The sequence below is a fragment of the Apodemus sylvaticus genome, chromosome 9 (genome assembly GCF_947179515.1).
Source record: "Apodemus sylvaticus chromosome 9, mApoSyl1.1, whole genome shotgun sequence".
Taxonomy (NCBI): domain Eukaryota; kingdom Metazoa; phylum Chordata; class Mammalia; order Rodentia; family Muridae; genus Apodemus; species Apodemus sylvaticus.
Genome location: NC_067480.1, coordinates 20,202,081 through 20,342,924, shown reverse-complemented (window position 1 = coordinate 20,342,924; position 140,844 = coordinate 20,202,081). Strand labels below are relative to the sequence as shown.

Here is a 140,844-nt window from a genome sequence, read left to right as displayed (position 1 = left end):
AGCCAATTAGCTGGGCAGAAGAGAATCAGGTGGGACTTCCAATCCCAGTGAGGAGGTCTGAGAAAGATGAGAGCAGAGAAGAGCTGCGAGGAGACGAAGATGGAGAGAGAGGCCGTGCGGATGGGCCAGGAGGAGTCGCCAGGAGGTCCTGATGAGAGCAGCCAGGAGGGATCCAGCCAGAGAGATTAAAGGTGTGTGCTAAGGCTAAGTCACACCATAACTATAAACATTTTTGGGGTTTTTTGTTTTGTTTTGTTTTTTTGAGACAGGGTTTCTCTGTGTAGCCCTGGCTGTCCTAGAACTCACTCTGTAGACCAGGCTGGCCTCAAACTCAGAAATCTGCCTGCCTCTGCCTCCCAAGTGCTGGGATTAAAAGTGTACCACCACTGTCCAGCCATTTTTTTTCCAGTAAATAATACAATCACAGTCACAGTGTGATCCAATATCCCGCGTCAGTGGGTGGCCATGGACTGGACTTTTCTTTCCGCATTCCACCACTATGCTGTTCCTCAGACACTGCTCCTGAGGTGATCATGAGTTGAGATGCATTTGTGTGCTCCAGGCTCTTTTGCTCAAATTTTTTCTTAAGCTCAGGTCATGTTTGCCAGATTATACAAATACCTAAATATGGGGGTAGGGGAATGGGAGGTGGGGGGGTGAGGGGAGCAGGACAACCAGAAGATGCCAGAATATATTCACAAAAGTCTTGCCCTCAGGTGTAAAGACGCCCCCCCCCCCCATCTATCTTTGGCAACATTGTAAGTTCTTCTTTCTTCCATCCTCTGCACCCTTTTTTTCCATCCTTTTAACCTCCTCACCCTAGATAAGATTGAGAAAACGATAGAGAGGAAGAGGAAAGAGACCCCTGAATAAAGTCAGGGGTCAGAAATGGGGTGGCGTTATTATTAGTCATCGACCTGCTGGCTAGGCCCCTGAGTTCCTTGGAGCGAGTTTGATCTTTGCTGTCCAGATATCTAATTTCTACTTCGCACATAACTACTTAGCAAAATGAGACCAGCAGTGTCGTGGGTTGATCTGGTGCTGCTTGTATTCAAATGTTAAATTCTGTTCCCCAACATCTGGTTGCTCCAGGACAAGCAGGTCCTCACCTACACCAGCTTTTGTTGTGTAAACCTTGACCCCCAAGTTATCCATGATTGGTTAATGAAGATGCCCACAGCCTGGGCTGGGCAGAGAGAGGGGGTGGAACAAAGGTTTCTGGGCTTGGGGTCTCAGGAGAGTAAGAGGGGAGTGGGAGGCCATGAGCACCTGCCTGTTGGAGGAAGAGTGACTAAGGGGGAACATGTCAAGTGACAACTTGGGCTATTGACAGGGAAGTAGACAAAATGGCATACAGTGCTGATATATGCCCAGCTCTAGTGCCTTAAGGCTTATAAATATAAAGGTTTTTGCATCTTTTATGTGGGAACTATATGATCTAAGTGGGATTAAAAAAATAAAAAACAAAGCCAAAGTAACATTTACCACAATACAACAGCAACAAACAACAAACACCTTCTTCCGGGACCCTAGCATTTGTATACCCTCTGAAAAGTCCCCAGAATTCCAAACATCACACAATCACAGAAACTTTCCTCACAAAAATCATGTCTCTTCTAGAGCATGAGGTAAATCACAGTCAGCTGCTTCAGTCAGTCCCCAGCAGCCCCACATCCCCACACCTGGGATTAAAACAAAAACACAGTCTTGGGGCTGGTGAGATGGCTCGGTGGTTAAGAAAGGTCTTCTGAAGGGCCTGAGTTCAAATCCCAGTAATCATATGGTGGCTCACAACTATCCATACCGAGATCTGGTGCCTTCTTCTGGTGTCTAAAGATAGCTACAGTATACTTACATATAATAATAAATCTTAAAAAAAAAAAACCACAGTCTTATAATATTCCTGTGGTTTTCTGTTTGTTTGTTTGTTTGGTTGGTTGGTTGGTTTTTTTTTGGATTTGGTTTTTTCGAGACAGGGTTTCTCTGTATAGCCCTGGCTGTCCTGGAACTCACTCTGTAGACCAGGCTGGCCTCGAACTCAGAAATCCACCTGCTTCAGCCTCCTGGAGTGCTGGGATTACAGGCGTGAGCCACCACCACCTGGCCCTGTGTTTTTTAAAGAAACCAAAATTCCAAATGTTTCACTATACTCCTCTGTAACTTTAATTTTTTCAAACCTATTTTTAATGGTGGTTCTTAAATGCTTTAACCTCCCTTTTAGCCCACCACCCACCAGAGGCAGCAGGAAAGAAAGGATACCGCAGAAGTGGACCTGTTTAGAGAGGTTCTTTGGAGCAACTCCCATCTGTGTTGTCTGGAAATAGGCAGTTCATTCCACAGGTCAGCAGTGGTAGCTTGATCTACTCACAAACATAGATACTCCAGCAGTCCGGTTTGGTAGAGTCAGGACAGCAAACAGGAATCAGCAGTGGTGGCACTACCTAGCAGAGAGAGCCAGGCCTTAGCCTTGGCTCGAGTCAGCAAGAAGAACCAGAGGGGACACCAGGAAAAGTTCTTGACTGTGCCTTTCTCAGCAAAATGAAGATCAGCAAAGCCTCAAGAACAAGTGTTGCACAGCTAGCTGCATAAGCAAGCCTAGCTCAGCCTCTGTCACTGTCTGGTGAGTCCTTTTTAAACTCCCTCCAAATATCATGTCCTCCACAGATCTTGCCTCAGTATGTGTCTTGCCTCAGCATGTGAGTCTGTCTCAGCTGACATCACTCTGCCAATCAGCCCGGGTTCATGGAAATGGCAAGAAACTTCAGCACACCACCAGAAGTCGTTTGGTGTGTTTTTCTCTAAGTAGTACCAAAAACTGCAGCTCAACCACGCAATGCAAAGAATCCTTCATCACATGTCCTTTCACATACTTGCTTTAGCAGAACATCCTTTCACCTGTGTTTACCAGCTAAACATTCCTTCATGAGTCTGCCTTAGTCTTTCACCTGTGTCCACTCCAGAGAAATGTACCTTCAAGGGTTTGTCCCAGCAAAACGCCATCCAACTGATTTTCCAAAGAACCCTTAAGTTTCCACTTCACTTCTCTGTTGTAGAAGCTGAACTAGATGCAGAGAGAGGTCTTAGAGGAGATCACAGTCAGAGGGACATCTGGTCTACCTTAGCCCAGAATGAGGTGGCTCCCTCCTAATGGACCTGTGGGAAACAAGGGACAGAAACTTGGATGTTTGATAAACACACAGCTTCCTCAAAGCCTCGGTTTCATTAGCTAGCCTAGGTATAACCTGTCCTTCTTATGAACAAAGCCTCCACAGAGGAAACATTAGAACTTAAGGCTGGGGGCTGCTAGGTCCCTTGGCCTTGGGCCTGCACATTTGGTTGTAAGTGAAAGGGCATCACATATGAGTCCCCCACTCTGTGCCAGATCTTGGAGGTATAATGTAGCTGAGTGGTCTGATCTATAGCACTCTATCCCATCATTCCATCTGCTCTGTGCTCAGGGAAACTAGATGCCCAAAGAGCGTTCATTCATGGACTCTCGTCACTCCCTAGCGTGAGCTACGTCACTCAAGGAGTCCTATGAGGTTATAACGGTAGTTGGCACTGAGGGTCACCCAGGCTGAAAAATGTCAACTGCACTGCAGTGTGGACAGATGGCCCCTCCAAGGGCTGGGAGCAGGCCTATGGGCTCTTTCTTCAGGAGGTACTTCCATACTTGTCCCCCAAGGATGCCCAGCCTTTTCTTCAGCTTTAGGACGTGCATCTATGTCACCAGTCCAGCCTGGAAACTGAGGGAGAGGCCAGGAGAGACCAGAACCAACTTGGGCAGTTCAGTACTGCATTTCCTCGTTGCTTACCTTCCTTGGCTGGTACATTAGCAGCTTCCATTTGCCTGTTCTCTTGAGGCTCCATGGCCATCAGATATTACCTCCCGGTCACCTATTTCCTTCACTGCCTCTTGGGGTCTCTGACTCCCCTGATGTCTTGATTTCAAAAGTTGCCTCTGACTCCTCCTTAGACCTCACTGTTGTACCAATGGTCTCCTCTGCTGTTTCTCCAGCCCCCAGGAGCTGGTCCAGGTTCTCAGTCCCCTAAACCATAGCATCTTTATGGATTTCTCTTCTGTAGCACACCAACTTCTTGGTGTTAGTTCACTGAACCTGGAAGCTGAGGTATATGGCACTGGGTTGGAGAGAGGGGTAGGCCATGCCCCAGGAGAGATCCAGGACTCAGCTATACTGCTGAGACTGGGCTCAAAAGCCATTTGGTAAAATAGTGTAAAAAGCCAATGCTCCCTGTGAGAAACGGAAATTGCTTTACAGTCTTGCTAAGTTCAGCTCTGGGATCTAAGAAGAACCAGGTGAACCTCCATAGTGAGTCTGTGGAAGAAACTGATGGGCAGAGCCCAGGGAAAGGCGACGAGGGCCCAGGAGTTCAGCCATGGGGGTCTGAGTATGGGCCTCTGTCAACTGGCGGACCAAGGACCCTAGGACAGGACTAGGTGAGCCAATGCCAGGCTAAAGTAGCCACCCTGTGTCCACCCACCCGGTGACATCTCTCTGTGTGGTGACCCATGTGCTGGGACAAAATTCTTCTGGTAATTCCTGCCCTCGCTGGGATTTGTAACAAGGGCCACCTGGAGACCTCTGAGTACTTCCTGACCATTTTGGGCCCAACTGAATTATTTGAGGATTGGAGAAGCCTGTGTTCCCAGGGAGATAATGAGAGTGCAGGGGTGGAGCTCTGTGAGGACAGCAAGAGAAGACGGCAGGCGCCTGCCCTGTGTTTGGACTTCCTTCTCTTGGGCCAGGCCATTTTACTTCTGACTATAAGAGGGTCCTAGAAAAGTCTTCCTGAATTGTGTGTGTGTGTGTGTGTGTGTGTGTGTAGACTGCAGAGCCAGCTCCCAATCACACAGCTATGTTCCTATTCTATCAGTGAGATCAAGGGATCAAGGGGTCCCTCAAAACTATGACTGCAAGGGGCTGGACAGGAGAAAAGCCTGAGAATGACTGGAAATAGGTGGTACAGTGCCCTGCTCACTGTCCTGGAGCCAGCTCAGCAGGGAGGAAGAATGTCCCAAATGAGATAGATCCCCCTTAGGTGTCAGAATAGAGCCCTATGGGGCCTCTCCTGGAGTAGAGCTACTGGCTCCTCCCACAAGCTCCACCCTCTACCTGGCTCCTCCCATAGGTCCCACTCTCTACCTGGCTCCTCCTATCAGCCACACCCTCTACCGGGCTCCTGGGGTCTCTGCTGGTTACTCAGGTTTCCATTTCTCCAATAAATCACTTTGTGAAGGCCAGTTGTGTCTCTCTTTGTGTCTGTTTCTCTGGGGGAGAATGTGACTGAAAACCCCGTTTATCTGTCCTGGGACTGAAAAGGGCAAGGAACCAGTGGTCTCCTCCAGGTCACCGATGTCTGCAGCCGTGTAGAGCCCTGGCAGACAACACCTCCTCCCCCAGCCCTACCCTTCCCCCCCCCCCCCCCCCGCCCCAACACACCCATCCATGCAGCGGCGGTCTTTATCAAAAGTCAAGGACAAGGTCAGACTAGGGAGGGTGAGCAAAAGATCCCAATTGGGCAATGGAATTTCACACGGCCTTTTGGAATGGGAAGAAAGGCCAGAGGAAGACAATGCGGATGTAACGTTAAGTATGAAGTCAGGTTTTGGAGCCTCTGGTGTTTGACATAAACAAGAACATTCTTTTAAGTGAGAAATGTGCCACAAGAGTCCTTATCACCATACAGCAATTGCGGCTTTTGATTTAATATGCTTTTCAAACCTCCTAGTGTAGTGTACCCAGGTTTTACTGTTAGAGTCGGGGTGGGGTGGGAGGCGTTGACTGCTGGCCTTGACTTTGAAATCTCAGAACAATTCTGCTTTAAAAAAAACATAATATTTTGTCTCGGGGTGGGGACTCTCTCAGAACCAGGAACAAACTAAAGAATGCTTATCCACCGGGAAAAACTAAAGTGCCCACAGGAAGCACGGGCCACCAGTTTCCTGCCCCTGAGAACTCGCGGGAGCAGAGCAGACACTGCAATCTGTAGCCAGCTCCCTAGAGGGAGATGTAACCTGGAGCCCAGGTTCAGCTTGTAAGAGACCTGGTGCTTCTCTGGGACAGCTGGCCGCCTGGGGGCACGAGAGGACCCGTAGCTAGGAACAGGTCCTTTGTCCCTGGGACCTGTGTACACTTCCAGCCCTCTGAGGGATCGGAGGGGTGGCCTCGGCACTAGAGGAAGAACACACACACACACACACACACACACACGCCCCCAAGTGCACACTCGCTTTCCCCCTCCTCACTATAGCAGTCTCGGTGCTCTGACTGTCACAAGGTGTGGAACGTCGGAAGGGCCGGCTGTAGGGTGAAGGAGCTCTGGCATAGGACAGATTCTTGTGAGCGAGGGGCAGAGCCTAACGGAGCTCAGCCATTTGTAGGCACAGATCTCGGTAGGAGACGAGCACTAAGTGGGAGCTGTACAACTCCCCACCCCAACCCAAGCAGGGGTCTTTGTAAGGCAGGTCCCTCGGGGAGGGACTGTGGTCAAGGGCGGCGGCATGGGGGGGGGAGGGGAGAAACAAGACACAAGGGGCAGAGCCTCAGGCAACTCGAGCTACAGATCCCGCATTGAGTTTGCAGAGGAGTTCCCCCCCCCTCCCCCAGTGAAGCCTGGATCCTGGATCCTGGTCCTGGTAGGTGGGCTTGGTTCAGGTTGGAAGTGGAAACTGAGGCAGATGGGGCAGCCCAGGAGTCTTTAGTGCCAGTTGGAAGGGCTGAGAGGTCTTTGGGCTCAGCCTGGTGCCCTCTTCCTCTTCTTTCCAGTGGTACCTGGGTGCAGGTTGGCTTATACATACTTGGTTGCCTTCTCTCTCCACCCCATTTATCTGTCTGTCTGTCTGTCTGTCTGTTCGTCTGTCCATGCATTTGTGTGAGAGGTTGCACACATCCCACAGAGAGCAACTTACAGAAGGTTCTCTCCTCCCACTCTGTGGGTCCCTGGGATAGAATTCAAGTCACCAGCTTTTCAGCAAATGCCTTTACCTCCTGAGCTACCTTGCCCGACCTCAATTTGTCACCTTGTGCTGATGTATCCTTGCCCCTCATCCTCTTACTGACAGAAAAGGTTGTGCTGCTGGGGAGGAAAGGAGTGAGGCCCATCCTGTCCTCAGAGGCAAGATTTTCCTACCTTGCACCCCCAAATGTTGGGAACAGCTGGCCTGGAACTTACGATGCAGCCCAGGCTGTCCTCAAACCTGTGGAGATCTGACTGCTTCTGTTTCTTGGGTGTTGGGATTAAATGTGTACCACTGCACCTGACTCGTTTTGTTTGGTTTTATTTGTTTGTTTAATGAACATCTGCAGTTGAGGTACAGTTTATTCCTACAGTGTCTGCCTAGCATGTCCTTGATTCTGGGTCCCCAACACTTCAGAAAACAAAACAATATTTTGTTTACATATAGTTTACCTCTGAGGAGGGACAGAAGAGCAATCCCAAAGTGCCCCAAAGAGTCCCCTTCCCCCTCCAGAACAGAGCAGTGACTCCTGTGGTGATGTGACCACTTGTGCTCACAGTAAAATGACTTTGTCCATCTTCTATGACGGCTGTAACAAATGACCATAGACCCACTGGCAAAACACAAACACCCTGTTCTCTTATGCTCTGGGCATGGCTGACAGCGGGATGTCATCAGGTTCTCCGGAGATAGGGTCCCCAGAAGTCTTTAGCCCTGGCCTCTTTGCATGCTAAGTATTTGGGGATTAAGACCAGGGCATCAAGGCCCTTATTCAGGCAACTTGTCTAAATAAATAGGAGACATCAGTTTTGTTGAAGAAGAAAGTCACTCCTGCTCCTACCTCTGGGAAACATGACTGAAAGGGTGGCCAGATGCTCTAGAGCGTCAGAGATGTCTCAGGAAATCATGGGACATTGTGTCTATATAGATGTGGGACTAGATGGCTATGGGTTTTTACAGATGTGGGAATAGATGGCTGTGGGCTGTTCATTTGTTTGGTTGGTTTTTGAGACAGGATGTCTCTATGTAGTTCTGGCCTTCCTGGCTCTATAGACCAGGCTGGCCTCAAATTCAGAAATCTGCCTGCCTCTGCCTCCTGAATGCTGAAACAAAAGGTGTGTATCGCCACTGCCTGGCTAGATGTGGATTTTAAATTATGAACTGGGGCTAGAGAAATGGCTCAGTGGTAAGAGCACTGGCTTCTTGCTCTTCCGGAGGTCCTGAGTTCAATTCCCAGCAACCACATGGTGGCTCACAAGCATCTGTAATGAGATCTGATGCCCTCTTCTGGGGTGTCTGAAGACAGCTACAGTGTACTTACATATAATAAAATACATCTTTAAGAAAAAGGGGGGGTGGGGCACGGCCAAGGAGATGACCAGTGGTCAGGGCACTTGCTGACAAGCCTGGAGAACAGATGTCAGTCCCCAGGTTCCACATGAGAGGAGAGGAGAGACAACTCAGTTGACCTCTGACCTCTGCAGGCTTGGCAGGGCACACATGTTACCCCCCTCCAAATATAAATAAATAAGATGCAAAATAAAACAGAAAAAATGTATACACTCCTTTTGCTCTTTGGGTTTTGTTTAGTGTTTTCGGCTTGGTTTTGAGATAAGGTCTCAGTGTAGTCCAGGCTAGGCTCTGGTTTAGTTGGTGATAGCTTTGAATTTTTTTTCCGGTTTTTTGGATTTGTTTTTTTTTTTTTTTTTTTTTTGAGACAGGGGTTTCTCTGTATAGCCCTGGCTGGGATTACCAGTGTGTGCCACCACCACCCAGCTAGCTTTGAATTCTTAATCCTCCTGTCTCTATTTTCCCTCTTAAGTATGCTAGGATAAAGACAAATCCTAGGCCGGCAGTGGTGGTGCACGCCTTTAATCCCCTCAGCACTTGGGAGGCAGAGGCAGGTGGATTTCTGAGTTCAAGGCCAGCCTGGTTTACAGAGTGAGTTCCAGGACAGCCAGGGCTATACAGAGAAACCCTGTCTTGAAAAAAACCAAAAAAAAAAAAAACCAAACCAAACAAAACAAAACAAAAAAAAACAACAAAACAAAAAACAAATCTGAAACCGTGAAAAAGATACATTGTGTCCCCCCAGAAGCTAATGCTCAAGTCTTAACCATCAGCACCTGGGCTCTGTTTCCTTATTTGGAAACAGCTGATGTGGTCAAGCTAAGATATGGAGGCTGAGTTAGGATGGGTCCTGAGACCAGCACTTGGTGTCCGTATAAGGAGAAGGGGACTGGGACACAGAGACGAGGAGCAGGAGAGAATGCCTTGTGACCAGAGAGTAAAGCGACACAGACCCTCCGCGAAGGAATGCTAAGGCTGCTGGCGAACTCCAGGGCTCTGCCACTCCCTTGCTTGGACTTCCGGCCTCTGGATCTTATAGGGTGACTGCATAGTGCCTGAGCTGCTAGGAAATCAATGTGGAGGGATGGGGCGGGGTGTCACAAAATCAGACTGGTGCGCGAAACCAGAGTATAAAGAATGGGGTGAAGTTTCAAATCTAGCTTAAGCCATGATCTTTCAAGCCTGAGTGTGGAACTAAAGGAACAAACTGACAGGGCACCAGGAAGTATGCCTTCACAAACTTGTTCTGAAAAAAAAAAGAAAGAAGAAAAGAAAGGAAAACAAAGGGAGTTTAGTGTGGGTAGCAACAGAACTAGAGAAGCCAGTGAGTGACACTGTGCGGAGTCCATGTCCCTGATGAGAAATGGCCAGAGCAGTTAGCAGAGATCTCAGTCCCAGCTAGAAAGGGTTCACGGACCCTTTGGTACTGAAGGGATAGAGGTATTACTCGAGACAGGATCTGGCTATTGTAGCACAGGCTGTCCTTGAACTCCAGATCCTTCTGCCTCTGCCTTCCTGAGACCTGGCAGTATGCGTGTGCACCACCAGGCTCAGCAAGGTATTTTAAAACTAGGAGGGAAAGGAAAAAGAAGGAGACAATGAGTAAATGGTGAGATTTTTGCAGAGGAACCCTGGAGGGTGAGGGGTCTGTGGGAGGATAGTGCTTGGTACAAGGAGGCCCATCTTGTGAGAAGGACAAACAGGAAGTATAGATCATGGGTCTGGAGGGTGTGAAATTCACACAGCCGTCTTATTACTTTCTGGCAACCCTGAATAAAAGGCCCTGGGATTTCTGGTAGTACAATTATACCTGGAAAATAAGAGGTAGGTTTGGAAGATGAGGAAGTAGAGTTAGTAGACTTAAATTTCAGTTCTTAGAGTGTACTCTAAGTCGGATGACTTTGATCCGTATCTTTTTGGGGTGGTGGTGGTAGGAAATAATTATGCAAGAGGCCGGGAATGCATATTAGTCGGTAGAGTGCTTGCCTAGAATGCATAAAGACTGTGGTTCTGCCTCATCGCCGAGTAAACTGGGTGTGGTGGGGCTCATACTTGTCACCCGACCCTCGGGAGGCTGAAATGGAAAAAAACAGGCATCCCGAGTCATCCTCAGCTACATAGCAAATTCCAGAGCAGTCTGAGCTACGATGTGAAGCCCTGTCTCAAGAAAGTGGGGGTGGGAGTGGGGGGCGGGGAGAAGGCGTGGTTGGTAAAGTGCTTACTTTGCAAAGCCAAGGACATAAGCCTAATTACCAGAACACATGTAAGAGGGGAGTCGAGAAAAGTGGGTCCCCAGGGCTCGAAGGCCAGCCAGTGTACCTGTTTGGTAAGCCAATGAGAAACCCTAGCTCCAAAAATAAATACAAAGGCGGACTGTGTTCCAGGAACAATACCAGAGGTTGTTGTCTTACTTGGGGCTTCCATTGCCAAGAAGAGACACCATGACCATGGAAACTCTGATAAAAGAACACATTTAACTGGGGCTGGCTAACAGTTTCAGATGGTTCGTCCATTATCATCACGGCAGGAAGCCCAGCAGTCCATAGGCAGACATGGCGCTGGAGGAGCCGAGTATGCTACATCTTGATCTGCAGGCGGCAGTATATTACATGCTCAAGCTACGTAGGAGACCCCAAAGCTGGCTCCCACAGTGACACACGTCCTCCAACAAGGCTGCACCTCCTAATGGTGCCATTCCCTAGGGGCCAAGCATTCAAATGAAGGGAGTTGGGACTTTTCAGAATCCATAGTTGAGGCAGCAAGCCGACTAGAGCCAGGGCATGCTGGACAAGCTTGAAGCAAGGTTGTGGTTGAGCCATTCCACAAACAGTCCGGCCATAAAAGATAAGGGGCATGCCAGGGAAAACTCCTATGGGTCAGACACTATCTGGACTGGAGTCTCCTGTCTCCTGTCCCTTGGATGCAGTTTACTAATGTCAAAGTGACCTTCCTGCTAACAAAAATAAACCGCCCTCCTACATTGCTGACGGCCCGTTCTGCACGTATGCCAAAAGCCCACCCTGCGCGCCAGAGTCTCCCGCCAATGTTTGAATCAGCAAATCATGTGTAACCACGCCAAACCCCCCTGGCAACCCCACTGTCTTTTCCTATATAAACCCCTAACTTTTGGGCCTCAGGGTCGACTCCTCTGTCTCCTGTGTGAGATACGTGTCGATCCAGAGCTCTGATAATAAACTACCTCATGCATTTGCATCAAGTCGGTCTCTCGTGTTTCCTTAGGTGTACGCTATCCTGAGAATGGAGTGGGGGGGGGGGGGGTCTCCCCAAAAGGAGGTTCTACACAAGCACGTGGGTCTTCGGTTTTTAGACTTGCCCCTGGGGTATCAGAACTCCACTTCTGATGAGATGAAACGCAGGGGCACTAGTCTTCGCTCCTTCCTTGCTGCTGGGGTGCTGGGCTCTTGGGGTGCCCTTCACACCACTCAGAGGAGGTGAAACACAGCCTAGGCTAGGGACCCAGCCCATGTTTCTCTGGGTAAGAAACAGTGGGGACTATCCTGAAGGTTGTGGTTCTCACATTCCTGGCTCAGTATGATGAAGGCCTCCCCTGTGGTGGTCTTTGATGGAGGAGACAGTCCTTGTTTGGCTGAGGATACATATCACTCACCCAGGGAGAACCAGAGGTTAACTACCCTTGGCGGGAAGGTGCAGCTCACCAGCATGGAGAACTCTTGACTCTACTCTACATGACTGGTTGTCACAGTCCTCTTAGTGGAGTGTCGTGGTCACATGCTCCAGGACAGGAATCTGGTTGGGACCTAGTTCCAACTCCTGTTGTTCTTAATGATGATTTGTTTTGTTTTGTTTTTTCTTTTTTCTTTTTTGAGACAGGGTTTCTCTGTATAGCCCTGACTTTCCTGGATCTCACTCTGTAGACCAGTCTGTCCTCGAACTCAGAAATCCACCTGCTTCTGTCTCCCAAGTGCTGGGATTAAAGGTGTGTGCCACTCAATGATGATTTTTTTATCATGAGTTTTGTAGGGGTTCTGAATGTTGCTACTATCTTACCAGCTCTTTTTGTTTTGTTTTGTTTGTTTTTGTTTTTGGAAACAGGGTTTCTCTGTATAGCCCTGGCTGTCCTGAAACTCACTCTGTAGACAAGGCTGGCCTTGAACTCAGAAATCTGCCTGCCTCATCTTACTAGTTCTTTTGTTGGGTGGCACAGTCCACTGCCCCACACATAGCTCTGTGGGGGCGATTACTATTCAAACCACCAGGTTATCCTCTGACACCTCTTACACACAGGTACCTGCGTATGTGTGCTCTCTCTCTCTCTCTCTCTCTCTCTCTCTCTCACACACACACACACACACACACACACACACACACGTTCATGTGCACATGCACATATACACTCACAGACAGACAGATAGGCACACACAGAGACAGAGAGAGCAAGAGAGATGGGGGAGGGGACTGCACAGGCATCTGCACCTGCCTACGAATACATATAGAAAAAAAATTTAAAAAAAAAAGAGAGAGAGAGAAATTATTAACCTGGACACTGGGAACAGCCAAAGTTTGCACAGGTGTGCTAAACCACGGAGAGCTAACATTAGAAAGTTAAAGGTGCTGACTTCCAGGCCACCTCAGAAACCAGACAGAGTCAACCCAACGGAGTACAGTCTAATAACCAAACCAAGACAAAGAAAAAAAAGTGTAATTCATGGTGACGAGGTTTCCCACAGAGCAGGATTGATGGTAGAGGTAAAATTTTCCAATGCTGGCCGATAACTTTTCACCTGAGTTATCAAACCAGAACAGGAAGCAGGAAGGAGCCAGTGGGAACTACTTCCTTATCTTTCCCAGTGGAAAATCTGCTGACCTATGAGTGCTTAGTGGAACAGCGTAGGGTGAAGTGATGTGGGGTTGGACCCCGAGGGTGATGCCGTACAGGGCTGAAGAGAGGGAGCAGCTAATGGTCATTGACAATGTTGAGGAATTATTAGCCTGTTTGAACATAGACATGTAAAATTCCAGCTAAAAATGCACAAGTGCATTCTAGTCTGCTCAATCATGAGTGTCTTAGGGTTTTACTGCTGTGAGCAGACACCATGACCAAGCAGCTCTTATACTGGCAACATTTAACTGGGTCTGGCTTCCAGGTTCAGAGGTTCAGTCCATTAACATCAAGGCAGGAACATGGCAGCATCCAGGCAGGCATGGTACAGGAGGAGCTGAGAGTTCTCTACCTTCATCTAAAGGTTTTTAGAAGAATATTGACATCAAGGCAGCTACGATGAGGGTCTTAAAGGTCACCCCCACAGTGACACACTTACTCCAACCAGGCCACACTTACTCCAACCAAGTTACACCTCCTAATAGTGCCACTCCCTGGACCAAGCATATTTAAACCATCACAATGAGAATCAGCTTCAGCCCCCAGCCCCCAGCCCCCATGCCAAGCTCCTTACAAACACCTAGAACTCCAGCTCAAAGGATTTAATGCCCTCTTCTGGTCTCCACTGGCATCCACACGCACTTGTGTGCATACACTCTTCCACACACATAAATAAAATAAAAAATCTTGAACAATGAATGCACAGGTGCATAAGAGTGATGTTTACTACATTGGATGATCTACGCCTTTGATGACTAGAAGCTGGGCCTGCAGGTAGCTACCTGGACAGCTCATTGGCATCTTGAGTCCTGTGCCTCAATAGAAGAGAGCCTCAATAGAAGCTCTTCAGGAAACGCTGATCCAATCACTAATCCAATCTGAGGAGGAAAAAAAATCAAAGAAAGCAAAAATCTTTCTACCAATCTGAAAAATGGATTTTCAAAAATGAACGGGTCCCTGACCTGTAATATACGCCTTTGGCAAACATCCCATGAAAATAAAATGAAGACATTTAAAATACAAACAGCTGGGCAGTGGTGGTGTACACCTTTAATCCCAGCACTGGAAGGCAGAGGCAGGAGGATTTCTGAGTTCAAGGCCAGCCTGGTCTACAGAGTGAGTTCCAGGACAGCTAGGGCTACACAGAGAAACCTTGTCTCAAAAACAAACAAACAAACAAAAAAACCCCAAACAACACAGAAGTTCAGGGAAAAGACTGAGAACAGACCTGTGATGTTGGGGATGCAGAAACTCTGATCTAATAAAAGGCCCCGGACACACTGGTCCTTAACTAAGTGCAAGCTCTGAATGAGAACAGAAACATAGGAGGTGCCATCGTGGATCCCGGCTACTTAAGCTCTAGTTGAGCTTGCAGAGGACAGCAGCTTGGACCTGGCTGTGTCCCCGTGGCCTTGTGTAGTCACCAAGGGTGAGTGCATCTCCATCCACGTTGGCCAGACTGGTTGGTGTCCAGAGAGGCAGGGCTGCCAGACTCAAGGACAAATGCCAAGTGACAAGCCCACTGTGGAAGGAGGTGACATCTTCAGAGAGAAAGTCTCTAGCGAGTCTGTGACTGGAATCCACAGTCTTTGGTGCTGTTACGTTGGTACCTAAGCCAGCCCTTCCTCCCAGGGCAGCTCCTCATCACGGATAATGAAGATGTTGTCAGCAACTGTGCCCGTGGGCATTCGATCCTGGGCAAGCAGGTCAATGACCTCCTCTTGGAGGAATTTGCAAGCTGCACACAGATCTTCATGGCTTTTGGGATTTCCAGAAGTTTTGGTGGGGAACTGGTTCTAGTGGGACATCTTTTTTTTTTTAAGATGTATTTATTATTAAATGTAAGTACACTGTAGCTGACACACCAGAAGAGGGCGTCAGATCTCATTACAGATGGTTGTGAGCCACATGTAGTTGCTGAGATTTGAACTCAGGACCTTTGGAAGAGCAGTCAGCGCTCATAATCACTGAGCCATCTCTCCAGCCCCCGTAATTGGGACATCTTGCAAGGAGTCTGATTCTTCCATTCTTACCCTCTCTCTTCTTTTTGTTTTCTTTCTATATGTGTTTGTGTGCAGGTGTAAGTGCAGGCCTGTGTGTGTGTGTGTGTGTGTGTGTGTGTGTGTGTGTGGTGTGTATGGGGATGAACATGTGTATGTGTCTGTGTGTGTGTGTGTGAGCATATGCAGGTACTTGTGCGTAAGGGGTGTCAGGGGACAACTCTGGTGGTTTGAATAGGAATGGACCCTCCATAGAGTCATGTGTTTGAATGCATGGCCTATAAAGAGTGGCACTATTAGGAGGTGTGGCCTCATTGGAGTAGGTGTGGTCTTGTTGGGAGAAGTGTGTCACTGTGGGGGCAGGCTTTGGGATCTCCTGTGTTCAAGCTATGCGCCTTCCATTCTCACACGAATGAGCTCTAGTGGCAGCTAAGAGACAGGACTCCGGTCATGCGTATGACAGGTTATCCTGGTTGTGTAACTGATATGACAGGATGCACCCACAGTGAGCTGCACCATTCCCCTGGGTTGAGCGCTGAACCGTAGAAAAGGTGGAAGTGCACACTGTCATCTCTCCATGTGCCGACGGAGGGTGTAATGGGCCAGGTCCCCTCAAGCTCCTGCCGGGACTTCTCTGCTGAGATGGACAGTGCCCTCCAACTGCAAGCCTGCCTTCCTTCCTTCCTTCCTTCCTTCTTTCCTTCCTTACGTCCTTCCTTAAGTTGCTTTCGCCAGGGTGTTTGATGACAGCTGTAGAAAAAGAAGCTAAAAGTCCCAGCTGGGGTCCTCCACTCACCTAGGTTTCCAGAGCTTTTGACTGAGTGTTCCTGCTCCGTTCTTACCCACACCACCCTGGACTACTCTGAGTGTGGCTTTGTGGTAGAAATCTAACTCATCCATGATATAGATCATAGAAACTTCAATATTGAATGCCCAACATACACACTAATGTAACTGCCTTCTCTCTCTTTCTCTCTCTCTCTCTCTCTCTCTCTCTCTCTCTCTCTCTCACACACACACACACACACACACACACACATACACACACATCACACACAATGAATACATGAATGAATGAAATATAAAACCAAATAAGCAAAAACAACAGAGGAGAAGTCAAGAGCTGGTAATAGATATAGTAGTCAAATTCCACCCCTAGAGATCACAAGAGTTCTTTTTATTTAAAAAACCAACCAACAAACAAACAAAATGAAACAAAAAAAACCTTTTTTTCCCCCAGATACTCTCTTACTGGCTGGCTTCCCAGGCTGGCTTGGAACTTGCCGTCTTTGTGCCTTGGCCTCTTAATGCCAAGATTATGGTGGTGTGTCATCGTGCCTGGCTTGAAATCACAAGAGTTCAAGTGAGCAGCAGCCTGCAGACGTGTCTCCTCCTTTCTGATAGGCGTGGGTGCTCACCGTCAGGCTCTGTGAGATGACAAGAGACCTTGTCTGAGACAAACAATCCAGGCTCCGCATTCGAAACTCTAGCAGCTAGCAAACTGAAGCAGGAATATCAATGTAAAACAATTAGCTGGGCTGGAGAGATGGCTCAGCGGTTAAGAGCCCTGACTGCTCTTCCAAAGGTAGGTCCTGAGTTCAAATCCCAGCAACCACATGGTGTGGCTCACAACCATCCGTAATGAAATCTGACGCCCTCTTCTGGTGTGTCTGAAGACAGCTACAGTGTGCTTAGATATAACAAATAAATCTTTAAGCCGGAGGAGCAGAGGTCCTGAATTCAAATTCCCAGCAACAACGTGATGGCTCATAACCATCAGTACAGCTACAGTGTACTTATATACATAAAATAAATAAAATAGCTGGGCAGTGGTGGTGCATGCCTTTAATCCCAGCACTTGGGAGGTAGAGGCAGACAGATTTCTGAGTTCGAGACCAGCCTGGTCTGTGGAGTGAGTTCTGGGACAGTAAGGGCTATGCAGAGAAACCCTGTCTCTGAAAAAAAAAAAAAAACCAAAAATAAATAAATAAATCTTAAAAAAAAAAAAACCAATTAGCTACTGTTTCAGTTAGGGTTTCTATAGCTCTGATGAAGACTATGACCAAACGAAGCTTGGGGAAGAAATGGTTTACGACATTTCCATGTAACAGTCTGTCACTGAGGGGATGTCAGGGCAGGAACATAGAGGCAGGAACTAAAACAGAAGCCACGGAGGAGTCCTGCTTACTGCCCTGCGCCTCCCCGATTGCTCAGTCCTCCGAGGAGCACTAGGTAGCTAGGTAACTGCCTAGGGAACTTAGGAAGCACGCTCTGAGAGGGAGACTCTCGTGCCTGAGGCAGAGGCCCCAGTCTCCAAAGAAGGGCTCTCTGAGGAGTCTGATGACAGAGAGGAGGCCAAGATGGTGGGCGGGGAGAGAAGCATGGCGTTGTATGTGTGGGGTCTCCTGATCTTACTCCTAGCATCTGGAATGGACACTGGAAAGGAGTTCTCGGTGCCTTGTGCATGTGGTGGCCTGGGAAGACAAGGCTTGTGGGGAAGGAGGGCTGTCCAGAGGGAGCGGTTGACGTGGACCTCAACATGCAGCAAGGGCTTTGGGAAGCAGCCACCTGAGGGGACATTTAGAAAGGAGACCTCAGAAATTGTAGAGTCGGTCATCCGGCACACAGGGCTCATCCACACTCACGGGCTGGGGTGCTAGTCAGTGAAGCCCTCCCCGGACACTGGCTGTGATATCTATCACTCCCTACGCTGCAGGGGTTTCCTGCCTGCCCCGATGCCCACCAGCCCCACCCAGCCCCGTCCAGCGCCCCCTAGACCTGTGTCCATCTGTCTACACCTGTCTAGTCAATGACGCCTCTGCAAAACCTGGAGGTGCAGTTCTTCTCCAGAGCTGTGCTGTGGAGCACACAAGTTCTGGAGGTGGCTGCGGTTTGGAGGAGAGAGAGCCACCCAGGGCGCTATACCAGAAGATACTGGAAAGAGTAGGTCCACTAGGGCCTAGTCTCATCCGAGGGGGGCAACATAGCTGTTCTCCTTCCAAAGTGTCTCGTGTCTCTATGGGCCTTTTTTTCTTTTTCTTCCTTCCTTCCTTCCTTCCTTCCTTTCTTTCTTTCTTTCTTTCTTTCTTTCTTTCTTTCTTTCTTTCTTTCTTTCTTTCTTTCTTTCTTTCTTTCATGTATATGAGTACACTGTAGCTGTCTTCAGACACAGCAGAAGAGGGCATCATATCACATTGCAGATGGTTGTGAGCCACCATGTGGTTGCTGCGAATTGAACTCAGGACCTTTGGAAGAGCAGTCAGTGCTCCTAACCACTGAGTCATCTCTCCAGCCCCTCTCTGAGCCTTTCCCACACAGCTTCACAATGGCATCTCACCTCACATTGCTAAGATGGGCATTTCACAGAGCGGTCCCATTAGCCAGCAGGTTCAGGTGTTTGTCCTCTACCGTAAGAAACAGACCTGGTCCAATAAGGACCAGGATTTGGGACTTCAAGTCTAGCTCTGTCCTGGTTAGTGCCAACAAGCACCCTGAGGTGACCAGGAGGTGTCAAGCTTAGAGCATGTGATAATAGAGACCACCCAAGGAAGAAGAGGACCTCAAACTCACAGAGACCATCTGCTTTTGCTCCCAAGTTCTGGGACTAAGGGTATGTGCATCATCGTACCTGGCTTTCTTTTTTTGAGACAGGGTCTCACAGTGTAGCCCAGGAGAGTTTAGAATTCACTCTGTAGCCTGCAGAGCGCTAAGATTAGAAGTACAACCCACCACACCCAGCGGTGGCTTTTGGCTTGTTTTCTGCACTCCTGGACTGAGACAGTCATGAGCTCTGCCCAGTGACTCACCCGGGCTGCTGTGTAGTTAGGAGTCACTCAACAGGAGACAGGAAGGGGGAGAAACCTGGTCCCTTTTTATGTAGAAGCAAACAGACTTGGGGGTGGGGGAGGCCGGAAGGGCCTGAGGCTGCTCAGGGGAAGGAAGGAAGCAGGTGTGGGAATGGGTGGGTTGGCAGACTTCAGCTCCCCCTTGTCAGAAGTAAATCCCAAAGGACTTAGAGGCACACTGGAAGGTTCAGGGCTGCCCACACCCCTCCCTACCCACACTTTGGGTGAACCTCTGTCCACTTTTGTATTGCTGTCTGTACAGAACAGGAATCTCAAGCTTGAGTGCGCTTCACAAACTTAAAACCATCTTTCCACAGTGCTCAGCTCCGAGTTAGAGAGTTCACTAAAGGGCTGGAGAGAGCTTGCTGCTCTTCCAGAGCTGCAGGGTTCAACTCCCAGAACCCACATGGTGGAGGCTCACACCTTCAGTCCCTTCAGTTCCCTGGGACTCTAGTGATGCCTGCCCTCCCCCTCTGGGCCTCCACCGGCAGAGGCATGCATGCGGTACACAGATATACAAGTAGGCAAAACACCCACACACATAAAAGATTATAAAAACTTAAAAGTTCATTGAGATCCTCCTGCCTCTGCCTCTGCCTCTGCCTCAGAGTATTGGGATCAAGGAATGTGACGCTACTCCTGCCCCCCAATTTTCTCTTAAAAATGATTTGTTTTTAAAATTGTATGTGTGTATGTAACTTTATTTTTTTCAATTTTTTTCAATTTTTTTCAATTTTTTTTTCAATTTTTTTTTCAATTTTTTTTTTGTGTTTCAAGACAGGGTTTCTCTGTGTAACCCTGGCTGTCCTGGAACTCACTCTGGAGACCAGGCTGGCCTTGAACTCAGAAATCCGCCTGCCTCTGCCTCCCAAGTCCTGGCATTGTAATGATGGTTTTTAAATACATTAATCTTTCTTGTAACCTACCACCCACCAGAGGTAGTGAAAAAGAAATACGGGGGTGGGGGTGGGGGGGTGGGAGGGGGCGGAGGGTGGAGGGAAGTGGACCTGTTGAGAAAGATTCTTTGGAGCAACCTCTGTGTTGTCTGGAAATCGGCAGTTCAGTTCACAAGTTAACAGGCAGCAGCAGTTCAATCCACTCTCAAACACCTCACGGATTTATCAGCAGTCCAGTTCAGTAGAGTTCGGTTAGCAACAGCAGTGACAGGACCCAGCAGGGACTCCCAGGCCTTAGCATGGATCCTGCCTCAGCAAGTTCGTCCAATCAGTCCTTGGAAGCAGCAAAAGACTGCAGCACGCCACCAGAAGTTTTTTCTCTATGAAGTGCTGACAAATGCCCCTCCACTGTGCAATGTGAGGTGAACCAGTGCATGCGTGTGGTTAGCAACGAATCCTTCATCACGCGTCCTTTCACATGCTTGCTTTAGCAGAGCCTCCTCTCTCCTGTGTCTGCTTCTGCAAAACATTCCTTCACGGGTCTGCCTTAGCCTTTCACCTGTGTCCACTTTAAGGAAGCATTGCCTCACGTGTTAGCCCCAGCAAAACACCATCCAACTGACTTTCCAAAGAACCCTTAAGTTGTCCGTGTGTGTGTGTCTGTGTGTGTGTGTGTGTGTGTGTGTGTGTGTGTATGAGTACGGGTACTTTGGGAAGCCAGAGGCACTGGATCCCCCTGGAGTTGCAGGCAGCTGTGAACTGCTCACCCGGGGCTGCCTGCAAGCACAGTACAGATTCTTCACCACCGAGCCACCACTACTGCAGTCTTTTCCTATCCTTCATGCCATGTGCTGGACAGGTTTGGATATCAACACTGGGTTGTTCTTACAGAACAATTTGAGATTTTTCTCATTTTACAATTTTTGGATAGATCTGTGTAAGGTTGTTGATACTTCTTCAGTTCAACAAATAGCACAAAGCCCAATGTGCCAATATATGTGGTCGTTTTAATGAGAGGGACCCCAATAGGTTCATATATTTGAAAGTCTGGTCCTTAGTAGGTGGAGTGTTTGGGAAGGATAGGTTTCAAAACTCCCTGCCTCCTTCTTATGGGTCAGAGTGAGCGCTCAGTTGTTGCTCTGGGGTTATTTCTGCCTGTCTGCTGTCTGTTCCCACCATGATGGTCATGGACCCACTCTCTCAAAGTGTAAACAAACCCCCAATTAAATGCTTTCTTTTCTAGGTTACCTTGATCATGGTGTCTCTTTAGAACAAAAGAAAAGTAACTCTGATAGTATCGGATTAGTCTTACAAACTAAACTTATTCAGTTGGTGTTGGATTGTAGATTTTCTTCTCTTCCTGTGTCAGTTTTGGTAAATGTTGTTTCATTTAAAAATTAAATCACTGTGAAGTTGTATATACTATTTTCTTCTATCCTTCTATCTTTTAAATTAAATATTGTATATGTGTGGTGGTGTGATGTGTGTGGGTGCACTTGCTTACCTGAGTACTCATGAGGCCAGAGGAAGACTTCCAGTGGGCTTGTCTTGTTTTTTTTTTTTTCCCCCGGTTTTTCGAGACAGGGTTTTTCTGTGTAGCCCTGGCTGACCTGGAACTTACTCTGTAGACCAGGCTGGCCTCGAACTCAGAAATCCACCTGCCTCAGCCTCCCAAGTGCTGGGATTAAAGGCGTGTGTCACCACTGCTCAGCGGGCTTGTCTTGCTGAGAGTACAGCACAAAAGTCCTTTCCTCACTCACAGCTCTCCAGAGAAACCAGGAGTGTTAAGCACTGTGCTTGTTTTTCCAATGGGAAAGATGAAAAGACCTGTTCTTCCATCCAGAAACCTGGATTTGAATTGGAACCAGAAGTGATTAATAGCCCGGTGATCTGCCGTACCTGTTGGCTCAGGGCATATCAAACTCCCACACTGAGGACTGGAGGTGGCTGATAGTACAGATGGCCTCTCTGCGATCTGTATAACTGAGACCAGGCCAGAGCCTTCCTTAGGCTGGTAGGCAAGCTTAGGTAGCTTATCTCTAGAACTACTCTGGTTGGAATAAATGATAGGTACCCTGGGTTAGGTTCTGATGTAATTGCTTCTTTGTGTCTCAAGGATGGTATCACAGCAGGAAACATTTTTTTTTCCTCCAAATTATACTGTGTTTAAATTTGTTGGTGGGGCTGGAGAGATGGCTCATGGGTTAAGAGCACTGACTGCTCTCCTGAAGGTTCTTAGTTCAAATCCCAGCAACCACATGGTGGCACACAACCATACGTAATGGGATCTGACACCCTCTTCTGGTGTGTCTGAAGGCAGCTACAGTATACTTACATATAATAAATAAATAAATCTTTGGGCCAGAGAGAGCAGGGCTAGAGTGAGAAGGAAAAAGAAAAAGAAAAACGCAAACAAAAATAAATTTGTTGGTAATGAACTGCCTGAGATCAGATGCCTCACGTTTGACCCAGGTTGGTGAAGTCGGTCTGAACCTGCTTTTAATCCCCGTCACTTTATTCCTGATTCCCTGCCCCAACACCTGCAGGCATCCCTCATTCTTTAACACTCTCCACAGTATTTCCTAAGCAGGATCTGTCAGTGATGCTTGAGCTAGGCCCGTGCCCTGCAAGCCCCAGGCAATGTCCTCTTCTTCACCCCAATAGCACTGGGACTACAGCCTTGTGTGTGGTGATGCTGGGCTTTCTCGTGGACTTCTACTGGTTTTGTGATTGTTCACTTGAAAAATATTTCCATTGTAGGTTTGGAGAGAGAGCTCGGAGGTTAAAAGCACTGGCTGTTCTTCTAGAGGTCCTGAGTTCGATTCCTAGAAACCACATGGTGGCTCACAACCACTTATAACTGTAGTCCTGTGAGATCCAATGCCCTCTTCTTGTGTGCAAACAATGTACAGCAGATGAGCATAAAATACATAAATAAATCTTTTAACAATTTCATTGTGACTTATTATTCATTACCTCATTGTAAGTTTGGTGTCTCATTTCTCAGCATGTGGAGACCTCCAGTAGTTATTCTGTAATTTAGCTTTAATTCAGAGAGTAATCACTGTATGATTTCAATTTTTTGAAATCTGTTGATACTTGCTTATGGTTTCCAGCTGTAGTCTATTTTGGTGTGTGTGTGTGTGTGTGTGTAGAATATGTATTTTATGGTTCTAGGCGAAATGTTGTACAAATTAGGTCGAGCTAGCCAATCCCCTTGTTGGGACTGTGCAGATGGGTCAAAAGAAGGAGAAAGACAGAGTCTCAGGGATAATGTTGACTTTCTTGGGAATATGTATGGAAAAAAGGGAGCTCGGACTCAACACCACACTGTTCACAACGATGTTTGTGATCGATCCATCATAGGTCCACATATGAACCCTAAAATAACTAAGCCTCTGAACACGGCTGTGGTCCAGTCCGCTGGAGGCAGAGGCTGGATGACCCCTACAAGGTGGACCAGCTGGTCAACACATGAGTTCCAGACAAGCTTCTCTCTCTTTGTGTGTCTCTTTGTCTCTGCCTCTCTACGTGTCTCTGTCTCTCTCCCCTCTTCCTTTTTTTCTATCCTAATGAGAGATAACCAAGTACAAAAGATTACATATTGGACTTGATATAACTAAGTCCAACTCATTATACGCAACACTAGACTGGAGAGGGAGTAGGTATTTGTATCATCTTCAACCAAGCACACACGTTTTCACCACACCCCAAAGGCTTCTATTAAGCCAAGAATCCAAATCCAATTTTAAATATTTACTTATTTTTATTTTGTGTATGAATGTTTGCCTGCCTGCATGTCTGTGCATGCCTGGTGCTCTCGGAGGTCAGAAGAGGGTATCAAATCCCCTACGACTGCAAGAATGCAGGATCTTTAAGGAGCTCCTACAAGGCAATAAGTAAAGGATAAGTCAGCCCATTTTAAAATGGAACTCTGTGCGCCCCAGTGGGTTGGTGTCAGAGCTGGATGTTCTTCGCGCTGCCTGCCGGGACAGCTCCAGCCTGGCGGCGTTCCCGGGCGCATCCCGAGAACTTGGGTTGGCCTTTCTTAAGCCGGGGAGGCGATGGGCAGAGCTGGGCTGCGGCTCCGCCCCCGGGGGTTGCCGTTTCCTTAGAAGGCGAAGCCCTAAGCCTGGCTTCTCGCCCGCGGGGAGTCCGCGGTACGCCTCCCGCACCCCTGGGGACCAGGACTTCTGCGAGCGCGCGGGAAGACCGGCGGAGCCTGTGCTTCAGCTCGGGCGTGGACGGGGCGGGCGCCGGGGCGGGGCGCGCGCTCGCGGGTTTGAATGGAAGGGTCTAGACCGGCGGAGACGGCGGCGAGCGGGTCCTGAAAGCAGAACTCCACCGCCGCCCTGCGCGCCATGAGGCTGGAGAGGTGAGTCGGGCGGGCGTGGCGTCCCTCCCCTGGATGTAGCACCATGGGAACGGCGACACCGGCGACAAACACCGGCTCTGCGAGGTACGCAGGTGCGTGGCCTCCGAGCCCAGGGACCGCCGAGCAGTTTAGAGCCTTCCTTAGGACCTGACTCGCCGGCAGGGAGGAGCCCGCGGGGTCCTGCTTGTCGGCTGGTCGCAGCAGGCTACCCAGCATCCCCCGTCGCCCCCAAACTGGTCCTCGAGCCTGGGCTCTGTGACCCAAGAACCTATCGCCACTTCTCCGCGGTGTTTCCAACCCGTGGCCACCGCTGGGATCTGCGAGATTTAATTTAGAACCTAAAAAGAACGTGACAGTGTTTTAAAAGGCTTGGGGTGCAAAACGAGAGGCTCTCAGAATCCGGCCCTTTTTGAGGGCGGCGCTCAGCCGACCTCCTGTGTTGTTTGATTCGGCTCCGGACACGACCGGGGCGCACGCGGTGAGGACCGCTGTGCCTCGCACCGCGCCTCCGGGTCTCCTCGCGTGGCGGGAGTCCCTTCGCCACCTGGCTGGAGGCGATCCGGGCCGAACTCAGTCTGTTCGTAGGTGTGGCGCCTGTCGCCTGCGCTTCGGCCATGGAGGTGCTGCGGCGCTCTTCTGTCTTTGCTGCGGAGATCATGGACGCCTTTGATCGCTCGCCCACAGACAAGGAGCTGGTGGCCCAGGCTAAGGCACTAGGCCGGGAGTACGTGCACGCGCGGCTTTTGCGCGCCGGCCTCTCCTGGAGCGCTCCAGAGCGTGCCTCGCCTGCCCCTGGAGGACGCCTGGCAGAGGTGTGCACCGTGCTGCTGCGCCTGGGTGAGTATGGGGGGCACCAGCAGTTACCATCCCAAGGCGCCCCTCTATAACTGGTTGGGTGGGCCTGCCCGCTGTGTTTCGGTACAGCTGTTCTGCACTGACATTCCCTTCTTGAGACATGACCAGCCCCTCTGCGGCTATGCCTCACCCTCTGGCGTAAAGAGGAGGCGTGCGTGGGAGCTCAAATCTGTCTGGAATGGAGAGGGTGTGAGGATAGGCCACCCAGGCGGGTGCTGCTCTCTTCATCCCGGGCTGACTCCTTCGTCAGCCTCCCCCCTTCCTGGTGCCTGCTTAGTCCAGATCACAGACGTTCTTGCCATAAAACACAGAACGCTCTGGAAGAGCAGTACGTAACAGCTAAACTTTATTGTGACCCTTGTACTCTGCAGGACTAAAAAATCCTTTGTGGTACCACATGTCCCAATGTTTGTTTTGGAAAATGGGCCTTTCAGTTATTGGCGGAGGTCCGACATCTACTGCAGTTTCCCTTGATGGGAAGGCATCCCCGCCCCCAGGGCCTTCTTGAAGGATATCTGGGACACTTGTTTCTGGGTGTGTGTGTGGGGTCACACAGAGCTAGCTCAGTAGCTCTCTTTAGCTCCTCTAAGGCCTGGACATGTGATGGGGAAGGATAGCTAGCCCTTGATCCAGGACAGTTCACATTAGCCTAGCCAGACTAGGGCCTGGGGCTGTGAGGGGCTGTGAAATGATAGCAGAGACAAATAAACGGGAGAGTGGGTGTCAGGGAGAGCGGGCGTGCATTCTCCTGGTTGGAGGGAGCCCTGTAAGACCTGGCTTCCTGGGAGATGAGGTGTGCACACGTGCTGTTTTATATAGATCCTGCATCACATCTTCATGCTGGGCTGGCCTTGAGGGGCAGGGCTGTGTAAACTCGGCCTGTTAAAGGGAGGCAGAGTCCATTCAGCTTGAGTTGGGTTCCCAGGAGGGCTGTGCATGGACGGAGGGGGGCTATCTCTGGGTATGTAGAGAGCGTAAATGAGAGGTTTGGTTGGGTAAAGTTGGCAGACAAAAGGAGACCATTGGCTCTCTCTGGAGAAAGAACGTGTTGGCCTCTTCTAAGACCCGAGGGCACTGGGGTGGCAAATGGAAAGTCCTGCCTTGGATCTGTCTGACCCTTGCAATGTCTGTCTTCGAAGTCCTTTTGCAGGTCCTGGGAGTCTCGAACACTGGTCTGTAGGAAGGCGCAGGGGCAAAGCCTTGGGCTCAGCAGGAGCCCTCAGACGACTCAGAAACTCTAAGGCCTTTTCCCATCACCCAGTGCTATTCCCACCCTCTGGGATTCAGACCCTTCTAGACAGCTCAGGGGATTCCCAGAGGGAGAGAGCACAAATGCCTCAGTATTCTTGTTCAGATTATGTTTGGTGCTGTCCTGACTGCTCAAGGTGAATTCTTCTAAGGTCAGCGATATCTTCCTGACTCCAAGCATGGCCCCAGCCACAAACAGGAAGCAGCCTAGCTTGTGTCCCTGAGCTATCTCCTAGGGGTCAGTCTCCAGAGGCCCCCAGGGTTTATCCTTGGCAAGAGCCAGGCAAGCGTTGGGAATTTCCATTTTATCTCTCCATCCCCTGGCCCCCCTCCTGGTTCCAGATCTTAATTAATTAGATAGAGCACAGCTGGCCTCGGGGATGACGTGGGCGCCCTTATCGCTGGGCCAGGCCAGGCAGCAGCAGCAGCAGCATTTCCCGATTTGCTTTGGCTGGGGAAGTGGCTGGGCCGGGGACACCCAATCAGAGGCTGCGCGGAATTCCCGGCACATCTTTTCCCTGTGCATGCTTGATACTGCCAAGGGCACTGCAGCCCAGGGGGCAGGCGGGACTTGTGGAAGGCGTCTCCTTGGCACAGCTCTGGCTGGGCTGATGTAGTACCACATAAAAACACACCCATTTGGCACCAGGAACCTGGGTCGGCATGTGGGCGGTAGGTGCCATTGTCCCAGGCCTTGGCTCAGCCAAAGTCAGTTCACTGAACTATTGCCAGTGATACTAATGCCAGGGCCTACACTGGCATCATCCTGGGAGGCTGTAGGGGGTGACTGCATATGTGGTCTTCCAGCCAAGCCCCTCTCCATGTTGGGCTCTGCCTGCCTGGTCCCTCCTGCTCGGCCCATCCATTTGCTTGTCTGCCAACCTGCCTGGCGTGAGTCACTAACCAGGCACTGCCCATGTACCACGGCAGGATTCCTGCCCCACTGGCCCAGCCAGCTTGCCCTAGGGAGATTGGAGGTTCCCCAGTCTCTTTATTCATGGGGCTAAGGTTAGGAGAGTCAAATGAAGCAAGATAAGGTGAAGGGGTGACGGTCAAACAGGTTAAGTGGGGGGTCAGAGCCTAGCGGAGGGAAGGTGTTAGCTTGGAGGTCAAGTGTGGTTGGGTGGATCCGGTATTCCACCGAGCTAAGGTGCGAGAGGACCTGACCCGCTGTGTGCCCGCGCAGGAGATGAGCTGGAGCAGATCCGTCCCAGCGTGTACCGAAACGTGGCCCGGCAGCTGCACATCCCCCTGCAGTCTGAACCTGTGGTGACTGATGCTTTCCTTGCAGTGGCAGGCCACATCTTCTCGGCAGGTAGGTCTGGCCTGTTTACCTGAGGCACCGCTGGGAGGAGCTCAACATGTGTGGACCAGGCAGGCTTGCAGGGATCGGAAAGTCTTGGGGTCCCCTAACACAGCCCTATGGGTTCCAAAATCCCTGCCATCATCCTCGCCTCCTGACACTCGGGGCTGTTCTGAACCATGTAACAGACCGGCTCCGTGGAGCGCTGGCTCACACAGCACTGGGGGGGGGGGGGGCTGCTGGGCATTTTGCTTTTTAGCTTTATTGATTGATTTTTGTGTGTTTTTTTGTTTGTTTGTTTGTTTTTGAGGTAGGGTTTCTCTGTATAGCCTTGGCTGTCCTGGTGGGACACAAGGGTAGGGTTCAGGAAGGAAGCCAGCAGCGAGGCATCATTTTGGGTGGAGGACCACCACTCTTGGCCTCTCCAGAGCTTTCCAGTCGACGCCAGCCATGAGTGGCCGCCTGGGTGTCTGTCTCCGAGCTGACAAGCAGGCTAGTTTACGAGCTGTGGACGGCTGGATTTATAAGGAACGTTTTGCTTTGGAGACTACAGATCTGGTCTGTTGAGGGCTGCAGTGAGCCTAGGACTTCAGGGGGCTGGGTCTCTGTTAGTGGTAGGTGTGAGCCCTTGGGTGGTAGTGAGTGTGAGCTGGGGAGAGGTCAGACTAGCCTCACCCCACATCCAGCATCTCTGCTTGATGCGAGGCTGCCCTGAACGTGGAGGCCACCCAGAGAGGCACTCGTTCTGGGAGAGCCTCTCTGGGAGACAGAGCCTTTCCAGCTGACGCCGGCCATGGGTGGCCGCCTCAGTGTCTGTCTCTAAGCTTCAGGGAGGAGGTGGGGAAGGATGCCTGGAATGGGAATGTAGGGCGGTCACATCTCCCTGGTAGGCAGGAAGCACCAGCAGACTCGAGTACCTGAGATGGTCAACATCACAGTCATCGTGCCAGAATGGCTTCATACTTACTAGGATGGCCAGACAGCCACAGTGTCTGTGGGGATTGAGGACGTGGTGAATTCAGCCCTTACTCAGAGCTGGTAGCATGCACCAGCAACCTGTGTGGAGCACGGCGCTGTGGAGCACAGCCTTGCAGGTCCTCAAATGGCGAAACATGGTGTTTTCACATGGCCCACCAAATCTACCACTAAGATGTGTGCCTGAAAGAACTGAGACCCAAGAGCAGCCTGGCTGTGTGTTCCCAGCAGCATTATTTGCGGAGTCAAAAGTAGTGACTGTCCGTGTGTTCATTAACTGACTAATTGACCAATACTCCGTGTGGAGTATTAGTCAGGCACGAAGAACACTGAGGCAGAGCAGAGCCTTGAATGGGCCACACACAAATTCCATTTGTGCAAAATGTGCAGAATATGTTAACATAGCAGATTAGGATTTGTGTGTGTGTGTGTGTGTCGGGGGAAGTGGATCAGGGGCTATGTGGGTACGATGTTCTGGAATTATAGGGGCTGGAGGGCTGATTCAGCAGTTAAGAGTAATAACTCTCCCCCCTCGGCAGCTTATAAGCAGCTGGAACTCCAGTTCTATCCAGTTCTATGCGACCTGAGCCATTTTCTGGTCTCCATGGTACAGACATATGTGCAGACAAAACACCCATATGTGTTAAAAATAAATAAATCAGGCTGGGTGTGGTGGCGCATGCCTTTAATCCCAGCTCTCAGGAGGCAGAGGCAGGTGGATATCTGAGTTTGAGGCCAGGCTGGCCTACACAGAGAGTTCCAGGACAGCCAGGATAGAAAGCCATCATAGAAAGCCCTTGTCTCAAAAATCAAATACCACACTGATTCCCGCTCCCGCCCCCCACACTTTAAAATAATGTTCCAGAATTAGATGGTTGTACATGTTTACAGTTAGATAGCCTATAACTATAGTTTGCACATGTTTGTGGATACACCAGAGCCCGAGGGAAGGCGCTCTGCGTGCCGCGCCCCTGGTCATCATCCTCCCCTGATCCTTACTGGGAAGGGTGCCACCCCGTGGAACACTCTGTTTAGCAGGAAGACATCAAAGCTCCTTGGTTCTTGTGATGGACTCACACTGGGGCTTTCTGGGTGACTCATATGCTAGGCCCATCCTCCGTGTCACCCAGGGCACAGTTAGCAGCAGAGCAGTGACTGGGCACTGTCACCTGGCCAGCCATGAGCGTCCTTCCATCTAGGATGCCCAGCAGACCAAGAGCCCGGCTGTGTTCTTGGAGAGACATGAGTGTTGTTAAAGCCGGAGGGGGCTCAGCAGGGCTTGCAGACTTGGGTTCCTTTGGGAGCGTCAGAAGCTGGCAGTGCCCCACGCCAGGGGGCTGGGTTTTTTCCCCCATTCCTTTTTATTGAGGTGACATGCATATGCTAAACATCTGGCAACGTCCAACGTCAGCTTTGGTGGCATCCAGCATACTCAGAAAGCTGTTTGTCCTAATCCTGAGGACAAACTGCCCATCTGCAGTCACTCCCTGTCCCTCGCTCGCAGGCCCTTAGGAAGCTGTTCCGTCTCCACGGGAAAGCCTGTTGTGTGCGTTTTCTGTAGGTGGACTGGCACGGGATTTGTGCCTTTCTGTGTTTGGTTCGCTCTGACTTGCCGCTGTATAAAGGCCACTGCACAACCCCAGCAGTTTGCCTGAGAGCACGCAGTTTTCCCTTTTTCCCCTTTTTGGTCATGAATGGTGCTGTGGTGAACACCGGTGTGTGGTTCATGCTCTGTACGAGGTTATTCTGACTGTGGTGTGATGGTGGGTGGAGGGGAGTTTCATAGTCTGTAAATGCCAGTGCTTAGGTCCATGTCTCACAGGGCCCACGGCTGGCTGGGTTGGCTCAGCTATGGTCCAATGCTCTCCAACTGTCTGCCCAGCAAAGCTGAGAACAGCGGTTACCTGAACCCTTATCGCTTATCTTCATGAGTGTGTGTGTGTGTGTGTGTGTGAGTGTGTGTGTGTGTGTGTGTGAGTACCTGTGAGTACCTTAACCTTTATCTCTCATCTTCATGTGTGTGTGTGTGAGTGTGTGTGTGTGTGTACCTGAACCTTTCTTTATCTTTCATCTTCATGAGTGTGTGTGTATGAGTACCAGAACCTTTATCACTCATCTTCACAAGTGTGTGTATGAGTGTGTGTATGTGTGAGTGTGTGTGTGAGTGTGTGTGAGTACCTGAACCTTTATCTTTCATCTTCATGAGTGTGTGTGTGTGTGTGTATGAGTGTGCATACTTGAACCTTTAGCTCTCATCTTCACGTGTGTTTGAGTGTGTGCAGAGACACATGTGTACAGGTAGAGTTTAATTATGAGTATCTTATTCCACTTATTTATTTTTAAGATTTATTTATTTATTATATATAAGTACACCATCCCTGTCTTCAGACACACCAGAAGAGGACATTAGATCTCATTACAGAGGGTTGTGAGCCACCATGTGGGATTTGAACTCAGGACCTCTGGAAGAGCAGTCAGTGCCCTTAACTGCTGAGCCATCTCTCCAGCCCTTATTCCAATTTTTTTTTTTTTGAGCCAGTCTTTCACTCAACTAGGAGGTCAGTGATGACTAGGCCAGTAAGCCCAAGGATCCTCTGTCTCCATCATCCCTGACCCATCTTTTTGATGGCAGCATTGGGATTACAGGGGCATGCCAGGCTTTTGATCTGAACTCTGGTCCTTCACACTTGCACGGCAAGCACTTCCGCCTATCTCTCCAACCCCTAAAGCTTTTTAACAGGGCGGTAGGCCACAGCTCCATCTTGTAATCATATATCTTCTTGTGCTGTTAACAAGGGGATATAGGTTTGCTTTTGTCCAAATGCTTACTGTGTTATCTATACATTTTTTTTGTCTCCTTCAGTCTCAAGATCCTCTTGCTTGAGCCTCCTGACACTGGGATTTCCCGGGTACAGATGGCCACGTCTGCCCTGTCTTTTTAAGACACTTGTTTAATTTTTAATTCCGTGTATGTTTGTACCTGTGTGTGGCTGTGTGCCTGTGTGGTCAGGTGCCTTCAGAGGTCAGAGGCATCAGATGGAGCTGGGAACTGGACTTGGTCCTCTGGGCTCTTTAACTCCTGAGCCATATCTCAGCTCCCTGATCTGAGATAAGAGCTTATGTAGTCCAGGCTGGGCCTGGCTCCGAAGCTGAGCATGACCTTGATTGACCTTGATTGATCTCCTGAGGCTCCTGCTTCTTCCTCAAAAGTGTTTTGATTATGCCAGGACTTTATACTCATGCCTTTTGGCAGTACTGGTGACAGAATACAACATTTCTCTATCCCCCCCCCCCCCATTTTCATGTGTGCATGCATATTCTGCATGTCTATGCTCACATATGCATGCATGTGTGTCCTCACGGAGGCCCAAGGTGAACGCTGGCCATTATCTTCAATTACTCTTCTGATTTACAGAAGCAGAATTTCTCAGTGGTAAGCAGAGCTTGCTGATATGGCTAGTCTTGCCAACCAGCCTGCTCTGAGGAGCCTGTCTCTGCCTTCCTAGGCTTTTATTGTGGGGTGGGCTGCCACACCCACCCAGCATTTGTATATATGGGTCTTTGGGTCTCAGACTTGCGCTCAGCACTTTAACTCCTGGGTCATCTCTCCAGTCCCTAAATTCCTGCATATAATTCCCCCACATTCTTGTTTATCTATCGTATTTCCAGGTTTTAGTTATGCCTCTCAGCAGGTCCATGGTCTGGGGGAAAAGCCCTCTTGTGGGCCTTGGCTTTTTTTTGTTTTTTGTTTTTTTAAATAAATCAAATACAGGGCCTGGAGAGATGGCTCAGCACTTAAGAGCACTGACTGCTCTTCTGAAGGTCCTGAGTTCAAATCCCAGCAACCACATGGTGGCTCACAACCATCTGTAATGAGATATGACGCCCTCTTCTGGTGTATCTGAAGACAGCTACAGTGTACTTACATATAAATAATAAATAAATCTTTGGGCTGGAGCGAGCAGAGGTCCTGAATTCAGTTCCCAGCAACTACATGATGGCTCATAACCATCTGTACAGCTACAGTACACTCATATATCTAAAATAAATAAATACATCTTTAAAATAAAAGATAAAGCAAGTACAGGATAGGTCCTGACCCAGTGCCCTGAGATCAAGGTTCAGAGTTGCAGACAAAACAGGGTTAGACACACCCTTGTAGTTCCCCGCTGTCTCCTCGTCCGGCTCTGAGCCAGTCTGCGCTGAGTTACACTGCTTTCTTGCGGGCACTTCTATCAGATGCGGGCAAGGCTGGTCTCATCTGAGGCTCCAGCGGGCATGCATGCATCGGACGCTGAGAATCTCCATCTAGGAACGCTCTGAGAGGGGAGCAATTTGGCCTGCTGGAGACGATGGTCATGCTGTAGCCAAGTGTCCCGTTGTGGTGGTGGCCAGCCGGTGTGTGTGTGAGTGTGTGTGTGGGGTCCTGGTCCACTGTCATTGCTAATCACCAGCTGATGGCAGGTGGGAAAGTAGCTCAGCTCTTCATGTTAGCCTGTTGGCTGGGCACCGGCTTGGATCTGATCAACAACTGTGTTTCTACAGGTATCACGTGGGGCAAGGTGGTGTCCCTGTACTCGGTGGCCGCAGGACTAGCTGTGGACTGCGTCCGGCAGGCTCAGCCCGCCATGGTTCACGCCCTGGTTGACTGTCTGGGGGAGTTTGTGCGCAAGACCCTGGCCACCTGGCTCCGGAGGCGTGGCGGATGGGTGAGCCTGAGAATCGGCGGGACTGTGGGGTGGCTGTGGCGGGTCTGGGAAGCAGAAGGGTGGGGTGGGATGGGAGATGGGAACAGTGGGCGAGGGCTTCAGGCCTCAGGGTTGTTTGAAGACATGGGCCGGTGCTGCTCTCTTGTGTCTGCACTGACCCCAAACTCTTGCTAACTTTTTGCTCCAGAAGTGCCTCACTGCCTCACAGAAAAAGGCCAATGGTACCCTCACTTTCCTCTTGGGAGCCCCACTTTTCTGCATTCTTAAGAAGACCTAGGGGTGGGTAGCAGGATCCATGCCTGACTGCCTACATGGCTGGACAAATCCAAGATGCTTTTGGGTACTGGGCATGAAGGATGGGCTCTACCCAGAAGCCTCTGTTTTCCCCTGTAATAGGGGCAAGGCAAGGATGTCGGACTTGAGACTGTTCCCCACTAGCTCTCAGGTGTCCTGCTCAAGCTTTGGTCCAGATGGTAGGCATTTTTCTAGCACAGGGTACTAGAGGCCTTGGGTGTCTGTCTGTCTGGCTTTGTTAACTATTCCTCTTCTTTCCCAGACGGATGTCCTCAAGTGCGTGGTCAGCACAGACCCTGGCTTCCGCTCCCATTGGCTGGTGGCCTCGCTTTGCAGCTTTGGCCGCTTCCTGAAGGCAGCGTTCTTCCTGTTGTTGCCAGAGAGATGAGCTGCCCCCCCCCCCCCGGGGCAGGGGCCACTCCTAGGGTCCCTGGGCCCAACCCAAGGGGCCTACAGTATCTGCAAAGCACCTCCCTCACTCGAATTGGGAGCATTTAGCCCCCGGGGCTCTGTCCCAAACCCCATTCCTTTGTGGATCCCGGCCTCTGGGAGGGGAGGGTGGAGAAAGCCAGAGTCTGGAGCCGGCCTCTGTGTCTGCTGTAGCTTTTCTCCTGGAACTCCTGCCAGGAGTCGGGGTCAGTGTCCAGCCCTAGAGAAAGGGACCTGTGAATATTTTCACGTGATTTCCCAGGCCCCACCCAAGGAAGGGGCCTTCCCAGGACATGAGCTGGCCTCAGTCTTTGTGGGAAGCAGGTCCTGTACGTTTGATCCGAAGGTGACTCTGGCTAATGCAGGAGAAGCCAGCGGTGTTTACTGCCCCTAAGGGCAGAGTAGAGGGCTTCTTGCTGTTTAGGCTATTTCTAGATGAAGTTGTCCCTAAGCTGCTATGGGTTCTTTGTGGCAGGAAGCAGAGATGTTGGGCTCCATGCTAGTTCACCTAACCAATGAACAAGAGATCCTGTGGGTGAGGACATCTGTATAAGTTATACACCAATAAAGCTTTACCCAGTGAAGTGTGAGCCTCTACTCTGCTTTCTTTGTGTCTGTTCTCACAGGACTGTCAAATATTGCCTGCTCTAGGAGCTCAGGATCTGGGGAAGTCCTTCCCTAGAAGGTCAACACCCTTCCCTACCTGCTGTGTCCTGAATGGCTTTGGATTTGGTCTCCCTAGGGACCGTGAGGGAGTGAAGAAAGAACACACACAGTTACACGTACAGGACAGCTGCGATGGAACGTCAGCACAGTTAGTATGTATAGCGCAGGGGGAGGGGTAGCTGGTGTCCGGTACAGTCTCTAGGTCTCAGTAGATGGCTGCAGGTACAGTCTCAGGCTGAAATCACCTAGAGGAGGGAGCTGCAGTCGCTAGCTTTTGTGTGCACCGGGCAATCATTCAGATGCTTGTACAAGCACATCCTGCCAACATTCGTTCAAACCAAAGGAAGGCCTTGCCTACCCATGGATCTGAGGCAGTGGCTCCTCAACAGGCCTAGGTCAAACAGCACACGTTCACTCAGGACTGTATCTTCTCCTTACACATTCACCAGGCTCCCGACAGCCAGCCTTTCCTGCTGTCTATTACATAATGCAGGCAGTGCGAGTGTTTGGAGCCCCAGCCAGCTCTATAGTGCTGGCCGACTATGTCCTGTCTGTCTGTCTTTCTTTGGGCCCTTCTTTTTGACTTGACCTAGCCTAGTAGTGTGCCTCCCTACCGGGCTGTGTGTTTTGGGGTGAGCTGTGTGTTAGACCAAGGAAGCCCTGTAGTGGCTACATGGGGTTCACAAAGAGGCAATGACCCCTTTGCTTTAGGCTTGAGGCTGTTTGGTAGCCCACTTTAGAAACTTTAGAGGTAGGAAAGGTTTGTCTGGTGACACGCAAGGCTAGGGTTCTGATACTGATTCTCCAGTCAGCCTGTCTTAACAGTAGAGAGCTCTGTGCTAGTCTAGGGAATGGTGTAGCAATAGATTCAAAACACAGGGAAGACCATGGGTATTTTTTTGTTTTTTTGTTTTTGTTTTGAGACAGGGTTTCTCTGTGTGGTCCTGGCTGTCGTGGAACTCACTCTGTGGACCAGGCTGGCCTCAAACTCAGAAATCCGCCTGCCTCTGCCTCCCAGGTGCTGGGATTGAAGGCGTGCACCACCACTGCCGGGTGGCCATGTTTATTTGGACATTAACCAAATGAAGTTTCATGCAAACAGTGGAGTGCCCCTAATGACACTGCACAAATGGTGTAACCTGGCTTCAAATTCCACACTCTAGCATCCTATAAAAGCCCGCAGTGGCATCTGCCCTAAGAGAGACTATCTTCTTCAGCCAGAGCTGAGGTTGCATCCAGCCCAGAGCTGCTCCTTGCCAGTGAAAGCCTCGACGGAGGCACAGGTTGAATTGGTCTCAAAGGGATCTCTTGTTAAAGGGTCAGCAGGAGCTGGAATGAGTTGCGGGGAGGGCCTTGGGGACACTGGGCTTAATGAGGAGGTCCCAGCCCACAGAAACAGCTTCCCACAGCAGCAGGTCTCTCCGTCTGAGGAGAGCGAGCCCCACCACCGGGAGATGACTGCTAGCATTTCCAAGGCTTGGTGAGGGCCTCCCAGGACACCCCCCACCCCTGCTATTTATGGACCTGCAGCTGGACACAAGTCCCTGTAGGACCCTGGAGGGTAGGGGACAGGAAGTGCATTCATTGTCTCTGAGGAATTTTTACTGCCTCGCTTATGCAAAGTGATGGGAAATGTGTGGAAATGGCTATGAAGGCGGAGAGGAGTGAGCAGGGTCAGGCTGAGCTGCTGACGGACTTGTGAAGCAGATGCACCAAGCAGTGCTACAGCTCCAGCTGTAGGAGAGGAAGCAGGTCTGGCTAGGCGAACAGCCGACGCACAGGTCTGCTGGTCGCTGTGAATTAGCTACAGATCTCCAGTTTGTTGTTGTGTTTTTGAGACAGAGCCTCTCTTATTTAGTCCTGGCTGTTCTAGTACTCAGTATATAGACAAGGCTAGCTTCAAACTCACAAAGATCCTCCTGCCTCATCTTTCAGAGTGCCGGGTTAGAAATGCAACACGGCACTGAGTTTAGCTAGAGACATATGGAGAAGAGACTCACAGGCCTGGTGAGTGAATGCTGAAGTGTTTGTCTTGTAGCTTGCTGCTACCCTACCCGCTCTTAGCAGATCTCCTCACTACCCTACAGTAGTCAGTTTTCACTGTCAGGCCCAGAATATATGTCTGCCCCCAGGCTGACGTCACTGCAGTGGAGCCTTAGGCAGGACTCAGTGCTTCCTAATGCAGGACTATCCCCAAGGCTGACTCCTGCTGAGGCTTTAGGATGATGCTGGAACTGAGGCCTCTGAGTCTTGGCTTTCCTTGCTATACAATAAGGTTGGGGCTGAGAACCGAGATGTCTTCTTAGCCATCTGGCTTCCTGAGGAGTCACGGATTCCATGGACCCAAAAGGTTTCAGCGTCCGAGGCCCTGATGTCCCCACAGCATATCTGTCTTCCCTCAGGCTTGCCTGCCGCCCACCTATAGGCCCTGCTGCTCTCCCGGTTCCTTCCTTCCTATAAAGCCCTACCCGCGTACCCCGTGCTCCCAGCCCTAAGAGGGTATCCTAGAAGTCGCTGGGCGGCTGTGTGGAGTCAGCCTTAGGGAGAACCCTTGTGTGTGACCATCATCCAGTGTGCTCCTGGCACCCTGGTGGGCAGCAGGTGGAAGGGTGTGGGGAGGGAAGGGGGCGGGAGAGGGCAATGTGGCTGCGTGGGAGGTCTTGCCTCTGCAGCCTTCTGTCCTTGGATCTGTCCTTTGGTTTATTTCCAATGCAAGAAAATAAATGTTCAACGCTAAGAACCAGAAAAGTGCGGGGCTCGCAGAGATCAGTCGCACAGGTTAGTGAGGGGACATGACTGAGATCTGACACTCGGATGAATGAAAACTGCAGACGTATACGGAACAAGAACTGTGAAAACTCATATAAAGGAAGCTCTAAGGACACCTCAAGGACACAGGTAGGGCAGAATGGAGAGAAGGCTGTCAGGGAACCCTCCGACAGGACAGCGGGCACCCCCCCCCCGGGGGGGGGCACCCATAAACCCCACGTATTCCTTGTAAAACAGGATGTTTTCTGCCTTAATCAGAACAAGTTGATTATAGAATTCATGAAGCGGGGTGGGGGAGAGAGTGCACACAAACTGAGAGTGGGTGAGCCAGCATGTGTCAGGAACCACGCCCGCCCCCAGTGAAGAGAAGTGGGGTGGAAGAGTCCTACTTGCTCCTATTCAGCCGTGAGCACCGGCACAGATGGAAGAATCGGGAAGGCCGGCGGTGCAGATAACCCAGGCTGATAAAAGTGTCAATCATGCCGGAGATGTGCACTGCGTCCCCTGCACCAAGACGGCTGGCCAGCAGAGCGAAGGCCAGTGTGAATTACAATGTAAATACTAGTACTGCATGGACAATACTAGAAAAAAAATCTGTGAATTCCTTTGTAACTGAGGAATGAGCAAAATGTTTTCATGTATGACTTTACACCTAAGAATAATAAAGACAAAATTCACACGGGAACAGAACGCGGGTACCGTTTAACATTCTCCTACACGGTGGTGATAGTAGTGTTGTCCCGTGGGGGGAGGAGGACCAGGATGTCGGGGATGAGCTTTCCACGTGATCAAAGTCTTGGGAAGCAAGAGGTGACAGCTGCATGCTGTGACTGTGCTATGTGACACAGTGTGACTATACTACATGACACTGGGTTGCATACTCTAAGAATAAAACATTGGGTTTTTGTGTTACATGCACTTCCTATAAATGAAAAATTGTAATTTAAAAGTGAGATGAGGATTAATATTCCTCATTCAAATGAGTTTGTGATCTCTGAGTCAAGAAGAAAATTTAAATACAAGAGAAATACTAACCCAAATTACACATCTCCCACCTCTCATTAGTTCAAATCTAAGTTCAAGGCCAGTTTCTATTGTTCTTGGGGTGGGCACCTTGCCCATGCACTGGGGTACAAAAAAACCCCACAGAAGAAGGGCCATACCTAAACAGGCTAGGTATCTGCCCCATTTGAGTAGCAATCCCACTTCTAGAAATCAGCCACAAAAACAAACTAGAAAAACATTCCAAAATGACACGAAAGGCTTCATATGCGCCTATTTAATGAGCAGAAGGCTAACGGATCCCAACGCTGGCCTTAGGGAGCGCTGGCAGAGCCGTCATGGGAACCCCTGAGGCGGGGCGGCTGTGCCTGGAGGGAACAGATATACCACCCAAGTGATTTACATGCGTTATGTGAACCTAGGAGAACCACCAATTCCAAGGGACGAAACACTAGATTGGTGTCATAGCACAGCCAGAAACTAACACATCACATTTAAACTCTGTCTTTAATAGGGAAGGTATATAGGCTAGCAAAAGTCAAAATCTAACCATATTGCATATATCCTATAGAATTAAGCAACATTTTAAAATTTCAGCTCAGAATAAACAGAATTAAAGAAAATAAACTAAAAATAATCATAATCTTAAACTTGAATTAGAAACTGTTCATCGCGGGGCCTCTAGCTGCTTTCCTGGAGAAAGTCCGGCTCCGCTGTAGTCCCTTCCCCTGAGAGGAAGCTGGGAGAGCGAGCACGCAGTGACCCTGCAGCTCTCAGCTGCCCGGCTCTGCCTGCCCTGGCAGCCTCGGACTTCCCCATCTACTTTCCAGAGGGCCTTGAATTACAGTTCCAAGTTTATCAGTGCCTTCCTGGTTTCTCCCTCCCGAACCTCACCGTCCCACTCCCCCAAACCTGCAAAAGAAGAGAGAGTGCCTTCCTTGTTCTTTGAATCTGAAGGGAACTTTGAATCCTTTGGAGCCCAAGGACTCTTTCTTTCCCTTCAGGACCCTGCCTGCGTCTGTAATAGCGCTTCTCTTTATGAAGCTCTTCCTCAGACCTGAAGTTCTTTTTCCTTTAGGCCATGATGCCGGAGCTCTCCTAAAGAAGAGGCAGAAGAGGGTATCAGATCCCTGGAGCTGGAGTTACAGGAGGTTATAAGATGCTGGGTGTGGGTGCGGTGACACTACGAGAGCTGTATGTGTCCCACGTGCCAAGCCACCTCTCCAGCCATGTAATTTGTGTTTGTGTGCAGGCACTCACACACATGTGCGTGCTCCTATGGGGGCCAGAGCTATTTCTCAGGAACTGCCCACCCTTTAAAATTTTTTTAGACTAATTGTATGCATGTTTTGCCTGATGTATGTATGTATATATGCCACCTGTGTTCCAGTGCCTATGGAGATGAGAGGGCCGAACTGGAGTTATAGACAGTTGGTCGTAGACCACCACGTAGATAGATGCTCAAACCCAGGCCCTCTAAAGGCAGTAACTGCTCTTCAACTACGGAGCTGTCTCCAGCTTCTCCTTATGTGGCCCAGTCTGGCCTCAACACTCGGGGATCCACTCACCTCGGCAGGAGGTACTGGGATTAAGGGCAAGCACAACCAAGCTAGGTTCTACCTTTTATGTTTTAATATTTAAAATTTTTTTATTATTTATTTATGTGTGTGTACACCCACAGAGACCAGAAGAGGGCGTTGGATCCCCTGGAGCTGGAGACACAGACAGTTTGTGAGCTCCTGCACATGGGTGCCGGGATCTGAACCTTGTCCTCGGGAACAGCAGTGCCTGTAGCAAGCTCCGCGCCATCTCTCTAGTCCATCTCAGTGTTTTCCCTCTGCTTTTGTTTTCTTGGGACAATCTCGCTCACTGAATCTTCAGCATGTCCATTTGGCTGGAATGAATGACCAGCAAACCCCAGGGATTCCCCTGTCTATACCTGCCTAGCTCTGGACTGTGGACTATGCTAAAATTCCTTACATGGGGAGACAGCCAATCCCTTCTCCTAAGGTTCCTAGAACAAGCCAAGGCAGGGTTCTGCCAAAATTCACTGTGGTGAACTGTAGCAGGTCTTTGCTACCGTGTGGGTTCCTTTTCCCACTCTTTATTCCCACCCTGCCCCCACACACCCAGTTTGACTCCCTATCACTAGACAGGAGAGAAGAGGACAGAGATAGGGAGCCCTGAACCTAATTTCTTTCCTGTCCTTTCTTCTTTGAGCACAACTATTAACAAACTGCAACCAACCTCCCTGAATGACCAAGAACTCCTATCAGGGCTCTAGCATTGAGAGTTCCCAGAATTCCAAATGTCACACAATCGCAGAAACGACCTGCAGCTGGCAAAAGCGTGAGGCAAATTATTAAGCTTCTTCAAATAGTCTGAAGCAGCCCCATATCCCCAGCCCTGGGATCCACATGAAAACACATTCTTATGATATTTCTGTGGTTTTAAAGAAACCAACATTCCAGAATTCTCACTACAGTGAACCAGTGACATTGCTGGGCTTCCTTACCGTGCACAGGCGAGGAGATGCTTTCGGGGTGGGTGCTCCCCTGTACCACCAACAGACTGCACCCGGAAAGCCTGTACCCAGCAGAGATGAATGGGGGCTTTCCCACAGCACACATAGGAAGCTCCCCAGACTATATACTTTAGCCCCTTCCAGAGGTCGCGTGCAACTAAGGCACAACTGTCTATAACAGGTGGAAGGGAATGGCTGGATACTCAGGGGAGGGTTTCCTGACCCTCCCCAGCCCTCCAATCAACAAGCTCAGGTAGGATGGGGGCACAGCCTGACTGCTTCAAGATGGCGGGTGTACGGCTTGCGGGGGAATAGTCACAACATAGGGCTATGTGGCCACACGTTTTTTGCATATGTGCTCAAAGCTGAATTCAAGAACTGTACTGCTAGAGCTCCCTCCCCAGCCCTTCATCTGTATTTTTAAATGTGTGTGTTACTAGCTAATGTAGTCAGGACAGGAGGCCACTCCCTAACCTATTTCTTCCGGCTAGGCTCCACCCGTTACCTTTCACCACTTCCAAATAACGCCACTATATTGCGTTGTGTCAAATGATTAACCCACTGATTAGGTCAGAGCCCCTATTATCTACCAGTGCCTGGAGACTCTCGACACCCAGGGGTGCGCTGCAGTAATAATCTTTAGGTGCTTTTCAATGCGGTCAAGCTAACATCCAACGGCCACGGGGTCATGGACTCTGCAATGTAACTTGGCATGTTGTCTCGGGGAAAATAAGAGGAAACAAATATAAAAGGACCTGCAAAGCATGCAGGAAGCTCTGGGGTTGGGCCTCAGCACTGCATGAACTCAGGCTTGGTGCACACACCTGGAACATGCGCACTTAGCAAGTAGAGGCAGGCGGGCTGGTTCTAAGTTATCTTTGGCTACACAGTGAGTTTGAGGTCAGCCTAAGCTACATGAGACCTTGCTTCCAACACCCCCCCCCCTTTTGTTCATGGAAAGGCCCGGAAGTTGAGCAGTCCACGGGGAGAACCTGTGTTTCCCAGGCTTTGGTCTCTATTTCCACCCTCCAGAAAGATCCAGGGCTCTGGAACCTGGGTAGACTTGAGTCTGGGGCAGGCAGCCTTACCAGGTTCACAGATCAAAGTTCTTTTGGCTTCTAGGGGATAATTTGAGTAAGGGCTGCCTGCAAAGTAAAAAGCAGCACCTGACTGACATTTTGGGGAACTCACAAGTAAGTGTTGGACTGAGAGCCAGGAGAGAGCAAAGGGAGGAGCGAGGAGTGCGGTCTGCTGGGTGTCTCTGGACTTGTCAGGGCACTCACACGACAGCTCACACCCAGGGAGAAAGCATTAAGTGAGCATGCCAGCCTCGTGGCTCAGGCAGCTTCTGAGGGAATCCCAGCATGACAACCAGCAGGAACAGAGAACAGGACAGCCGTTGTTGCTGACCTTAGGGTCACACACAGGATGTCCAGGTAGAGGGCCGACTGAAGGCAGGGCTGAGAGCTAGGCTAGGCTGGTGGGGCTACGGCTCAGAGTTCAGGACTTGGGGAAAAAGGAAAAGAGGTTGTACGGTCATGCCGGAGGAAAGAGCATCTGTGTGTGAGCTCCTTACTGCAGTGGAGTACCAGATCAACTCCTTGGGCGTGCTCCCAGGCAGAATTAAGGTACAGCTTTCGGCTACAGGGTAAAGGAGGGGAGCCTGGCGTGCAGGGGAGGTGGTGGCCCTCCCTAGCACAACAGGATCTTTCAGTGTTCCCTCAGCAGCAGAGATGCCTACGGACAGTCTTCATGCTCAGGTGGCCGATGGCAGCCGGGGTGCCAGCCCAGGGCTCTCTGTGGCGATCTCTTTGGCAGCCTGAGGCACTGACAACTGTGCTATGGTAATGTCTTCCGTACCCAGGTGTTCGCCTCTGGCAGCTTGAGTATTTTTGCCCTACTGTTGTCTTTGACCTGTCTCTGCCACGTGAGCTTCCCACACAGAAGTGTGTTATGAAAACAGCTTTTCCAGGCCTGGCAGTACAGATCTCTGATGCCAGTACTTGGGAGGCTGAGGCAGGAGAATCTTAAGTTTAAAGTAAACTTGGGCTATATTCAAAGAAAGAAAGAGAGAAAGGATGGATGGATGGATAGATCTCTGTACAGGAAAGGGAGGTGCTCAGCATAGTGTTTGCCTAGCATGGGTTGGATCCCCAATACTACAAAAAAGCAAAAACAAAACAAAACTTTTTCACAGGTGGTTATGGACTGGGAGAGGGAGGATGGAGGGAGGGAAGCAGGGAGGGAGGGAGGGGGCATGTGGTTCTTTCTTAATATCTTAAAGACTGTAATACAAACCATCAGCAGCAGATAAAAAATGTACAGTCTACACAGTGATGATATTCAAAATCTTCAGCCATAAAAATAAAGGCCTTTTATTTGGTTTTCTATGCCATTACAAGAACATCTGGACAACACTTGAGTATCTGCAGAGCCTGTGACCACCATGTCTACTAAACTGGGGGCAGATGCAAGAGCCAGGCTCCTCCCCAGGCTCGGGGCGGCTCCGGGTTAAGGGGTCACCTTCTTGTAGGTAATGTGGAGATGCTGAGTCATTGGCTGTGTAGTGGTTGCCATAGAGACCGTCTGTTCAAGTTTGCCTTCAGAATTCAGCCTGAATTTCCGAGTGATCTGAATGGGGAACAAGACAGAACACTTAAATTTTTATCTTCAGAGGATTCAACAAAGGCTGGGTGTGGTGCACACGCCTATAATCCTAGTGCGCTCAGCAGGCCGGGACAAGAGAACTGTCTCAAATTCTAGGTCAGCCTGGCTCCAAGCTAGCCTGGGGTTTATTTTGAAAAAACAAAATTACTGAACAAACACTGGAGCATCCACCTGAATCATCACTGCTCACAGGCCTGTGATTACCGGAGCAAGACTCCGGGTGTGAGACACCATGGGACACACCAGGATGAAGGCTGGGGCACTCGGCCCTCGGCCACTTCTCCAAGCCGCAGGGGGACACGGCTGGAATGTGCTCAGCTTTAAGGAGTCTGTTACCATACGCTGGCCTTCTGCTGCCTCTAACCCACCTCCACCTGAGCCCTAAGCCATAGCAAATGTGGTTTTGGAGGACCCTGGGCCAGCACCCGGGAGCACTGGTCTACTGTGTTATATGGCTCTTTCCACAAGAATATGAGTAGATTCAGAGTCATGTCTGTAGAGAATGCTTGTGAACATAGTGAGACCATAGGATAAATGAATGTCTAAAGAACTCTCTAAGGGCCTATCGCTTCAGTGCTTCTGGAGTGGGCCCACGCCCATTAGGTGGACTCCCAACCCTCTTCCTGAGAAAAAGATAAAAATGTCTGTTATTGCAAGTCTAGTTAAGGGGGCTGGAGAGATGGCCCCACAGTATACTCACTCTCTGTCTGTCTGTCTGTCTGTCTGTCTGTCTATCTATCTATCTATCTATCTATCTATCTACTTACCTACCTACCTACCTACCTACCTACCTACATAATTCATTCATTTATTTAATGTACATGAGTGGTCTGTCTTCATACACACAAGAAGAGGGCATCAGATCCCGTTACAGATAGTTATGAGCCACCATGTGGTTGCTGGGAATTGAACTCAGGACCTCTGGAAGAATAGCCAGTGCTCTGAACTGCTGAGCCATCTCTCCAGCCCTATCTATCTCTTGAATAAATTTAAAAACAGACAAAATACCCCCAAGATTCTAGTTAGGGATTTGAGGACACAGCTTGATTGGCAGAGAGCTCGCTCGCACGCATGAAGCCTTGGGTTGGATCCCCGGCACTAAATAACCTGGCCGTGGTGGTGCCGATGTAATCCACTGGAGGGAGAAGCAGGAGTATCATGAGTTCATAGCCAGCCTGGGATACGTTAGACTTTGTCACACACACACACACACACACACACACACACACACACACACACACACACACCTGACTTATCAACCAAAGGAACACTACTCTGCCTCAGAGCCCAAAGGGTCAGTCACCTTGCTGGACACTCACCCCTCACCCTTCCCACTCGCTGTGGACATCTGGGGCTGCTTCTGTGTCTAAAGCTGCAAGCACAACTTCAGCCAGCCACCAGACGCTGGTCCCTGAAACCCAAGTGTCTCCTGAGACTCATCCAGGGACCCACAAGCCAACAGAGACCTCGCACACACCTAGCAGAGGAATGACAGATACCCACGGGTGTCCTAACCCCACATGCTCAGGTAACAGGTGGCATCCCCAAATATAAACATTAACAACCAAGATACATAGCATGTCCCCCCAGGAACCAGCATCCAACTGTAGTCTTTCCTGAGGAAAGCAACATCGCTGAAGCCCAAGAGAGGACGTCAAATACTAACTATGAATATACTCAAGGACCCTAAGAAAGATATTAATAAATGTCTCAATGAAGACCAGAAATCACAGGCAAATAGTTGAATAAATTAATAAGAACAATTCAGGATATGAAAATAGAATTTACAAAGAAATGGAATCACTAAAGACTTCTTGATTAAGAACTCAGGAAATCAAATAAAAACGCTCAGATCAACACCATACCACAATTCCCCTTCCAACTGATCAAACCAAGTGGAAGACAGAATTTCATATCTGGAAAACAAGGTGAATGAAAATGTTAGCTCTAAAAAACCCAGACACAGAACATTCAAGAGTCTGGGACACGATGAAAAGCCAAACCTACAAATAACAGGTGTAGAGGACAAAGGAGGAACCTAGGTCAAAGGCCTCGAGGATGTCAGTGAGACCCTGTAGGAAAATTTCCCAAAGAAAGAAGGTGCATATAGAACACAAAATAATCAGGAGCAGAAAAGAAACTTTCACTACACATAATCAAGCAGTAAATGCACAGAACAGAGAAAGGATATTAAAACTGCAAGGGAAAAAGTCCAAGTGACATAGACATGCAGGGTCACGGACTTTTCAATGGAGAGTCCGAGAGACAGGAGGGCCTGGATGAATATGCTATAAGCTCTGAAAGACCACAGATACACGACCAGACAGCTAGACCCAGCAAAAAAAAATATCACTCACAAATAGAAGAAAACTATCTCATGATAAAAACAAGTGTAAGATGTTTCTGCCCAGGGCTGGAGAGATGGCTCAGCGGTTAAGAGCACCGACTGCTCTTCCGAAGGTCTGAGTTCAAATCTCAGTAACCACATGGTGGTTCACAACCTTCTGTAATGAGATCTAATGCCCTCTTCTGGAGTGTCTGAAGAAAGCTACAGTGTACTTACATATAATAAATAAATCTCAAAAAAAAAAAAAAAAAAAAAGACACAGGGAATAAATCATCTTAGAACAGATACCAAAAGAAAAACAAACCAAACAACAATAGCAGCAACATGTCAGGAATTAATAAATACTGCTCAAAAACTCTCATTTCCTTTTAGATTTACTTATTTTATATGTATAATAATTCGCCTGCATGTATGTCTGTGTCCCATGAGCATGCCTGGTGTCTGTGAATGACAGAAGATGGCCCTGAATCATCTGGAACTAAAGTATAGATGGTTGTGAGCTATCATATGGGTGCAGGGAATTAAACTCAGCTCCCATGCAAGCTTGCCTTTTAATCACTGAGCCACCTCTCCAGCACCAACAACTCTATTGATGGTCTCAATTCCCCGATGAAAAGACATAGGTTAACAGACTGCATAAAAGAAATACTACTCTTGCTCAAAATCATTTTGACTCTCATGCAATGATACTGATATTAAAACCCTATACTCACCAACAGAGAGGCCATCCAGACAGAAACAAAACAAAGAAATTCTGGAGTTAAATAACACTGATCAAACAGGCCTTACAGATACCGCACCACAGGCCATTTCTGTCAAACACTAAGGAACACACTTCCTTCTCAGTAGCCCATGGAAGGTTTTCTAAAATTAGTCACATATTTGGGTACAAAGCAAGTTTTAACAAATATAGAAAAACTGAAATATTCTGCATCCTATCTGACTACCTAAAACTGGGTATCAGCAACAACTGAACTGCAGAAAGTATACAAACTTCACAGAAGCTAAACAACTTACTACTGAATGAAGACAGGGTTAAAGCAGAAATCAAGAAGGAAATTAAACAGTTTTTAGATTGAAGAAAAGAAAATAGAAATACTACATATTGGATGAAGGCAGTTCTAAGAAGAAAGTTTATGGCACTAACTGCCTATATCAAAAAACTAGAGCAAGCGTGACATAATATCCAGAAAATTAGATGGGAAAAAATAAACCCATGGCTGAAATTAATGAAAGAGAAACAATGCAAAGAATCAATGAGAAGAAGAGCTGGGTTTTTTTTTTTTTTTTTTTTGAGGGGGGATCAATAAGATAAACAAACCTTTAGCCAAGCTCAGTGAAAAGAGAAACTAAATTAATGAAGTCAGGAGGTGTTGTAACCGACCCCGAGCAGATGCGGGTAATCATGTGGACAGACTTTTAGAAAACGTCTATTTCAGCAAATTGGGAAACCTAAAAGAAATGGGGAAAAACCCCTGACACATGAACCTCCTAAAGATATACCACGATGAAACACATAATTTAAAAAGAGCCATTGAGAGAGAAGAGTAATTAAAAATCTCTCACAAATGAAAAGCTCAGGGTCTGGTAAGTGGATTCAGCACATAAGTGTACCAGGCCCTCTCACTTTTTTTTTTTTTTTTTGATTTTGTTTTTTTCTGAGACAGGGTTATCCTGGAACTCACTCTGTAGACCAGGCTGGCCTTGAACTCAGAAATCCGCCTGCCTCTGCCTCCCAAGTGCTGGGATTACAGGCTTGCGCCACCACCGCCTGGCTGTACTAGGCCCTCAAAGAACTAACACACACACACACACACACACACACACACACACACACACACACAAAGCGAAAACAAAAACAAAAACAACCCCTCCCCCCACCAAACTCAAACATTCCTTCATGATAAAAGTTAAAAGCCCTGGACATAAAAGTCCCCCTGCAGGGAGACAAAATACATATCTCACCAGTGCAAAGGCAGAATAGCAAGCACATAGCTAACATCATTCTGAACGGAGAGAAACGATGGCAAGCATTTCTACTAAGTCAGAACAAGAGCAGAATGCTGCAGTCTTGGTTAGTTTTTGTCAACTTGACATAAGCTAGAGTCAAGACCTAACCTGACAAAATGCGGCCACCAGAATCTGCCTTAACTCACTGGCCACAGGAAAGCACTTTTCAAACATGACTCTGATAGCATAGGCATTAGTATGTAAGTGAACTGAACAGAGTCCTCAAAAAATGAAACACACGAAACCCCGGTATATTCAGGAATGAAACGAGTGAGATGCTAAGAAAGGGTTCAGAGGAGGAGAAGAAATGAAACCTGTAATAACGACATTAAAAATATAATATGGCACTTGGAATATAACTGGGAGAGTCAGTCTCCTAGGAAACAGCAAAAGACCAAGCGATGAGAAAAAAGGCAGAGATCAAAAAACAAAGGGACCAGGCTGGAGAGATGCCTCTGAGGTTAAGAGCACTGACTGTTCTTCTAGAGGTCCTGAGTTCAATTCCCAGCAACCATATGGTGGCTCACAACTATCTGTAATGGGATCTGATGCCCTCTTCTGTGTGTCTGAAGATAGCGACAGTATATTCATATACAATAAACAAACAAACAAACAAACAAACAAATAAAACTTTAAAAAGGAAAAAAGAAAGAAATCAAAGGGACCCCCCCCTTTTTTTTATGGAGGTAAAACCATAGTCTCAGCATAGGAAGAAAGGATTATGTAAGTTCAGAGATGTTAGACCACCCTGAGAAACAGTGAGACTTTGTTTCAAATGAACAACAAAAATCCCAAGAAATTTCCTTAGAATTGTCAATAATCAACCAAAAGAGGAAGTAGAGAAAAACTCTATGTATATAGCCAAAAACTATAAAGCACATAAACTGTTCTAACCAGAAAGACACAGCTGAAGACTGCCTGTGTGAGGTACTTGGGAGCTGAAGTCCCCCGGCGGACAGCGGCACTGACCCGCGCCTCTCTGTCGCTGCCCCCAGCTTAAGCTGTGTACTGAATGCACTCTTCATGAACCGTGGTGCTGCAGACCGAACCCAGGGCCGTGAGCATCCTAAGCAGCGCTTAACAGCAGAGCCCACACTGCCCGCCCTGTGACGGGAACCGAGTCCGGATCTTACCCATTCTCAGCAGCCCCGAACAGAGCAGCTGCGTAGACTGAGCTCACTGAGAATTCATAGATTCAACTGAAAAGTTACCCACATTGGGTGTGCTGATACACACTGACCACAGCGCTCAGGGGCTGAGGCAGGAGGATCAGAGTTCAAGGCCAGCTTGGTCTACATAGCAACTTCTAAGACAGCTAGGGTTGTCTAAAAAAACACACACAAAAAAACCCCAAGTAAATACAAAAGTTTATTTGGAAGAAACTCTTAAGAATGAGGGGAGAAAGATAGAGAAAAGAGCAACTAAACTTCCTGCACATACTAAAATATTAAAAATTAGGAGACAGCTACTACAATGAAATAGAAAGGCATACGTTCTTAAATGATCTGTTACCGGCAAAAAATGAATAAAGTTGGAAAGAACCAGAGCCTATGTTCATATGAGATACACAGAACCTTAGAAACCTTGTAAAGACCACAAGTCGGGCTGGAGAGATGGCTCGGTGGTTAAGAGCACTGACTGCTTTTCCAGAGGTCCTGAGTTCAAATCCCAGCAACCACATGGTGGCTCAAAACTATCTAATGCCCTTTTCTGGTGTGTCTGAAGACAGCTACAGTGTACTTATATAAATTAATAAACCTTAAAAAAAAACAAAAAACCACAAGTCACTCAGCAGGCAAATGTCAGAACATCCTGAATCACACGGAAATGCAGATGACAGATTAACACAAGAAAATGAGATGATGATATTCTTATTAGTAATAGTAGTAGTAGTAGTAGTAGTAGTAGTAATTATTATTATTTTGGAGTAGAAAGCAAATTCTGAAGCAGGCACCTGAGTCCAGATAGGATAAAGGAAACATCTGGGGCAGATAGCATTATAAATGAAGGCATTGCTTTGAGCCACACTAGTCACACAGGGAACAGCCACAGCGTGTAAAAACCTCCTCTATGTCAACAACAGAATCTCAACCTACAGAAAACCCAGCATAAACAGAACATATTAATATACAAGGTAATAATTAAAATGACAATAGCATAGGAAATGTCCTTCCATCCACAAGTTGGACTGATGGCAACCATGGGATTGAGGCAGGACGCAGGGACTCAGGCAGGGCTAGCAGTTGACCAGGATCACGCTCGAGTGCACTTACCCTCCGGCTCAGTGACTAGGAGAAAGCTGTCTAATAAATTTGGGCCTATTTACAAAAGTATAAAGCACAAACATAAAGGGGTGTTTGTGAGGAGGACAGCAAGCCTACAGGAGCAGGGGCAGGGGCAGGGATCAAAAGGAGGGAGGAGGGAGGGTGGCGATGAGGCCTGGAGGACAGGGAGCAGTGCCGGGTCTATCTGACAGTCCGGGAATGGGGAGGAGGTTGGGCTCACCTGCTCCACGTGGGGCTCCTTGGCGAAGGAGATCCTGGAGATGGAATGCGACGAGATACACAGCTCCTGCCCATTCACCTCGCCCTCCTCCACCTCCACAATGCCTGCAAGGGAGGGCAGTCAGTGTGAGCCCAAGGCACTCCTACCTTCCGATGCCTGGGAGACAGACAGCTCAGCAGCCATCCAGTGTCACTCCCTCTCACGTGAAGGGAGAGGAGCCATTCTTCAGATACCAAGAACAGAATATTTTCTCTCTCTCTCTCTCTCTCTCTCTCTCTCTCTCTCTCTCTCTCTCTCTCTCTCTCTCTCTCCCTCCCTCCCTCCCTCCCTCCCTCCCTCTCCCTCCCCCCACCCCCTGTACATTCATGGGTTGACTTTGAGTCTCTTTTTTGAGGCACATTCAGTCTGACTGAACTTGGAGCTCACTTCTTTGCCAGGCTGGTTGGCCAGCCAGAAAGCCCCAGAGATTGGCTGGAGTCTACACTCAGCTGCTATGTCGATATTGGGGATCCAGACTCAGGTCCTCATGCATACATACACTTTGCCTACTAAGCTATCTCCCCAACACCCATACCTGTTTTTGGGAAGGGGCCTTATTATATTTAGGCTGGTCTGGAATTCATAGAATCAAGAAATCCCCCTGCCTCACTCACACCTCTAAGAGACCTCTAAGCGATGAGGAGCACAAGGGCAAATGCTCGATGGAGGGTCGTCTCTGCAGCTGCCTGGACCCCAGCCCTCCTACTGTACTTCTTAATGGGATAGGAGCCCTCAGGTATAGTTCTGCTCTGTGCTGGGGAAGGAGCCAGGGATCGACAGCCCATGTCTGACAGTCTGGTGGTAGCTCCCTTCCAAGCTAATTCTGAACAGGAGTGAGACTGTGTGTGGTCAAGGTCACACAGGCTTTGAGCTGAGTGATTTCTGAGACATCAGCTGGCCAGACTTCCAGACCATGCAGTCAGTCGGCCGGTTCTTGCTAGGACTTATCTAGTGTCTAGCCTTGTACTGTGTTGGCGCAGTACCAAAACTAGGGTTGTGCTAGGAGGAAAGCTCAAGTCTATGGAGAACTATATCCTCAGTGTTCCTACAATACACGCCATGAGGAGATATGCATTCGAGAGTCACCAAGATGATGATCTCTGTAACACTGAGCAGCAGGCCTTGTGTTAGGGGCGCCATACCTGTGTTCTGGGCACTGACGAAGGCCACCTTGTTGGTGTCAGGCTTGAGGCGGATGAAGCCACACTCTCTGTGCATTGGCTTGTGTGTTTCTGGATGGAAGGAGTTGAACCTGGATGGGAAAGAGATGTGAAGGAGATACACAGCCTCAAGGGGCCATCCCACTAGATGTACTGTAGCGAGGTTTTCCTCTGGGCACGCCATCAGTGTTCCATGCCACCCTGCAGAACACCTCAGTCTTATGTCACAGTGATGACAAGCAACAAACAGCACAGCGAGAGCAAGTTCTACGCAGCAGTAAAGGAACTTTTGTTTTTTTCAGACAGGGTCCCACTGTATAGCTCTGGCTGGCCTGTGACTCACAGCCTGCCTCTGTCTCCCAAGTGCTGGGTCTAAAGGCACATGTCACCATAACACACCTAGCAGAAGGGGAGCCCCACAGGTCCTCCTCTGGGATTCGAGTCACCGTTCTCTTCTACCTCACCTCTGACCGGGAGTGATTTGGGGAGTTGCTGGAGCATCAGTAACTAAAACGGGGCTTCCCTGAAGTGATCATCTATGGGATGGGGTGGGATTTGAGGAGGCACTGCCGTTTGAAGGACACCTACAGTTTTGTAAGGAATCTTAATAATCTCATTGGTTTAACAACCTAAGTCTTAACTTTGGTCTACAGTTGGTGAATAGACATTTGTCCATGCAAGCAGCTGATGTCCTAATGAGGAGCAACAGATTCACGATGGGTCAGAGAATAGCAACTGTATATAGTCTCGGCTTTGTGTAGCAAATGCAACCAAGACCAAACTATCTTAGGACAGAGTATGAGGACGACCCCTGTCCCGTGTGGTATGACATATATGCCTTCTTGCTGCCGCAGCAGTTGCATGGGCCTTGTTACGGCCGCAGCAGTTGCATGGGCCTTGTTACGGGGAGTAAGACACCCGACTAACGCTGGGTACTGAGGTGGATACCCACGGAGGCGGAGGCAGCGCTCAGTCAGGAGAGCTTTCTTGCTCCATGTTCACCAAGTGAGATTCCTCCACAATGAGTGGGGCCCCACCTGAAGACAGCTGAAGGACTGGAGAGAGGCACAAATGGACAAGACAGCAGTAAGCTGCGACAGCATTTGTGACGGCTACTATGCTAATACAAATACAATGGAAGCCAGGATGGCCGCCCTGCAAGACCTTGCTTATAGAAAGTAAGAATTACAATGCAAAGGGTCAAGTAGCTCTCATCCTCCACATTAGTCTCTAATTCAGCAGGTAAGCTAGATAAAGGGAACCAGTTAGGAGTTGCTGGTGTGTCTGAAGATAGCTACAGTATACTTATATAACCACTTCCTGCTGCTGGGAGGTGTGTAAAAGAGAAAGACAGAGGTCACAAATCAGAACTGTGTCAGAGTCCTTCCTGTGATTAAAAACTTGAGTCCCATGGGAAGAGTCAGCTAGTGAAGACTGAAAACACTGAGGTAAAGATCACAGAGGCACCTCTCAGATGCTTCTGATACTCAGGAAGGCAAGGCCTATGACTCGGTACAGACGAAGTGTGCAGGAAGTTGAGGGGGACACTGTGCCTTGGAACAGCTCGGGGCCGCAGACTTGTAAGAAGGAAAGGAAAGGAAAGGAAAGGAAAGGAAAGGAAAGGACTCCCAGCTTGGGTCGCGGTGGAACACAGGGCCCACGCGATCAGTGTGAATGCTGTGGAAGGAGCTGAGTGACATACGCCATTCCTCCTAGGGACAAAGGCTCAATAACCTGGGACAACAGGAAACCAGCCAGCTCATGGCCTGGCTCATAGATGCCATTAGGGACACTCGGCTATTAACATCTGAGGTCCCATGAATCAGGGTCTGAAAGAGAAGGGACAGAGCTGCGGAGGGAAGGAAAGAGAGGCGGTGAACTGAGCAACAAAGGACTGCTTCCCCACTTGAATAAGCTGGCTCAGCAGCCCTGGGAGCTGAGCTTTAGTTGCCTAGCTGAGCCCCTTGCTGGGTGGGACCTACAAGGCAGAAGAGGTTTTGCTGGATCTGGATGGCTTAAAATGATATAGAAATTGGGCCGTTCAAGTGCTGTAACAATGAGGAGGAAATGAAGGGGGCAGAGCAGATCCAAGGAGTTTGTTTAGGTCATTTAAAAGCAAATGTGACAAGATTTGTGTCAAACTGAAATTCCTACGGAAAGAAAATGACAGAAGGACAGATGGTCCTCCAGTGAGCTTCACAGAAGGCACGGAATGATAAAAACAGTGCAGATGAAAGCCATGAGGCTTGTGGGTGATTTCCACCCTGACCCAAGGATGCTGGGAACACTTACTTCTGCTCTGCAAGAAAGTATGTCAGGAGAGGAAACTTCACCTGACCTGGAATTTACTCGCAGCTCATGGGCTGAGGGAGAGGCATGGCTCCTTTTATGGAGCCCGGAGTCTGGCAGAACCAGGGGCAACTCAAGTGTGAGACATGAGAACAGTCCCACTCCCATCCGCTCGGGCTGTGCTCAGCAGTGTAGGCTAGCTCAGGAGAGAAGAAACACTTATCAGGACTGTGGCAACAGTGCCCGAGGATAAAGAGGCCACAGAACACACCATGAAGCAGTACCTTCTATCCATGCCACCGTACCCCACGCTTGTGGAACAAGTGATGGAACTGTCTCATGCTCTGGTGGACCTCACTTGGTGTTTTTTAGTATCCTCTCTTAAGCCACTGACCAGAGATCAAGTAGAACTTGCTCTGGATAGATGGCAGTGGCCTGCAAAGGCCCAGCCCACACTCTATAAAAGGGTTTCTTCACACGGGTGGTGCAATGCTAACCCTGAGTGCCCTAGAGAGTTAGAAAACCTTCTGAAAAGCAGTAAAACCAGTAGCTAAACAGACTAAAAGAGGGCATCCAGCGTGGAGCATGCCAAAGGTGCCAGCAGAAAGCCCAGGGCCCAGGCGGGCCGACAACTGGACTCCCGAATCACAACACTGTTGCCACTCATGTTGGTTAAATGTTGGAACTAGATGGAGGCTCTTCCTGCTGGTGACACTCGTGGAGACATCAAGCTGGGACTCAGCCGGAGCCTCCCTCCATGCTGGCCAGCTTTGCTGCTAGAAGTGCCACCAACCATCTTCCTGGCCTGCACACCCCGAGAGCTACACGATCACACTGCCAGGCAGGCTTGCTGCAGGGGATCAGTTACACCTCGTAGTAGTGTCAGTCAGGCCACAAGCCTCAGGGACTGCTTTGCTTCGTTGAATGGACATATCAAACGACCTTGCACGTGTCTGCATTTGTGCCCACAGTTTATTAGTACGATTGGCAATGGGGCTGTCAGCATTCTCCAGCATGGACCTTTCCCTGAGATTGCGCACATGACTCTTGCCTGTCCACCCACAAGCACAAGTGATCCCGGGAGATGCTCGAGTGTATGCGAGTGGAAGGTTAACTAAAGGGAGCTCTAGTGCAGCTTCTGTGAGGCTGCATCCATGATGGGGAGTACTCTGTGGTAGTGGAGCTGTCTGGGGACCACCCACACTCCTGTGACTCCTGTCAGTAACCTCCCGCCATGTTCTGTAAGATGCCCAACAAACCCATTGGTTCACCAAGTTGAACCTTGGCAGAATCCTTGGTTGCTGATCTGGAGTGAATAGCTCATGTTTCCCCAGGAGAAGTTCACTCAGCAATAAAAAAAAAGCCATTATGGACTGGACCTTAGCTATGGGCATGCTGGGACATGATCTACTTCTGGGACCAGAAGGGACTCTGACTCTCTGTCTACCAGCCCCTGCCAACACTCTTCCATTCCAAGCTGACAGAACTCTTTAAGACAGGAAATCATGTATGTGTGTGTGTGTGTGTGTGTGTGTGTTTGTGTGCGCGCGTGCTATCCCAGAGCCTGAAGCACATACCAGATACAGCCCTAGCCCAGCAACTTGTTCTTAATAATATTGAATATCCTTTCCCAGAGGCCTTTTCAACTTGTGTATTTCAGTTTTCAGTCCTAGGCACCACCATAAACACTGTAGATAATTACAGTCAAATCTTAGGGTTTCTCTGTGTAGTCTTGGTTGTCCCAGAACTCACTTTGTAGACCTGACTTGCCTCTGCCTCCCCAGTGCTGGGATTAAAGACTTTTATTTATTTGTTTGTTTTGAGGCAAGGCCTCATTGTATATCGCTGGCTGACCTTGAATTTAAAGAGCTCTGCCTTCCTAACCTCCCCAGTGCTGGGATTAAATGCAAGGGTTATTTTTGTGTAAGAGCCCAATCACTCTCTATGGTAGAAATGGAACAGGTACTGTTATAAATATACATATATAGAAATATAATTAGGGTATAATTTCTAACCTTTATTACATAGTCATACTGAACTCAGTACACAGGTCTCTAATTGCAGCACTTAGGAGACAAAGGCCAGCATGGTCTACACTGTCATAGCCTGACAAGACAACAGAGAGGGCCGGCCTCTGGGCTGGGCTATGAGTGAGAAGCAGTGTGGAGGCTGCTTATACAAAAGGCCTAGGGCAGGAGAGATGGCTCAGTGGTTAAGAGCACGGACTGCTCTTCCGAAGGTCATATAATTCTTTGGGCTGGAGTGAGCAGAGGTCCAGCAACCACATGGTGGCTCACAACCATCTGTAATGAGATCTGACACCCTCTTCTGGGGTGTCTGAAGACAGCTACAGTGTACTTACATATAATAAATAAATCTTAAAAAAAAAAAAGGCCTAGCAGGCAGACAGGGAGGGAGAGAGGTGGGGTGGAAGGGGAGGGAGGGAGGGAGGGATGAAGGAGGGAGAGAGGCGAGGGAGAAAGAGTGAGCCTGACGTACACTATCTGGTCATTTATTTGCTTGTTTTTTCCAGTGCTGGAATTGAACCCAGGGTCTCACACGTGTTGGGTGAGTCATTTACCAGTGAGCTATATATCCTTGGCTCTCAAAATGTTATTATTTTAAAAAAATTTATATGTATGGGTATTTTGGCTGCATGTATGTCTGTGTACCACACACATTCCTGGTAACGGAGCCCTTGAACTGTACTCACAGATAGTTGTTAACCACCTTGTGGGTGCTGGGAATCAAACCCAGAACCCAGGTCCTCTAGAAAAGCAGCTGGAGCTCTTACCCACAGAACCATCCCTCCATGCCCACACCTGGCTCTCTTTACTCTTAAAAGTGAGACAATCCTTCATCCAGCCCTGGAACTTGTGATCTTTCTGCTTCAATATCCCAAGTGCTAGGATCACAAGCATTATGTTACTTGGCTGTGCTAGACTCTTTTGAGATTTATTTATTTTTTTAAATTTTATTTAATTTTTCATCATGTGCATGTATGTGTGTATGTCACATGTGTTGAGGTACCTATGGATATCAGAGGTTGGGGATCTCTGGAACTGGAGTTACAGGTAATTTTAAGTGGCCTGACATAGGTGCTAGGAATCGAACTCGGTAACTGGTGAGCCATCTCTCTAGTCCCAGACTTTTGTTGTTTGTTTTGTTTTGTGTGCATGGGTGTTGCCTATACAGCTGCCTGGAGGCCATAAGAGAATTTGAGATCTCTAAAATGGAGGTACAGATGGCTGTCAGCTGGCATGTGGGTGCTGGGAACTAAACCTGATAGGGCAGTCATTTTTCATTCTAACCACAACCATCTCTCAGCCCTAGGTGTTTTTTTTATTATCCAGAATTCCCGGCTCATTGGAGACGGTGCCATCTCCGAGCAGTGGTCCTGAGCTGTCTAAGAAAGCAGGCTGAGCAGCCACAAGGACCAGCCGGTAAGCAGCGTCCGTCCACAGCCTCTGCCTCAGTTCCTGCCTCCAAGTTCCTGCCCTGACGTCCCTCAGCGATGCAGTGTGACCCGAGAGTTGTAATAAGAAATAAACAGTTTCCTCTCCAAGTTACTTTTGGTCATGCTGTTTTATTATGCTAACTAAGCCTGCCCTCCATCTTCGTGAGCTGGCTTTCTGAGTAGCCCGGGCTGACTGGGGATTCATGATTAGCTGCCTTAGCTCCAGAATGCTGAAGATATAGGCATGGCCTCCACAATCAAATGATCTCTTTAAGAACACTGTCAGTGTGGGAACACATGACTTTAATCACAGCACTCTGGAGGAAGGGTTTAAGGTGAGTCTAGTCTCAGCTCTTGGACGTCCAGGGCTACGCCGACACCACTGACCTATCCTGCCAGCTCCTAGTTAAGATTCTTAACGTGCAGACTACAGTGCAGACTAAAGCAGAAACAGCTTTTATTTTATATGCTTAAAAAAAAAGTGAGGTGCTGGGGAATAAATCCAGGGCTCCGACACACTGCGAAACTGCTCCGTCACTGACATGCCTCTGCTCTGTTTTAAACTTCCTAAACACATACATCACTTTTGAAATTACATGTCAGCATCCCTTAAAAGTGACGTTATTTCCTACTGAGAACCATAGTACTTGCGGGAACACCTCACCTAGCGCAGGGCAGAAGTGACCGAGGCCCCACCCTCTTACTGCAGCAGCCCTGAGTAACTGATGTCCTCACATCAGAACCATGGTGCTGTCTGAATTAAACCCATGCCAATTGCTTTTCTGCTTGGATTAATTAACATGTCAGCGTGAGGTCCGCCTAACATCTTAAAGAATGTAACAGAGTGGGCTGGAGAGATGGCTCAGCGGTAACCAGCACTGACTGCTCTTCCAGAGGTTCTGAGTTCAAATCCCAGCAACCACATGGCAGCTCACATCCACCTGCGAAGAGATCTGACGCCCTCTTCTGGTACATCTGAAGACAGCAACAGCGACCGTGTACTCACATATATAAAGTAAAAATAAAGTCTTAAAAAAAAGAGTGCTTACTGCTCTTTGAAAAAAAAGAATGTAACGGAGCATAAACGTGCCATTTCTACCAGCTGTGTGCCTCAGCGGCCAGGCTCTGGGAAGGAAGACAGAGCTTTAGCAAACCTAAAGGTGCTTGCGCGTCTTCCTGTGGCATGCCCATGATGGGTCTGGAGTCAGCTACAGCCAGGTGGGACTTACGAGAAGTTGAGCATCGGCTGCCCCACGTGGGAGATGTGGACCTCCTCCAGGTACTGGAAGGGCTGCAGTGTCGGGAAGGAACCAGCTCCCGGCGGGTCTGACAGCCAGGTACCCAGCATCCAGGACAGCGGCTCCACCGCTGGATTCAGCTTGGGCGGCTCTGAAAATGAAAGGATGGAACAGTAAATGACCCCCTTCCTCCAGGCCAGGTGACCTCGGCAGCCTTTGGGTGGAGGCCCGCACGCTGCTGGAAGGGGCTTTTGCCACAACAGCCACACACCCGTCAGCTGACCTCCTCAGGCACCGAGCACACCCCTGGTATATAGACATGCATACATGTATGCAGGTAAAACATTTTCACATAAAATATATAAATGTAACAAAGTTTTAATGTATTATTTTTTACATAAATAGTTGTGAGTCTATGTGAGTGTAAGAGAACAGGCAGACCAAGCTCCTGTCTCCTCCTCTACCCTCAGGGTACTGAGTTAGCCTCCACACCTTAGTCGAAGCCTCTACGTCAAGGGGCAGGGGTTAGCGAGAAAACGCTCCAGTGGGGTTTGTGATCTCAAACTATTCTAAAACAGCATAGGGAAGTCAGTCATTTTGAGCAAGACAGGGCAGTCTGCTGCCTCAATGTCATGATCTCCAACAACGCCTAAGCCCTTTGGTGTGGGACAGTACCGGTGCCCTACTCAGTTTGTGTGCCTATAAGCTTGCATGTGTCTCTCACGCACAGGTATGCACGTCCTGTGAGGTCTTGTGAGGTCCTGTGTCCGAAGTCAGCGAGCGGTGTCTTCTCCATTCTCTTCCCCTTTCCTTTTGTTCCCCTGCAGGCAGGATAAGGATGATCTAGGCTGCCCCCTAGGGTGGGAGGCTTGCAACAACAGGCAAGCAGTCTCCTGATGGGTGCACTCAGGACAGGGCGAGGCAGTGTAGGTGGCTTGGCTTCCCAGGGAGGCGGCAAGTACCCTCTCAAGGGCTGGAATGCAGCCCTGCACGTGTGTTCATGACCCACACCTGGCTCTAGTCACATCCTCCACACTAAGGAAGTCTCAGATCCACGGGGCCTCTTCCGACCCCCAGTGTCCTCCGCAGCCCCTCCCCTCCTGGGGTTCTTCTGTCTGAGCCATTCCTGACATGTTCCTCTAGCAGAAACAAGCCCAGGCCCTGCTAAAATTCTGTCTTCACCCTGCTTCCCAGCCAGTGAGAGCAGGGGAGGACGGTCCTCAAATGTCAGATGAGAGACAGACCAGAAAGGGAGGGCAGAGAAAGAAGGAACAAACAAGACAGGGAGAGGCTGCACTGGTCCTGTTCGCTCTTCCTGCACCCATCTGAGGACCATTCTGGGATGTGTCACTTCGGTCTCTCCCAGGAATTAGAGGAATTACAAAGGTGAGGGTGCCTGGCGCGAAGCAAGGCACCCTGAGGTGGATCCCTGGAACCTACGGAGTGTGAGGAGAGAGCTGACGCCCGCAATGGCTGTGTTGGATCTGGACTCAGGTCCTCTGCGAGAGCAGTACGCGCTTCTAACCACTAAGCCATCCCTTTGGTCCTTAGTTCTGCTTTTTGAGTCAAGTCTTACTATGTGACTCCGGCTGACCACGAGACACTCCTGCTCACCTTCCAGAGTCCCAGGGACGAGCTTCCAAGCCCTCTGGCTACTATACCCTTAAAACTCAAGGCTGTTGCCCGTGCAGACCAGTCTCCATAAACACAAAAGACCAAATGGTGAGGTGTGGGAGAGCCTCACTCAGGGAAGAAGAAAGACGAAGTAACCCCAGAGAGGTATCAATAAGAATGTTCTCCGGGGTATTAGGCATTTGAACTCTTGGTCCCTGTTGGGGGCAGCCGCTGTCTGGGAAGGTTTAGGAGGGATGGCTCGCTGGAAGAAAGATCTGACTGGGGCACACTCGCCGGTCACCATGCCTGCCACCTCCTGCCATATCTTATCCTCTGGAATCATAAGCTCAAATAAACTCTTTCTTCTGTATGTTGCTGTACTTGTGGTGTTCTCTCACAACAATGGAAAGATAACAAATACAACCAGCCAGCAGCGGAAAGGATATAGAAGTGAAGACATACAGGCAGTGGGGGAGAGGCCCTTCACTGGAAGACACGCTGGAGTTTCCAACACAGACGGGAACAGAGCACACACAAGACCCAGGATTTGAAACAACACTACAAAACAAAACAAACATACCACCTCCAAGTTCAAACTATAGGACACAATAATGTACATAAATTAAAAAAATATTTTTTTAAAGGTAGGCACAGAGCAGGACCCAGCAATAGCTCCCCCCAGGGACAGGCCCAACAGACATTAAGTACCCACCAAAGTCAGACCTAACTCTCTGCAGCAGCAGACTGTTCACGACAGCCACAGGCAGACTCACATGCAATGCCTGCTGAGTGAGCTGCAGCACAGCATGTCCAGATGAGGAACATTATTCAATCATAAAAGCAAACCATTTCCTACTCTACCACAAGAGGTGAGCCCGCGGGAGAGAGGTCCGACCAAGAGCAGGGATTACCTGGTTGCTCTTGTGAAATGTTCAGGGTTCCCAGTGCACAGAGGGAAGCAAGTCAGCGCTTCTCCACAGTGGAAGTCACAGGGCTAGCAGACAAGCCCTGTGGGAAGGAGCACAGGTGGGATCTCGAAAAATATCTGGAAAAATAATTTCCACTTCCCAGAACGAAAAACTACCAGTCACTTAGTGAGATGTATTTTGGATAATGATGTCAAATAACATAACTGTTACAATAAGTTATGCTAGTTTCCTCTACCTTCTTAAAGCAGTTATTAAAGAGGTTAAGATAGGGCTGGAGAGATGGATGGTTCAGTGGAGACCTAAGAGCCCAGGGCATTATGTTGGGACTCCTCAGATCCACTGTTGCAATATGGCTAACTTTAGTATTTCAGTAAGTCAAGACACTGATTTGGGGATATGACAGCTGACTGAAACAGATTCCAGAAAACAACTAGTGCTACAGGAATTATCCCACTGAGGAAGTACTTACTCTGTTACACAGCTCAACAAAGACCTCGGGGAGCCAGACAGCAGATCCTGACATTAAATACCTGTGAGAGCTGGGCGGGCACCGGACGGTACAAACCCAGGACAGGAAATGTGCTTCTGCAAAGCTTGGTTGGGTTGAACCAAAGCTTCAGAGCCAGGTTTTGTGTAGACCTTCTTTCCTCTCCATCCCAGGTGCAGGGGCCAGAGAGCCTTACTGTTAAGAGCCTATTCTCACGGTTCTCCCAGAGGATGTAGGTTTCATTTCAGTGCCTCAGAACTGTCTATGATTCCAGTTATAGGAATGATACCCTTGTCTGGGCTCTGCCGTCACTGCATGCATGTGTTTTACAAACATGTGTAGACAAAAGACCCATCACACATAAAATAAAAACTAGTTTTTTGGTTAATAATTTAAATTCATTTTGATTAAATGGAAAAAAAAGGTTATCACAAAGGGACAGATAGGAAGAGCCTGCAGAGGGGAGGCTGTGGAGAACGTGCTATGAAGGAACGGGTGTTCCGTAGAGAACAGGGACACAGATGTTGAGGGGTCTGAGGACCACATGGCTAAGACTAGGCAGTGGCAGAGTACAACCAGGCTGCATACTGCTTGGCATACTGGCCTGGGGGTCTGAGGTAGGGCCAGGCATGCCTGCTGCCCAGAGGCACCATGTCCTTTTATCCTTTCAGTGACACTGCAGTTTGTCCCTTCTGTGCTGAGGGGAATCAAACATGGCCAGGATCAAGTGGGCTCTTGTCTCTTAGGAGCTGTGGGGGCCTGGACAGGGCAATGGTCAGAGAAGGATGAGGATAAACTGCAAGTTGCCAATCTGGGGCTGAATTAAGGACAGAATTATGAGAACCGGAAGAGGGGAAGGCATGAGGTGATACCAGGCAGTAAACAGTGGAGGGCTCCCACGATAGGACACAAAAGGGAAGGAAGGTGATGGTCAGTGGGGCAGAGAAAAGATGTCTGGGTCCCAGGGCAGGAATGGAGAGTAGCCTCGGGCGTCTACAGTCAGCAGGGTGGCCTGCTCCGCAGCTGGGCACCATGGCATGGGCTGGGCATCTACCTCAGAACGAGGCAGGAAAGACTGCTGAACGCTCCAGCTTACTGCCTTGCCCAGGTTCTGGCTAAAGTCCTAAGGGACTGCTTACTAGCAGGTGCCTGGGAATCACGACCTGGGAAAACGCACTTAGGCTGTGGCAGGCACTTTATATACAGGAGTTCAGCCGGTCCTTCTGGAGGAAGACCTGCACACCCAGGCACCACCAATCCTGTGACATGCGAGGTTCATGCGTTGTCCTGTGACACTTGGCAAGTGAAAGGAAACACAGGACCACAAGGTTCTCTGATAGTGACTAGGAGGTACATGATTGGAAACAGGGCGTGGCATACCTTTGTGACTGCACATCAGGATGCTCAGTGCCCAGGTCCATGGCACAGTGCAGTGTAGACACTCTGGAAAGCGGCATCTATCTAAGCTCTGGGCTCCCCTGCCCCACAACCCACTCCTTAAAGGATGCCAATCAGACTCGTGAGAGCAGGTGGGCACTGAACAATCGGTGTGCCCACCCTGGCAGTAAACGTGGCGCACCCTGAATGGGCTAGTTCCTTCCCTCTGCTCTTCCACTAACCCAGACCCTGCCTGCAGCTACTGCCTTCACTGACGTGCGTGCGTGCAGGGCAGCAGAAAGACGTCTGTACCCAGACAGCCAGTCACGGAGCCTACGTGAGCTGAAATCCATCTGACTAGAGCATCAAGAGCTTTGTGTTTCACTTATAGAAATTCAACTCATTAGGAGAAAAACAAAACAAAAAGTTTAAGGATCTAGCCTATCTGTAGCTTTCAATCTCTTCATAAAAACTAGACAGGCTTTTCTATGAATTTTCCTTTGATGTAATCTTCTGTATAACACTGAAAACAAGCTTACCCATCCCTAGGTTTCCTGAACTCCGACACACTCCGTCAAGGTTCCTCAAGGTTAGTTTCTGCCAATTGACGGGAAATGTGTGCACCTGGCTGTTAAGGCATTGCAGGAAATGAATGCCAATCCAAAGAGAGCATTCTGGGAATTGTAGTCTACTACAAAAGACTAAGCCTCAGAAGAATGTAGACGTCAATGACAGCCTGGGAGGAAAACTTTCACAGAACTTTAGAGAAGAGTTGGAAACTGAGCTGCATCTTACAGTCAGGATCAGGCCACAGAGTTAGCTGTGCCATCCCTACAGGGAATGAACTCACTAAATCAGAATCAGCACGACAGGCATAGAACCCAAGCTGGTTCTTCAGAACATCTGCCGGGAGCTCCGGCTCCTTATACACCCTCTGTCCTCCAGGCTGCAGTACTCCTCAGCTTAGCTCTAAACGGGAGCTTTCAGGGTCCAGGGGCCTAGTGAGAGGACATGGGAGGATGGATACACTGTCTGGGACCTGGGGACAAAACTGTTCATGATATCATGGCTCTGTTGACAGTAACAGTGCTGTGTCAAGCAGAGAAAACGACACTAATCATACATAACTACAAAGTTAAAAAACGAAAACCAAAACATACAGCAAAAGCCGGCTGTTGGTAGCACCGAGGGGGCACAGGGTAGCACGAGGCACGGGGCCTGGTCCTACTAACATCAACATGACAGCGAGGTCCAACTAGCCATTCACAATGGAAAGGAGCACACAGGAACACAGGAAGGCCAGGGATGAACGGAAAACAGAACTAACTCCTACAGAATTCAACAAGACATGTAAAACAAGCTCTAATATTGTTCTGCAAAGATTATGTTTGATTAGCTAGCTAGTTAAGTCCACTGAGACTATTATGACAGGCTCTAATAATTTTTTTTTTTTGTCAAGTTGACACATGCTAAAGTAATCTGGGAAGAAAAACCTCAGTCTCTTAAGATGAGAAAAAGCCACTGTCAGAATGCCTGTAAGTAAGTCTATAGGGTATTTTCTTGATTAATTATGGGGAGGGCCAAGCTATCCCTGGGGCAGTGCTATCCCTGGGCAAGTAGTCCTGGATGGTGCTGGGTGGTGGCGCACACCTTTAATCCCAGCACTTGGGAGGCAGAGGCAGGCAGATTTCTGAGTTCGAGGCCAGCCTGGTCTACAGAGTGAGTTTCAGGACAGCCAGGGCTACACAGAGAAACCCTGTCTGGAAAAAAACAAAAGTAGTCCTGGATGGTATAAGAAAGCAGCTGAGCAACCATGGTGCGAGCCAGTAAGCAGAATTCCTCCATGGCCTCTGCTTCAGATCCTGAAAGTTGAAATAAATCCCTTCCTCTCCGTGCTCCGAGGAGCACGACCGTGGTGGTGTTGATCACAGCAGCAGAAACCTAAGACACACAGTAAGTAACTGAAGGCCACAGCCTGCTCACGCATTAGCAGTGAACACTACCGCCATGGGGACTTCTAGCGCCCACTCGAAGAAGCTCTAAATGGCTCTAGTGTGGTGGCATATACCTATAATCCCAACATGAGGAAGACGTGCAAGAGCACACTGGGAGCACCAGCCGGCCAGAATTACATTAGTAAGAACCTGTTTAGAAATGAGGTGTGAGGTGTGTGTGTGTGTGTGTGTGTGTGCTTGGTGGCACACGCCTTTAATCTCTGCACTCAGAGGCAGAGGCAGGTGGATCTCTGTGAGTTCAAGACCAGCCTGGACTATGTTGTACATTTCAGGAGAGTCAGGGCTATGTAGAGAGGTCCTGTTTCAACAAACCACCACCACCATCAACAACAACAAAAAACCCCACAAAACCAACCAAAAACAAAATAAAAAAAAAAACCTATATAACAACAACAACAACAACAGTAATAATAATAAGAGGTTGGGAGAGAAATGGGGTAGAAGTGAGAACTATTGATCATATTTCAATCTTAAAAGAAATACAGAAGAAACAAAAAAAGTCAACATAATTAGTATGACAAGCCCACTGACAGCTCCCCTAATACAGAATTACAGCTCAGATCAATGCTCTTGGAGCAGAAACTACAAGAGGCACTGGTTGGCAGGAAGCTCGTGTGACTCGCATGAACTGTAGGAGGGGCAAGCCTGAGCACCTGCTAGGGGCTACAGTGTTGAGTTCCTCACCCGTATTTCCAAGGACGCCTACTACATTGCCTCCAGGGAGCTTCTGAGTTCACACCATGAAAAGTAAAGGGGAAAACAATCACTTCGTGTCTCTGACAGGGTGTGTCGGGGGCTGGTTCTGATGCTTTAATCGGGAATCTGCATGTCCAAACGCTGAAGGTCCTTGTCCCCAGTTGGTTTTTGATTAATCAATAAAGATGCCAGTGACCAATGGCTGAGCAAAGGGAGGCGGGGCAGGACACCCTTAGATTTGCCTGGGCTAGGACTTGAGGGAGAGAGGAGACAGAAGATCACCATGATATGGTGGGAGGTGGATCAGATTTAGAGCTGCAGGAGAGAAAGCCATAGAACCCAGTAAGAACTGGGGGAAGTGGCCTGGGGTCGCAGGTGGAGGAATAGAACTGAGCAGCCTCTGAGGTAGCTGTGGCATTTTAAAATTAACTGGTGTGAATGTGTGTCTTTCATTCTCAGATCCAAAGAGTCCCTGGGTGGTGGCTGGAAGCACTTGCCCCACCCGCCCGCCCGGAGCCCTGCTACAAGGGTGGCTATTGAACACTATGCAGGCCGACTTCCCAGGGACGCAGCTGGGGAAGGACATTTATTTCATGTTCCCGACCCTTTCATTTCACTTAAGGGGGTTTATTAAAAACGTAAGACATACCTGTGAAGGTCACAGCTGAGACACACAGGTCACTCACTCTAAGGCCGACACCAGCCTGTGCGTACAGGTGACCTCCCTGTCTACACCTGCTATCAAGCCACAAGGCCCCATAACTAGAACAGTGCCAGTGGCATTGGCGTGCTCAAGGTTTTGAGGAAATCAAAGAGAAAGGCAGACATGTACAGAGAACCTCCAGCCACCACAGAAATGAAGAACTGTCCAGCTCTTAGCCCCTCGAGATGGGAACCCATGTTGATCACCTCAGTTTCTGCCGTATGATACAGCGCGCCTACCTCGCAGAGTTAAGCAGATACTCTAGGAGGACACTATGGTTCTTGTCCTGCACCAGCCCAGATGACCAGGTCAAAAATTAAGAGTCACCCATGCTGCCTTTTGTCCCATACCATAAAAGAGAGGGGTATGTAGTGATAATTCTGGAACTTTATTTTCTTTAAAAAATACAGGAATATAAAAATGTTTTTGTTAGGCTGGGAGTGGTGGCACACGCCTGTAATCCCAGCACTTGGGAGGCAGAGGCAGGCAGATTTCTGAGTTCGAGGCCAGCCTGGTCTACAGAGTGAGTTCCAGGACAGCCAGGGCTACACAGAGAAACCCTGTCTCAAAAAACAACCAACCAACCAAACAAACAAAAAGGTTTTGTTTTAATCCCAGGTGTGGGGATATGGGACTGCTTCAAAGCAGCTGACCATGATTTGCCTTGCGCTCTAGCAGAGGCGTGGTTTTGCCAGCTGAAGACAGTTTCTGTGATTGTGTGACATTTGGAGTTCTGGGAACTTTTCAGAGGGTCTATAAATGCTAGAGCCCCGTAAGTCAGTGGTGGGTGCTTTGATGTGGCTTGTTAGTAGTTGTGCTCAAAGAAGAAACAAGAGAGAAATCAGAGTCAAGGATCTCTCTCTCTCTTTCTCTCCCCCCCCCACCTTCTCTCTCTCCTACCTAGTGATGGGGTTAAAACCCAGGCAATAAAGGGTAGGAAAAAGGAGAACCCACAAGCAGCAAGGACTAATTACAGGGCTACTCTTCTTCCCTCGGGAGCCCTCTGCACCCCCAACACATGATGCCGGACGGTGACAGCTGGTATGGGTGAGCCCACAGCAGTGAGGACTCAGACTTCCTTTCCCTCACTTCTTTCCCAGCCCTGGCTTTCTCCACCACATTCTGAGTGGGAGAGCAAACCAGGTAGCGGTTTTCACTCCCTCTAGGACAGTGAGTTCCCTGTCCCTTGTAGCTGATTTGTGGCCAATTTCAGTTTGTGAGATTCCAGCTCTTCCAGATCATTCTTGCCTGACTAACTAGGTTTAGCTTTGGCATTTTATCTCCAAGGACTGGAAAGTCATCTCCTCACTTGGAAATGTTTAGGAGTCTGGAGTAAGGCTGGGTCTCACAGGACATATGGAAGAAGGTCCAGTTCACAGAAGTGTGCTCTCAGGGTAAACCCTGTCCCTCCAGTCAGAGTCTTGTGTTCTCTATCTCTTCCCAACCACTCCCGGAGAGTAATTTCAAAAACTAGGTAAGTTTGATCCTCAGACTCTCGAAAAGGAAAACTAAACTAACCTATTTTCCTCTATAACAAAATTTGGCCACTCCTAGACTAAGGATGCTAGCCACTTTGTATTCTTCAATTAGATCTCTTTTGCCATAGTTTAGGACTCAGGTTCTTTATACCTAAGCCCTCAAGGCCTGGTTACAGAATCCTCAAATCTGAGAGGATGTCTCATCTGTCTCACCAGACAGAGATAACTATTGAGACAGGGTTTCTCTGTAACAAGCCTGGCTGTGTTGGAACTCATTTTGTACACCAGGCCTGCTCTGCCTCCCCAGTGCTCGGAAAGGTGTGGGCCACCATGCCAGGCGCACCAGACTCTTTCACACGAGCCTTGCTCCATCTCTGGCTTCTCAACCACCAGCCGCCCTCTGCCGAAATGAAGCCCACTAGGCTCTTACCCTAGAAAAGTCAAGGTGGGGAATCTCCTGTCTCTTGCTAGCCTGTCTCCTGCTTATCTCTCTTCCTTATTTCTCCTCCTCCCTCCCTTCTGTATGGTAGCAGAGCTCCATCTACATTCTCTCCATGATGAAACTTCATATACAGGGAACCTGGATCAACTCTACTAGCACCAAGCAGCCCATTTCTTTAAGTCTAGATAAGAAGTTTCACTCTGACCTCGCTGCCTTCCCGTGTCCTCTCAATGTTTAAGTTCACCTGTGTCTCTGCTAAGGGTGTGCTCTGCAGTCCTGTTATGTGTTCTCTCCTCCTGCCTCTCCCCCCTTGTGGAAATTGGGTCTCTCGTAGCCCAGGCTGACCTCAAACTCAATACATAGATGACCTTGAACTTCTGATCCTCCTGCCTCCACCTCAGAAGTTACAGACCATGTGTCACCAGGACCTCACTCATCTATTCAGTGCTTCAGGAACTCTAGGCAAACCTTTACTCCATCCCGGTCTGAGTTTCTGTGAGTGTTCACATTTCAGGTATTTGCTTTTCCTGGCCCAGCGTTTGCCTGAGTCTATCATCTGGTGTATACTTGTTATGCTCCTTCAGATACACGGATTCCAGGTGTTTATCAGACAAAGTCCCCACTGACAGGACCGAATCCAAGCTGTAAATACAAAGAATCCACAGAAGCTCAGTCCTAACTCCTTTAATTTGTAAGGTGTGGACAGGACTCTAGGGCTGGAGAGTTGACTCAACAGTTAAGAGCACTTGCTGCCTTGTGTAGGACCTGGGTTTGGCTTCCAGCACCCACATGGTGTTTCACAACCATTCACCACGGTTCCAGGATACCCTACCCCTCTTCTGTCCTCTGAGGGTGATGAACACACACACACACACACACACACACACACACACGCAAAGCACTCATACACATGAAACAACCATATCGAAAGAATTAGTTACGTCTGTGAGAATAAAATGGTTAATTTCACACTATAAAAACAATGCCTCTGGGTAATTTAGGTTAGATATTCTAAAAATTTAGCCAGTAACAACATATTGTACTACCATATTCTAGCAAGATCTTGTTTGTAAAAAACAAGTGATCAGGTGTGGCCTATGTGTAGGCATTTACTGCTTCAAAAGAAAAGCCTAAATTCTTTGGATTTTTATAAAGAAAAGCTTACAGATAAACAGAATAAACTCTGTGGGAACAGTGAGATGGCTCAGTGAGTAGAGGCTAGCTGCCTAGCCTGGGAACCTGAGCTCAATCCCTGGGACCCGCATGGTAAAAAGAGAGAATAAATTCCTTTGAGTTGTCCTTAGACTGATTGCCACATGTGCGCACACACATGCATTTAAAAAGAAGTGTAATAATAATAAATATTTTAAAAGAAGACTTGTAATGTCTTTTTTAAAAAAGATCTATTTATTAATATATGTAAGTACACTGTAGCTGTCTTCAGACACCCAGAAGAGGGGGTCAGATCTCATTACAGATGGTTGTGAGCCGCCACGTGGTTGCTGGGATTTGAACTCAGGACCTCTGGAAGAGCAGTCAGTGCTCTTAACCGCTAAGCCATCTCTCCAGCCCACTTGTAATGTCTTATACAAACAATTAGCACCTAATTTGTCTTAGGGAAGACAAGTGATGTTATACGATTTCCACAATTCCCGACCCAACAAGCCAGGGAGCTGTCCTCCTCATGTCTGTTCAAACAGAGCCACACACAGCCAGAGACAGAGCCAGGTCACGTCTTGGAACTGCTCTAGAACTCACCGTTTACCCCTCAGGGAGCTATTCTCTCTCTGACAATTCACCAACTTTGTTTCTGTCCATAGTATACATTCTTTATTAAAATTCATAATTGACTCTGGTCTGGTGAAAACTTTTATGCCATTCCTTGGGCCCATTCCTTCTAGCACCACACCTAATAGCATCGTATATTAGAAATGAAACGCAGACTCTGGCACAGTGGGCAGGTAAAAGTGCCTGCCACCAAGGCTGGTGACTGAGTGTGATCCCCGGGACTGAATGACTCCTGCAGGTTGTTCTCTGACTTACTTTCATGTGTGTGACGTGCTCTACACACACACACACACACACACACACACACACACACACACGCACAGGGAGGGGGACTTTTTGAGATAGCGTTTCCTCATCTGTCTTAGAACTCCTTCCATAGACCAGGCTGGCCTCAACCTCACAGAGATCCTGCTTCTACCCCATGCGTGCTGGGATTAAAGGTGTGCACCATTACTGCCCAGCTACAATTATAACAATAAAAAAAGCATTTGTAATTCTGAAGCCACTGAAATCACTCTTCAGAGGCAAGGAAGAAAGCATTTTCAAGCAAAAATTGGGAAATGTATTCCAAATAGACCTTTAGGTTAGACACTCAAACCCAAATAAAAAGAAATAATGTAGCTAGGCAGTGGTGGCACATGCCTTTAATCCCAGCACTTGGGAGGCAGAAGCAGGTGGATTTCTGAGTTTGAGGCCAGCCTGGTTTACAGAGTGAGTTCCAGGACAGCCAGGGCTACACCGAGAAACCCTGCCTCGAAAAACCAAAAAAAAAAAAAAAAAAGTAATTATGTTAGAAGTGTGTGGAGGCAAGATGGAGTCTCTTCTCTTTCTGCCATGATTAGGAATTAACCCAGGGCTATGATTTTCTTAATTTTTCTTTTCTTCCTTCTTGAGACAAGGTCATACTTCAGAGGATCAGGGAGAATATCAAATTCAAGGTTAGTCTAAACTGAATAGGAAACTCAAAGAAGAGCTGAGCGGTGGTGGTGCACGCCTGTGATTCCAGCACCTGGGAGGCAGAGGCAGAAGGATTTCTGAGTTCAGGCCAGCCTGGTCTACAGAGTGAGCTCCAGGACAGCCAGGGCTACACACACACACACACACACACACACACACACACACACACACAGAAACACAAAGAAAATAAGAAGTGTCATGCTAACACTTAAAAAAGAAAAAAGCTAAAGAGGGCAGTGGTGGTGTGAGCCTTTGACCACTTAGGGGACAGGGCAGGCCATCTCTGAGTTAGAGGCCAGCTTGGTCTCTGAGTTCCAGGGCAACCAGGACTACACAGAAAAACTGTCTTGAAAACAAACAGAGCCGGGCGGTGGTGGTGCATGCCTGTAATCCCAGCACTTGGGAGGCAGAGGCAGGTGGATTTCTGAGTTCGAGGCCAGCCTGGTCTACAGAGTGAGTTCCAGGACAGTCAGGGCTATACAGAGAAACTCTGTCTCGGAAAAAAACCCAAATCCAAACAAACAAACAAACAAACAAACAAAAAAACAAACAAACCCTATCAGGATATTATATAATAAAGTTTCAACTCAAAAGTGAAGGAACCAGTCTTTAAGGTGAGTGTCCTTAGTAACAGAACATTGAAATTTATGAGACAGGACTGTTGGAGAAGCAGATAAACTCCTAGAGAAAAAGACAGCTGTGACCCCTGCCAGAAAAGGGCAGACCCAACGATTTAAAAATGTAATCATTGATGCAGGGCCATAATCAGCATCTAAGACTGCTCTGTCCAACAACAAACTGCATGGAGTTCTGAAGTTCACACGGAACAGTAACCAAAAAAGATCACCTTCTGAGCCACAAAACACAACAAACCTAAATGTCCCAAGGTCAGGGGTGGTGCAGGGCCCCTCCCCTCCAGTATGCCAAGTTCTCATCAGTACCTGCGCGTATTTGCCGCCCGCCCGGCTCGAGAGCCTCACTGCACAGGCACTGATGACCAAATCATTGGTGGTTGCTGATTAACGCAGTCTCCAGCCAGGGAGGCCCAGCCCTCCCTTCGCACCGCTGGCTTGGTGGTGACCCGCCTTACTTGTGGAGAAACCACATTGGCACACACTCAGCTATGACTCAACAGGCTCATTAACTGAAGCTGCTGTTCTCATGGCTAACACACATTACAAAGGTTTCAGGGGCTCTGCGCGCATGCTTATTATATCGGGAAGGAGAAGCCTTTTCTGAGCTAAGGACCAACACACGTACACTGCTTTTCAATGTCACCCTGGAGTCCCTGCGAGGACAACAGGAGAAAAAGCCATAACACACAGAGTAGGAAGGAGAAATAAAGACATGGAGTGGGAAGCAAAAAGTAGTGCCCTTGTCTATCAATGATATAAAATAAAACTGCAGGAAACTCAGGGAATCTACAAAAAACTTGTGAAACTAATGTGCAGTTATAGCAAGAATTTAGAATACAGTGCTAACAGATAAAAATTATTCACTTTCCTATGTGCTATCATCATAAGCAACTGGAATTTTTATAATTAAACCTATAATAAAATTCATATCTGCATCAAAAGGGACTATTTAGGTATAAATCTAATGTAATGCACATACATGACACACGTATGCATGAATTTTACCATTTATTTATTTAGTGTGCACATGTGTATGTGTGGGCATCTGTGTGCCAAAGTGTGCCGTTGGAAGTCTGGTTTCTCCATTCCACCTAGTGGTTCCTGGGGACTAAACTCAGGCCATCTCCCTCGGCATCAAGCCCCTTTACCTGCTCAGCCATGTTAACTTTCATAAAAATGTGTGTAAGTTGTGAGGGAAAGGGCCAAACTGGGTAAATGATAATGTATCACCTAAGGAAGTGAAAAGGTCTTATGAAGAACCAGTATTGTTAAACTGGGCATGTCAAAGTGTCATCAGATATTCTGGAGACAGTGACAATGTGATTCTAAGTCTGTGGAAGGTGAAGGGTCCACAGGGGTTACCACCACACTGAGTGGAGCAGGAAGAGCGGTCCACTTCCAAGTCTTACTAAAGGTAGAAAAATTATCTCAATTTGGGACCCCAGACCCAAATGTAAAATACAAAGCTATAAAACTCCCTGAAACAACACAGGGAGACTCTCAGTAACCTTGATTTAGCTAAGAGCTTTTAGAAGTGATCCCCAGAGCCTGGCCTGCATAGGAAGAAACTGATAAGAAAGAAAGAGCAGGGCCGCGCGGCCCACTCAGCTCAGATAAGGAAAGAGAACTCCCTTGGGGGAGCTGAGAATAGAAAATAAAACATAAAAAACAAAATAGACTGAATTAAAAACCAAAGTGACAATTCTGAGAACCTGTCCTTTTAATAGACTGGCCTAAAAGTCCAGGCACCTGCCAGCACCAGCATGGCCTACCATGACAGCGCTACATGGCTTACGCTACAACTGCGGCCTACCTTTGACTGACCACTTTATACTTGCAAAGTCAGCACTTAAAAAAAAAAAAGATTTATTTATTATATGTAAGTACACTGTAGCTGTCTTCAGACGCACCAAAAGAGGGCGTCAGATCTCGTTATGGATGGTTGTGAGCCACCATGTGGGTGCTGGGATTTGAACTCAGGACCTCTGGAAGAGCACTCAGTGCTCTTAACTGCTGAGCCATCTCTCCAGCCCGTAAAATCAGCACTTAACAGACAGTTCATGCCTGGACCCTGACCTCCAAAGAAAGGGGACAAAATAGTCCTTGGCAAACCCCTACCACAGTAGTGGAACTGGAGACAGAGAACACTGCCAGGCCAAAAGGGTAGAATTTCCAGTCACCATCTCATACATACTTCTGAGACAAAATGAAGGGTAGGGGATATGGAACATTTACCCCACTTTCCTGGCAGGCTATGCATGGTGGCTCACAAATGTTTGTCACTCCAGGTGATCCGATAACCTCTTTGGCCCTTGTAGGCATTAGGCACGCACAGACATGCAAGCAGGCAAAATCACTATACACACAAAATAAATTAAAAAATAAAATTGAAACTATCCGTGGCTGGGAATACTGTGGGGGCAGCACGTGTGTGGCACAGGCAAAGCCAGAAGTTCAGTCACGAGCACAATTAATCAGCCAACAAGATCAAGCCTTTGCTCTGCCAAAGCCTGCTGTTAAGGAAACAGGCAGATCAGACTGGGAGAAGGTCTATCTTTGTAAAACGCATAATTCATGAAAGACATAACTGAATCACACAAGGAACTTATAAAACTCAACAAAAAGGGAAGGAGCAACTTAATAAAATGGGCTGGGGGGGGGGCTGGAGGGATAGCTCAGTGGTTAAGAGCATGGTTAAGAGAGTGGTTAAGGCCACTGTTCCCAGAGGTCCTGAGTCCAATTCCCAGCAACCACATGGTGGTTCATGACCATCTATAATGGGATCTGGCGCCCTCTTCTGGCCTGCAGGTGTACACACAGATAGAGCACTCATAAATGCCTAAATCTTGAAGGAGTTGGAAATCTGTCAGCCAGTAAAGCGCTTGCTTTGAAAGCATGAGAACCAGAGTTTGATGGCCAGAACCTACATAAAAACAAGACCAGCCAAACACACACAGAACTAAGAAAAGGATGCTGACTAAATATTTCCTAACAGAGAGGAGATGAACAGGTCGACAATGAAATCAATCCTGTTCGACACTCTATGGGAGATAAGATCACATAGTAAAGACAATCTGGGCTGGACAGCTGAGTCAATGGTTAGGAGCACTTGGTGCTCTTGCTAAAGGACCATGGTTCAATTCCAAGCACCCATGTGGCAGCTCAGAACTATAAACCCAGTTCTCCGGGATCCCATGCCCTCTTCTGGCCTCACTGGAAACAAGCATATGCAGTCACGCAGGCAAAACCGTCATATCCATACAGTAGTAAAATAAACCTAAAAAACCCACGTGCAAGCCAGGCGTGTAATACGGCACTCACGAGGCAGGAGGTGTTGATGGTGTTGATCCTAGGGTATATAGCCTTACTCTGTGGCACAAACACAAAACCAAAGGCTGGTGAGGGCACTTGATGACCACCCTGAAGACCTGTTCAATTTCTCATATCTACAATCTCTGTTCCCTTAAAGGAGACCAGAGAGTCGCGTGGAAGCTCTCTTCAGTCAGCTAGTCTGGAGTATGCTGTATGGCAGGAACAAGAGAGATCTGCCTTAGTAACTAGGCAGATAGGGCTGGAGAGATGGCTCAGAGGTTAAGAGCACTGACTGCTCTTCCAGAGGTCCTGAGTTCAATTTCCAGCAACCACATGGTGGCTCACAACCATCTGTACTGGGATCCTATGCCCTCTTCTGATGTGTCTGAAGAGAGTGACAGTGTACTCACATACAAAAAATAGGTAAATAAATAAATAAATCTAAAACAAACAAACAATAATTAGGTAGACAGAGAGTAAATAATTAGGTCAACAGAGAGTATAGTAAGAGTCCTGAGAATGTGTGAGAGAACTGAGTTCTCCTCTGACCTCCATATTTGGGCCATGTGACACATATAAACAACCCCAAACACAGTAAATAAATGTAAAACAATAACACATGTAAACTATCAATGTATAAAAGAGAAAAACCATAAATGTTTGAAACAAGAATTAAATGATCAAACTAAGGGACATGATTGAAAGGTGCTTGATTTAGAGACAAGTATTCCACCAGGCGGTGGTGGCACACAGCTTTGATCCCAACACTTGGGGAGCAGAGGCAGGCGGATTTCTGAGTTCGAGGCCAGCCTAGTCTACAGAGTGAGTTCCAGGACAGACAGGGCTACCCAGAGAAACCCTGTCTCAAAAAAAAAAAAAAAAAAAAGACAAATATTCCATCAAGAGGGGTGGGGCATGGATAATTCAGGGGCCGATAAGTTGGTTCATTGAGTAAAATAGTTATATAAGCCTGAGTTCAGTCCCTGGGACCCACATAGAAATCTGGATTTAATAGTGCCCATCTGTAATCTTAGCATTTTTTTTTCTTTTTGTTTGGTTTTTAGAGACAGGGGTCTCAGTGTGAAGCCTTGGCTAGCCTGGAACTCAGAGATCCACCTGCCTCTACTTGCGGAGAGCTAGGATTAAGATTACCTGTCAATCTCAGCACCCTTAAAGGAGACCAGAGAGTCACGTGGAAGCTCTCTTCAGTCAGCTAGTCTAGGATATGCAGTACGGCAGGAACAAGAGAGATCTGCCTTAGTAACTCTAGGCAGACAGAGAATGACTCCCAGAAGCTGTCTTCTGATTTCCACACATGCACTGTGGCATGTGGGTGCCCCCCACCCCTCTCTCTCAATATAAAAAAAGTCTAACCTCTCTCACACAGAGAAGTCAAAGTAGGATGAGCAGTGGTAGTTGAGCAGGCCGTGAGAGAAAACATCATCTAACAAGTCACAGACACACACACATTCTGGCACCCAACTTGATGCCAGGGTCTGAGAGGCGAGAGGCACCTCTCAGAAGGAGAATCTGCTACACTTCTGACTGGCAGTAAAGCCTGTGGGCCCAGGCGCTCCACTTCCGGTAAACTGGCCACGAATAAGAGGACTGGCTAATGAGAGAAATGAATAAAGAGATGGACAGCCATCTTCAGACTCCATTGAAAACTAAATCGTGACCAAGGCAATCAATCCTTCTCTAGGGAAGGAACCCATCTGAGCAGATACCAGCCGGGCAAGAAGCCCGCGGCGGTGTGCAACAGGCCGGGGTCCACGGTGGGCGATCTCTCAGGAGTCCTCTCAGAACCTCCTGCTGTCCTCCAGACTCACAAGCCGGGCCTGGCCTCAACGACAGAGAAGGGACACAGGAAGAAGACTGCTTGACCCCTGTCCGCCATCCCATTCCCAGGCTGAGATCTCAACCTCATACTTGCCCAGGGCCTCGCAGGGTCCTCTCCTCTCCACTGGAAGACAGGCCTTCCCCCAGGGCCATGTCCCTTCAGGCTACTGTCTGCAGGCTTTCCCATCAAGGCCAACTGGCTTTAGAGACCACTGTCCCAGATCTTGCGTCACTGCTCAAGAGGGGCCGTCCTTCTCCTAGATGCTCTTTCCCCTCTAGGGCCCCACCCGGTACCTCTGACTACAGTAGTCCTTCCTCTTTCTCTCCTGAGGGCTCTTGGCACTGTTCCTCCGCAGCAGAGGGCAATCCTCTACAGCACTGAGAGGTGCTGTATAAACCAATGCATCCTTTTTCAGGACACCAAGACAGAACAAACAACAACTTCCACATTTGAAAACTGAGCTTTAGGTCAAAGGACCCACAAGGTAAGTGTGACAAGCTCCACCCCAGAAGTAAGAGGCCTCCAGGCCAGAAGAACCCTTCCTGCTCTGTAAGAAGGGGCAAGTCGGTAGTAGCTAACTGAAGTCTAACTGGCATCGGAGCAGATACAGAATAATTCCTTCAAATCAGACTGGAAAGGGTCTTTTAATTCAAGGGAAACAAAATAAAAACCGAAACCCCTGTCAATCACAAACTGGCCCACTGTCAAAGCTGCACTAGAACATGAACTTCAAGAAACAAAAATAAAAAAAAATTACCAGATACTGAGCATGGTGGCACACACCTCTGTGGGACACCAGCAAACCTCTGTATAACAAGGTATGGGGTAAGCAGTGAGAATCTTCTCAAAATCAAACAAAAAGAGGTGGAGATATGGCGAGGTGGCTAGGAGCCTTCAGGATAATGGTTCAGATCCCCATCCAATGCCCTTCTGGCCCTGCTGACACCAGCAGACAGGGATCCACGAGTAAAATAAATGAACTTAGCCAGGTGGTGGTGCAAGCCTTTAAAAAACAACCCAAAAGAATTAAAGCCAACCACAAAACACATAAGTCACTAGATATTCCCAAAAAGGACAAACTTGGATACTTACACAGTGGTGAATAAAGTAACCAGCAGAATATAATTTTAAAACTAAATATATAAAGGTTACTTGAAGATGTGAAAAAACAGGCAATACGAACCAAGACCCCAGATTGTCTGACCTAGGGATGCATTAGCTGATCAGCTATATACATTCACAAAAAGATGAATATAAATATACACATAGTTCTATTTTGTTTTTCCCTTTCTGGGACAGGGTCTCATGTAGCCCTGTATGGTCTTCAATCTTGAATTTCTTGCTTTGGAATCCTGAAGGGATGTGTACCACCACACCCAGAATTAAATATTTGTTTTTAAAACAAAGTAACAAACTGGGCGTGGTGGCTCAGACTTGCAACACAAAGGCTCTAAGGTCACAGCCTACGAGGAGAGCCGAGTTTGAGGTCTCCAAGCCAGAGAGCTGCAGTGTGATCGTCTACAAAACCAGACAGACACATTAACAACAAAACAAACAACTAAAAACAAAATTCCCAACTTACTGATAATGACAAGTAGATCAAAGTTCTTTATAAAACAACTTCCAAGTTATTAAAATTGATCTATAAAATTAAAAGATCTATGAACTTAAGGGGCAGAGAAGTAATATTCAGGGTGGGTTTGGTGGCCCAAGCCTCTCTTTCCAGCACTTGGAGGGGGGAGGGGAAGGCGGAGCATCAGCAGCTCAAGGCCAGACTTGGCTACATGGTAAGAGGGAGGGAGAAAGGGAAGAGGAAGGAGGGAAAGCCTTGAACTGGGAGCAGAGCAATTACCGAGGGGAGCCGAGGCTAAGGCAGAACAGAAAGTTGGAAGGAAGCCTGAGCAACAGGGAGACTGAGGCTCAAAGGACGAGGTCTTTAAAGGAGAGGAAGGTTTGCGGTGAAGGTGGTTTGTGGTGCTAGTGATCAGGAAAATGGACACACTGAACAAGGTTTTCAAGCAAAAGATGACAGATATAGGCAAGTGTGGTGGTGCAGGTGTGTAATACTCATTCATACTTGGGAGGTTGAGGCTGAAGGATAACCACAGGTTCAAGGCTAGCTTGGGCTACATGGTCAAACCCTGTGTAAAAAGACTTAACCAAAACCAATAACTTGACAGACACATAGGAAGAAATAGGTACCTCTGGAATTGCAGTAAGAGTGTGCCTCACCTCTAGAAATCCGCTGACTGAGTATAAGAAGTTAGGCAACAATCTGCTGACTCATGCTAGGGAGATTTCAGTCTCAGCCCAGGAAAAGAACACTGTAACCAGCCAGGGTAAAGCACACTTCTGAACCCAAGTCAACAGTAAAGACACTTGTCCACAAGTCTGATGACCCAAGTTCAAGCCACTTGGCCAGTCACGATGAAATCTCAACATGTCAAGAAGCAGGCTTAAAGGCATCATAGCACTAACCTCATAATAATAGGATCTTAATAACTCCAAAACATATCCCCCTTCTACCAACGGATTTCCTTCAGAGCCCGTCACCATGATTCAAATAGCTCCAGGAATAAGGACGACTCAAGGCTGAGCTGACAACACATCGGTGACCAATGAGTGCAGCGCACACAAGTCCAGAATGGACCACAGGGGTTAGGGACTCAGGCTTCAGGTGAGGAGACTGCAGAAGCCCGAGGTAAAACCAAAGCCGGGAGAAAGTAGCAATATAATAAAGAAAACGGAAACAATGTAGACACTGCGGACTGTCAGAAAGTTCTGCATTAGAGGTCACAGCAAAAGAACACCGAAAGTGACTCCAGGGATAAGAATTACAAAAGCAGGACCCCCGGCCAGCTTGTGCCTGAGGCTGCTCTACCCAGGATCTCTACTGAGGTCCAGGAGACCCTGAAGTGTCTGCTGTAGCAGCCATGTCTGTCCATATACTGGACGGCAGATGCTGATGCAGATAAAGTGAATGCAGTCACAAGTTTGCCATATGTACTGATCACTATCCGCACTGGCCTTACTCTTAGGAACACTTAGAAATCACTCTTTTCCTTTTGGAGACAAGAGCCTCATCATACAGCCCTGGCTGACCTTGCGCTGGGGACCAGGCTGGCCTTGAACACACAGATCCACTGCCTCTGCCTTCTGGGCACTGGGGTAAAACCCGGCTACATGCCATGCTATATCTTCACGCCCTTCTCCGTGACTAGGTCTGCTGCTGGACAGACAATGAACACGGAGAGAGAGCACAGGAAACACGCAGCCCAGAGAAACCTGACACACGGCAGGAAAACCTCTCCCAGTTAGGGTAAGGAAGGCAGGGGAGCGCTTCGGCTGAGTACTGACCGTGGCTGGGGGGCAGCAGGCCACTCAGGTAGGGGAGGTAGGGGAGGCTCGCTCTCCTCAGCTCGTCCAGCTTCTCCCGCAGCTTGCGCACCTGGCTGTCAGACCGGCTGACCCTCTGCCGAAGGCTCTTCAGCTCGCAGTTCTTCTTCTCGACCTGCTCCCGCAGGCAGCAGACCTGGCTCTTGTTCTGCCGCGCCGAGAAGCAGTACGAGTGCAGGGAGTCGATGAGCTTGCAGGCCCCAGAGGCTGACAGGATGACCTCGTTGATGGACATGGGACTGGCGTCGCTCTGCTCGCTCTGCACGGCTTCTGCCGCTGGCTTGGGGGTCACATCAGTCGGAGGGGCGGAGGGGCTCTGGGAAGCCTTTTGAGGGGTCGCTGTAAGTGAGGAGCTTGGGGGACTCTGGGCCACACTGTTCCCACTGCACCTCGGCTCCACATCTCTCTTCAGCCTTTTCCGGTCCATGGGCTCTCGAGGGACAGATGGCCTCTCTCGAGTGTGCTTGGAGGAGAAACTATAGGAATGAAGTGAGCCAATGAACTTGCACGCTCCGGATCCCGGGGGTGTGAAGTCGTCCATGGAAATGCCACTCTTGTCTGGCCCGCCTGCGTCGGCAGAGGAAGAAGCCTTCTGGTGGTCAGCCTCTGTAGCAGACGCTTGTGCCTCCTCCTGGCCTCCGGCCAGTGGGGCAGCCGGGTCATCTCCTCGAGGTTTTTCCACAGACTGAGCCTGCTCCTGGCTGGCAGCACTTGCGGTGGCCTTGGGGGCTGCATCATTTTGTGGAGAAGATCGCTTCAACTTTCGGGACTCTGGCTTGGCCATCAAGTTATCACCTGAAGGCAGTGAAGACCCTGTGTTTCCTTTGCCTGTGGCTGGGCTTGTGTGGCCCCTCACGGCCCCTGTGGTCTTTCTCCTAGCATGGCCATGTCCTCCAGCCCCCCTCTTCTTCTCCGACAGGTGGAAAATAGAGGGCACAGCCGTGGGCTTCAACAGGCGGTGCTGGTCCTCCAGCCGTTTGGAGAAGCTGTCTTTGGTAAAATGCTCACTACAGAGGAACGAATACTTAGTTGGGGTCCAATTATCCCTCTGAACAGCTTTTAACCACTGGATCAGTCGTTTGGAGTCCTTTAGGGGAAACCTGCAAGACAAATGACAAAATGCTCAGAAACATTGACATGCTTTCTTCTAATACTATCATCAATAAAAGCAAAACAAGTATTTTTGCAAAGCAGCCAAACCCGTACTGATGTTATCCGCTTAGAACCTAGTAAGGATTTCAGGACCATCTTGCAGGTCCTTACTAAAATGGAAAGGAAAAAGTCCTAGTGTGTATATTTTAGGATACTGAGGCTATCTATAGGGAATAGAGGAAGAAAGGATATTTGTAGTGATTTTTTTTTGTGCACCGTGTAAAGATTATCTTTGTATTATTAAAATGCTAATTTCTGTGCTGGCAAATATATGTTTACAAGCCAACTTTGGCATTGTCATTATTATGAAGCATGCCCTGCCTTAGTATTTTGTAAACATTGGTAACATTGGTCCAACCTTCTGGTTGGTCAAATAAAGAGATGAATGGCCAATAGCAGGGCTGGAGAGTTAAGGCGGGACTTCCGGACTGAAATACAGAGTCCCAGGTAGGAAACTGGTAGTCGCGGAGTCCCAGGAATGTGAGGTAGTCCCAGTGGATGAAGACGCAGATGCCAGGATGACACTAAGATGGACAGGTAAACGGGTCGTGTGGCGGGATGTAGGCCGGGCCAGGGCTGTTGGGTTAGAATAACTGAGAATCTGCCAGCTAGAGTGTCCAAAGCTTATAATAATGATTAGAAGCCTCCGTGTCCTTGTTCAGAGCAAGGGTGGGCATAGAAAGTCCATTAGGGTTACAGATATTACTCAAAGGTACAGCAAAAGACCCTGCCATACCTTTGACAATGCTCAGAGACAAAGGTAGAATCCAGACAAAAAGAAATAGCTTTCACAAGTAACCACTGACCAAATCATCTGGTACCTGAAATGTATGTTTCTGGGTGCTGGAACCCTAATGAGAAGCTAGGCAAGAGAACTGGGAGCAAGGGAACAGGAGATATCTCAGAGGCCCAGCTAAACACCAAGCCCAGCTGAGGCTCAAGTAGCTAAGGGTATAGGAAACAGGTTTAGCAGAAAGACCCAAAAGCTCCAGCCAGGCCTAATGGTGCACAACTGTGACATCAGTTACTCTGAGTGGGAGGATCACAAGTTTAACACGTGCCTAGCTATAGAGTGAGTCCAAGGCCTATCTGCCACAGTTCAGTGTCATCCTTAGCTACATATAAGGCCAGTCTCCACTGAGATTTTTGAGGAGGCAGAGGCAGGAGGATTTCTGAGTTCAAGGCCAGCCTGGTCTACAGAGTGAGTTCCAGGACAGCCAGGGCTACACAGAGAAACCCTGTCTCAAAACACCAAGGGGAGGAAAAAAAAAAAAAGACCAGGAAAAAGATCAGGGAGCATAGCTTCCTGGTGAGAGTGCCGCTCTGTACGCCTCGCCTAGGTAATTCTCTTAGTAGGCAGCAAAAGTTGTTTGTGGTGGTTCATGCCTGTATTTCCCGGAGCTTGGGAGGCAGAGGAAGGACTTCCACAAGGCCAGCAGACTACAACAATGAGATGTAGGGCAACAAGGCAATTCAATGAGATCTTGACTCAAAACACACACACCCCAACAACAAAAATGGTAAATTCTATGTAGTATGCTACATTGTAAGAGGAAAATTGGAAAACAATTAGATGTTCAATAACATACTCAGCAATTTCTTCCCTCATCTAATGAAGCTATTTAATGGTCACTTATTAAGGCAAGATCTGTAAGACCAAACTGAGACACATGGTAGGCCTTCTCAAGTGCTAAGAGCTCCACCTGAGCTTTTCCAGCCTCAAGGAACCTGCTGTGGGGCCAAGACGGCCCTAATAGGGTGGATCTGGACATTGTAAGCAACGTGATCTTCTAATCTTCTTTATCAATGTTCAGTGAGCTAGATTTCTGGAGTTTCCCCGGCCCCAATTTGGGCACTGTCTACCCACATACCATGTTAGAACATGGGGAAGCCAACATCAGTCCTTGCAGCACTGCCTGGTTTCTCAAAAACTGTTAACAAAACTTCTGGACCATGTTCTAAATGAAATTGTTACGGAAACATTCTGGTTGGTTTGTAAGGCTGTTGAACATTACTAGGTTTTGTTTTGAACCAGGTCGTAAGGACTCGAGACTTAATGTAACCCTGTGAGCTTTCAACAGACACGTGCCATCCCCATCTTTAAATTTTAACACCTAAGAGGTGGCAGGATGTGCAAAGTGACTTCCAAGGCAGAGCTCCTTCGCTCGCTGTTGACTCCTGTTGGAAAGCGCAGGAGAGGACCAACTGAAAGAGTCTTGAAAGCCTTCGGAAGGCGCGGCCCGCACAAGGGCCACCCGAGAATCCCCCCGGAAAGCCCTTTCCACGGTCAACCCCCGGGCCTCTGGCAGAGTGCAGGATGCGGGAGTGATCAGTGCCAGTGACTGGGCCTCAAGACCCCGTAGGAGAGCGATGAATGCAGGAAGTGGAGCTGCGTGCGCCGGGCCGCACTCCTGCCACACACCTCCAGGCGGGCTTGCCCCGCCGAGGCAAGAGTGGAGAACTGCTCGAAACCAAAGAGCAGGATTAACCTGAGAACGCGCCCTTGCAGAATAGTCCTGAAATTGGCAGGGCCAGCCCCAAATCAGTGCGACGCCCGTTGGTGGAGGTGGCGGTGGGGGCCTCCGGCCGCTCAGCCCGAGGCATGGCCGTGCTGGTCCCCAAAGCCGGCGGTCCGAGCCAAGGTCACAAAGCTCCACGACTCGTCCACCTCCCACAGTTGCACTCGCCTAGTCGGCCCCCTACTCCCGGTCCCCCGAGCTCGGCCCCCCGCGCGGCCTCAGTTTCCCCGCGGGCCCGGCCAGGGCGGGGGCGTGGCGGACCCGGAGGCGGGCCGCGTACCTGTGGAAGGAGACAGCGCGTTTCTCGCCCTTGCCCTGCCTGTTGGAACAGTTCACGGCCGCGCAGCAGATCACCATTGCGGGCCTCGGTCGTGAGCGCCGCCAGGCTCCGATCCTTTTGCCGCCCGCCCGCTGGCCCGACCCGCCCCGAGGGAGCGCGGCGACACAGCTCGGGACGTGGGCCGCGGCCGAGCCGTACGGCAAGATGGCTGCGCGCTGCCGCCCGCACCACGCTGCGCTCGGGCTGCCCGGCCACGGCGCCAGCGTCGCGGCCGCAGCGGGCGGTGAGTCCGTACCGAGACATGCGCGGGTGGCTGTCTGTACGGAAAGATGGCGGCGCCGGAGGAGCGCGGCTCCGGCCGGCTCCGGGATGCTCCGAAGTGGCGGCGCGGGCCAGGGGCGGGGCGATCGGGTCCGGTTAGGAACCACACGCGTCGAGGCCCCGCCCCCGCGTTCCCACCGCCGTACGGCGAGATGGCGACGCCCGCGCTTCCGCTGCGCCGCGCTTGGCTACCGCGGCTTCCCGTCGCTGTGTCGCGCAGTTGCCCGTCGGAGCGACAGCACGGTCAGTCGGCGGCCGGACAGGGAAGATGGACGCAGGTAAGGAGGGCGGGCGCCTGCCCTGTCGCAGGCGGGCTCCCGTGGCCGCCCGCTGGGGCGGAGGCCGGTGTGCTGGGCAGGGCGGGCCGCGCCTCCCCGCAGCGCTGCGTACCGCGTTCCCCGGGCCGCTCGTCCGCACCGCGGCCTCCGGCGCCGAGCAGAGGCCCTTGGGGGAGCGTCCCAGCCTGTGCGCTCACGGCTGCGGGCGTGAGGGCAGGGAGTCTGAGGGACGCATCAGGACGCTTCAGGACGCGGGCACTCCGGTGCCCGGGGTGGACCCGTGCGCTGCGGAGCTGGGTCTTACCCTGCCCGGTGAAGGAGCCGACCTCTAACTTCTGTCAAGTTGTTGGCTGATGGTCCAGCAACCTCATCATGCACATCTTTTGTCTTTAAAGTTCAATAACCCGTGTAGGTGATCCACTCTCCTGTTCTGACAGCGGATCGGTCACATGATACTTTGACTTCTTGGGGTCCTAATACTGGGTTAAGTGTGGGTGGGTTTTGTTTGTTTGTTTGTTTTTAGTTTTAGTTCTTTTTTCATCTGACTCTTGCTTCCGAAGCTGGAGAGTACAGTTCTTTGTTTATATTGGCAAGATGTCTTCTGAGATGCAAATCTATCAAATACGTTGTTTACTAATATCCCTACAAATACCACCCCCCACCCCCATCAGGGGTTCTCTCTTTCGTTCGTTCGTTCTCTCAGCGGCTTTAGCGGTTTTCTTTCTTTCTTTTTTTAATTAAAGAGCGACCTGCCTTCAAGAATCCACTCCTTTGTGAAGGAATCCTGCTACCTGATTTCATTGTACCTGTCTTGAATGGCGTTGCTTTTGATGTTTTTCTTCTGACAGCTGTATTATAGATGTAGTCGGTTCTTATTTGAGAGTAATGCCTACAGTTAATACACATTTCAATAGTTTGTGGCATCTGTCTCTTCAATGTTTTAAATAACTAGAGGAAGCAGGAACCTTGCCTCCCCAAGATGTATGAGCCAGGTGCATATTTTGTGAAGTTTATAGTTTTTTTTTTTTTTAGAATGAGTAACTGAAGCTGCTGGAGGTATGGAATAGAATAATACATCGAATTATTTAATTATTCTCCCCCACTTGTTTTAAAGACAACAGCCTCACTGTTTAGTCTTGTCTGATCTTGAACTCAGATATGTAGACCATGCTGACCCAAGACTCACAGAAATATATCTGCCTTCTTGTACATCCCCAGTGTTGCGATTAAAGGCAAACACCACCTGACTGCAAATGATTAAGTGGGCATTGAATGCTGCTATGACATCAGTCTCAGAAGACATGTGTGTTTGAAGACTTGTGCTAATGCTGATAAAAACACAATTTTTTTTAATGGTATGATGGTGCAGTTTTTCTCCTGATATAATTCTGGATGGCCTTTTATGATCTACCCTCTGATTCCCGGCTGCCATTTTAACATTGCTTTTGGTTGCTTTTACAGTTGTATATACTCTTCTCTCTCACACAGTTGGGTCTCTCCGAAAATCCCTCACTGGCCTAGAACTTGGGATGTAGACCAGGCTGGCCTTGAACACAGAGATGCCTCTGCCTTCCAAGTCCTGGGCTTAGAAAGTGGGAGCCATCCTGTTCCACCTAACTTGGTCTTTTTAAGTAACTTTTTATTTTTTTATTTTTAATTATTATTTTTGAGTATATTGTCGCTGTCTTCTGACACACCAGAAGAGGGCATTGGATCTCATTACAGATGGTTTTGAGCTACCAATTGGTTGCTAGGAATTGAACTCAGGACCTCTGGAAGAGCAGTCGGTGCTCTTAACCACTGAGCCATCTGTCCAGCCCTAACTTGATATTTTTATAAACTACAGTTGTTATTGGGTGTCAGGAATTGTAATCTAGACATTGGACTAAAAAAATGGACAAAGGAAAAGAAATGCTGTCTGAGGCCCCTGACATTGGTGCTTACATGGGAGAGTGATGTTGGCCAGGTTAGAGGGGACTGGAACTGTATCAAGATGGGCAAGAAAAAAATCTAACTTTGGAAGCATATTTTAATTTTTTTTTTTTAGATAATTCATTATTTTCCCCTCCCTTCTCTCCCCTCCACACCGTCTTAAGTACACCTGCCCCTTCCTAAGGCACCACACTCACAGGCACATGCATACCCACATGCAGACACTTGCCGACACTGTTGGTTGGTTTTTAGAGATGTGTTTCTCTGTGTAGCCCTTGCTGTCTTAGAACTCACTCTGTAGACCAGGCTGGTCTTGAACTCAGAGACCTGCCTGCCCTGCCTCAGCGCTGAGATTAAAGGCGTGCGCCCTGGGGGTGGGCAACCTCCCCTCCCCACACACGCCCAGTTTAGGTTTGTTCGGTTTGTTTAAGTGTAAAGATGGTGAAAGATTATTTAGGTTCAGTCATGCATCCTTGCTGGGTCACTGTGAGGACTCACAAGTTTATTCTGAGTACACTGCCTTGGAAGGTTTTGAGATGAGTATGTGAAATTTAACAGACTTGCTCTGGGATTTAAAAAAAAAAAACAACAAACCAAACTTATATAATTTGTATTTATCTTTTGAGATTAAAATATAATCATATAATTTTTCCCTTTCCCTTTTATTCTTCCAGCCCCACCCATGTATTTCCTCCTTACACTCTTGTTTGTGTGCCTGTATTCCTTAGTATATAAATAAAGCCTGCTTACTCTGTATATTGTCATTTGCTTGTGCATGGTTTCTGGGAGATGGTTTGATACTGGGGAGGCTGTTTAAAGGAAGACTGCTTCTCCTGCTCTCACCATTCCTTAGGTGACTGTGGTTCTTTTTCTAGGGTTGGGACCCCATGAGAGTTCCCCTCCTCCCATGTTGGAATGCCTGTTGGTGTGTCCTTGTTCAGGTCTTGTTTCGCAGCTATGCTGAGTGGACTCTGGGTAGCTTCTCTGGTATTCTAAGAGATGTGATCTCACAGCAGACTTCCCATTCTTCTGACTCTTAAAGGTTTTGCCTTTCTCTGTAGTCTCTGAGCTTGACTGCAGGAGTTGTATTGAAGATGTAACTGCTGGGGACGGGCACCACATGGTCACTTGTTCTCTGCGTTCTGGTCAGTTCGTTCTTCTGTAAAGGTTTCCATGTGTTGTAAAGAGAGGTTCCCTTGTTGAGGATTTATGGGCAAATATTTGGACTGTTGTTAGGAATTATGCTGGTTCAGTAAAGTAACAACTGTGGGTTCTCCAAGACCATGGCGTTATTAGCTCCAGCCAGGTAGATGAATGGCCAGGTTTCCAGTTCCAGGCATCATGATTTCCCTCTTATTGAGTGGTGTGTGTGTGTGTGTGTGTGTGTGTGTGTGTGTGAAGACGCGTGTGCACGTGCATGCATGCGTGTTGGTGCACTGCACACTTGCTGTAAAATAGGAGTGGAGGTCAGAGGATAAAGTCCTCTTTCCACCTTGTGGGATTGAGCTCAGGTGCTTAACCATTTTGTGGCCTTTTTCTGTCTTTTTTGTTGAGAGTGTACTGAAGAGGGGTGAAGCTGGAAGCACGATAAGGTGAGAGCCTGCTTCAGTAAGGCCTGTGCGGAGAGCTGTAGACTCGGAGGATCTTAGATTCCAGATGTGCGGTGAAGGCCAAGACACCAGATTATATTTGCAAGTTGGAAGTTTAGAGGGGTGAAATGGCACTAGGTTTTACTTGTTCAAGCTAGGGAAATTGGATGGGGTGGGGGCATGCTTGGTAGAGACTTGATTTTGGTTTTGCTGAGTGTGAAGTGTGTCTTTGCTACTTTGTGGGTTCATCTTTTACCATTCTTCACCTCTTTCTTCCACCCTTTCAGCCCCTAGCGCTATATAGGAGAGGAGAAAGGATGGGGGAAGGGAAGAGCTCCCTGTATAAAGTCGGGTTACGTTATCATTAGACTACTTCCTGCTGAGTGTGAGTTCTTTGGGGCGAGTTTGATCTTTACCATCAGGATATCTAATTTCTTTTCATTGATTCATTGCTTCTTCTTTGCACATGATTACTTAACAAACAACAACAACCAAAAACCCACCATGCCTCTCTGGGGCCCTAGCAATTGTATAACCTCTGAAAAGTTCCTAGAATTCCAAATGCCACACAGTTGTAGAATTATTTACAGTGGCAAACCCATGCTCCTGCCAGAGCATGCGGCAGATCGTAGGTAGCTGCTATGGACAGTCCGAAACAGCGCCATAGTCCACCCCTTGGATTAACAAAAAATATATTCTTATGATAGCTCTATGTTTTTTAAAGAGGCCAAGGTTCTCACTATAGAAGTCCTTGTTAGATGACCAAGTAGCATTGTTGAGGTGCCAATGGTTGCATAGTCTTGGAGCTAAAGGAAAAAGAACGCTGAAGCAGAAAGCTGTTATCAGGTAAAGTTGTCCAGGGTCTGCATGCAAATGGGAAATAAGGGAGGCCAGGAAGGGAGCCCCAGGCTGCCCGTAGGGAAGTGGAAGGCCAGAGGGCTCGGTCTTCCTCTCCACCTACATCCCAGCACTGTGCGTGCAAACATGCTCTTGGTGGCCCAGCAGTGGAGACTCATTGAATGAGCACAAGAGGCTGGGCGTGGACCCTCAGCATCCACATAAAGCGAGGTGCGGCGGTCACATGTATACACATGTGTACTCAGTCCATGGAATTAACCCAGTGTCCAGAAGCACAGTGACTGCCGCCTGAGAGGTCTGTGGAGTACCTTCCTAGCATGCACAAGGCCTGGAGTTCCACCCACTCAGGAGGATAGGGGGGCGGGATGTAGCTTAGTTGGTAGAGTGTCTGCCTGCTCGTCACAAAGCCTTTGGTTAGTCCCTAGCAAGCACTCAGTTGCTTTCCCAGAGATGCCATCCGGCAGAAGTTCAATCAAGGTCATCCTTGATTACACAGGGAGCTCTAGACCAACCTGAAATGCACGAGAAACCCTGTCTACAAACAAACGGAAATCATGAAATGCCCAAAATCTTTGTGCTAGGTATAGTAGTGTGTGCCTGTAATCACAGTACTTAGAAAGCTGAGGCAGGAACTGGGACCAACCTGGAGTCTGCTGGGACCCTGTCTTAAATACTGGATAGGGTGACTCATGCCTATAATCCCACAACTGAGGAGCCTAGACAAGAGATTTTCGAAAGTTTGAGGCCAGGATTACTTAGTTCCAGGTTAGTTTGAGTTACAGTGTGAGACCTTGTCTCAGCAAAACAAAGCCCATAGCTTATCTAGTGTCTTGACCCACCAGCTTCCTAATAGTCTTAGAGACTTACATTTATTTAGTAAGCTTAGGCCTTAGATGGCTACCTCTCAGCTAGCTTGTTTCACTTAAATTAATCCACATTAATCTACATTTTCTCACATGGCCCGTTATTTCTCCATTCAGTCCTGGTATCTGTTCTTTCCTCCTTGAATCTACCTGATCCTTTCCCAGAGTTCCTATCTCTGTGTAGAAGACCTGCCTATCCTCTCCTGCTATGCTATTGGCCATTCAGCTCTTTATTAAACTAATCGGAAAATGCTTAGGCAGGTGAGGAAGGACAGAACCACAGCTTCACAAATGTATGAAAAGATTATCCCAGCACAGGAGGATCACAACAAGTTCAAGGCCATCGTGGGCTGCAAAATGGATTTAAGACTAGCTTGTTGTATCATATTTATAATGCTATTAATTCTTATTTTGACCTGGCCAGCCTCCCAATAATTGAATCAGAGTCCTATTGATTTATTTAATCAGTTTTAACATAAATCCTGGGTGACTACCCCTAAACTATTTCTCTGTGCTAGACTGGCTGTTTCCTAGATGCGCTCCCCAAGTTCTTTGCTCACCTGATTTCTTTCTGCTCCATCTATCTATCCTGAGGGTCCACTTCTCTCAGCCATGTGCCTCTGGCCCATCCCATCTAATGAAGATGCTCCCTCTCCCACCGCCCCCCCTCCTGTCTCTCCCTCCCGACCTGCTACCCCCAGCCTGATAACTGAAACCCCACCTACCTCTATTCTCTCCAATAAGTGGCTGTTAGCCACTGTTATTTAACCAGTCAGAGAAGATTGTTATTTAACCAGTCACATCTTTGGTGTCCCTGAGAATGTGCTCCTTGGGAGCCACCAGCTCTTGGGGGCCAGGGGTTAGCATTTGAATGCATAGCAGCATCAGATCAATCCTACCACTAGCTAGCAGGAGCTAACCTTTTTTTTTTTCCCCCAAAATAAAGAGTAAAATGAGAGTTAGAGATGTACCTCAGTGATAGAATGTCTATTTAGCACATGTGAGGCACCAAATTCAATCTCCAGTACTGTAAAAACAAACAGGAGAAAAGAAATCAGCTTTTTTTTTTTTTTTTTTTTTTTAAACCACTATCACATTAAAAGACTTTTGTGAAATTCCTTTCAGGGGCTGGAGAGATGGCTTAGCAGCTAAGAGCACTTGATGCCAGTTCCAGCACCCAGCCTTCTGTAACTCAGGCTCTAGTTACAGAAGGCACTGCCTTCTTCTGGCCTCTGCAGGCACTGACACATGTGCATGCATGTACACACACACACACACACACACACACACACTTTTTAAAATTTATCTCCTGGCTGTGTATGAAGTGTATAGAGGAAACCTAAATAAGTTTCATACTTACATTTCGGTTATAGTGCTTTTTCTAATGAGATCTTATTGTGTACATGCAAATATCCCCAAATTTAAAATGCTTCTGTTCTAGTTAATGGAGGCTACCTTTGAACTTATCCTTCTGTCAGATTGCAGATCAGGATTATATATGGTTCACCAATAAACCCAGTTAATGTGGCGCTAGAGATGGAACTGAAGGCTTTCAGTAAACTATGAAAGCATTCTCTTAACTGAGCTATGGCCCCAGCCTCCTAGCACTGAATTTTGATGTAGACATTCTGTTTAGTGTGTATACTAAAGTATACTAAAGTGGAATTTTCTAGCTTTGTGGCAGCTAAAATTTATAATTTCTTCTACATGAAAACCGTAATTTTTTTTCAATAATCCAAGCTCTATGGATTTTTTAAAAAATTATTTATGTGATCAAGCTGTGGCTGTCTTCACACACACCAGAAGAGGGCATCAGATCCCATTACACATGGTTGTGAGCCATCATGTGGTTGTGGGGAATTGAACTCAAGAGCTCTGGAAGAGCAGTCAGTGTTCTTAACCATCTTAGGCCATCTCTCCAGCCCTGAAAACCATTATCTTAATCATAAGAATTTTTCAAAGAAAAGAAAGAATCCTTCAAGGGACTTGCTGTATGTCCCAGGCTAACCTCAAACCCATGATCCTCTTCCTTCAGACTCCCAGGTGCTGGAAGGAAAATGTAAGAATGAGATATATTGCTGTAATCTTTAAAAGAGATCTACTGGCTACATGTTTTTGTGATTCTTCTACTTGAATGACAGTGTAATTTGTGGTTGAGTAAAAAGGTTAGTTCCATTTATTGAGTATAATTCCTTATTTTTCTGACTGTCAGATAAACTATTAAATCAGTACTAAACTGTCAGATTATTAAAACACTTGTCATTTTTTCTTGTGGTCATGATCACAGATGTCCCAGTAAGAGGGTGGGGAAGTCAGACACCTAGGGTGCTTGACCAAGTAAGAGTTCTCTTATAGGAAAGAGGGTCCTTAGATACCTTACTTGTTCTGCATGTCATCTAATGGCAAATATAACTATTTGCTTGGGGCGGGGTTACTGTTTCCTCTTTAACATGATGCTTTGTAGGTGATGTGTGTTGCACTATAAAGAGGCTTTAACGAGACAGTGCAGTTGAACTAAAGAACTCTGGAAAAGTGTGGAGGTCAGTTGGTGTCCAGAGAGTCCTTTGCTGGTGAACATGTTAGTGATTGTGAACTTAGGTTTTACACTTGTCCTGGGTTCTCATCCCCTTGGACAGAGCTTGTGGTGCCATTTCTTAAGTGTGGTGACTGAAGCTTAGAGAGGTGTGGCGTATAGCTGGATGGTCCCAGGTGTGGGCTGTCTCAAAACCTCAGTCATCATTACAGTCTGAGTTTGGAAAGGTTCCACTTACTGAAAGTAGATCCACAAGGTCACAAGTGTGTCCTCTGTGTCAGCTTTGCCTAGCTTATACTTCGTGAATGTCACCTCAATCATGTACTTGATTGTTTCAGTTGACACTGTGGGTATGCCCAGGTAAGGTGCGATATTGTAGGAATAGTGGCATGTGTTCTCTTCTTGTCTTCCAACCCAGTGACAACAGGATGCTAAGGATACTAATTAAAATCATTGAAGCCATGTAGCCTTAAGTGCCAATTCTCCAAGGTGAAAGGTCAAAGTTACTGTGCTGACGCTTGTGGAGCATAGAGCCTTCTGCTCGAAATGCTGTTAGGAGTCAGTCAGTCTCCTCCTCCCCTTCCTTCCTTCCTTCCTTCCTTCCTTCCTTCCTTCCTTCCTTCCTTCCTTCCTTCCTTCCTTCCTTCCTTCCCTCTCTCTTCCTCCTCTTCCCCCCCCTCCCCTCCATCTCTGTGTGTTCCTTCTTTTCTTTCTTTCTTAGAGTCTTAGTGTGTACCCCTGGCTGGCCTGGAACTCAGATATTCATCTGTCTTTGTCCACACACCAGGACTGTATGTTTTCCTTGAGGAAAGTTTATTGGGTTAGAATCTCTTTTGGTGAAGAAACTCACACATTTGCTTTGATACTTCTGTACATTGTTACATTTTCATTTAAGAGCAGAATGTATTTCTTTACAGACTTCCTCATTTCAGGGATTAGAGAAGGCTAGCCCTGCGAAAGTATACTTATGTCATTCCTTGGATGGTTCAGAGCTCTAGAATCCTTACTCCTCAGCCCAGTGAGGAATGTACACCTTTTCCACTTTACCAATGGAGAAATGAAGATACAGAAAGGATACTGATTTAAGGGGATCACAAGCTAGTTTTTGGTGGCCTCAGACTCCTGGTTCCACAGCAGGGCTCTTGATTCCCATACTACCTTGCTAGGAATGACTGCTCTCGGAGAGTGGGACAGATGTAGCTTCTACTCCATCTCCTCGGGAACAGAGTAAGCCCTCTTCCGACAGGAGGAGGAGCAGAGAGGAGCGTGGGCAGCAGTCTGCAGCTAGACCCAGGGCAGGCCACTCATGAGGAATGTGGGATTCTGTTGGAGGTCTGGGCACTTCTCTCCACAGACCATCAGGATCACTTTGCTTCTTGGCTGATGTGAAGTTGGGAGCCGTGACGGCCTTGTTTTAGTTCTGTTCCTGTCTGGATTCTTCACACCCAGCCTGGCTTTTGATTTGTCAAGCAGTACAACCCATAATTTTCATAGTTATGATAGAAGGCTTGGTAATTATTTGAATTTAATAGAGCTCTATTTACTGTTTTCACTTTGAAGTTGGCTTCCTTACCTATAAAGTTTGCTAATAAACCTAAGAAATTTGCTTACACTGTGTTTTGCTGCTTTAGACATTAGGGACACATGATGATTTTTGGCTTTGTGAAACCATGAACATGAATGTTAATTTGTCATAACTTAGCCTTTATCATTATATACATGCATAACTATATGTTTTAAAAAAAAAGGAAGAAATTAAGTTGGGTTTAAGGTCACCAAGCAGATTGTTTGACATTATCTTGAAAATAGACAGCTAAAACATGGAAGAACAGAGTTCTGAGACAAGGCCCACTGGGCCCCTTCCCTGCTCAGAAAGCTTCAGCAGTGCTTTGTTGCTGAAGACTTGTCAGTGTGGCCTGTATTTCTGGGATATATTCCAGTACTACTCAGCCTGTCATTGTACCCAGGGAAGCCTTGCAGACATAGTGAAATGTATATGCTTTCAACTCTGTGATTCTGCAAGATGTCCTTCTGTCTGCCTGCAGTGCCTCATGGGAAATCTTTCATGAAGTCATCAAACCAGCCCTATAATTATGCCATATTTTATGAATGAGCGATTGTTTATACTCAGAACTTACATAAATGGTCCAAGAACCTTATACCTTGTGACTGCCCTAGCTAGATTTAAACTTTGGCTACCAGGTAGTGACCACCTTTGCCATGTTCTGTCGTCAGTGTGGGAGCTGAACGCGCTGGGTGTCTGTGTCCATGGCGTATGGCAGGTAGTTAGACGAATCCTGGGGGCACCTTCTTTTTTGGGGACGTGGCTTAGTTGGTAGAGTGCTTGCCTAGAATACATGAAACCAGTATGAAGTTAAGTTCCTGGCCTTACATAAACTGGGGTGGTGGTATATACCTATAATTCTAGCACAAGAGGTAGAGGCAGAAGGATGAGGAGTTTTAGGTTGTTATTATTGGCTACATTTCAAGACCTAGGATACATGAGACTCTATCTTAGAAAAATAAAATAGAACTGGGTGGTGGTGGCACATACCTTTGATTTTAGCACTTGGGAGACAGACATAGGTGGTTCTCTGACCAGCTTGGTCTGCATTTCAAATTCCAGGATAGTCAGAGGTATGTACAGAGCCTGTATGGTAGAGAAAAAAAACATTTTAAGTCTCAAATAACCGAAAGCTTACTTTTTTTCCTTGAGGGCGAGTCTTTTGTTCCTGTTTCCTTATGTTGATCCCAACCTGAGGCTTCTTCCTATTCTATCAGCTGTCAGACTTCCGTCCCTAACTTTCATCAGAGCAATTGTTTCATAGAATGTCTGTCGTGTGTGCTCATATATTTGCTTATGTGGCTATTAGGGAAATGCAAAGATGCAGGTGTTGCAAGAGTCCTTGCTGCAGAAATGGTGTACTTGTAGCGCGGAGATTAGCTGCACTGCTTTGTTCTCCCCAGGGCCTGGCACTTCCAGCCACCTGCCCAGGAACCCTTTGGTCCTCGGATGAAAAATACACATGAGCTTATTTTTGAAATGCCTTGGCTACTCAAGGCTGGCAGTTCTCATCCTCCCGCGACTGGCATGCTTTCCCTCTGGTTTTCCCTCCTGGCTCAGCACCTTCTAAATCTCCCTTTGACTTCGCTGCCCTGTTGTCACTACGAGGCCCGTTGGCCTTCGCTGCCCATGATGCTTCGTGCGGCCCTTCCTCAGGGCCTCGCCTCCTGCATTTCCGATTATCTTCCCTCTGCAGCTGTAAATCTGAACTGTCCCCACCCCCATAGCAATTCTGCATCTCCTCTCCCCTGCATCCTAGCCTGCACAAATCTAAGGGTCCTGCCCCATCTCCCTTTTCCCAGCCATTGGCTGTTGGCATCTTATTGATCAATAAAAACCAATTTGGAGCAAGGATCAGTGTCTGGATTCCCGATTAGGGAGCCAATCAATTCAAAGCATTAGAACCAATCCCCAACATACAATGTGAAATCAGACAAATGTGTTTCTATGGTTTCCACAGCCACTTTGACATATGATACTCTCCGGTTTGCTGAATTTGAAGATTTCCCCGAGACCTCAGAGCCTGTTTGGATTCTGGGCAGAAAATACAGCATTTTCACAGGTATTGTCCTCTTGGCTCAGTTACTTGTGTCTTGAGATGGCGGTTGTCTGCTGCCTTTCACGCTGTGTTTGTCTTCCCTTTTAAATAACTAGAGAAGGACGAAATCTTGTCTGATGTTGCATCCAGACTTTGGTTTACATACAGGAGAAACTTTCCAGCTATTGGTGAGTAATCTTTAATCTTTCAAATGGTTTGGTTCATTTGTTTTTAATCTCTGTGGCTTGTGAAATGGGGGTGCAGGCCCATAAGTGAAGGAAAGGACAGCCTAGGGCTTCAGTCCTTGCTCTCCCCTTGTTTGAGACGAGGTCTCTTATCCATCACTGTGTGTGTCGGTCTAGCTGGACTGTGAGCGTCCAGGGATCCGCAGTCTCTTCCCCGCATCTTCCTGCAGGAGCTTGGGTTCAGAAGCACGCTGCTGCATTAAGCTTCATGTAGGTTCTAGGAATCGGACGCAGGGCCTCGAGCTGGCCTGTCAAGGTCTTTACTCACTGAGCTGTCTCCCAGCTTGAGCATCCCACTGTTCTACAGCCTGTCATGAAGTGCATATGCTTTCTATTTCCTTGTTGGGAAGGTGTCACTGGATCAAGAATTGTGACAAAGATTTTGTTGTTGTTTGGTTGTGTGATTGTTTTTGAGACTGGCTCTATGCTGGTTAGGTTTTTTGTTTGTTTTTCTTTTGTAAAACTTAACACAATCTTGGATCTTCTGGTAAAAGGGAACCTCCATTTAGAAAATGCTCCATCAAGTTTGCCTGGAAGTATGAACATTTTCGCTCTGGCTGCCCTGGAACTCACTCTGTAGACCAGGCTGTCCTCGAACTCAGAAGTCCGCCTGCCAGAGTACTGGGATTACAGGCATGCGCCACCACCGCCCAGCGATGTGTAACCTTAAAGCCATTTCTAAGTGGCTTTTGGTCACAGTATTTAATGTATCACAGCAATAGAAATTAAACTGAAGTGGAAACAAGGGTTCTTTGGAAAGTCTGTTAGATGGTGTTTTGCTGGGGCAAACACGTGAAGGAATATTTTGTTAAAGTGGACACAGGTGTGAAAAGCAAAGGCCAGCTCATGAAGGAATGTTTCGCTGAAGAAGACACAAGAGAGAAGATGTTCTACTAAAACAAACACGTGATGAAACATTCTTTGATAATGACACACATATATTAGTCTGCCTTACATTGTATAGTTGAGCTGCATTTGTCGGGACTCCATAGAGAGAAACGCCCCAAAAAACTCCTGGTGGTGTGCTGCAGTTCATGCTGCTTCCAAGGACTCTGGCTGATTGGATGCACATGCCGAGACCAGACCTTTGCTGGGGCAAGGCCTGTGGAGGACACGTGATGTCTGGAGGGCATACATAGGACTCCCCGGAGTGACGGAGACAGAGGTTGGCTTGCTGGTACAACTCACTGTGCAACACTTGTGGGTCTCAAGTCTTTCCTGAGAGAGGCGCTGCCGAGAACTTCTCTTGGCATTTCTCCTGGTCCCTCCTGCTGACTCAAGCTGAAGCTGAGGCCTGGCTTTCTCTGCTAGGCCATGTAACTGCTGTTGCTAACCCGACTCTACCAAACTGAACTGCTGGTGTATCCGTGAGGTGTTTATGAGTAGATCAGATCAAGCTGCTTCTGCTGATCTGTGAACCAAAGTGCTGATTTCCAGACAACACAGACAGGATTTGCTCCAAAAAACTTTTCTAAGCAGGTCCACTTCCCCCCCAACCCCGTATCCTTTCTTTACTATTACCCCTGGTGGGTTGTAGGTTACAAGGGAGGTTAAATCGTTTAAGAACCATCAGTAAAAGTAGAATTTAAAAAGTTAGAAAACTAACTTTCCCCCATGGTATGTAGTGACTAACGGGATGTTGGCTAGGACACCAGGGCCAGAGGGAATCCTCCTTTGTGTGGTATCTGCGAACATCCCTAGGGCAAGGCCTCTGTTCATGTCTGTTGCTGTGACAAAATTCCCTGACAAAATGCCCTGACAAAAGCATGGTCAGGGAGAGAGGATTTATTTTCCCTCACAGGTTAGGTTAGAGGCCATCTTTGTAGGGAAGCCTCAGCAGCAGGGGCTCGGACAGTTGACCACGGTGCATCCATAGCCAAGCCTGGAGGATGGAGTCAGTGTGTATGTGTGGGGTGCCTGTGCTTAGCTCACTTTCCTTCTAGTACAGTGTAGGGCCCAAGCACAGGGACTGGGCCTCTTTCAAGCTGGGCTTTCCAACTTCAGTTGGTGTGTAGTAAAGACGCCCCTACAGACATGCACACAGGACAGCCGAATCTAGGAATGTCTTTTCCCCCAAACAGAGAAGAACGGCCCCATAGGCTCATTTGTTTGAATGCTTAGTCCCCAGTCAGTGAGACCATGTGGGAAGGATTAGGTGTGGCTGAGCTGAGGGTGTATGAGCTGGTCGGGCTTGGAGGTTTCCAAAGCCCATGCCAGGCCTAGTCTGTCTCGGTCTTTCCCTCTCTCTCCCTCTTCCTCGCCCTCTCCGATTTTTGGATCAGATGTGGGCTCTCAGCTACTGCTCCAGTGGCATGCCTATCTGCCTGCCCCCTGCTCCCCACCATGGTTGTGAATGAACTAACCCTCTGAAGCTATATGCAAGACTGCAGTTACAGGCTTCCTTTCAGACATTGCCTTGTCTCAGCGTGGCAATGGAGCAGTGACCGAGACACAAACCTTCAATGAGGTCGCTTCCTGGGGCCTTATTTTTTTTTGAAACACCACAACTGAGGTAACTTAGAAAAGAATGTTGCACCACAGAACACTAAGGAAACCAGGAGTGTTAAACACACAGGGGCATCTATCTCCTCAGAGGAGTTAATAAAATACTTTAATTCCATCCAGAAAGCTGGAGTGGCTGTTGTTGACCTGCTGACCTTTTACTATCTGTAGAGGCAGACTTCAACCAACTCCCCCAGAATGCTTTTCCCAGACTCTCCCTCCCTAGACCTTTATATTTAGTTCCCAGTCAATAGAACCCATCCTTAGGGGAGATGTATTTTATGGCCTACTGATCCCTGTGTTATCCTGGTCAGAGACCGCAGTAGATTCTAGGCTTTTAAGCAATAGTTAGTACCCATCTTTATGATCACATGTACTTTGCAAAGTTTCGATGTAGTCATACCGTAAGCTTTATTGTGGACCTGGAATCACAATGATTGTTGCCTAGAGACTTTTCTTCAGATTGCACTGTGTTTAAATATGCTGGCGAAAAATGTTTGCATCAGACTTGAAGTTTGATCGGATCTGAGATGGGCTCAATTGAATTTTCATTCTCAGCTCTTTGCAGTTCGGTTTCCTTGCCTGACTTGATGCCTGCAGCAACCCCCGCCCCCCAAGGATTTAATTTTAGGCCCATGGTTCCAAATAGTTAGAGTCTATGACCATCATGGTAGGGAGCACAGAAACAGGCAGGCAGACAGGCACTGGAGCAGTAGCTGAGGGCTCATACCCCAGTCTACTCGTAGGAGGCAGAGAGCGCTAACTGAGAATGTGAGAATGTCATGGGCTTTTGACGCCTCAAAGCCCCCCCCCCCCCCAGTAATACACTTCTTCCAACAAGGGCCCACCTTCAAATCTTCCCAAACACTTCACCAACCGAGGATCAGGTATTCAAACACATTTTCCTGTGGGCCCATTCTCACCCAAACCACCAAACCAGCTGAATGCAGATTGTGTCAAGTTGGCAAAACTAACCTGCTTAGTCAAAGCAGCTCATCAGGGCCCCTAGAGCCAAGTGTGGCCTGCGTACTCCTTGAGTATTGTAAAGATGACTTTTTGGGATGTGGTGACAGGTGTAGAAATAGAAAACGCCTGAGTTCCTTGTTCACCGTTCGCATTGCATCTCTGTCTCTTATGCTCCATAGGCTGTAACAGGCTTTTATCTGCTTTGTGGTTTCCTACTTCTACCATCCTTCTCCACCCTTAGCCCTTCCAACCCCCCAACTCTAGGTAGGGGAGAAAGAAGGCTACAGGGGAAAGGGGGCATTGGTATTGTTGGATGTCAAGTTCCTTGGGGCAGGTTTGATCTTTACCATCAGGATATCTAGTTTCTTCTTGTCTCTTTGCACACAACTAGATAAATAGCAACCCCTGGCCAGTCAGCCCCTTCTATTTGGCTCCAGCATTTATATGTCCTCTGAAAAGTCCCCTGAATCCCAAACATCATACACTTGACAAAGCTCAAAGCTGTCTTCAGCTGGCAAAATCACACCCCTGCCAGAGCATGAGGCAAATCATAGTCAGCTACTGTGGACAATTGGAAGAAGACTCATATACCCCACCCCTGGATTAAAACAAAAAATATATTCCCATGACATTTCTATGGTTTGTTTTGTTTTGTTTTGTTTTGTTTTTCGAGACAGGGTTTCTCTGTATAGCCCTGGCTGTCCTGGAACTCACTCTGTAGACCTGGCTGGCCTCAGAAATCCGCCTGCCTCTGCCTCCCAAGTGCTGGGATTAAAGGTGTGTACCACCACCGCCCAGTTTTTCTATGTTTTTAAAGAAACCAAAATTCTCACTACGATAGGCTGTTATCTTCTCCTCATAGCTGTACGGTGACCTTTCCCTGAAGACCTGCTGAGACCATTCCCCCTGCTCCTGTCGTGTTAGTGACTCCACAATTCTTGTTAGTCTTCCAAGCCCCAGTGAGTGGGCATCAGTGGAGGAGCTCAAAACTCAGCTTGGAAGATGGAGACCTTGCATTAGTCATTGCATTGCTAATGACTTTCTTTTTCCTTACTGTCACCAATAGTGGACATCGAGTAACTCCTGGATGTTGGCTTTTCTGGTAGTTGGATATGGTTCTCCAATTTTGATTCTGTGTCTTCTAAAATAATGAAGGGGATTCTTGTTTGCGTGCCAGGTGTTGCTATTGGATATGTGACTGGTCGTTCACATACTGTGCCCATCTGGAGAGGATTGTCAGGACATTCTATTCCCCAGCAATGTCCTCAGAGTTGTACTGTGTCTGAGATGTTCAGATGTGTAAAGAGGGTCAGTGCCTGTGGTATGGAGCTGTCCAAATGCCTCCTGCTGCTGGATGCCCAGCCTCTGTTGGGCCTCTGATTGTGAATGTTTCTGGTTCTGTCTTCCACACAGGGGGAACGGGCCCTACTTCAGACACAGGCTGGGGCTGCATGCTTCGGTGCGGACAGATGATCTTTGCCCAGGCCCTGGTGTGCCGGCACTTAGGGCGAGGTGAGTTGTGGTGCGTACATGGGATCTGTGCAGTAAGGGATGTTTAGAGCACATCATAGAAGCTGGACACAGTGGCACATGACTGTAATCCCAACTCCAGGGAGGCAGAGCAGGTAGATTTCTATAAGTTGGAGGCCAGCGTGGTCCAAATAGTGATTTCCAGGCTAGCCAAGGCTACAAAACTTCCTTGTCTCAGAAAAATTAAAAACAAACTAAAAACACATGTCATAGGCAAAACACAGATTTTGGTTCTTGTCTATCAGGCTCAAAGCTGTAGGTTCAATCTCTATTAGCAACAAATTGTGTGGGTGCATGCATGCATGTGTGTGTGTGTGCTGCTTTTTTGCCGGTGAAAACCCGTGGGTCATACTCGTGTTTATGCTGTGGAAAGTCCATTTGAAAGTTCTCTGACTTCTGTAGGAAGCTTGAAGTGTTCAACACAGTTTCAATCTTTGGTTTTTTGAGACAGAGTTTCTCTGTGTAGCCCTGGCTGTCCTGGAACTCACTCTGTAGACCAGGCTGGCCTCGAACTCAGAAATCCGCCTGTCTCTGCCTCCCACGTGCTGGGATTACAGGCATGCGCCACCACGCCCAACTTTGATCTTTTTTTTAGTGTTTTAATTCAGAAGCTTACTGAGTTACCCAGGCAGGATGTGAACTTGCAGTTCTCTTATGTCCTAGTTAGGGTTTTTATTGCTGTGGTAAAATACCATGACCAAAAGCAGTGTGGGGAGGAAAGGGTTTATTTCATTTCGCATCAGGTCACACTCTGTCTTTGAGGGAAGTAAGGGCAGGAATTGAAGGTGTGAACCTAGAGGCAGGACTGAAACAGAAGCCATGACGAAGTGCTGCTTACTGGCTTGCTGCTCGTGCGTTGCTCAGCCTGGTCTTAGTACAGGACCTGTCCAGGGCTTAACCCGCCCACAACAATTATTAATTGTTAAAGAATATGTTCAAAAGACTAACGTATAGGTCTGTGTTGTCTAGGTATTTTCTTAATTGATAGTGCCTCTTTCCAAATGACTCTATCTCTGTCAGGTTAACATAAAACTAAATAGCGCATCTTGCTTTAGCCTTCCAGGTAGCTGGGATTATAGGTCTGAAGCACCATGCCTGTGATTTATATTGATTTAAAAGTTTATTCTTTTAGAAATTATCTTTACTGAAACAGCTCTCTGTTTGCAGCCTAGATTTGTATTGACGAGATAGTGTGTGTGCATTTGAAATTCTGGCAGATTTGGCTTTTAACTTAAAGGGGGTTCACAAATAGTCTTGTACACCATTTGAATATCGAGAACTGTGAGTGGAAGGTATGTTAGTTATGTAGTAGTCAAACTAACCTCCTGTATTTTGTTCTCACTAGATTGGAGATGGACTCAGCGGAAGAGACAGCCTGACAGCTACTTCAGTGTTCTCAATGCTTTCCTTGACAGGAAGGACAGCTACTACTCCATCCACCAGATAGGTGGGGATTGAGTGTGGCCTAGGCTTGACTCTGTACAAATGGCAGACCTTGGACTTCCTTGGGGCTTTCTTAACCTTGCAGAGTTGGAGAATGGGGTTCTAGGCCACTCTAGCCCCTATGGGCTGCTCTGGGTGCTCTTGCACTAGCTCAGACCCAAGCCTGTCCTTCCTCTGCACAGCCTGCATAGTGACTCCATGCAGTCTGTGGGAGTTAGGCTCCTCCTGAAGGTTTGGTTGCTTTCCTCAGGAGGGTTGGAGTCCTGTCTAGACCTTTCTATGAAGTGTTTACTGTACCAAAAGTGAGGTGCACGCACACATACACATACTCTTCTCTCTTCGGGGATGGATGTGTTTGCTAACATGGGTCTGTTTCCTACAGCGCAAATGGGAGTTGGCGAAGGCAAGTCTATAGGCCAGTGGTACGGGCCGAACACTGTTGCTCAGGTCCTCAAGTACGTAATGAGCCCAGCCCTTCTGCTTCTTGGGGTCAGCATGAGTTCTCCTTGGCATTTACCCACTCCTTGAGTACTTATTGGCACAGGAAATAAGGTATTCTGATTCTTTGCTTATAGACTCTGGAGACCCCTGGGTGACTCTGCCATTTGTTCTGTGAATGGTATTCATGTGTAGGTCAGAGCCCTAGTGTGGCCCTGCCCTCTGTCCTGGTAGACAGATCCATCTGTAATGAGGGTGTCCTAGATCTGGGACCATGGCAGTAATGGTACTGTATCTGCAGGTGCTACAGCCCTCTACCTCTGTGGGTTTGTCAGACACCCACATAAGCTTTCCCATGTTGTTCAGAAACAAACTCTTTTAGAGTTTGTTTCTCATGAATGTCTGCCTGTCCCTTCCAGTCCTCTGTATCCCAGTGTCTGGAGTTCAGTCAGCCTTACTTTTCGGAGGGACATTGCTCCAAAATTTTCTCTGGAATGACTCATTCAGTTGTTTGGAGCCATCCCAATTGTCATTGTATGACCCCTTTGTGTTTTGTTTTGTTTTTAAGGTTATTTTTGTATGTTTGAGTTTTTCTGCATATCTGTCTGTGCACATCATACATGCAAAGCTTATAGTAAAGGCTAGAAGACATTGTTAGCTCCTCGGCTGGAGTTACAGATGGTGGTTAGTTGCTCTGTGGGTGCTGGGAACCGAACCCTGAGTCCTCTGCAGGAGCAGCAGGTGCTCTGACCCACGGAGCTGTCCCTTCCCTGCCTGTGCTCCCCTCCCTGCAGTGTGTGTTTTGTTTTTGTTTTTGACCTGATTTACTTCTCCCTGTGGCTTTGCACTTTAATATCTCAGTACCTCTAGAAGGCTCTGAACCAGTGTCCACGACCCACTTGTATAGGGCCCTTTTCCTTCTTGTTGGGCTGAAAGCTAGTGTCTCCCAAATAATGTCTCTAGCTATAGTCTTTCCTGAATGATCCCTTGCCCGCCTACTTGTGTCTGCAATGGCCCTCTCCGATAGGCTCCACCTAGACACTTGCTGTTTGCCCTGTCTGATGCCCAGCCATCCTAGGCCATGGCTAGCTGTGAGTCCTGCGCTTGGTTTCTTAGAGGCATGCGCACCCTCTCCGTTCCCTTAGTGTCCTTGGCCAAGTCCTGCCCTGTCTTACTTTGCTGTTGCTGTGACAGAATACCATGACTGAGGCAACTTTAAAAAGCAAAACCACAACATTTTAATTTCAATGTAGGGCCTCACTGCTCCAAAGTGTTAGACCTTGACCTTCATGGCAAGGAGCATGGCAGCAGGCAGGCGGGCAGGCAGGGCAGGCATGGCAGGCAGACAGGCACGGCAGGCAGACAGGCACGGCAGGCAGACAGGCACGGCAGGCAGACAGGCACGGCAGGCAGACAGGCATGACAGGCACGACAGGCAGGTGCGCAGGCGTGCGCAAGCACACACGGCAGGCAGGCATGGCATGGCAGACAGACAGGCATGGTGGCAGGCAAGCTCTCTGGAGCAGTAGCCAAGAGTTTACATCTGATCCCTCAGCATGAGGCAGAGCAAGAGCTCACTGGGAATGACAAAAGCTTTTGACATTTCAAAGCCTTTTCTCAGTGGACCACCTCCTCCAGGAAGGCCAGACCTAATCCTTCCAACGGTTCTACCTAGTGGGGATCAAGCATTTATATATATGAATGGAGTGTGGGGTTCTCTTTGTAATCACTGCACACCTTTAGCTTGTGGTGGATTTAAAGGGCCCCCGGTGCTGCTGCCTTTCTTTTTTTTTTTTTTTTTAAATATTGATTTATTATTGAATTTACATACACTGTACACTGTAGTTATCTTCAGACATACCAGAAGAGGGTGTCAGATCTCATTACGGATGGTTGTGAGCCACCATGTGGTTGCTGGGATTTGAACTCAGGACCTTCGGAAGAGCAGTCAGTGCTCTTAACTGCTGAGCCATCTCTCCAGCCCGCTGTTGCCTTTTTTTTTTTTTTTTTTTGATTTGGTTTTTTCGAGACAGGGTTTCTCTGTGTAGCCCTGGCTGTCCTGGAACTCACTCTGTAGACCAGGCTGGCCTCGAACTCAGAAATCCGCCTGCCTCTGCCTCCCAGAGTGCTGGGATTACAGGCGTGCTCCACCACCGCCTGGCCCGCTGTTGCCTTTTACTGTGGCTCTGAGTAGCCTGACCAGGTCACAATTGTGCTTTGGTCATATCTCTTGCCTTACTTTTCTGTCGTCACTGGCAAAGAGCAGTCCCTTTGTGTTAGGATTTACATCTTTCTGGAAATGGCAGGCCACACTGCGTGTCCATGCCGACGACTCCTGCCCCTGGCCTCCTGTGTTTGTAGTGGATCTCTGTTCCTCATCCGTGGTTGCCTGCCTGTCCTACACGCAGGAGAGGGTTGCCTTCCTGAACTCTGTTGCCTTTCTACATGGAGGCTCATGAGGCATACTGGCTTCACGGTCAGAGCACTCTGCCAGTTCTGGCATTGTTACTTTTTTCCCATGGGAGATGCCAGTTTGCGAGGGTGGGTGGGTGGGTGGGTGGGGTCAACTGCTTAGGGCAAAATCTGGGCAGATTCTAGACTTGTGGCGCTTAGTTGAACATGCTGATATAATAAGTCTCAGTTTAACCCATGCCCATCCCTTCTCTGTCCTGTCCTGGTCTACATTTTGTCTCATACTTCATCATTAGTCCATTTTCTCATTCTGGACTTCTTCAAATAACAACCAAAATCCTTCATGTGGTGGCCACATCATGACCTACCCTATCCCTTGACTTTACTCTGCCCTGGCACACCCTTAGATGGCAAGTCTCCGTTACTCATGCACTCCTGCCTCAGGACCTCTGTATACCTTAGGACCCAGCCTACCTGCTCCCACACCTCTGCTAGGCACAGTCTCCATCACTTCTGTCTCCCCGGCAGCCCTTCGCAGTCCCTGCTTCTGGGTTCTCCGGCACCTGCGCCTGCCCTGTTTGCTTTTCCCTCCTCTTGGCTTTCCTGAGGTTAGCTGAGGTGCTGCCTTGATCCCCTGGGTCTGTATCCTGGCTGCTGGTGCAGGGCTGGGTGAGCAGTGAGGAGAGGCCAGCTGCCCTGCGCCCCTTTCAGCTTCCTGTCAGTGAGAAGGGGCTGCGTAGGCCTCTCCTGGGGCGGGGTTCTCCTCGGGCTTTCACAGGAGTCATAGCCTGCGCATCAGGTGTTTACAGCACAGTTCAGCAGTAGCAGATCCATAGTTATGTAGTAACAGCGAAAATAATTTTATGGTTGGGGGCCACCACACCACGAGGAACAAGGGTCGCAGCCTGAGGAAGGCTGAGAACTGCTTCTCTCGAGCCTTCCCTTCGTCGGCTTCTCTCTTCCTAGATGTACCCGGACCTTGTAGCTTAGATCCTTGATAATTGTCCTCACTGGGGAATGTCCCTTCTTGCTTTCTGTCTTCTCACTCATTGGTAGGCCTTCTGCCCACCCCCATAGCCCCAGTTTCCATCTATTTCCACACATATGGCTGCTGTCTGCTCTTGTCTCAGAGCCATAGTCTACAGCCATGTTCCCCCCCCTGCTGGCCTCAGGTGTGCTGTCAGTCGCAGTGTGAGGTGTGGAAGAGGAACTGCTCAGTAGTGAGTGGACCTGCCTCTGACTGCTGAGACCACTCTGCCACCAGGGGCTCCTGTCGCATGACATCCTGATGAGCAGACAGACCCTTGACTTAAGCCTTGAGACTGTCGCTGACGTGGTGTGGTGCTCTGCTGTGCAAGGCTCATGGGGTGTTCTCGCTCTCTGCAGGAAGCTGGCTGTATTCGACACATGGAGTTCCCTGGCTGTTCACATAGCAATGGACAACACTGTGGTGATGGAGGAAATCAGTAAGTGGCTCAGGGCTTTGGTTGTAGGTGACAGCCCAAGAGGACCCTCAGCTGGAGAGTTGGTGTCTCAGAGCAGCCCCAGCACTTCTGGCAGGGGAGCCTAGGCGAAAGGTCTGGAAACCCATTCTCTCCCTGTGCCCCCTAGGCTAAGGGAGGGAAGGCGTCCTCTCCAGCATCAGGTGGCTATCCGTGTATGTGTGCTGTAGGCCAAGCCAAAACTATGTACACCATGTCATTTGAGATGTTTTAACGTGCAGGCTGGGGAGATGGTTCAGCAGTTAAGAGTACAGGCTACTCCTCAGAGGACCCAGGTTCAGTCTTCAGCCCCCACATGGTGTTCACAACCGTGGGGTGCTTCACAACCGTGGGGTGCTTCACAACCATCTTTAACTCCAGTTCTAGGAGATCCAATACTTGAGACCTTGAGGGCACTGTGTGCACGTGGTACACACATGTACATGCAGGCAAAACAACCACACAGCAATTTTAAGACATCTTTATGTGTAGAAAAGGTTTTTCTCCTTTTTTTTCCCCCCTTCTAGTGTGTATAAGTGCTTGCCCTGTATGAATGTATGCATACTTCGTGCATTTCTGGCTCCCAGGTAGGTCAAAAGAAGGCATTAGAAGTCCTGTAAGTGGAGTTAGGAGTGGTTATGAGCCACTTCGCAGGTGCTGAGAACTGACCATGGGTCTTCTGCAAGAGCAGCATGTATTCGTAACCATGGAACCAACTCTCCAACCCCTAGAAAATTTTTCTTTGAGTAGGGACATTTTTGTTTTCCAAATTCCTTATGTTTTAAGCAGTTGAGATTTTTGTTGTTTTCAATGATTTCATATGTATGGTGCTTTGCCTGTGTGTGTCAGTGCACTACTTGCGTGCCTTGTGCCTGCAGAGGCCAGAAGAGGGTGTTGCATCACCTGGAACTGGAGTTCCAGACAATTGTGAGTTGTGACATGCATGCTGGGAATCAGACTTTCATCCTTAGGAAGAGTAGCCAGTGCTCCTAATCACTGAGCTATCTCTCTAGCCCCTTAGCGCTTGGTTTTTAAAACACTTTTTCTTCTTGGGGAGAACTTCTGTCTGTCTCTGCTTAGCTCATGAAAAATACGTCTTCCCTTTTAGGAAGGTTATGCAGGGCCAGCCTTCCCTGTGCTGGGGCTGCTGCACTGCCTACTGATTCAGAGAGGCACTGTAATGGGTTCCCTGCTGGGGCTGAAGTCACCAACGGGCCATCGGCTTGGAGACCACTAGTGCTTCTCATCCCTCTCCGCCTGGGGCTGACAGACATCAATGAGGCCTATGTGGAGACGCTGAAGGTGAGGCTTTTCATCCAGTTCAGTGTGTGACCAACTAGCTGTACCTCTGAGAGTCAGGCTGGATCTTACAGGTATGTCAAGAGTTTAAATATCTATAGCTTTATAAGGGTCTTCAAGCCCAGTTATCCTGTTGCTGAACCTGGTCTCAAGGACCTCCAGGTTTCTTCTATGCTCTTCCTGTATATGCTTTAAGCTTCCGCTTCTGTCTGGAGTAGTGGTTCTCAACCTATGGTCACAGCCCATTTGGGGTGAGTCCAATAAACCCTTTCACAGGGGTCTTGCATAGCAGATATTTACATTACACTTAATAATAGTAGCCAAATTACACTTATGAAGTAGGAACTAAATAATGTTATGGTTGGAGAGTCACCACAACATGAGAAACTATATGGAATGCGCAGCTTTAGGAAGGCTGAGAACCACTGGTATAGGGACAGGTAGGCCCATAGGATGGAAGCTGCAGATAGATCTCCTGAGAATTTCATCCACATTCTCCCTTGATTTCTCCAACTCCATCACAAAAACGAGGCAAAACCTTTTAAATTGCAATTACTCAGATGATAGACTAAGGAGTTACTCAGATGATAGACTAAGGAGTTACTCAGATGATAGACTAAGGAGTTACTCAGATGATAGACTAAGGAGTTACTCAGATGATAGACTAAGGAGCTTTATGGTATGGAATGGCAATGCTGCTGCTTTTTACAATCTTTCACTTTTAAGCACCTTTCAGTGTTGAGGTAAAATCAAGTGTAAAGTCTCTCCCTTTCCTTGGTCTTGCTCTGTCTCTCCATGTCCCTGACTGTCTGGCTGCTCCCGCTGCTGTCGGTTCTGAGATCACTTCTGCTTCCCATTTCCCATTTTTATCTGATTTGTCTACTGTTGTCATTGCTCCTGTCCCATTGGGCTACACTGATGTCTGGCCATGTTGCCTGTCCAGCGTGCGTGCGTGCATGCTTGTGCATGTGCATGTCAGTCTGTAGGCTAGTCCCTGTCGTATCACTTCTCCTTCCACAGTTTCCCATCTAGCACTGTAAGCCTGTGGTGTGGGCTGTAGTGCCTCCTGAACTGGAAGCTCTCTAGGACATGTCTTCTGGTGTCATTTAGGTAGGTCTCTGGAGGCCGTGGCCTGCCTGCGGCTGTGCCGACCTCCGACCTCCGACCTCCTGAGGCTGTAGATGGTGAACTGTGCTGCACTGTGTCGGAGTGCTCTCCTCTGAGTGCTGTGGCAGGGCCAGTGTGCTCAGTGGTCTCCCTCTTGTCTCCCGCAGCACTGTTTCATGATGTCCCAGTCGCTGGGTGTTATTGGAGGGAAGCCCAACAGTGCCCACTACTTCATTGGCTATGTTGGTGAGTCTGGTTGCCTAGGGATGGCATGCTCTGGGTGCCCAGGGATGATCTTTCCCCCTGAAGAGGTGGGTGTTTTCTGTGGCATTGTGTTGGTACCCCACTTCCCCCCTCACTCCCTGTGGTGGCATGCTCCCCTCACCCCTAGGCATTTTGCTTCCTCCTTACCGTCTGTGTGCTGACTCTGGTGTGGTAGACTGGAAGCTGCTCCGGCCTGCTCCCTCCCCCTCCCCAGCTCTGGTCAGCTACCTCTGACATCTGCATCGTCTCTCCTAGGTGAGGAGCTCATCTATCTGGACCCCCATACTACACAGCCTGCGGTGGAGCTGACTGACAGCTGCTTTATCCCTGACGAGAGCTTCCACTGCCAGCACCCTCCCTGTAGGATGGGCATTGGAGAGCTTGACCCATCCATTGCTGTGGTATGTCCCAACCATGCAGACTCCTAGCCAGTTGTTCTGAGCCCTCCTGTGCCGGTCCTGCATTGGAATAGAACAGAAAATGTTCAGTAGTTGAGGATCCCAAGGCCTCTTCTCGTCCCTGAGGCCACTCACCTTCTGAGGAGCTTTCACAACCACAGTGCTCACAAGTGGTGACTGATTGAGTGCGTGTACTAGTGTGTGTGTGTGTGTGTGGGGGGGGTGTTCTGCTACTTACAAAACACAAATGATGGCTCTGACACCTTGACAATTTGGATCTGTCATTCTAAAATGACAGTCACTGGAATGTACTGCTTTTCCTCTTAGTTCTCTAATCCTTGTTTCATTGTTTGTTTGCTTGGTGTAGCTTGAAGATGATTCTTCTGAATGATCTTTCCATCTCTGTCTTTTGATAATATAGAAGGGATTTCTGATGGTTTGTGCAAACCTGCCTATTCAAAATGTGTTTGGAGGAAAGGGAACAAAAAAACCAAAAATGTCCAAACAGTGCCACACCCAGGAAGCCATTGCCTACTCTGGCTGCTCATCGCGAGGGTCACTGGCAGCATGTCTAGTCGCAGTCTGTGACAGTCACACAAACCTAACAGTCTGCACACTGCCACATACTAAGGGGAGTAGTCTGGGATTCTGTGGCTTAAACTCCCCCCAGAGCTCATGGCAAATCCCTCGTCTGAGTAGTGTGCGTCCATTGCAGTGAGTGCATTCCAGCAGCTCCCAGTGTCCATTGCAGTGAGCACATTCCAGCAGCTCCCAGTGTCCATTGCAGTGAGTGCATTCCAGCAGCTCCCAGTGACTGGGACTTGGGGTGCTAATGCCAGATAGACAGCCAGCCTTAGAGAAGATGCTAGACATGTGTGACTAGCAGGTGTAGGGAGCGTGAACTTTGATCCCCAGTCCTAGCTTTTGAGAGCTGAGGTCAAGGGGAATATATGGTAGGAGTGGTCACTCCCTTGTCACCGTCCGATGGGCCTTCCATCACTGGGCAGTGTCGGAATGTGTGAGCAAAGTGTGGGCAGAGCAGACTGCCTGGAGTTCCTTGGCAGGTCCATGGTAGGATCTCTGAGGAGAAGAGGTCACAGCCTTGTGCTCACTATAGATAGAGTCACTACTCTCACGATAATTTTCATTTTAGGGATTTTTCTGTAAGACTGAGGAAGACTTTAACGACTGGTGTCAGCAAGTCAAAAAGGTCTGTAGCTGCCCCTGTCCAGAGCCAAGATGAAACTTCTGGGGACCCAGGCGATGAGGTGGCTGGGGTAAAGGGAGCCTCTTTGCATGGCCTAGCTAGGAACCCCACTTACTGGTTGCGTGGGGAATTTTGTTTCTGCCTCACACATGTGGGCTGGCTGAACAGGGCAGTGTGCCTTGCGCTGCTGTTTCTGCTGGCTGTGTGTAGGTCAAGATCGGCCAGTTTGTATGTATGCTTTGTCCATTAAATTTATGATGGGGTGGGATCGGCCCACCCATCTGCCTCATGTGCTTATGGTGGTAATAAATTGTATGCCAGAGGCTACCCCTGTGCTGGTGCCTCCTGCTGCCCTCCCTGTGCCTTCTGGGATCTTACTAGTTGGGCAGGCCTGTACAGTAACCTTTATTATGGATACCACCTCTCTTTTCTTACCTGTGAAATGAGATTAGACCTCTGCAGGCTGGAGGCTATAGTGACTATTGAGGGGCATCTAACAGCTGTATCTCACTGTCAGCTATCCCAGCTTGGAGGTGCCCTGCCCATGTTTGAGTTGGTGGAACAGCAGCCTTCTCATCTGGCCTGCCAGGATGTCCTGAACCTGTCCCTAGGTGAGTGCTGAGGCGGAAGAAACAAATCTGGATGGGATAGCCCCGCCCCCGTCTCCTAGTGTGTATGGTCTGCACCCGCCACCAGCCTCAGGTCTTAATCAATCCTTATAAGGACTTTTCCTTGTAAGTACTGATACTGTTTGAGTCCCGGGTACAAATGGTTGGTTGAAAGGGTATTGTACACCCAGGCCTGAGCCAGCCGCACAGCCTGTCCATGTTCTGCCCGGGATGCTGTGGGAAGATGTTCCCACAGGTTCCTTGGGTACTGTAGTGACAGGGCACAGCAGGATTTGTGATGATGAAGTCCATCTAAGAGCCACTGGGGATAAGCAGTTCTGGATCCTTGAACTATGGCTGGTGTGCCTACAGGGATCAGTCCTGGTCCTGTAGGCCAGCACAGTAGAGTTCAGAGACTGACCAGCCTTGGAAGACACTGAATGGAGACCTAGTAAGACCTGGTCATCCATCCCTCAGCTGGTGTAAGGAGTTGGCTGCCCTTTCTTGCCCTGGCCCCCTGGACTGGTGACAGGTCCCATTGCTGGTCTGCTGGTAGGAGTCAGGCGCTGTTCTCTTCTTTCACAGAGTTCCCGTCCCGCTTTAGGGCCTTGTCACTTGCTCATGAGTCGGACCCCTTCATGCCCTGTAAGGGAAGGGTGTAACTGTGAGCCTTTCTATACCTGCCTCAGTTTCCAGATAATGATGTAGAGGATTATATTTATTTACAGTGCTTTTGGCCTTAGCTTGGGCTTGCCCCCAACCAGCAACTCCATTATCCCATTGACCCTAATCTAAGCTCTGCCACGTGGCTGGTTAGTTACTTCCTCCTCCCAAGCCTGTGTCCCAGAGCTCCTCTCTGCCTGGAGGATGTCCTGACTAGCCATTGGCTATTTAGCTCTTTATTAAACCAATCAGAAGTAGCTTTAAGCAGGTGAGGAAGGACAGAGAAGCATCTTCACACAGTGTACAGAGTTCCTCCAACAGAAGGGACTTCACAGGGCACAGCAAGCTTATTCTAGTTTGTCCTCTTCTTCCAGCATTGTCCCAGCCCGCAGCCGTAGCGGCTTCTGAGAGCTGACCACTCTTTAATCTTTTTCTTCCCAGACTCTTCTGATGTAGAGAGACTGGAGAGGTTCTTTGACTCTGAGGATGAAGACTTTGAAATCTTATCCCTCTGAAAATCCTGGGGTTGGGGGATGGCCTCTGTGGCCCTCGTTGGGGTGCTTTGAGAACCCAGACCTGCCTTGGGCACTCAGTGTCACCGCATTCCATCCACCCAGCCCACCCCTGCCGAGTGCTGTTCACCTGTGCCACCTCTGTCCCGAGGCCTGCTCTGCTCATGGACCAAGGACTGTGGTGCCTGGAGGCCTTAATGCGTGGAGTCAGACTGCCTAAGCCCAAACACACGAAGGGTCTGTCCACATGAAGTCGCTCATCAGAAGGCCTAGTCAGGAAGAGCAGTGGGGTCAGGAGCTTCCAGAATTCTCCACTCGACACTGCCAGCCCTGGTCAGCGCATCAGCTTTGGTTCTGCTTTCTTCTGGGCACCTGGGTCTGTGGTTTATTTGGAATTAAAGCCCTGTTTGAAGTTGTTTAACAAAGACATGAATTTCTGGGGCACTTCCCAGTCAGTCTTAGAAGACCTGCAGGTTGTCGTGTACAGAGTGACAGCCACATCATGGCCTCATACTGCTGGGCAGGGTGGGCTCTGCGCTGTCTCCTCTGCCCAGTGTGATTTACCAAGGGCTACCTCAGTGGGAACATGTATGGAGAGAATTCCAGCAAGGCTGCTACTTGCTTTGGAGAGAAAGTATTCTTGTGGGGCATTTGGAAAACCCAAAGATGTCAGTGTCCGTGGGCACAGGATGGACACCTGACCCTTGGCAGCTGACAAGCTCCTGGGGCTTCTGGAGTTATGGTCATGAGGCTCCCCATTAGGACCTCATTGGGGAAGAGAGATGGTTCATGGCACACGCCTGCTGCTCTTAGCCACCCAGCCTCCCTCTGGGAGGAGAGGGAGGGAGCAGAGCTGCTCTGTGCTTGAGGCGCCGTGCCCACTGGTGGTAGGGTACGCACTGCTACTTGAGCCTTCCTCCATGTTCTTTCCCTTCTCAGAAACCTCCTGGGGCACAGGAAATTGTAGGTGGTTTGGGGCCAAAGGGGTAAAAGTACTACAGCTTTTTGGTGCATCATAGACTTTAGATAGAGCAGGTAGCTCTAGGCACTCACAGGTGAAGAGGTCAGGCCTCCTTAGCATTGTTTCCATACCTGCCACTTTCTAACCCTGGCTTTCTGGGCCTTCAAGCTCTTGATGCTCTAGATCTGCTGTCTTAGAAAACCACCTTTCCTCCCCCTAGATATGAGCAGGGTGTGGCAGTGTGGGGAGGCCCATGCAAGAGCCTTGCTAAAAGCCCTTCCCAAGAGCCTGTAGGTGGGTGAGGCTGGAGCCAAGCAGCAGATATAGCAGTTCTAAGCCCACAACGTAGAAGCGATCCCTGCCTATCAAGTGTTGACATATTTATTTCATCGTACTCTTTCTCTCTTGTACCTTCACTTCAGATGGGTGGGGCAGGGGGAGGCCAGGACAGTTTCCATTCTTCCGGAGCTTGTTTCCTGAGTCCAGGAGCCATTGTGCTACCACCCAGGGTCTTGCTGTAACTCCTGCTGTTCGTAGCAAGGGATGGACAATGGAACACTCCAACCTGAGGGAACCCTGAGGTTCCTGAGGGTGTTCATTCTTAGTAGTGTAGTTTGCAATTCTTAACGGTAAATAATAAGTTTCAGTAGAAAACAGTCTGTGTGTGTTGATTTTTTTCCCTCCAGTTATGATTAACTATGATTTTAGTGTTAACAGGTAAAGATTTCCTGAATTTGGACAAGCAGATCCTAACCCTGTTCCTGGCCTAGCTGTGTATTAAATAAACACGTGATCCTAAAAAGGAAAAAGTGCAAGGAGAACCTGATATAACAGTGAGCCAGCGATGCTGGCATGCCCAGGAGGCAGAGGAGGCCAGGTCACCTGGTCAAGGACTGACACCAAGAGCTGCGCAAAGAAACCCTGTCTCAAGAGAGGGGGTGGGGGTGGACAAATGGTTCAGTGGTTAGGAGTTTTAACGGTTTTTCCAGGGGACTAGAGTTCCATTCCCACACTGGGCAGCTTACCACGGCTTATAACCCAGCTCCAGACCTAATACCTTCTGGTCTTATGGGTACATATTAGAAACAGAAGTAGTGAAATGAGCCAGTAGCTCTTCACTTGGAGAAAGTGTTGGGAAGTACCCAGGTACAAAGCTTGAGCAGGGCCCCTCCAGGCAAGCTGTTGCCAGTGTTGACCTGTCCTGTCTCATCCTACCTGGTGGCATCTCAGTGGGACAGCCCTAGAGGATGCCTACCTGCTCTCCTGAGTCTAAATAAAGGCAAATTGATAACCCAAGCACAATGGCCCAAGGCAAAGACTTCCCTCTCCCTGTATTCTGCAGGCTTCCTATAGCTATGACCAGGGATCACATTTACCTGCAGTTGAAACTTGTTACGGACCTAGAGGGCAGAGATGTGGACCAAGCTAGTGACATAGTTGGTTATTAGCTTAGTTTCCAGCACCCAGAGGCTTCACAGTCCTCCTGCAGGCCTGGCAGCCCTGGCTGTACTGGGCTTAATGGTGTGCACCACAATGCCCAGGGTAGTACTTAGCATCGCGGTACTGTTGTCTCATGCTGTCCGTATCCACCCAGCCCATGTCCTTTTGATAGTGAGGGAATGTAATTCACCTCACATTCAGCACACTACACGTGTGGGCTGCAAGCTATCATCCTATGGAGGGGAGAGTGGGAAAAGCTCCAGCAGCACTGACAGCCAGCACGGCCATTACTGCTGGATTTAGCATGATGAGTGCTGTGCCACTAGAGAAGCTGGACACACTAGCTAACACCTGAGACCCAGGCATGGAACACTGATCAAATCCACAATGGGAAGACCAGGAATTGGGGCAGACCTGTCTCCACAGATTCTTAGGGAAGACAGTGAGGTACATTTTCAGGTAAATTTTTATTAGTTTCTGTAAAAAAAAAAAAAAAAATTCCAGACAGTTCATGTTTTTAGTGATGTCAAGGAAACTGCTGAGAGTTCCCATTAAGGTTCAGTATGGAGATAGCAACACATCAACACCTTTATAGCCAAGCCAGTAGGCAGAGGGAGAACTTGTCCACTAGTCTCAGGTTATGAATGGTGTCTTGGCTATGACCTCTTCTACTAAGAACTTGTTCCTGCTGAAGAGGATTGAGGTGTGGGCCTTCTACCAATCTCCTGAAGAAGAAGAGGATAGCATTGGCGATGGATTACTTCCAGAGCTCCTCCAGCGGCCTCTGTGCAGCATCTCGGATGGCGTCCTCAGAGAGCATACGGATTTCTTCATGGACATCCTCAATGCTTTTGGAAGCATCGACCACCTATCACCACAGGGGACAGAGCAGGAGAGAATCACTATACCACGTCCCCTCTGTTCCTGGTGCATGTGGTGACATCAGATGAGCCAGGGCTCTGCAAAAGCCAACCTAACTTCCTGCAGGGGTCCTTCTGGTGCTGCTCTCTTTGAACCTGGTACCTGTAGAAAGCAGCCTGCATACCTGCTGCGTCCCAAATACAGTGAAGTCGGATGTACTAGCTACCTATCTTGCTCCAAGCAGTCTTCCAGCTGACAAAAACAGTCACCTACCCTTTAGTTCTAGCATCTGGGAGGCAGAGGCAAGAGGATCTTCGTGAGTTCAAGGCCAGTCTGGACTACATAGAAAGTTCCAGGACAACCAGGGCTCCACAGACACAGCTGCACCTTTCTTGAGATGAAAACTGTCCTAACACAGCTGCTCTGTTCCATCAGGCCTGGCAGGAGCAAACCAGGAGAGTGTCAGCATCTCCAAGTCCCTTCCTCTTTAAGGGGTCTGGACAGGGCCAATGGTTCTGTAAGTCTGGCTAAGACCTTTGGCAGCAAATTCTTGAAAATCTTCCAGGGTTTAGAAATCTTACGGAAGCATTTCATAAGGGATGGTGACTATATGTGCAGGATAACGTCACTTGCTGTCTCCTAATGGTCGCTCGACAACCCCAGTGCAGCCGTACAACCCTTGCCCAGGCTCTCCAGGATGGCACTCAGGTTGGCTTAGTGTCCAAGAAAGTAAAATGGCTTTATCCTCATCTGTGCTATTATAAACAAGGTGATGTGGGAATTCAGGTCAAACCTCAGTCATTAGACAGGGCAACAGACGCGGCACCTTCTGTGGGCGAAATGTGCTCATTATGTTTGGACCGTTCAAGGCGGGGTTTGAAGTCTGGGAACCTTAGGCCACAGTCACAAAGTGGGCTGTGCAGACAAAGCCAGGCCCACCAGGCCATTCTGGCTGCTGAGTAGAAGATGTGCATGCAGGAAGGAAGGCAGTTAGGATCAGAGCAAGAGCAAGCAAGCAATAGAGAAGGGGCTCGTGCTGGCCTTCATGCAAGGAGGGAGGTGGGAGTGGAGGAAACAGGACGAGAGGGAAGCCCAGCATGACACTCCGTGCTCCTGGGATGGCGGGGTATGACCCTCGGGGCTCCAAGGAGATCGGTGGTGACATCACGGAGGAGTGATGGAGAAGGTCTATGGTATGACCGAGGGCCAATGGGAATAAGTCATGAAGTAAGAGGAAAAGTAAGCTATATGTGACGTGAACCTGGCAAGACCACCTTCTGAAGTACTTCCTAAGAATAATCCGACTATACACAGTACATCATTCCTATAGTGTGATGTCATTTGCAGGACCATGTTCTGAATGGTGATATCACATGACTTAAGGCTTGTTCAGGATAAGATGCAGAAGCTTGCCGAAGCTCATCGGAGTCTAGTCACCACCACTACTACCACCACCACCACCACCACCACCACCAGAAAGTCTGGTGGCCGAGAACCCGAGCAGCTTCCCTGCAGCCGCTGTGCTGAAGTCAGCAGAGGGTAGACTGCCATGGCTTCTCAGCGGCAGCGTAGTTCCAGGACCCACTCACCTTCCAGTTGAGGTTTTTATCGCTCATGAGCTGCTGGAAACATAGCAGAACCTGCTCCTGGAAAGTCCCAGTCTCATACCGCTCAAGGCCAAACTCTCCGCGAGCAGCAGCGTCCAGCAGGTGTAACTGAAGGAACAGGATCAGGTCAGGTTTGGGAAGGCCCACGTCTGGTTGTTTGCACCAATCCAGGGAGAAATTCTGCCAACAGAGAAAGCAAACTGAGTGGGGTATAGGCGTTTGCTTCAAAGTAGGGGTGGGAGGTGCTGGAAATAAGAGTAAATAGCACGGCGCCACAGCTCATGCTCTGCAGTCTGTCTACTAAGGTTCTTGTCTCAGAAAATAAGGCGTGGCATATGTAGATATCCCAGTGTCCATTCAACCTCAAGGTCTACAATGAGAAGCAGCTTGTTCCAGAGATAGGAAGTTTTTGTAATAATTTTGCATTCCAATAAACACTGCAGGAACTAGCAATCCTGGAAACCCCACTCCATGCCTGCCTTTTTTTTTTCCTAGACAGGGTTTCTCTGTGTAGCTGTGGCTGTTGTGGAACTCACCCTGTAGACCAGGCTGGCCTCAAACTCAGAAATCTGCCTGCCTCTGCCTCCCAAGTGCTGGGATAAAAGGGGCACGCCACCACTGCCAGCTACATACTAATTTTTTTACATACATCTTCCAACTTCATCGACTTTCTAAAACTGTCCTTGTTTCTAGACAATAAGTAGGGCTAGAGAGGATACCCTACCACCCAGAAAACCTAAGCTCAACAAGTACCCAGAAGCCCTCCCTACAGGGCCACAGTAGGTCAACTGTCTGCCCTGGCTTTCTTACACAAACAAAATATTCCATTGGGGAATCACTCTAACATATGTGGAAGAAACAGAACTTAAAAGATCATCACTTGGCAATCTGCTTTCCCCAAGGGTTATATAAAGATATTATCAGATACCATCTGATCCTTGTGAGGACCCTGCACCCTTCAATTTACAGAAGTCCAAGTTAAAAACATTAAGCTACGTGGGGGTGATGACAGCACTTGCAAAGTGGCAAGAAGACAGTTCAAGTCCATCCTTGGCTACATAGCTCCGGATTAAGCTGAGCCACAGGAGACCTTGCCATCGGTGATATGCTGTGCTCAAGGCCAGCCAGAGACACTATCTCAAAAGACAAAACTGGAGGCCGCAGTGGCACAAGCCTTTAAGCCCCAAACTCAAGAGGCAAAGGCAGACAAATCTGAGTTCAAGACTGCTTGGTCTAAAGAGCTAGTTCCAGGACAGTCACAGCTACACATAGAAACCTTGTCTCAAAAACAAAAAAGAAAAACAGGAGGTTTGTGGGAGATGGACAAGCATGAGCTTTACCGGAGTTACTCTCTACATGGAGAGATGGCTCAGCTGGTGAGAGCAGTTACTGTTCTTCTAAAGGACTCATAGTTCCCAGTATCCACATGGTGGGTCACGATTCCTGTGCCTCCTCTCAGGGGATCTGATACATGCAGACAAAATACTCACACATGAAAAGTGACTACATCTTTAAAACAAAATCATACTCTTAGCACTCTGAATATTTTAAATGTGAGTCCCAGAAAGAGATGTAGGAACTCAGACATAAAGACATTTAAGGAACTGGAGAGGTAACTTTGAGTTTGAGCACTTACCCCCATCACATATAAAGCCCTTGGTCCAATTCTCAGAAAAATAACAAGAAAACAACAACCTGGGACAGGGAGATGGCTTAGCTGGTAAAGGAACTTACTTAGCGCACAAGGCTGATCCTGGAGTTAAATCCCCAGAACTCAGGAGAAAACCGACCTTCCAGAGTGGTCCTCTCATCTCTACATGTGTACTGTGACACACACATAGTCTCCATCTCATACAATTATAATAAATAAAACTTATCAAGGTTGATAAGGCTCTTCGACACATGGGTCTTAGTCAGATTCTCATTTAATACAATAAAAATTCAAGGTAATCAGCCAGCCCTTGAGAACTGGGAAACATGAACAGTGATTACACATTTAACAACTGAAATGTATTTATTTTAGATAATACTGTTCTTACAAGTATCTTTTCTGGGCCAGAGTGGTACCTCTCTCCTGTACTCCTAGTACAGAAGGCTGAGACAAGAGGGTTACAAATCTGAAGTCAACCTGATCTACCTGGTGAGTTCCCAAAATGCCTGGGCTACCAGAAACACTGTTTCAACAACTCTTGGTGCTAGAAACAGGGCTCAGGCTGTGTTAAGAGCACTGACTGCTCTTCCTGGGGACTTGGATTCAATTCCCAGCACCAACATGGCACATAACAATTGTTTGTTAATGTCAGTTCCAAGGAATTGAATACCCTCTTCTGGTCTCCACGGGCACCTGACATACATGTAAAAAAAAAACACCCATATAAATTTTTTTTTTACAGTGGGGCAGAGTTGGCACATGCCTTTAATCCCAGCACTTGGTAGGCAGAGGCAGGCAGATTTCTGAGTTCGAGGCCAGCCTGGTCTACAGAATAAGTTCCAGGACAGCCAGGGCTACACAGAGAAACCCTGTCTCGAAAAAACCAAAAAAAAATAAAAAAAATAATTTTTTTACACGTTTTTATTGATTACCTGGGAATTTCGAATCATGAGCTTCCATCACACTCACCTACCAGTCTTCCCAGGTTCCCCGCCCTTGTAACCTCCCCCAACAACCTCCCCCCAAGTTCAATTTGTATTGACCTTTATTACGAGAACATAGTCAAATTCCCAGTAGCTAGGGAGGAAACATGAGTTCTTCCCCACAGGGAACCCCTTCGGATAGAAGCCCTCAACTGTAGAGAGCTACACTCAGCATCCTTATAATAAAATAATTAAAAAGAAAAACCCAATCACACGCTAAGCAGTGGCTCACACCTTTAGTCCCAGCATCTGGGGTTCTGAGATCACGGCAGCCTGGTCAGAGTGAGTTCCAGGACTGTCTTAGAAAAAACAAAACAAACACAACAATGCCACCTGATACTGAACAGAGGATGATAGTGTCCCTGAGGCTGACGATACTTCTGGGAGATTTTCTGTTGTCACATATTTGCTGTTTAAGGACTGACAAGCCTCCTGCCTGTCCCTAAGCATAGGTCAGAGCAGAGGGTGTCTACCTCAGCTTGCCTTCCTTGCTCTGCTCAGTAAGAGTCAGGCAGGAGTTTGTTTGCACATGAAAGCCGTGTGAGCATCTTTGTTTATTTCAAATAAGAAATATTGTATTATTTGTCACTCATACTAAAAAGAAAAAAAAAAAAAAAGAAAGAAAAAGACTAACAAGCATTGTCAGATGTGGTGGTGCAGACCTTTAATTGTACCACTCATGAGGCAGAGGCAGCATCAGAGGCAGAGGTAGGTGAATCACTGTGATTCAGTCTACACACCGCATTCCAGGCCAGCCAAGGAAACAGTGCAACCTTGTCTTAAAGAAACACATAAATGGCAGACATTAAAAAAAAAAAATACACAAAGGGCAAAGGAGGAACTAGAGGATTAGTGGGGAGGCGCCGTCTCCATCATACGTCGGTTACAAATCTTAACGAGGGTCTACGTTGTACGACGGTCACAACTTGAGGTCACAAATCTTAACGAGGGTCTACGTCGTACGACGGTCACAAACTGAGGTCACAAATCTTAACGAGGGTCTACGTCTTACGACGGTCACAAATTGTGGTCACAAATCTTAACGAGGGTCTACGTCGTACGAAGCTCTTTGTGAGACAAATTATCCGAACAGAAAATGCAATGCCATGTGTGAAAAACAACTAGCATGCCTGTTTCTTTACCGACGAAAGACAACATATCGCAGTTAAGGAAGCCAGAGCCATCCAATTCCTAAGAATATCTTCAATACAGGGCCCACACCTGTTTCAGGATGCCACAGTACTCACCTCCTTGGCACCAGTGAAGGCAACCCCAGAAAAGGCGTATCTGTCCAAAACAAGGGTCACACCCTGGTTCAACTTCGCCTTAATTAATGGTCTGAAAAACAGAATGCTCCTGAGCCCCGGAACTGTCTTCCCAACTATCCCAAACCAGAAATCCTGTGGTGACAATTACAGCAGTCATTTCCAAACTTATTACCACTAGAGAGCTCTATAACTCCTTTCTAGGATATGCCAAGGGACACCTCCACCCTGCCCTGCTGAGGAAAGGGAGAACCCAGGCAAAGAGCAAAGGATGAGAGGGCATGGGAGAGCCAGGAGATGAGCCTGGTATTTGTGCCCCCCAAGTGTAAGAGACAAAATACCAAGGATGTTTCCCACCAAACAACACAGGTTCACCATCATTACCAGTGTGCAAATCTTAGATGTGTAAAGGTAAAGGGACTGGAATTAGCAAGAAGGCACCACTGAGGCCACGGAAGGAAGTCAGATTCCTCTCACTTAGCACACCTCACAGGAGGCAATGGATTCTGGAGATGGAGGAGTAAGGTTGAAATAGGTCTCACTGTGTAGCCCAGGCTGTCCGAGAGTCTGTCTGTGCAGCCCAGACTGGCCTCCACCTCTTGATCTTTACAGAGTGATGGCACAAAGCTTTAATCCCAAAACCTGGGAGGCTAAAACGGAGAATTCCAAATTGCAAGCCAATCTATCCTATTATACATACTCGGCTGGACCTTTACGAATGTTTTAATATATGCTGCTACAGTCGGTGATATGAACACAGAAGGAAATCTAAGCTCAGATCTATGGCCTTCACAAAATTAAACTAGATCCCAGACCTAACTGGCTAAGAGAAACTCCTTTAAGGAAAGGAGAATGAAGGAGTGCTGGGTGGTGGTGGCCACGCCTTTAATCCCAGCACTTGGGAGGCAGAGACAGGGGGATTTCTGAGTTTGAAGCCAGCCTGGTCTACAGAGTGAGTTCTAGGACAGCTAGGGCTACACAGAGAAACCCTGTCTCAAAAAACAAAAAACCCAACCAAACAAACAATAAAAAACCAAAAAAGGAGAATGAAGGAGAGAACCTGGATGTCCTTGTCTGACCAAAGTTCAAAGTCATTCAAGGACTGACAGGCTAACCTCAGGAAAATGTAGCTGTGCCTGGGAGACAAAGTATAAGAGGCATATCTGAGGGCTGGAGGGATGACTCAGTGGCTAAGAACACTGAGAAGTCCTTAGTTCAGTTCCCAGCACCTGCGTGGTGGCTCACAACCATCTATAATGGGTTCTGGCGCCCTCTTCTGGCTTGTAGACAGAAAGAAGCTATATACATAATAAACAAATGTAAGAAATAAAAAGAAAAAAAATCCAGACAACAAAAACACTATTAAAAAAAAAAACATATCTGACAAGACAGACATACAACGTGTATGCTCTGAAAATCCACCAGTACAAAAAAACGACAACACAGCCAGCTTAGCTGGGTGGTGGCGGCACATGCCTCTTATCCCAGCACTCAGTAGACAAAGGCAAGTGGATCTCTGTGAGTTCAAGGCCAGACAGGTCTATAGAGTAAGTTCCAGGACAGTCAAGGCTACATGGAGAAACTCCACCTAGGAAAAAAAAAATGAAAATGAAAATAGCCAGTATTTAGAAGGCTGAAACAGAAGGGTTACTTAGAGGACACCCTGAGCTACAAAGACAAAAACAAAAGGCTAAGGGCTGGAGATGTGGCTCTATGGATAAACTGTTTGCCACGCAATAACAAGACTGGAATTTGGATCCCCAGAACCCAGATATAAACTGGCAGGAAGATAGAAACTTGGGGAGGCAGACAGGACCCAGAAGCACAAAGGCCAATGTAGCCCCCATATCAGTGAACTTGAGGTTCAGCAAGAAACTTTATCTCAGCCAGGCATGAGGCCACCCTAGTCTACAAGGCCAGTTCCAGGACAGTCAGGACTGTTATGCAGGGAAAGCCAGTCTCAAAAAGAAAAAAAAAAATTTAAAAAACAAAATAAAGCAGTTAAAATCCCTTCCTGCTCTTACCAAGGACCCAGGTTTGGTTCCCAGAACTCACATGACAGCTTATAACTCTCAGTAACTCTAGTTGCAGGGATCTGGCTTCCTTGGGTAGGAGGTATACATGAGGTGCACACACTTGCATGTGGGCATTTATGCTACACAATGAATACTAAAAAAAAAAAACAAAAACAAAAAAACCAACCAACCAAACAAACAAAAAAAACCCAGCGGGGCGGTGGTGGCAGGGCCTGTAATCAATCCCAGCACTCTGGGAGGCAGAGGCAGGCGGAGGCCAGCCTGGTCTACAGAGTGAGTTCCAGGACAGCCAGGGCTACATAGAGAAACCCTGTCTTAAAAAAACCAACAAAACAAAACAAAACTGTCTCCAATACAGTGGAGAAGGGTAGAGGAAGACTCCCAAGTTGGCCTCTGGTCTCCACGTGCGAATTCCCACACGTGCCACACACAAAGCCTCCTAGTTACAAGGGGGAGCAGTGAACCCGTCTTTACACTTGTTCCCAGCGGTTTGCAGAGAATAGCAGGTGCACCGAGTGATCCTCTAGTTCAGTTTTCTTTTCTAAGTAGGCATTCAGAAGCTTGCCGATTTCCGTTGATCTTTCTAGAAAGGCAAAGATACACGCACGACTCAAGTCAGGCTCTTCCCCTGAAGTCTACTACAGTTTGCACTCAAGTGTCCTCCTTGCACTCACGTCTAACTCTGAACGTTATTAAACCTCAGGATAGGCTGGAGAGATGGATCAGCCGCTAAGAGCATTGAATGCTCTTCCAATGGTCCCGAGTTCAAATCCTAGCAACCATATGGCGGCTCACAACCATGTGTAATGAGATCTGATGCCCTCTTCTGGTGCCTCTGAAGACAGCTACAGTATATTTACATATAATAAATAAAATAAGACAAAATAAATTAAACCCCAGGACAGCTTTGGACCATCTCTCAAGACAAAGGAGTTTCCCAGAGAAAAGGAAGTAACACAGAGAAACCATGTGCGTCTTGATTTCAAAAGTACTTATAAAAGTTTTGACTGGCTGCTTTGAAAATTAAAATATCCAAGCCGGCCGGTCCCAGCAATTGGGAGGCAGGGGCAGGCTTTCTGAGTTTAAGGCCAGCCTGGTCTACAGAGTGAGTTCCAGGACAGCCAGGGCTACACAGAGAAACCCTGTCACGAAAAACCAAATCCAAAAAAAAAAAAAGGAAAATAAAAAGAAAATTAAAATAGTTTGTAGGATTAGGTGTTGGTGTCCAGTGCAACGGCTCAAGGCCAGAGGTCAACCTTTATATTCCTTCTTCAGTACTTGTCCACCTAGTGTTTTTTGAGAGGGTCTTCTATCGGGACCTGAAGCTCGCAGTTTTGGCTGGCCAACAAGCCAAGGAACGAGCCCGTCTCAGCTCTCCAGCGCTGGGATAAGCAACCATACCCGGGTTATTCCCCACCCACCCCACCCCACCCCGGGAGCCTACACTCAGGCCCTCATTTCAGTCTGCATTTCACTAGCTAAGCCATCTCCACCAGCCAAGCCCTCCCACATCAATTACCAAAGAAGAAAAGGTCTCCCAGGCTTGTCTGCTGGCCAATCTGGTGGGACCAGTTTTCTCAACCGAGGTAGCTTTTGTCAAGGTGACATAAACTAGCCAGCACATGCATGCACAATAATAAACAAATGTTCTAAAAGCTGTTCTTTCTTTTCATTTCTTTTTTTTTCCCCCGGAGCTGAAGACTGAATCCAGGGCCTCCGCTTGCTGGGCAAGCGCGTTACCACTGAGCTAAATCACCAACCGCGTTCTAAAAGCTTTTAAAGACACAAAGCCCAAAGCGAGGGTGAGGGACTCCTCCAGGCCCGCCCGCGCGCGCGCGCACCGGGGAAACGCAGCAGCTCGGCTCTGTGGCCCGAGGCGCAGAGCGCGGTCACCAGCCTGAGGCCCTGCGTGGTCTTGCCAGCACGATCCACACCCTCCAGCACGATGAGCGCCCCCCGACGCGACGCCATCGCGACCGACGGCCCGCACGGCACCAGCCGACCTGTGTGGTTCCCGCCAATGTGGGTGCAGCAGAAAGCAGGCAGGCAGGCGCGTGGCAGGCGCCTCTTCCGGCTGGAAGTGGAATCCTGGAGCCTGCGGCGAACCGCTTCCGGATGTGACGTCACGGAGGCTCCCGAGCCCGCCGTCCGGCCAGCGCACACTCGCGGCACTTCCGTTTGCGGCTCCCAGGAAGGGCCAACCTTACCTACCGACGGGGTTGTGCAGGCTCTGGTCACGTGGAGGCTCTAGAACTGTAACGGAATCAAGTCTTCATGCCCCTAAGCGCGCTACCGCGGGGAGTTCCTTATCGCTCACACACGTGCGCGCACACTCGAGCCATCTTGTGATCCGGCTCCGAGACGAGCATCGACCCCCAAGATGTACGGCAGCATCTTCAAAGAGCTCAGGAATTGTCGCTGTCGTCTTAGTGTCGAAAACCCAGGGACACAAGTTGGTGGAAGGAAATAGATTTATTTGCAGCGTTGCCCAGAACTGATTTCTTTTTTCTTTGCTTTGTCCCTAGTTTTACAGAAAAAAAAAAAGTCGGGAAAAATACGTGAGCAGGAGGCGGGCAAATCTCTGAGTTTGAGGCCTGTTACATAGTTTCAGGACAGCCAGGGATACATTGTGAGACACGGCCTCAAGAACCAAAACAAGGGGCTGGAGGGATGACTCAGCAGTTAAGAGCACTGATGGCTCTTCCGAAGGTCCTGAGTTCAAATCCCAGCAACCACATGGTGGCTCACAATCATCTGTAACCAGATTTGACACCCTCTTGTCGGGTGTCTGAAGACAACTATAGTGTATTTATAATAAATAATTCTTTAAAAGCAAAACAACAGTACTCTTAAGAGGCAGAGGCAAAAGGATCTGCAGTCAAAGGCTGGGCTGTGTTTCTAAAAGACTGGCTAGGGAGTACTCAGAGTACTCACTTGCTTAACGCGAATGAAGACCTAGATTCCACACCTCCAGCTCAGAATAAATTGGATATAGTGAGTGACATAGCCTATAATCCCAACACTTGGGAGGTAGACCAAGGTCTATGAAAACATTTGAACTAACGCCCAGTCATAGAAGATAGATGCCACACACATATGTAAACCTGCTCAACACAAACATATTGCTAGGAATCATAAAAAGATAATTTCAGGCCTCTTTGAGAATAGCCCAAATCTACAATTCTAACCATACACCATGCTGGTGAGTATGTGGAGCAAGGGGCGCTGTCAGTGCAGACGAGAAGGCAAAACACCGCGTGGAAGACAGCTCGTCTGTTTCTCAAGAAACCACTCTTCTAACATAAGGTCAATATTTACCGAAGTGGGTTGGAAACTATGTCTACAGAAAAGCCTGTACACAAATGATTGTTATCAGCTCTGGCCACACTTGCCTAAATATGGAAGTAGCTACGAAGTCCTCCAACACGCAAACAGATCAACTGGTAATTACATGGTGGAACGGTTTTTAAGTAAGCAGTGAATTATCAAGACTTTCTAGGACATGGAGGAACCTGAACTGTATAATGATAAATGCAGCCAGTCTGAAAAGACTGAATACTGTAAAATGCAACTACACGGCATTCTAGCAAAGCAAAGGTATAGGGACTCTAAAGTGTTTATTGGCTACAAATATGTGGGGGTAGGGGTGGGGCGTCTTCCGCGCGCTCCTGTAATAGACCAGAGGAATTAAAGGCAGTGAAAATATTCTTCAGGATGCTACAAGGGGAACACTTAATATGTATTTCTCAGAATATTAGACGACTCCAAGAGTGGCCCCTATGGTAAACCACGGATTTTAGTCAATAATGTATCAGTATTGTTTCACCAACTGTAACAGTTGCCGTAGGAATGTAAAATGTATTTGTGCAGGCATGGAGGTGTGCGTGGCTCCTTCACAAAGTGCGGGTCACGGCAACCGAGGTCCGGCGTGGGCACGCCCTCTCGGGACCAGACGGCCACAAAGAGCACGGGAGGTAATGGATGCCTGTGAGGGGGTCTCCTTCCGGGAGGCACCGCGGGCAGCTGGTGTCGCCTCCTGGCCCGGCCAGACCCCAGGTCTGAACAACGCGGGCAGGCTTGGAGCCAGCACACGTGCACGCGGGGTCCCCCGCCAGGCCTTGGAATCCGGCTGGGCCAGAGACGACGGAGCGTCCACATTGCGAACTGCGGAGCGAGCCCGTCGCCGCCCCGCATTCCCTCAGGGCAAGCCCCACAGCGCCGCCTGGCGACCACAGCCGGCCGGAAGCATAGGGGTGGTCCCTGACATGCCCCGCCCCCTTTCCGGCCAATCGGAGCACGCGGCTCATGAATAGTGAGCGCGCGGCGCCGCCCCGCCCCGAGTCCGCGGTACCGCCCGCTCGCGCAGACCCCGAGCGTGGCCGCAGCGAAGATGGCGACTGCCATGTACTTGGAGCACTATCTGGACAGTAAGCACTCTGGCCGAGCCGCCTCCCGCGCGGGTCCGCGCCGCTGCCGTCCCCGGCCCACCGCGATCCGTGCGGGACTCCGGGATGCGGGGGAGGATGAGGACAGATCATGGGGACTGTGGGGGCTCACGGCGGCTCTGGGGCGGGGCCGCAGATGGAGGGCGTGGGGCGCGGCGCGGGGTCCCGCCGCCTCCGCCGCGCCAATTCCAGGTGCGTCACGGAGGGGTGTGGCCTGCGGCTCAGCCCGCCCTCTCCGCTCAGGCAACACCCCCCGACGCTGACCACGCCCTCATTTCCTCCTCTCTACTTCGGTCTAGGTTGCGGGGAGGCCCGCCCCTTCTTCACCTGGGCTTGTGTTGCTAAGATCCCGCTGTAGAGCCAAAGCCAAAGCCACTGTTTGCTTGTGGAGCTGTAGGAAGGAGCTCTAGGGAGTGGGGTGCGTTTTTCGAGGGAACTCGAGCTATCACGAGCCAGCCCGGCAAGGGAGTATGCCCTGTATAACGGGTTGGCCTTTGACATCCCAGGCATTGGTAACTCCGTTTATTTATAGATGGTGAGATTGGCTCCCGGCAAGAATTGTGAGGAGGATTATTTCCCACTCTGTAGTGGAAGAATTAAAACCCTTTGGAGGGAGGTGGATCAAGCTAATGGGGTGCCCATTTTCTACTTGGGCCTGGGCGGTGGGACTCCAAGGTGTATCTTTATTCTGATGTCCATCCAGTGGGCATTCTGAGGTGGGTTCAAGGCGAGTTCATCTCACTGCTGACATCGTGTGATGGTCCCTGTCTGCCCTCCCCACCTGCCCCGTGTCACCAACGTGTTGGCAGGAGCCCTATTTCTCTACAACTCACTGATTAGTTGGGACACACTTTTGTTAAAAATCTTTTGAAAGCTCACAAAATTAAGGCATGGGAGTAAATACAGATCTGGAAATTGCAGCTAAGGGGCTGTCTGTCTGAGAGTAGAGAAGTCCCTGGAGGATAGAGGACTAAATAGCTACCAGGGTCCTGGGACAAGTTGTAAGTAGGAATTGTCTTGGCGAGGTCAAGAAGTTACAGGCTTAGAATAGCAAGTGTTTACAAGATTTAGCCCTAAAATGCTGGCCTTGTCGGTTGTGGAGATATTTGAGTGCAGAAAGACCCAGAGAGCCTGCTGTAAACTTAAGGATTGAGGCATATCTGTATGTACCAGGGGATGCGGTGTGGGCAGAAAAGCAGCGTGGGTTGGTTTGCCAACCAGCTCACTGACCACAGGGGCTGTGGGACTGCTCAGTGGCGCCTGCTCAGTGCCTCTGGTTGTCTTTTCAGTGCTCATAGCTGAGTGTGGCTAGAGACTGATAGGTTGGGCCCTGCAGAGAGGGAGAGAACAGTGTCTTGGGACTGCTTGGTCTGCAGCTCCTGGCGTTGTAGGCTTTGCTGTAAGGCCCTGGGGGTAGATTTAAAAAAAAAAAAGATATATTTTATGTATATGGGTGTTTTACATGTGTGCACCACATGTATGCAGTGCCCTCCGAGGCCAGAAGAGGGCACCGGATCCCCAGAACTGGAGTTAGAGGTTGCTGTGAGCCTTAAGCGCTCTTAACAGCTGAGCCTTCTCTCCCATCCGCGGAGGCAGGTTTTTGTCTCACTGAGAAGTAAGGCAACTTTCCTGTCACTTCAGGCATTGAGAACCTTCCCTGTGAGCTTCAGAGGAACTTCCAGCTGATGCGAGAGCTAGACCAGAGAACAGAAGGTGGGTATAGCCTGGACTGGGGTACACCCGAGAGAGACAGGAGAGGACAAGGGGTGTCACAGGGCCCTGAAGGGACCTTGTATAGTGGAGGGCTACCATTGCACAGTGTCTTGGAAGGAGTGCTGGTCCTTTGTTTGTTTGTTTGTTTTTTGTTTATCTTTTCAAACAGTCTTGCTATGTAGCCCTGGCTAGCCTGGGACTGGCTGTGTAGACCAGGCCAGGTCCAAACTCGGATCCACTGGCCTTTGCCTCCAAAATGCTAGAATTAAAGGTGTATACCACCATGGCTAATTTAGGTCCTTTTTTTGTGTTTATTTGTTGTCTTATTCTGTAGGCTTGAAACTCTCTGTGTACCTTCCGTAGCCTTCGAAGTATCTGGGTAGGGAGGGGGAGTGCTGGGACTTTTAACTCAGGTTTACTTTCTTGTGTTTTTTTTTTCCTTTCTTTTTGTTTTTGTTCCCCCCCTCCCACCCCCCCAGACAGGGTTTCTCTGTGTAGTCCTGGCTGTCCTGGAACTCACTCTGTAGACCAGGCTGGCCTCGAACTCAGAAATCTGCCTGCCTCTGCCTCCCAAGTGCTGGAATTAAAGGTGTGCGCCACCCTACACCCCCCCACCCCCCCCACCCCCGCTTCTTGTATTTTTTTTAAATCTCTTGCTCTCTATCTATCTATTTATCTATCTATCTATCTATCTATCCACTTGCGTGTGGGTGTGTCTGTGGGTGTGTCTGTGGGTGTCTGTGGTTTGCACTTGCCTGGCATATGTGTGGGGATCAGAAGACAGCCTTGAAATCAGACCTTATCCTCCACCCTGTTTGAAAGGGTATCTCTTGTCACTGTCACTGCTGCATATACCAGGCTAGCTGGGATTTTCCAGTTTCTGCCGTCCATCTTCAGTGAGTGCGCTGGAATCACAGAAGCACGTGCTGCCACACTTGGCTTTTAAGTGTTTTCCTAGAGGTTCTGGAGGACTCAGGCTCGTGTCCTTGTGCTCTCGCTGCCATGAGCCATCTCCCCAGCCTATCTCTTATAGATCAGGCTGGCCTCGGACTCAGAGATCTGCCGGCCTCTGCCTCCCAAGTGCTGGGATTAGATGTGCCGCCCCTGCCGCCGGCTTCTGCTCTCCTCAGGTTCATAGCTTACCTCCATCTGTTGTCCTTTGCAGTCAGCTCTTCATTGCTTTTCTTTCTTTTTTTTTTTCTTGAGACAGGGTTTCTCTGTGTAGCCCTGGCTGTCCTGGAACTTACTCTGTAGACCAGGCTGGCCTCGAACTCAGAAATCTGCCTGCCTCTGCTTCCCAAGTGCTGGGATTAAAGGCGTGCGCCACCACCTCCCGGCCCAAATCTCAACAGACAGACATGGTTTCTTTGCAGCAGCATTGGCTGTCATAAAATTTGCTTTGTAGACCAGGCTGGCCTCAAACTCACAAATAACCATTTCTTAAATGCTGGGGATTAAAAGCAAATGTCACCATATCCAGCGTGATGTGATTGTTTTCTTAATTATTTTATTTTTATGAGTTTGGGTATTTTACCTGCATATGTGTGTCATGTTTGTCCAATGCCAGAAGAGGGCTTTGGATTCCCTGGTAGTAGAGGCTAAGAGAGCACAGCTGTGTGGGTGTTGGCAGATGAGCCCCAAGCCCTCTGGAAGAGCAGTCAGTGCTCTTACCTCTGAGCTGTCTCTCCAGCTTGCCTTTCTGAGATTTTTATTGTTTAAGATTTACTTATTTATTTTATGTATATGAATACATTGTAGCTGTCTTCAGACACACCAGAAGAGGACATCGGATTCTTTTACAGATGGTTTTGAGCCACCATGTGGTTCTAGGAATTGAACTCAGGACCTCTAGAAGAGCAGTCAGTGCTCCCAACCGCTGCACCATCTCTCCAGCCCTTCTCTGAGATTGTTAAGTTTCATAGGGACATCCTTTGGTTTACATTGTGCACTGCTGGGACTGTTCACAGATTAGAAGTACTGTGATTTCCACATATGGTCGCATTCTGGGATTTGGGGAACGACGAGACTTCATTTCTTGGACATATGATTGACATACAGACAGTTAGAAAACGTTTGTAGATGAGTTCCCAGCTGGCACCTCTCAGATGGAGAGGCCCACCATGGCACCTGGAAACCTTGAGGGGGTTGCTGCTGACCTCTCCCCCTGCAACCACAGACAGTCTCTCTTCTCAGTCAGAGCAGAGTTGTACATGTCTCTGCTGTTGGGATTCATGGAAGCATGCAGGGCTTCCATTTGTTCTGCTGTGGTGTTGACTGTCACTGTCCACTGGAGTTGACCACAGGGCTGGATGCCACTGTAGTTACTCCTTGTGCTGCTGGGTGGTGTGGACGGAGCATGGTTCTTGCTGACGAGTCTTACCGTGAGTGGGATGCTCAGATTGTTTCTTGCTTCTCGGTGTTGTGTGTTTTCCTGAGTGTATTCTGGTGCCTACATGCCTCTCCTTTGGGTGTGTGACTAAGTTGTACAACAGGAGCTAGGCCAGGTGACCATATGGGTATGGTGCTGTTCAGAAAGTGCACAGTGACAGGGCCAGCGATGCTCCTGCCAGCTTCCGGGATGCATGCCACTGCCTCTCAGTTCCACTTGTCACCTGTCCTTTTTAGATAAGAAAGCAGAGATTGACATCCTGGCTGCAGAGTACATTTCCACAGTGAAGACTCTTTCATCAGCCCAGCGGGTAGAGCACCTCCAGAAGATCCAGAGCGCCTACAGCAAGTGCAAGGAGTACAGTGACGACAAGGTGCAGCTGGCCATGCAGACCTACGAGATGGTGAGTGCAGGCTGGGGCGGCCAGCGGGCCTCCGTGCCCGAAGGAGGAGAGTGCACAAGTATGTAAGGGTGTACGGAAATGTGAAAAGATATGTGAGCGTGTGTAAGGGTGTGTGGACGTGTGCAAGGTGTGTGGACGTGTGCAAGGGTGTGTGAGAGCATATAAGGGTGTGTGAGTGTATAAAGGTATGTGAGAGTGTAAGGGTGCGTGAGTGTGTAAGGGTGCGTGAACGTGTGTAAGGGTGTATGGACTTGTGTGAGGGTATATGAGAGTATGTAAGGGTGTGGAAATATGGACATGTGTAAGGGTTTGAGTGTGTAAGGGTATGGGCGTGTGTAAAGGTATGTGAGTGTGTAAGGGTATGTGAGTGTGTGTAAGGGTGTGTGAACGTGTGTGTGTGTGTGTGTGTGTGTGTGTGTGTGTGTGTGTGTGTGTGGAGGGGTGTGGGTGGGGGTGTGGGCGTGTGTAAGAGTATATGAGTGTGTGTAAGGGTGTGTAGACCTGTGTAAAGGTGTACGGAAATGTGTGTCTAGAATAAGAGTTTAGAGCACCTAGAGAAAGGACTGGGGGTTTGGGCCTCTTTCTATGATTTCCTTTTTTTGAGGGGGTCGGGGGAGTTGTTTGTCTTACTTGTTGATGAAATCGTGTTTTGTTTGCTCCTTTTCTTGGGGTTCTGGGGGATCTAATCCAGGGCCTTTACCCATAGAGCAAGGGCTGAGCCACTGCGCTATACCCCTAACCTTCCTTTTACCCTAAGGTCAGATTTGTAAGTGTCCTTTTGCAGGTGGATAAACACATCCGAAGGCTTGATGCTGACCTGGCGCGCTTTGAGGCTGACCTGAAGGACAGGATGGATGGAAGTGACTTTGAAAGCACTGGACCCCGGAGCTTGAAAAGCAAGTTGGCAGACATTCTGTTTACTAGTGATTGCAGTTTTGAAGGCTCTCGTCTAAATGTGTTAGGAACATGATGGTAAATGAACCTGGGTGAATCTTGCTCCACTTTGGTCTGTTCTGCGAGAATAATGGGGCTTTGTTCTTCAGAAGGTCGGAGTCAGAAAGAGAAGAGAAGCTCCCGGGGCCGAGGCAGGCGGACGTCAGAAGAGGACACCCCGAAGAAAAAGAAGCATAAAAGCGGGTAAGAGGGTTTGCTTTGCCTGTTGGTTTTTGAAACAGGGTTTCTCTGTGCAGCCCGGCTGTCCTGGAATTTGCTATGTAGACCAGGCTGCCTTCGAACTCACAGAGATCTGCTTGCTGCTGCCTCCCGAGTGCTAGTATTAAAGGTGTGCACCACCACTGCCCAGTGCTTTCTTTTAAACTGACGTTTAACATGTGACTTTAGATAGAAAGCTGCACAGTGACTGTCTGATCCTTAGGGTGATGTCTTCCTCTCTATTCAGGCAGACAAAGCCGGGGTCGCCCAGCACTGCTCCACACGCCCTTTCAGGGGTGGTGGGACCTGCCCTGGCTCAGGACCAGGAGTTCTGGTTCCCCACAGGTTGCCCACAGTTTCAATCTGCCTTTCTTGCCTCCAGTTCCTACTGCTCATACTGCTTGGGAGTTGAGGGGAAGCTGGGTATAAAAACAATCCCTGGTCTCACAGATTCTAGAGCTGAGGGATTGTCACTCTGCCTTTGTCGAACAGTGGAGCTCATTTAGTTCCCATATTCAGTACATGTCCTAAGTGTCGGTGGCTGCCACATATAGGTCCTAAAGAGTCACGTCGCTAGCGGGGCCTCCAGCCCTGTCAGATCAGCAGCTGGAGAAAGCCTTTCCCACTACAGACCACCCCGCTTTATTACCCCAGTGTCCCGCTGCCCATGAGAGGTACTCTTGAGCTTTGGATGGCACTGGGATGTCTTTGCTCCTTCCCAGAACCCAGAGGCTCTGGGCTCTGCTGCCTCTGGGTTCGCACAGGTGTTCTTGCTGCTGTCCTCAGCACGAGGAGTCCAGAATGGGGGTTTCTGGGTGGTGAGGAGACCCGTGCCCGTGGGCTGGCATCGTCCTAAGGCCTCAGGCCTTATTGAGGCAGGCTGTTCAGTCTCTCCTTTGAGGAGAGCCATCATGCTATGCCTGGTGCTTAGGAGACAGCCACTGCTTTCAGGCCCATTTGCTGTGCTGGCTGCAGTGGTGGCTGGGTGGTGACAGTGGTGGGGCACCTGCTCTGCACTGACTTCATAGTGTCCCTGAGTGGCAGTGCAGACACTATCCCAGTTTACATGTGTTGGGACAGGGCAGACTGCTGGAACAAAAGGGTGTGGTCAGGCCTTGACAACTGATCACAGAGCAGCTTCCTTGGAACAGGCATCCAGAGACAGCAGCCATTGCGATCCTGCTCTTGCTGGATGAGGGCGGTAGCCTGCTGTGTCTTTAGAACCTGAACCTTTCACTTGCCTGTTGCTAACCTGTAACCTGGAGTTCCTCATAGCCCTGGTCCCTCTCTGTGTTTGCTGTCTTTTTTTTTTTTTTTTTTTAACCACCTCGGCGAAATGAACTAACTCTTTTTACCACCTCGATGAGATGAACTCTTTCAGTTCCAGCTTGGTGGTAGCTGTCATTTCCCTGGGGGGCTTGGGGCAGTGCTCAGTCAGGTTCCTGTGGCTCAGTGACCACTTGGCCAGATGATGGGTTTCATGGAGTTACGTTCCTAGGACTGTCAGACCATCTGTTTCCCATCTCAGGTCTTATAAACCAAGGTCAGTGCCAGCTCGTTAGCTGCCCGAGGGCCTCGTTTTCTGGCCAGCCAAGGCCTACGAGTGGGAACAGAGGGGTCAGTTTTCTTCTGTAGTCCCTGATTCTGAAGCTCGGATAAGCAGGTAGGTCCCTTCTGGCCTACCTGGATTGTTAGGGACCATGTGGGTGGCCATGTCTAGTGCAAGCTTCCTGGCCACATCTGGGGAGGAAAGCTTACCTAGCCAAGAGCCAGAGCAATCACACGCCCAAGGCACAGGCTTGCCTGTGGGTCCCACGTCCTAAGCTGTCTTCTTGTCCTCTTGTGTTCTCTGTCTTGTTTTCTCTCTCAGCCAGGTCCTAGTATGTGCAAGCTGCCCTTGAACTTCCCTCAGTGCTCAGGCTGGCTTTGAACTTGGGATCCTCTTGCCCCAGCTTTCCCAGTGCTGCCTTAAAGATGGGTGACCCCAGGGCTGACTAACTGAAACTGGAGATGCTGAACTCTAGGTCACGTGACTGCTGGGTGGAGCTTCCTATGGGAAAGTACAGAGATAGCCTATAGAATTAAGCCACAGAGGCTCCCTGCTGGCACACTGCTGGCCTTGGCTTGCCGGCTTAGAGGAGGCTGCATGGTGTCCCCTGACAGTAGGGCCATGCAGAGACCAGGAGGCACAGAGTGTCATAGGTCTTTAAGAAAGTTTCCTGCTTGAAGGACCTCTTGGGAGTTGCTTGAAAACAGTATTGAAAACTTGGACTTGGACATGTTCTTGGGACATTTCTATTCAGAGAGAGGCGAGTGGAGGCATGGGTTTCTATCTATAGAGAGACCACACTTCTTGAGTGCCTGAGATGCCGTGCTGGACCGTAGATGCGTACCCACGCTCATCTGCAGTAACTGCAAAGGCCCGGGGACATCTGGGAATTCAGAGGCCAGGAGCCCAGGCAGCTGTGCCAGGCCATTTCCCTCGTGGGTGTGCCACATTTGTTCATCACTGTCCATCCCTGGTGTAGGGGTAGCAGATGGAGAGTGGTAATGCAGGTAGAAGGGTGGGCTGTCTAGACTGCGATAGTTTAGTTATTTGAGTCAGTAATGAGCAAGTTCACTGTCTGGCTCCACAGGGCAGGGGGTGGTGCTGGGCTGGGAGGAGTCTCTAGGCCACTGTTGAGAGACCCAGGGCAGCTGCAGGCATTAGGGAGTGAGCAGGGCAGTGTGTGCCATGCTGGCTCTGCTCACCCTCTGGGAGCTGTAGAGACCCGTGGCACCCAGGGGAGGCTGAGAGGGGCTGCCAGGGTATTGTGTGGGGTGAGTCCTGGGTGAGTGCAGACGATACCTCTCATGGGAGAAGGAAGCAGCGATCTCATGGCTGTAGTGGGCTGGTGAATGCCTCAGTCCCTAGGCCAGACTTGGGGAGACGCGAATGAACTCCTTTCTGTGTTAGCTGTCCGCTGACGGGGGTCCATGTCCCTGTCAGATGGTGGCAGCAAACACAGAAAGGGGGCCCAGAGAAAGCAGCAGCCTTGTGCTGTCGGAGGGTCTGTGTCCTGGTAGATAGCGATGGTTCTTGTTGCATACTGAGTTCTTTTATTTATTTATTTATTTTTTTTAATTTATTTTTTTTGGATTTTTGGTTTTTTCGAGACAGGGTTACTCTGTGTAGCCCTGGCTGTCCTGGAACTCACTCTGTAGACCAGGCTGGCCTCGATCTCAGAAATCCACCTGCCTCTGCCTCCCAAGTGCTGGGATTACAGGCATGTGCATCCAAGTCCGGCTGCATACTGAGTTCTAAGTGATCCGAGACGTTGCTGCCTCCTCTGGCCTCGGCTGGTGTGAAGATAGTGTGCCTTCTGTCTGCTGCTTCCTACTGCCCCAAGTGTGTGACTGGTCATAGCCCGAGGTAATCTCGACTGATCATTAGCACACCATATTATTCTCATTATAAAGTCTCAGGAGAGGCGTGGCTGGAAGGTTTGGAGCTTGTACCTCAGTGATAGGCTAACAAGAACTCGGAAGGAAGTGTATGAATGATCGCTAGCTCAGAGCCATTGGAGATTCTTTTCCGGAAGCCGCTAGCATCCTTTGGTCCACCTGTGAAAGGCTGTGGAGTGGCCTTCCACAGTGTGGCCTTGTATGCTGTTTCCTGCCTTCCTCCGGGTGCCCTGTGGTCATCAGATGCTTCCTTTCCCACCAGGTCTGAGTTTACTGACAGCATCCTCTCTGTGCACCCCTCTGATGTGCTGGACATGCCTGTGGACCCGAATGAGCCTACATACTGCTTGTGCCACCAGGTGTCCTACGGGGAGATGATCGGCTGTGACAATCCGGATGTGAGTGGCTTGTGAAGGATACTTCTCCCGGGGGACAAATGTTGTAGGGAGGGGTGGGTGCTGGCCTTGCCGTGTTTGCTGCCCATGCAGCACGCACGGTGTGACACGGGCTTTCTGCTTACTTTGCAGTGTCCCATTGAGTGGTTTCATTTTGCCTGCGTGGACCTCACCACAAAGCCCAAAGGAAAGTGGTTAGTACGGGGTGACTGCAGCCTTGGGCGAGTGCGTCGGGCGCTCTGGGTCTTTTATGTCTCTATATTTCTGCAACAAGGTCCTAGCTGGGGCGGGGCCATGGTGGTGGTAGACTTAGAAAGGGAGATCCGCTTCCCAGCTTACCTGGGCTTACACGAAGTTTGTACTGGTACTCTTTGAAGAAGAGCTGTTGGGGCCCCTCCCTCCGCCCTGCTGTACATCCAGTCTGCCAGGCCAGTCTCTGCTACTCAGCTGTGTCCCCTTCTAGCTGCAGATTGGAGAGGTGACTTTAAATGAAGCCAAGGAGATAAGGCTTTTGTCTCTAAGGAAATGAGAACCGGAAAGCACGCTGTGGTAAAGCAGCTGTGGCGTCAGCGTGCTCCCTTGGGCCTCTGCCTGAGGCGTGGGGGGCTTGTGCATTCTGGTTCCTATCCTACATCTGCTCAGCAGTAGGCTGTGTTCAAGGTGTCCCCAAGAATTAAGAACCTGGTGTTGTTGACTTGAGTTAAATATGGGTGCATATTCTTAAAATGAAGTGGTAGGGAGCTGGCCCTTCGCAGAGGCTCCCTTGGAGACTCAGGGTGACCTTCTGGGTGTGCAGATCAGCCTGTGGCCAGTTGGGGAGTCAGCCGGGAAAGGAGAGTGCATGCTCTGCCGCAAGCGCCCTGCTGATGTGTGTGCTGTGTCAGCCCGCTTTGTAGGGATTACGAACCACTCCACGTGGCCTCTTACCTCATGTTACAAGAAAGAACCATATGGCAGGTGCTTTGGCTACGCCTGTGCATTGTGGGAATTGGCCTGACCGCTGTGGCAGTGGGCGTGAGAGCGGGTGTGTGGCTAGGCTGCGGTGGTTCCTCTCCTGAGGAAAGGGAAAAGACCAAACACGTGAGGCATGGGATCTAACTCTGAGTTCAAGTTGTTTGTAGGGTTTCCAGGTGGGGGAGTCCGACTGCACTGGCAAAGCTGTTGGGGTGCTTCCTCTAAGAGTCTGGAAGCCTAACAGCTTCCTAATGTGCTGGCTCCAAAGCCAGACAGAACTGGGGAATGGGGTTCTAGTGTGGCGGGCTTCCTCAGAGGTACACACAGCTTCTGACTGTCACAGTCAGCTATCTTACAGGCCTGTGCTCAGAGCTTCTTAGTACAGAGGGACGTGATGTCAGCTGTTAGGTGGATTAGAGTTGTCTCTCACGTGGGGAACTGACTAGATTGTCCCTTTGGATCATGAGTGGTTATGTTCTTGAGTGTGGGTGAACACTGAGTCTGATGTGTGCTTGAACCATAGCACTGTGTGACCTGTGTGACCCATGCAGGAGCCAGGGCCCAGTGCAGCTGTGCCAGGAACTGTTGTCCACTGGCTTACCAGGCCCATATTTGTGCGTGTAGTTTTCAGTAGGACCGATCTGCCAGCCAGCCATTGGTGTCAACTCTATAGTGGACACTGCATACTATGACCAGCTTCATCAAAATGATCCCAAGGCTGCGCTGACAAGTACTAGTCAGCTTCAGATACGCCCGAACCAGTCGTTCACATGTCAGCTTTCCCCAGAGGAGAACAGCACTTCTCAGGAGTCCAGTTCCCCTGGGATGTGCGGAAGTGCACATGGGTGTCCTGTGCGCCGGGAGAGTCGGTGATCCCCATGCCTTTCTCGTCACAGGTTCTGTCCACGATGTGTTCAGGAAAAGAGGAAGAAGAAATAAAGAAGAGGCTGTCGTGCCAGACTGAAGAGCAAGCTAATATATTTCTTCACTCATATTGCAATATTATCTTTCATTTTAAAACTACCTTATTTTGACTTATATTTAATAATTCAGTGGCCAGTTGTAATTTTGGATATTTCCTAAAACAAGAAGCCACTGCACCGTTTGCACAGAACAATCTCGTAGGGACTTGCCACAGTGACTTTAGGAGCAGGCATCCCCATCCCGCAACCTCCCAGCACTGGGAATGGCCACCCCACCCATGATGTGTGTCAGTTTGGGCCGTAGGCAAAGTGCATGGTGCAGGGTGGACACATTTTAACCTGTTATACTGCCACTGCTTCGTGACTAGAGGGTCAGCCTTGCGTGTCCGTGGTTTCCAGGACTGTGGGGGCAGCATGGGAGCACAGCTGTGCTCTGTGAGTAAAGGGTTATAAGACACTGTCCCCATGCTGTGCTCTGAGCCTCACTGGAGACCAGGGACTCCTGGCCAAAATCCCTCTGATTTGTCTGGACGGGATGGGAGTGGGGGACTCTTCCCAGGTGGAAGAACCCTCCGCTGTCGTGTGCACGACCTTTCCTGTGACCTCCAGCCCTCCCTGGAGACTGAGCTTCCATTACCTCGGACTGTCAGTCACCACAGCCAGCACTGCCCAACAGCGGACAGACAGCCAGGCCGAGCTCCCAGCTCGCTGGGGATTCCCGCCTATATTTTTTTACTGTGAAGATGAAATTGTTGTCCT

At 48.8% G+C, this 140,844-nt stretch overlaps 5 protein-coding genes across 7 annotated transcripts; 3 read left to right on the top strand and 2 right to left on the bottom strand.

Annotated features, from left to right (window-relative positions):
• Window positions 1-24,219: 24,219 nt before the first annotated feature.
• On the top strand, window positions 24,220-34,703 carry Bok (BCL2 family apoptosis regulator BOK). The gene is made up of 5 exons (XM_052193102.1): window positions 24,220-24,306; window positions 24,892-25,143; window positions 27,596-27,724; window positions 33,233-33,396; window positions 33,953-34,703. The coding sequence occupies exons 2-5, from the start codon at window positions 24,921-24,923 to the stop codon at window positions 34,076-34,078; spliced, it is 642 nt and encodes a 213-aa protein (XP_052049062.1). The 5' UTR covers window positions 24,220-24,306; window positions 24,892-24,920; the 3' UTR covers window positions 34,079-34,703.
• Window positions 34,704-43,417: 8,714 nt separating this feature from the next.
• Thap4 (THAP domain containing 4) lies at window positions 43,418-84,827 on the bottom strand. The gene is made up of 6 exons (XM_052192475.1): window positions 84,413-84,827; window positions 80,423-81,561; window positions 58,784-58,943; window positions 51,791-51,900; window positions 50,610-50,713; window positions 43,418-43,711 (listed from the first exon to the last, which is right to left on the bottom strand). Exons 1-6 carry the CDS (start codon window positions 84,487-84,489, stop codon window positions 43,592-43,594), a joined length of 1,710 nt encoding a protein of 569 aa, XP_052048435.1. The 5' UTR covers window positions 84,490-84,827; the 3' UTR covers window positions 43,418-43,591.
• Window positions 84,828-84,860: 33 nt separating this feature from the next.
• Window positions 84,861-115,080, top strand: Atg4b (autophagy related 4B cysteine peptidase). Of its 2 annotated transcripts, none has more exons than XM_052192476.1 (13): window positions 84,861-85,011; window positions 96,311-96,412; window positions 96,505-96,576; window positions 101,515-101,613; window positions 102,977-103,078; window positions 103,457-103,529; window positions 107,311-107,390; window positions 108,514-108,707; window positions 109,979-110,057; window positions 110,331-110,476; window positions 111,627-111,683; window positions 112,198-112,291; window positions 113,569-115,080. In XM_052192476.1, the coding sequence occupies exons 1-13, from the start codon at window positions 85,002-85,004 to the stop codon at window positions 113,712-113,714; spliced, it is 1,254 nt and encodes a 417-aa protein (XP_052048436.1). In that variant the 5' UTR covers window positions 84,861-85,001; the 3' UTR covers window positions 113,715-115,080. The 2 variants fall into 2 exon arrangements, with proteins under 2 accessions (XP_052048436.1, XP_052048437.1); XM_052192477.1 differs by having other exon boundaries at window positions 84,862-85,011; window positions 113,393-113,655.
• Window positions 115,081-116,312: 1,232 nt separating this feature from the next.
• Window positions 116,313-126,381, bottom strand: Dtymk (deoxythymidylate kinase). The gene is made up of 5 exons (XM_052192481.1): window positions 126,109-126,381; window positions 124,742-124,850; window positions 122,214-122,304; window positions 118,315-118,512; window positions 116,313-116,732 (listed from the first exon to the last, which is right to left on the bottom strand). Exons 1-5 carry the CDS (start codon window positions 126,236-126,238, stop codon window positions 116,622-116,624), a joined length of 639 nt encoding a protein of 212 aa, XP_052048441.1. The 5' UTR covers window positions 126,239-126,381; the 3' UTR covers window positions 116,313-116,621.
• Window positions 126,382-128,587: 2,206 nt separating this feature from the next.
• Ing5 (inhibitor of growth family member 5) lies at window positions 128,588-140,162 on the top strand. 2 transcript variants are annotated; one of them, XM_052192480.1, is made up of 8 exons: window positions 128,588-128,694; window positions 130,354-130,425; window positions 133,051-133,217; window positions 134,002-134,113; window positions 134,264-134,354; window positions 138,076-138,211; window positions 138,341-138,402; window positions 140,059-140,162. In XM_052192480.1, exons 1-8 carry the CDS (start codon window positions 128,658-128,660, stop codon window positions 140,099-140,101), a joined length of 720 nt encoding a protein of 239 aa, XP_052048440.1. In that variant the 5' UTR covers window positions 128,588-128,657; the 3' UTR covers window positions 140,102-140,162. The 2 variants fall into 2 exon arrangements, with proteins under 2 accessions (XP_052048440.1, XP_052048439.1); XM_052192479.1 differs by having other exon boundaries at window positions 134,261-134,354.
• The last annotated feature ends 682 nt before the right edge of the window (window positions 140,163-140,844 follow it).

Excerpts from the sequence above, each read along its gene's own strand:
- Bok (XM_052193102.1), top strand. The coding sequence starts at position 24,921 with ATGGAGGTGCTGCGGCGCTCTTCTGTCTTTGCTGCGGAGATCATGGAC. Across the intron at positions 25,144-27,595 it reads CACCGTGCTGCTGCGCCTGG|GAGATGAGCTGGAGCAGATC; the intron begins GTGAGTATGGGG and ends GTGCCCGCGCAG. Across the intron at positions 27,725-33,232 it reads AGGCCACATCTTCTCGGCAG|GTATCACGTGGGGCAAGGTG; the intron begins GTAGGTCTGGCC and ends GTGTTTCTACAG.
- Thap4 (XM_052192475.1), bottom strand. The coding sequence starts at position 84,489 with ATGGTGATCTGCTGCGCGGCCGTGAACTGTTCCAACAGGCAGGGCAAG. Across the intron at positions 58,944-80,422 it reads CCTGCTGCCCCCCAGCCACG|AGCCGCCCAAGCTGAATCCA; the intron begins GTCAGTACTCAG and ends TTTCATTTTCAG. Across the intron at positions 50,714-51,790 it reads CGTCAGTGCCCAGAACACAG|GCATTGTGGAGGTGGAGGAG; the intron begins GTATGGCGCCCC and ends CCTCCCTTGCAG.
- Atg4b (XM_052192476.1), top strand. Across the intron at positions 101,614-102,976 it reads GTGCCGGCACTTAGGGCGAG|ATTGGAGATGGACTCAGCGG; the intron begins GTGAGTTGTGGT and ends TGTTCTCACTAG. Across the intron at positions 108,708-109,978 it reads CCTATGTGGAGACGCTGAAG|CACTGTTTCATGATGTCCCA; the intron begins GTGAGGCTTTTC and ends TGTCTCCCGCAG.
- Dtymk (XM_052192481.1), bottom strand. The coding sequence starts at position 126,238 with ATGGCGTCGCGTCGGGGGGCGCTCATCGTGCTGGAGGGTGTGGATCGT. Across the intron at positions 124,851-126,108 it reads CGAGCTGCTGCGTTTCCCCG|AAAGATCAACGGAAATCGGC; the intron begins GTGCGCGCGCGC and ends TTGCCTTTCTAG. Across the intron at positions 116,733-118,314 it reads ATAAAAACCTCAACTGGAAG|GTGGTCGATGCTTCCAAAAG; the intron begins GTGAGTGGGTCC and ends CTGTGGTGATAG.
- Ing5 (XM_052192479.1), top strand. The coding sequence starts at position 128,658 with ATGGCGACTGCCATGTACTTGGAGCACTATCTGGACA. Across the intron at positions 133,218-134,001 it reads CCATGCAGACCTACGAGATG|GTGGATAAACACATCCGAAG; the intron begins GTGAGTGCAGGC and ends GTCCTTTTGCAG. Across the intron at positions 134,355-138,075 it reads AAAAAGAAGCATAAAAGCGG|GTCTGAGTTTACTGACAGCA; the intron begins GTAAGAGGGTTT and ends CTTTCCCACCAG.